Below are 144,179 nucleotides of genomic sequence, written 5' to 3'. Positions count from 1 at the left end.
CGGGCAAACAGCTGATTTCGCTGTCCGCCCGCCTTCCTGAAAATTTAAATGGGGCAGGATGACATCGGGGGTTCTTCCCAACGTCATCCTGTGTCATTTTGCGCGTCGGCGAGCGGACTCCGCTCCCTGCTCACTGACGGCAAAATTCAGCCCCAAGTCTATCAATAGGGTAGAGAAACAGAGGGATTTGAGGGTATACATACACAGCAGTGACATAGCTCAGTCAGCCCATAAAAAAGCAAACAAAGCAATGGGGTTCATTTCTAGAGAAATAGCTTTGAAAAACAGGGAAGTTATGTTAAACTTTATTAGAATATTGGTTAGATCACACTTGGAGTACTGTGAATAGTTCTGGTCTTCATATTATAAAAATGATGTAGAGGGACAGGAGAAGATGCAACTAAGATTTATGAGAGCTGAGAGGTTATTAGACTGGCATCCTTCCCTTTTGTAAGACAGTGGTTTATCCTGTGATGGTCAACTCTGTGTTAAGCATCGCCTGGTGCGGCTCAGGAGCCCCACTCCAGCATGGCCGTCTCTGCCGCATTTGCTGCAGGGAAAGATAATGGCCTGTGAAGGTGCATGATTCGCTGACCTTTGTCTTTTCTCTGGGCCCTGTTCTCAGCCAGTTGAGCTTTTCGTTTCTGCTCACCTCTTCCGATACCCCTCCAAACAGTCAGCCTCTAGAGGTCAAGGCTAGCAGCGACTGTCTCCAAGTTATCAGGGTTAATGTCCACCATCTTCATATCTTGTTTTCAGGTGTCCTTGTAGCAGAGGTATGGATGCCCAGGAGGTCATGACCCAGTGTCCAGTTCATCATACAGAGGGTCATTGGGTATACGGCCGTCAGCCATCCGATGCACGTGGCCGAGCCAGCGCAGACGTGACTGGCTTAACAATGAGCATATGCAACTGGAATTAGTACACACCAAGAGCTCTGAATTTGTGACCTTGTCTGCACGAAATGCTGAGAAAACGTCTGAGACAGCGAAGGTGGAAACTGTTCAGCCTTTTCTCCTGCCTCGCATTGCCCACCACTGTAGAGGAGTGCTCTGAGGATGCAGGCACGATAGACTCGCAGTTTGGTGTTCTCAGTCAGGTTTCCGTTGTTCCACACTCTCTTACTCAGTTTGGATCTAACAGCTGCAGCCTTTGTGATGCGTTTTTTTTATTTCAGCATCAAATGACAGATTGCCGGCGATTGTGGAGCTATCAACAACCTCCAGCGTCACATTGTCAATACTCATAGACGACGGTGTGGCAACACTCTGGGCCATGACATTTGTCTTCCTGATGCTGACGGCCCAACCAAACTCTTCACAGGTGTGAGAGAATTATTAAGCAATTCAGCTTCCTTGGAAGGGATAAATCACCAGACCCGGATGAAATGTATCCCTGGCTGCTAAGGGAAGCATGGAGGGAATAATGGAGACTCTGGCCATCCTTTTTGTAAGCCTCTCTCGTGACACATGTGGTGCCGGAGGACTGGAAGACTGATAACATTGTATTGTTTAGAAAGGGATAGATTGATATGCCTGTCAGCCTAACCTTGGTGCTAGACAAATTATTGGAAAAAATTCTGAGCGGCAGTATAAATCGTCATTTAGAGAGGCATGGATTAATCAAGGACAGTTGGCATGGATTTGTTAAGGGCAGGTGTCTGAAGAACTTGATTCTTTTTTGAGGAGCCAACAAGGAGAGTTGATGAGGGCAGTTTGGTGTAGTCTACATGGCTTTTAGCAAGGCTTTTCACATGGCTGACTGATCAGTCAATTAACAGGCCATGGGATACAAGGGAAAGTGGCAAGCTGGAACCAAAATTGGCAGGAAGCAAAGAGTTATGGTTGAAAGATGTTTTTGTGACTGGAGGGCTGTTTCCAGTAAAGGGGCGTCCACAAGGCTCGGTACCAGATCCCTTACTCTTCGTGACACATATCAATGATTTAGACTTCAGTGTTGGGGCCATAATTAAGGAGTTTGCAGATGATACAAAAATTGGCCGTGTGATTAACAATGAGGAAGAAAGCTGTAGACTGCAGAATGATATTAGTGGATTAGTTAGGTGGGCAGAGAAGTGATGAATGAAATTCAATCCGGAGGAATATGAGGTAATGCATTTGGGGAGGACAAAAAAGTCGAGGGGATACACAATAAATGGTAGGATACCGAGAAGTGTAGAGAAGAAGGAACCTGGAATGCATACCTACAGATCCAAGGTAGATAAAGGGGTCAAGAAGGCTACAGGATACATTCCTTTATTGGCTGGGGCCTAGACTATAAGAAGAGGGATGCTTTAATGAGAACAAAAATACCTGGAAAAACTCAGCAGGTCTGGCAGCATCTGTGGAAGGGAGCACAGTTAACGTTTCAAGTCCGCATGACTCTTCAACAGTTCTGTTGAAGAGTCATGCGGACTTGAAACGTTAACTGTGCTCCCTTCCACAGATGCTGCCAGACCTGCTGAGTTTTTCCAGGTATTTTTGTTTTTGATTTCGATTTCCAGCATCCACAGTTTTTTGTTTTTATCTTGATGTTTTAATGAGGTTTTACATACTCTATGAGTGAGTTGAGATGGTTGGTAGGTGGCTTTTCTTGAAACTATTTACTTACACAATCTACAAAGTCTCATGGTTAGCACATGGTTCTCTGCACACAGACTGTTCTGTGTCTTGCTGTCTTGGAGACTCTTGGTCATCTGACCCTGATTTCATGTTTAAATCATCATTAACAGTATTGTCTCATTAAGATAACCATTAACTCTTTACTCTACATCTCCCCCTAAGTATAATCTCTAAACTGTTAAATTATTTTGTTAAACTGTTTAATTCCAAACATCTGACTCAAAGAATAACCTCATAGGTTGAGACTGTCTAGTGCTTTGATGACCCTCCTTGATCTCATCTTGAGTATTCTTGGTTCCTGGACTCATTTATAAATTGTGGGCCATTGTCCAAGGCGACCTCATTTGGAATGCCATGGGTAGAGCAAATGTGTTTCAAAGCTTTTACCACAGCTTCTGCAGTTGTGGTATGGAGACTGTTGATTTCCAACCAGCGAGAATAATAGTTAATGACTATGAGGAAGATTTTTCCTCTGAAGTCAAACAGATCCATTCCTAGTGTTTGCCAAGTTCTGGACAGAAATATGGATGGTAGTAGTGGTCTGTTGGTTCTTGGCTGTTGATGGCACATCAAAATAAATGCTTCAATAGATTTTGAAATTCCCGGCCACCATACTGAGTGTTGTGTCCCTGCTCTGTACTTGGTAATGCCCAAATAACCACCATGGAGTTTTTGGAGAATGTCTCTTCACATCGCTCTCAGGATTACTAGCCTGTCATTGAAGACTAGAAGGTCATCAACAATCAAAAATGTTTTTGTTGTTCACGGTTTTGCCTTAGCACCTGATTGCTTAGGACATATTCAGGCCAACCATTTTGGCAGTATGTTCTGACCTAACTGCATTTTGTGTCCTTCAGCCGGGTTTGTCTGATCTCCTGGAGTTTGTTTGCAGAGGCCAGTAGGGTACTTGTTATTGAAGAAGAATATGCTTCCACCTCAGGGATGAACATCAAGTGATGTTCTGTAGCCTGGGACAACTGTAGACAACTGTAGCTTTAACAGTGTGTTGGCAGTTGTCTGACTTTTCCCTGGCACATGCTCTGTTGTAGAATCATAGCACATGGGCCTTAGGCGGAAACACCATATCCTTCGTGGCAACTTAGCAATTTCCTTGGAGTTCAGGGGGGTGACCAGAGGTTTATAGTCTGTCTCGATCCTGAATTATAAGCCCATTAAGTAATCTGAAAGTTTTTTGCAGGCCCATGTCGCCACTAGTGTTTCCTTTTCAATCACTGCAAAATGTTTTTCAGTCCCTGTCACTGATTGAGAGGCATAGTAAACTGATCACTTCCTGCCATCCTGCTGGATCTGTCACAGAACGGCTCCAAGCTCTGCTGCTGGTGCATCAGCTGCCACGATTGTCGGCAGTTTGGGGTCATAATGTGCAAGCACGTCCGAAGAGATGAGCAGCTCTCTGATCATATCAAAGGCATTCTTCTGCTTGACTTTTTCTCAGCAGGGGTCATAGAAGTTCATTGATGGCAGACAAATTTGGGATGAATTTCCCCACCTGGTTGACTATGACCGAAAATCGTTGTATGTCAGCAACACTCTTGGGCTGTGGAAATTCTTTATTCACCTTGGTCTTTTGGGGATCTCCTGTTATCTCTTTTTGGTGGATAATGTGGCCCAACAATCTGATGGTGGTTTTCCAAAACTCGCACTTATTGTTCAGAGTGAGTTCTGCTTGTTCAAGCACTTTTAAAGCCCCCCAGACTCTATGATCGTTTCCTTCTTTGGTCAAGCCATAGATGAGCAGATCGTCCAAGTGAAAAATAATTCCTTCTTTGCCTTCGAGGATGTTGGACATCGTGCATTGAAAGATTTCTGGCACAAAGGATATGCCAAAGGGAAGTCGATGGAAACAAAAGCGACCAAAGAGATCGATAAACGTTTGTCAACAACCTTGATTTTTGGTCAGGGGGAATCTGCCAAAGCCCATTATTGGCAACCAGCTTTGTAAAAAGGAAACTTTTGGACAACATCGCCAGACTATCACCAACAGAGGACATTGGGTTTACCTCTCTTTGGACAGCTTTATTTAGCTACATCAGGTCAACACAGAGCCTGATTTCATCATTAGGTTTAGGGACAGTCGCTGGACTTGAGCACCATTTTGCAGGCACAGTAACAGGAGAGATCACTCCTTGATGCAGCATCCTGTCAATGTGCTCTTTGACCTTTTCAGTCAGTCAGTGTGATACCCTCCTACAGGTAAGTAAACAGACAGGTTTGGCATTTGGGAGTAGAGTAATGTGATACACACTTTTGAGCTTTCTCAGTCCCAGGAAGAACCGAGGAAATTCATTCCTAAATACTAATCCACTGTCATCTTGTACTCCCTCATTGAAACTTTGAGGAAGATCCAAGGCCTGAAAATACTGCCCTGCTGAACCGTGAAAGTTGCTGATTCTACAGGATATAAAGAGTTTCATTAATTTATTTGTCTTTATATTTAAGGGTTTTGGCGACCTGGCTCTTCACTTTGAAGACTGTGCCTCCTGGCTCCTGTAGTTTTACTTTTGATAGCTGGATCTCCACATTATTAAGCCAGTCCAATGTGTCTGATAAGACTGACCCCAGCCCCTGTGTCCAGTTTAAATTCTGTTCTGCAACCTTTGACTTCCAGCTCCACAGACCAGAACTGCTTATTGGGATCTTTTATTTCCTCCAGGAAATCTTCATCCTCAATGTCTTTATTTCCTATTTATTGTACCGTGGAATGATGAGAAGCTTGTTCTCACTTTCTTCCCTTCAATTGTCCTTTAGATCTGCAGAATCATTTAAAATGCCCAGCCTTGACACAGAGAAAGCATTCGACTCTCCCCGCTGGGCAGTCTCTGCGGCGGTGCTGTTTTTTGGCGCCACATCTGGAACATGTTAAGATAGGTGGAACAGTTCTTCCCACCCCTTCAGCAGTTGTGGTGGGCTTTTCCGAGGGCTTTTTGGTGGGCAGACCTTCCATCTTTGGGTCTACATACTGGATCGACCCCTGCCGAGCCTCGACATCTCTCCAAAGTACACCCCAATTCTGCTGTTGTAGCTCCACCTGTCTACAAACTACGCGGGCTTCACTAACGTTAAATACTCCTTGGTTTGCAAAATGTTCATCAGTGCGTCATCAAGCATGCCGACTACAATGCAATTGCAAATTAACTCATGCTTTAAAGCTCCATAGCCACAACTACTGGCCAGTTGATACAAGTCACTAATAAATGAATCAATGGATTCACCCAGCATCTGGCTCCTTTGTTTGAATCTCACCCATTCAATTGTCATGATGCTATTAATATTATAGGATATTATTTTTCTTTTAACAATAGAGGTTTATTAGTGTGTGGGCATGTCTTAATTGGATTAAAGCCAGCTAGTCTGGGTGCTTTGATGTGTACTGCTTTTGAGATGTAAGAGAGGTAGAGTTCTTTTACATATTGTTGAATCGAGCATTCAAGAGGGCGAGTGAAATATGGCACCTAGCTAGCAGAGACCAAGCAATATGTTTATATTACTAATAAAATTGGAACTGTGAAAGGGGTTTTATTATTAGAAGAGGTGAAGTTCAAAGGGGCTGGTGATACAATGAGAATTTACATTCGATTTGATGTGCTGGGTATAACCAATTGCAGTTTGTGTGTGCAGGGCAGAGGCAATGTAAGATCAAAGCAGCTGTAAGCCTACAACTATCTCCACAGGAACTAGAGTGAAAGGAACCTCATTTTGAATTCATAAGATGAAAATGCTTTGCCTGGTGTCTAATAAAGTCTATGGGTTGCTGTTACCTTAAAGGAGATTAGGCTGGGAATTTGTTAAAAGTTATTATAGTAGTAATTTGTAGCCATGTGTATGTGATTAATGTGTTGTAATTTAATAAAATGTTTCATTTAGTTTAATATAAAAACCTCTGAAGAACTGATGGCCTGATTCCTGAATTTAGAGCTGCAATTCAAATACACCACTTAAAATATAGGATATGAGAGTTGTTTAAAGTTACCTTCTGAGATTTTGAAATAACTCAGCTTTACCAACTGCTGGGTCAAAACACAATGAATAGATTCTTCTTGGGAGTAAAGGGATTATCAAAGGTGATCATACCTTCCTTGTAGGATGCCAAGGTCTCCCCGATTCCTTGTCACAACAGAACATCATCAGCAATGGCACAATTGCCTATAAAAGCGTACAGACCTGGTGGTTTTGTACTTTTTCTTGTAAAGCTGAAGCCGTTCAGTACCTTTCAAACTGTCTCCTCCAGAGCTCCCACTGTTGCCCTTGCTGCAGACTCTCAATGTGTTGGAAGGGCTATGGAAGGGGTAGTGACTGTTCAATAGTTGTCAACATCGTGCATGGTTCACTGCCCCCTACCAAAGTACGTTTCAGTTTTGTTCTTCTTTGTTGAGAAGTCGAGCTGTTCCAAGATCTTCACCTGTGGGTTACCAATCTGTGGTCTCAGCTTCTTAAACTGCAGCCTCCAGCACTGCTACCATGTTTTAATGAGGCTTTCCTTATTCTAAGTGGCTTGAGATAGGCAATTTATAGTTTTTCTTGAAACTATTGATTTGCGCTATTTACAAAGACTTTATGGTAAGTATATGGTTCTCTAGACACAGAATGTTCTGTGTTTTGCTCTCTTGGAGCCTCTTGGTCATCTGACCCTGATGTCATGCTTACATCATCATTAATATCATTGTTTCATTAACATAAGCGTTAACCCTTTATCTACCTGGAAGGTTATGCTAGAACTGTACAAAATATTAGTTAGGCCACAGCTAGAGTACTCCATACACTTCTGGTCACCACATAGCAGGAAGGATATGATCACACTAGAGAGGGTACAGAGGAGATGTACAAGGACGTTGCTATGAATGGAGAATTTTAGCTATGAGGAAAAACTGGATAGGCTGGGGTTATTTTCTTTGGAACAATGGAGTTTGAGGGGGAATTTAATTGAGGTGAATAAAATTATAGGGGGGGCGGTGCTCGATAGATTGGATAAGTGGGTCCTATTTCCATTAGTAGGGAATTCAATATCCAGGGTCATAGGGTGAAAGCAATTGGTGGAAGAATTGGAGGGGATTTGAGGGGAATTTTTTTAGAAGGTGATGGGAATCTGGAACTCATTGCCTCAAAGGATGATACAGGCCAAAACCCTTGTGACATATAAGAAACATTTGATTTGCACTTGAAGTGCCGTAATCAAAGGGCTTCAAGCTAAGAGCTGGAAGGTGGGATAAGGCTGGATTGCTCTTTTTTGTCTGGTAAGAATGCAAATGGGCTGAATGACCTCCTTCTGTGCTGTAAGCCTTTCTATGTTTCTATGTCGAGGCAAATAACATGGATGCATTTTAGAGGAAGAAAGATAAACACATGAGGGAGAAAGGAATAGACAGATATGCTGATGGGGTTAGATGAAGAAGAGTAGGAGGGGGCTTATGTGGAGCACCGACATTGACATGGACCAGTTGGGCCAAATGGTCTGTTTCTGTGCTGTAAATAGTATGTAATACAATGTAAAACTTTGTAATGTTGCGTATTTGAACTCCCTGAAGACATTTGTCAGCTATCTGTTCGTCTTAAAACAACAATCTTTTATAGAAATGTATTAAGCTTCAATTTATTACATAGCATTGCATAGAAATGAACTGCAATGCATTGTTTATTTTTTCAATGGCCTCATTGACCTGCATTACTACTCGGGACCATGATTTAGCATCATCTTCCAGCGCAAATATAGCATAGCAAGTTTATTCTCAGTTAATGATGGATGGGATATAATGCAGAAGGTAATTTTCAGATTGTTCCATTGTACAACTTACATTTATGCCAACCAGTTCAAAGAAGCATGTAAATCAAAGTAAAATATGTGCAGGTCACCATCTCAGATATTGCTATAAAGAAGCTGTGCCACTATTTGTTCTGTTAAAATATAATGGTGAGATATCAACAAGGATATGGGTGGAGAGAAATGACCTAAATTTATATAGTGCCTTTCACATCCTCAGGTTGTCCCAAAGTGCTTTGCAACCAATGGGTTAATCTGAAGTTACACTCACTGTTGTTATGTAGCTAAACACGAGAGGCAATTTGGGCACAGCAAGGTGCCACAAATAGCAAATAAATGTAAATCCAGATGATCTATTCTTTGTGCTGTTCATTTCGAGAGGAATGGGAGCTAGGGCACCAGCAGATATCCCTGTGCTTTTTAAATTAGTATTATGGGAGTTTTACATACAACTGCAAAGTGGATGATGCTTGGTTTAAAGATGCACCTGGAAGGTTGTGCCTCCAACGCCCCTTGAAGGAGAAACCAAAAGACTATAAAGTAGACTCCCACAACTTCACGCACCCCACCAAGAACAACTTGCATTTATAAAGCACAATCAACATAGTGACATGTCCCAAGGTGCTTCACAGGACCCTTATCAAAAAAAAATTGACATTGAACTATAAATGGAGACATTAGGATAAGTGACCAAAAGCTTAGCCAAAGAGGTAGGTTTTAAGGGGAATCGTAAATCAGGAGAGAGAGGTAGAGAGGCAGAGAGGGTTAGGGAAGGGGTTTCAGGGATTAGGGGCCAGACAGCTGAAGGCACGGCTGCCAATGGTGGAGCGATTAAAATTGGGAATGTGTAAGAGGCCAGAGTCAGAGGAATGAAGGGATCTCAGGGGTTGGAGGGCAAGAGGAGTTTAAGAAAAGAGTTAGAAAATGGTGAGGTCATGTAGAGATTTGAAAACATTGCTGAATGTAACAAATTCGTGCTGCACTTCTTTTTAACAATGATGTAACTGTTCCCAGCAATAATCTGCTTCATAGTTTAATAGCTTGAAAGATGATAATATAATACATTTGCTCTAGCATGCAATATTGAAGTACAAATTGAAGCTGTTGCCTTTCCCCCATTTAGAATAATGGTTATTATCATCACAGGTATCATGTAATCTTGCTAAGTGCATAACTGATCTCTAACCCCAATTCATATGCTTCTCAGGAGTATACATTGAAGAGGTCTTAGTATCAAGAAGAGTGTAGTGTAAAAATAGTAGAATGATGAACCATTAACAGATACATATTACAATGCTGAACATGAACTGGAGCTCCATACTCCCTTATTATTGTGCGCTTAACAGGCAGGCTTTCATTGGGATTAACAGAAGTGCTGAGCTTTTGAAAATGTTATATATAATTGATATACAGATATGCACAGTGGAGGTGATGAGAGATTTAGAGTTCAAGTATAGAAATCACTAAAAGCTACTGGACAGATGCAAAAAATAACTGTAGAGGCTAATGGAGAAGAATTTTGATGGCTTGTAAATGTAGCAAAATCATAGATGTAATTAAAATAAAATAAACATTATGGTAGCATTTCAAATATTGCAATTTGTCCCTATGCATCACTAGCACAGTAAAAATAATTGATCAATCCTTAGAAAAAGGAGTAGTACTAGAGGACTGGCAGATGGATAATATTTTTTTAATGTCAGATTTATTTAGGAAGGGGGATCAAACATGTCCAGCGAATTATAAAATAGTCAGCTGAACATTGGTGTTGCAAAAATAATGGAATCCTTACTAAAGGAGACAAAAGAAGAACATCTAGAAATGAGAAATAGAATACACTGTAACCTCTTCAGTCCAGAGTTCTTAGAAGTCATTTCTAGATCTTAGAATTTTTTGGATTATAGAATACCTAACCACATGTGTGTGTACTGGAAAACAATGTAGATATAAACAGTTACCTGAAAAATAAAACAGTGATTAAAATATTGTTTATTGGTGTTTTATAATGTTTTCTTATCTAAATACGGTATCTTCCATGTTTCCACTCCAAAAGTACTGTACTAAAATGATGCTAAACAGTCAAGTTGTCAGTCAATGAGTTGCTTGGGTCTTTCTAAAAAAGTTCCAGACAATGGTGTTCAATGGATTCCTGGGCTGGAGAGTGTAATGAATAGTCAGCATGGATTTCAAATGGGAAAATCTTGAGAAGGGGACAGCGAGAGTAGACAATGTAATGCAGTAGATGTAATTTATCTTGTCTTTCGAATAGTCAATACTAAGGAGGACTGCAACAGATTGTGATTACTCAGCTTTTTCTGCCCATGGGGTTGGTGTCATTGGGCTGGATTTTGAGGAAGCATAGGTAGCCCTAAATACGACCTGGAAAGCCAGTTCAGCTATATCTGGGAACCCCGGTTGGATTCTGTGGCAATTAGGCAGCAGATGAGCCTCCCCTTCCTTTAAGGGATAAGATCCCATGTATAAGAGCTGTCATCCAATTAGAGGGCTAGCAGCTTTTCAGTCCCAGCAATGTGACAGGGAGCGATGGCCACTGGTGAGCCTGCACCCAGCCCAGAGAAGCAGCATGGATGCTGCCTTTGGAAGAAGTTGGGTGGGGTCGAGGTCACTGGGCCCAGTAAGGCAGGTCCCAGTGAGGGGTGGGGTGGAGATTGGTGATGATGGGGGTGGCGGTGCCCTTTCCACTGGCCGGTCCTTGCTTACAGGGGGACCCCCATATGACACAGGGTGCCAGATGAGACCACAAGGAGTCTTCCAAGTTTTACTGGGTGGTCTCTGCGCATGGCAAAGGGCACACCCTCCACTGCTAAAATGCCAGAGGTTGGCAGTAAAAGATCCATAAGTGGCCCTTAATTGGCCTCTGGACAGTAAGGCTGTCCTCCACCTTCCCCACCACTGATAACACTTCATGCGTCAGAAGGTGATGGGCACTCCAACTCCCATCCTCCCTCATTATATTACAACCTCCCAGACCACTCACAAGGGCCTCACTGAATTCCATTCATTATGTCAGAATTTCTCCACATAAGAAAGAGTTTGCATCAGCAGAAGAAATAACTAATTATTGTTTATCTGTACAACAAAGGAATAATTAACCATCAAGAAAAATGAAGGATTGATTTTGTTGGCAATATAAAAAGATCTCAAGAAAGACGTGCATTTATATAGCACCTTTCATGATGTCAGGGTTTCCCAAAGTGTTTTATGGCCAATGAATGGACAAGGTAGCAGTCCAAATGGCTGCTCCTGATGTGTTCAGACACCAACAGCAGCAACAGTCCGCACCTTCATGAAGGCCTAATTATGATTTGATACAGCTAAACACATTGTAGGCCTGACAATAAGCTTAGTCCTTTCAAATATTGCTGTCACTCTGCCTCATCCTTGATTTTCATTTTACACTTAGTCAATTATATGCTTTTTCCTTTGTTGCTCTCCCTACTTAATCATGACAAAACTTTATTATTCTGGTTTTAATCTTAATTAATTTTTCTACCTCTGATACACACCCTCCAAACCCACTCAACCCTCTGACTTCCCTGCATCCCTGACCCCTGACCATACATGTTCTTCATTTTATCATTAAAACTTTCTTACTCATTTTTTACTTTTGGCAGCTGCGGCTCAGTCAAAAGCCCTGGATTCATGTTCCACCCGAGTGATTTGAGCACAACATCCAGGCTGACACTCCCAGTGCAGTACTAGGGGAATGTCACACTGACAGAGGTATTGTCTTTCAGATGAAATATTAGACTGAAACCCCACCTACCCTCCCAAATAGAACTAAAAGACCTCCATGGTACTGTTTCAAAAAACAGGGGCTATTTCCCTGGTGCCTCGGCTGATATTTACCCCTCAACCAATACGCAAAACAGTGTAGCTGGTTATTTATCTTTATGTTGTTTGCAGGACCTTGATGTGCACAAATTGGTTGTCACTTTTCCTACATTAAGACAGTGACTATACTTCATTGGCTGTAAAATGCGCTGGGGCATCCTGAAGTTGTGAAAGGCGCTTTATAAATGCAAGTTCTGCCTTTCATTAATATTTACAATTTGTTATCATTCTGCTCGGAGGCAAACGGGTATGATTTAATTGCCATTACAGAGACATGATTACAGGTTGACCAAGACAGGGAATTGAATATTCAAGGATATTCATCGTTTAGGAAAGATAGGAGAAAAGGAAAGGGGGTGGTGTAGCACTGTAATAAGGAACCAGATCAGTACACTAGTGAGAGAGGATCTTGGATAGAAGGATCAAGATGTAGAATCAGTTTGGGTGGGGCTAAGAAACAGTAAGGGGCAGCAAACACTGGTGGGAGTTGTTTGAAGGTCACCAAGCTGTAGTGCTAACATTGGGCATGGTTTAAATCAGGAAATTAGAGCTGCATGCAACATGGACAATACAGTAACAAAGGGCCACTTCACTTTACATGTAGGCTGGGTAAGCCTAATTAGCACTAATTCTATGGAGAATGGGATGTGTACGAGGTGGGTTTCTGGAGCAATATGTTGAAGAGCCAACTGGGGATCAGGCTATTTTAGATTTAGTATTATGTAATGATAATGGGTTAATTAATAACCTTACTGTAAAGGAGCCTGTAGGAAATAGTGACCATAACTTTACGTTAAGTCTGAAAGCAATGTAGTTCATTCAGAAACTAAGGTCTTAAATCTGAACAAAGGAAACTATCAAGGTATGAAAAGCAAGTTGGCTATGGTGGATTGGGAAAATACACTAAAATGTTTGATGATAGACAAGCAATAGCGAGTATCTAAAGAAGTATTACACGGTCTACAACAAATGTAAATTCCTCTAAGACACAAAAACTCAACAGGAAAGGTGAATCAACTATGGCAAACAAAAGAAGTTGAAGATTGCATCAGATCAAAGGAAGTGGCTTACAAGGTTGCCAGTAAAAGTGGTAAGCCCAAGGATTGGGAACAATTTAGAATCTAGCAAAAGAGGGCCAAGAAACTAATAAAGAAAGAGAAAAGGAATATGAATGTAAGCTAGCGTGAAACATAAAGGCAGACTGTAAAGCTTCTTTAGGTACGTGAAAAGGAAAAGATTAGCAAGGACAAATGTAGGTCCATTATAGGCGGAGGCAAGAGAATTTATAATGGAAAACAGTGAAATGGCAGAGAAACTAAACAATTACTTTGTATCTGTTTTCACAGAAGAAAATACAGAAAACTCCCCAGAAATACAAGGAAACCAAGGAGTTTGTGAGATAAATCCCCTGGACCTGATGAGCTACATCCCAGAGTGTTGAAGGAGGTGGCTTTAGACATAATGGATGCATTGGTGGTCATCTTTCAAAGTTCTGTAGATACTGGAAAGCTTCCTGCAGACTGGAAAGTAGCAAATGTAACCCCATTAACTAAGAAGTGGGGGGAGAGAGAAAACTGAGAACTACAGACACGTTAGTTTGACGTCAGTAGTGAGGGAAAATGTTAGAATCTATTACAAAGGATGTGATAACTAGACACTCAGAACATAATGATATGATTGGGCAGAGTCAACATGGATTTATAAAAGGGAAATCATGTTTGACAAGCCTGTTGGAGTTTTTACAGGATATTACAGCATTGATAAAGGAGAACCATTGCACGTGGTATGTTTGGATTTTCAGAAGGCTTTTGATAAGGTCCCACACAGGAGGTTAGCAAACAAAATTAGAACATATGGGATTGGGGGTAATATAGTGGAATGAATGGAGAATTGGTTAACAGACAGAAAACAGAGAATAGGAATAAATGGACCAGTCTCAGGCTGGCAGGCTGTTACTAGTCGGGTACTGCAAGGATCACTGCTGGGGCCAAAGCTGTTCACAATCGATAGGGATGTTTTGGATGTGGGGGCCAAATGCAATATTTCCAGATTTGCTGATGACACAAAATGAGGTCGGAGTGTAAATTGTGAGGAGGATGCAAGGAGACTTCAAAGGGATTTCGACAGGCTAAGTGAACAGGCAAGAACATGGCAGATGGAATAGAACATGAATTAAGTGTGAAGTTATCCACTTTGGTAGGGAAAAACAGAGAGGCAGAGCATTCCTTAAATGATGAGAGGTTGGGAAGTGTTGATGTCCAAAGGGACCTGGATATCCTTGTTCACGAGTCAAAGCTAGCATGCAGGTGCAGCAAGCAACTGAGAAGGCAAAAGGTATGTTGGCCTTTATCTCAAGGGGAGTTGAGTACAGGAATAAAGAAGTCTTGCTGCAGCTGCTTAGAGGCTTTAGTGTGCCCGCAGCTGGAGCATTGTGCCGAGTTTTGGTATCCTCCCTTAGATAAGGAGATACTTGCCATAGAGGGAGAGCAATGGAGGTTAACCAGACTAATCCTTGGGATGGTGGGATTGTCTTATGAAGAGAGATTGGGGAAACTGGGCCTGTATTTTCTAGATTTTTGAAGAATGACAGGTGATCACATTGAAGCTTTCAAAATTCTTACAGGGCATGACAGGGTAGATACAGTTAGGATGTTTCCCCTGGCTGGTGAGTCCAGAACTAGGATACAGAATCTCAGAATAAGTGGAAGGCCATTTAAGACTGAGATGAGGAGGAATTACTTCACTCAGAGGGTGGTGAATCTTCAGAATTCTCTACCCAAGAGCACTGTGAAAGCTCAATCATTGAGCGTGTTCAAGACAGAAACCTATGGATTTCTGAATACTAATGACCTCAAGGGATATGGGGAGAGTGTGGCAAAGTGGCATTGAGGTGGATGATCTGTCATGATCTAACTGAATGGTAGAGTAGGCTCGATGGGCCAAATGGCCTAATCCTGCTCCTATGTTCCTCAATCTACAAATCTAAAAATTAATTTCTTAATGCTTAGGTGCATTAGAACCTAAAGTGTAAAGTAATTTGGACTCAATCAGCAGATACAACATGCCTAGTATTGCAAATAATTTATCGACAGTTAAGCTGTCGAGTTTAAAAGAGCTTTAAATAAATCTGGTAAATCACACTGTTTCATTCCAACTCACAATAATCCTACTGCCATGAAGTTTCACAAATTTTCAAGAATAATTTTCAAGAAATATACATAATGTCTCATGCACACAGCTTCCCATTCCGACTGCAGTGACTAAGATGTGTTTTTTAATTCATTCACTGAATGTGGACTTGGCCGGCTGGCCCAGCATATATTGTCCGTGGGTCAGGATTTTCCACACTGGAAATTTTTCCGCATATCATTATAAAGACAGGCCGCCGGAATTACTCCCCTCCACTGGATCGTCCGCCCACGTCAGTGTGATTGCAAGCCAACGCGTTTCACAGCAGCATATAAAAGGTGTGCACATGGCGGGCTGCACTTTGAGAAGAACTTGGAGGTGAGTGCACAGTAGCGCTGTGGAGTACTTTCCAGGTTGCTAGGGGGTGGGGTTGGGGGGGATGGGCAAGGGCTGCCCTGCTGTTGAAACAAATTGAGGTGGGGGGGGCAGCAAGGGCTACCCTGCAGTTGAAGGTAGCGCACAAGCATGAGCGAGATGGGGGTGTTGTGGGTGAGGGAAGCGGCCACACATTAGGGAAACCTTGTATAAAGTGACCATTCCTCTGCAGATGAGACAGTTCAGGCACAGCTACATTAATATGATTGGGGTTGGGCCTCTAGCTTCTCTGCCCACCCAAACAAAGCAGAGGCATCAAGGTGCCATCAAGTTCTCCAAAGCTTTTCACCCCTCAGGCGCAGACTGCAAACTAATGAGCATTTTAGTGGACAGCAGAACAATTGGATGATTGGGCATGTTGTACAATCTCCTTGCTAAAGCTGGCCATGGAGCAGTCACTGGTGGAGATGCTCACCATTCCGGTTTGGACCAGTCTCCCCCATGGCTCAAGCTAATGTTGCAGCCTTGCAGTGCAAATTAGGGGAATGCCTGTGCCTGAGCTGAGAACACAGCATGCAGCCCAATGGACAACGCTTCAGCCAATTGGTCGGGTGGAGTGGGGGAGGTGGGCGGAGTTTCGGGCAGCCATGCTGCGCATTAATATCTGGCCATCCAAGTGGTGGCCAGCATTCTCTGGGATGCGTTAAGGGGCCTTCAGACTTAACCAAGAGAGGTTCTTAGTACCCGCAAGGGATTCCAAATGGTGAATGTGCAGCTGGTGTGCGACCACCACAAACACATCCTGCAGGTCTACGCACATTTTCCAGGGAGTGTGCACGACTCCTACATCCTCAGTCGGTTACAGATCCCTGAAGTCTTCCAGGCTCCATAGAGGCTGCAGGAATGGCTCCTCGGGGACAAGGGCTACCCATAGAGCACATGGCTGATTACACCCTTGCGGCGGCCTCAGACAGCAACACAGCTATGTTATAATGAGGCTCTTGCTGCAGCTCATACCTCGGTGGAGCAGACCATCGGGATGCTAAAAATGAGGTTCCGGTATCTAGACCAGTCTGGTGTGTCCTGCAATACAGCTCGCAGAGGGTGTCATGTATCATCGTTGTCTGCTACTCCCTTCACAACCTGGCGCTGCAACGGGGAGAGATGCTGGCTGAGGAGGAGATGGAGAAGCTGGAGGTCTCCTCCGATGAAGAGGACACCAATGGGGATGAGAGTGAGGAGGTCCGCGAAGACAGGGATGAGGCCTTTGCACTGACCAGACAAAGCAGGCCACTCTCAGGGGGCCCTCATAACTGCTAGATTTGTGGAGGATCATGACGACATGCAGAGAGGAGACACCATAGATCCTCACATTGCATCTATGAAAGTTTGACTCCGGTCTGGCTTATGGCAGCGCGCATAACCTCTGTGATAATGCTCCTGTCATGGAGATGCAGTGCAGGTCCTAATAGTCGCTCGATTGCAGGAGAATGACGATGACATGCAGTGAGGTCACTCCATAGATCTTCACATAGCCTCTGAGAATGTCTGACTCCTGTTTGGCTGAGGGCAGCTCGCTTGCACTCTGTGATCAGGGTCATATCATAGGGATGCAGCCAGGAAAATTTAAAAACATCTGATCCTTTGTCTGCCTTCAGCACCTGACCCCTTCACTTTACAGTGATGCTGTGCTCCAATATGGGGGGGACAGTCCCACCTTAAAGGTGCTGAGAGCACACAGAGAGAATGAGAGAACTCTGTGACACCTGCCCACTACATTCTGGCAGCAATAACAAGCACTGTTGAAGTGCAGGCATGTGGCCAGGGAGTGTGTGGACAGACCATTACTTTGGTCTAAAAGCTGCACAAAGCACAGGGAAGAGACCCTGGACTGAGACAGCTGTCTTTATCTTGTGCAGAACGGTTTCACATCTGAGTGACACAAACACTGCTCATCAGAACAAGGAGCCATAGGCAAGGAGACATTCTTAGGAGTTTTTTGACAATAGTGAACAGTATGTACAAGTGATTAACATCCTTGTCCAGGCTGTGCAAATACATCTTCCTAACATTCCTAACTTTGCCGCTACATCTTGGTGCTCCCCGGCCATCCGCAGTGGAAGTGGAGGCTGCTGCTGACTACTACACCCTGTCTGTGACGACCCAGGAGCGGCCTCTCAAGGGCCGAGACCTGAAGGGCCCCGGCCTGCTTTCTTGGTCTAGGTGTGTGGCAGTGGCACCCTCCTCAGCCTGTGGAAATGAAGCTGCTGTGGTCACAGGAAGCAGGTATTCAGATGGGCCAGACACTCCCAGAGTCACCTGGATGGATGGCCCCTGGGGAGTACACCTCCTGATGCTCCTCCCTATGGATGTCTAAGGGACCCTGGCTGACTCCTTGAGGAGAAGAGGAAGCTGGAGTGAGATCGGGCTGCCATGCACCCCTCTCAAGTTGGAGGCCAAATATGGTAGAGTTCAGCCCACACAACAGTGCAGGAGCGATGTCCTGGACCAAGGTCTCCATGGTGCCTGCCATCCTACCAGTGTTGACCTCAGTGCGTTGGCGTGCCAGCAGTATCAACTCAGCCTGAAAACACACAGACTCCTCCATCGTGCCTTGCAATCTGAGGAGTGCAGCAGATATCCCTTTCTGAGGTTCCCGAGCTTGCCTTTTTGCATCTCCATCAACTGTGGCTTGACCGAGTCATGTTCATCGAAACGTGGTGTTTCCCAGGAATGCATAATTAATGTGGCAGGTTTGGGACAATATGGCATGAAAATCCGCCATTGTGACCAGTGGGTAAGACATTGTTTAATCCACCTGCTACCGCACTTTAGTGCAAATCTGGGACGATTCAGCCCATAATTTAGTCTTGTTAACAGCCCATTATTCATTGGTCAACCTGAAATCGAATCACACAGAGTAATTTATGGGTGACATGAATATCAGCCATTATGAATGTGCAATAGATTTTGAGGAAATAAATTAGGAAGTGGGTGACATTGAATATATTTGTTTCTGTCCATATATATCCTAAGTCTTGCAGAAAGTGTACATGTCTTGTATACATCATCATGACTTCCTATTTCCTCTTCACTTTTTGTTGCCTTGGCAGTAAAGAGTATGTTTTGATGAGTCACAGTGAAGCAGTGATCCTGATAACACCACACTATGGCCATAATTTTCCAGCCCCTCGTGCCAGCGGGATCTTCCAGTCCTGCCAGTCTGAACAGAGATTTCAATGGCTTGCCGGTCCAGCCATGGAGGAACCCTCCATCGGCAGGCAGCGGGGGTGGGGGGGTCAGGGTGGGGGGTCAGGGTGGGGGCAGCTGGAAAATCCTGTCCTATGTGTTAGGCAGTGTAATTACAAAACAAAGTAGCCTCCGATGATATCAGGGATGAAAGACTTCAGTTCTGCGGAGAAACTAGGTAAGATTTGCAGGCCTATGGGGCAAGTGTAGATATGTGGGACTGATTGGATGCTGGGAATTTGAAATAAAAACAGAAAGTGCTGGAAATACTCAGCAGGTCTGGCAGCATCTGTGGAGAGAGAAACAGAGTTAATATTGAGTCAAATGTGACTTCTTCAGAACTGAAGAATAGAAATTTTATATGGAAGATAAGGACATTTTTGTTAATGCAACTTATTGTTGTGATCTGGAATGCGCTGTCTGAATGTGTAATGGAAGCAGGTTCAATAGTAACTTCTAAAAAGGAGTTGAATAAAGACTTAAACAGGAAAGATTTGCAGGACTATGGGAAAATACAGTTGTGTAGGACTACTTAGGTAGCGCTTTCTCAGAGCCAGCACAATGGACTGAATGGCGTTCTCCTGTACTGCATCATTCTATGATTCTATGCTCAGTCACTGTGAGCAGCACCTCAGGAGATCTGCTAGAATAAGTAGACAGTTGTCATGGCAAACAAACAGATTCAAAGGTTCACAATAAAAGTGACAAGTACTGGACTGCACAAAACAAACTGTACCCCTCCAAATCATGACAAAGTGATTTGACACCAATTGTCAAGCATGGACAATGACTGTACAAAAGCAAGACCCTGAAGGGAAGGGAACACTGAAATTTATTGCGTTAAAGTCAGAAGGTTGCACTGAGACAGGGACCCGTTTGTTTGTTGCTTATGTTGCTGGCTAACCACACTCGTAGGGTTATACACAATAAATCTGATGGACACTGTGCATGAGGCTTGTTCGCTTCTCACATTGGTTTGCGAATTTGACACACAATTCTTTTTTAAGTTGTGAAGGAGAGGATGTGGTCATCATCAACAGCACCAACTTGCAGTGATATATTTATTTCCTTGTAATAAAATGTCATGCGGTATTTTACAGAGAGAAGGTACGGAATCATGCAGGGGTAGAAGAATTAGATCACAGTGTCCCGCTGTCCTCCCCCCCCTTCCAACAGAACCCTGAATCTCTATGTCCTTCCAAACTACTGTCCGGCATCTGAACTCTCTTTTATGTCCAAGATCTATGAATGTGTTGTCACCACCTATCTCTCCCAAAATTGCCTTTTCAAATCCCTTCGATACCATTTCTGCCTTGCCTACATACAGCAGAGAGCTCAAACTACCAAAGTCACTAAGGTCCTCTGTGACTGCAGCCATGATGTTACATCCCTTCATTGTTTGGGGATGCTCGAGAGACCAGAGTTGGCAGAATGCAAACGTCTGCAACGGGGTGGTTGCGGAAGGATTGGGGGGGTGGGGGGTGTGTGTGTGTGTGTGTGTGTGGCAGGGGGGGACGGTGCAGGGTTGTGTGGAGGGGGTGTTGTAGAGCTGGAGGAGATAACAAAGGTGGGGGTGTCTAAGGCTATGGAGAAATTTGAAATTAAGGATGAGGATTTTAAAATTGAAATGTTGCTTAACCAAGAGCTAACATAGGTCAGTGATCACAGGGGTGATGGGTGAACAGGACTTGATGCAAATAAGCAAATCTTTAGATAACTTCAAGTTTACAAAGGGTAGAATGAGGGAGGCCAGCCATGAGTGCATTGGAATATTCAGGTGTAAAGGTAACAAAGGCATGGATGAAGGTTCCATTAGCAGATGAACTGAGGCAAGAACGAAGCTGGGCAATGTTATGGAGGTGAAAAAAATAGGCAGCCTTATTGAAGGTGCGGATGTGTACTGGGAAGCTTATCTTGGGGGTCAAATATAACACCAAGCCTGGTTCATCCTCAGACCATTGTCTGGATGAGGAGTAGGGTGGGTGGATAGGGAACAAGGTGGCCACTGTTAGCTACCAGGAATGTCAGTCATAGACCCCACTGCCACCCCCCAGGCCTCCACATCCCCATGCATATACACACACAAACATTTTCTGCTCCAGTCTTTTAGGAGTTTTTCTGGTTACTTGGAAATAGGAAACTGTTAAACTGGTTGAGATCAGTAAACAGGCATCATCAAAACATACGCAAGGAGATGTTAATAAAACTTTTGTATTATACGTTGAAAAGAAAGACATGTTGCTGAAGCTTTTCATCTTGAACTCATAAGGATAAACACTAGAATGCCAGGATTCAAACAATCACAACAGTTTATATTGCTTCCCAACTGGGAACTATGGGCGAGTCTATACATGAACCAATCAGCACCTTTTTCTCCTGTAGTATAAATTGTTGTGATTGTTTGAAATTCGGCATCCTTGTGTTTGTCCTGATGAGTGCAAGACTCAAAGCTGGTTTCTCTTTTCAGCAATATTCAAGTTCTATACTAGCAAACAACTGTTTATATTATATGTCAAAGAAAGGAAGGAAGAACAGTTTTACCAGAACCATTAATAGATTGTATTATGCAATGTTTTGAACTACAAAGTTTGTTGAAATACTAAGAACACAAACTTTCAGAAACATGCATATATTAAAGAAGCTTAATAGAGTATGAGTTCATTAGGTGAGAGAAACTGGCATGTAAACTATGTGAATTTGCATCATCAGGACCCGGCTTCTTAATGACTTTCACTGAAAGCATCATCCACCAGAGACCAGCACCAACTCTTCAAATTCGCTCCTCCCCTCCAAACCCATGCCACCTGCCTCCCCACTGCAGGCTGTTCCCACTCACATCACCCCCCCACCCCCACCCCTCGCTAGCCCCTTGCTCCTCATTTGCGTTCAATCCCAACTCCCCCACTCCCTTTCTCACCGCTTCATTCTTCAGGGAGTCACCAGCTGCCAGTGAACGGGTCACAGGCACCTAACTGATCATTTTCCAAGAGCTTCAGTCTCTGGTCTCCACTTGCACCCACAGTCAGAGCTGGTCTACTGAAGCAAAAACAGAATTACCTGGAAAAACTCAGCAGGTCTGGCAGCATTGGTGGAGAAGAAAACAGTTGACGTTTCGAGTCCTCATGACCCTTCGACAGAACTAGGTGAATCCCAGGAAGGGTTGAAATATAAGCTGGTTTAAGGTGGGGGGGGGGGGGGGCGGGGGGCGGGGGGTGGGGGGGGTTGGGTGGGGGGAGAGAAGTGGAGGGGGTGGTGTGGTTGTAGGCAAAAGCAGTGATAGAAGCAGATCATCAAAAGATGTCACAGACGGCAGAACAAAAGAACACATAGGTGTCGAAGTTGGTGATATTATCTAAACGAATGTGCTAATTAAGAATGGATGGTAGGGCACTCAAGGTATAGCTCTAGTGGGGGTGGGGGGAGCATAAAAGATTTAAAAATATTTAAAAATAATGGAAATAGGAGGGAAAAAGAAAAATCTATATAATTTATTGGAAAAAAACAAAAGGAAGGGAGAAGAAACAGAGGGGGGGGGGGGGTGCGGGGGGGTTGGTGATGGAGGAGGGAAGTCAAGACCTAAAGCTGTTGAATTCAATATTCAGTCCGGAAGGCTGTAAAGTGCCTAGTCGGAAGATGAGGTGTTGTTCCTCCAGTTTGCGTTGGGCTTCACTGGAACAATGCAGCAAGCCAAGGACAAACATGTGGGCAAGAGAGCAGGGTGGAGTGTTGAAATGGCAAGCGACAAGGAGGTTTGGGTCATTCTTGCGGACAGACTGCAGGTGTTCTGCAAAGCGGTCACCCAGTTTACGTTTGGTCTCTCCAATGTAGAGGAGACTGCATTGGGAGCAACGAATGCAGTGGACTAAGTTGGGGGAAATGCAAGTGAAATGTTGCTTCACTTGAAAGGAGTGTTTGGGCCCTTGGATGGTAAGGAGAGAGGAAGTGAAGGGGCAGGTGTTACATCTTTTGCGTGGGCATGGGGTGGTGCCATAGGTGGGGGTTGAGGAGTAGGGGGTGATGGAGGAGTGAACCAGGGTGTCCCGGAGGGAATGATCCCTACGGAATGCCGACAGTGGGGGTGAAGGGCAGATGTGTTTGGTGGGCATCATGCTGGAGTTGGCGGAAATGGCGGAGGATGATCCTTTGAATGCGGAGGCTGGTGGGGTGATAAGTGAGGACAAGGGGGACCCTATCATGTTTCTGGGAGGGAGGAGAAGGCATGAGAGCGGATACGCAGGAGATGGGCCGGACACGGTTGAGGGCCCTGTCAACGACCATGGGTGGAAAACCTCGGTTAAGGAAGAAGGAGGACATGTCAGAGGAACTGTTTTTGAAGGTAGCATCATCGGAACAGATGGGACGGAGGTGAAGGAACTGAGAGAATGGGATGGAGTCCTTACAGGAAGCGGGGTGTGAGGAGCTGTAGTCAAGGTAGCTGTGGGAGTCGGTAGGCTTGTAATGGATATTGGTGGACAGTCTATCACCAAAGATTGAGACAGCGAGGTCAAGGAAGGGAAGGGAAGTGTCAGAGATGGACCACGTGAAAATGATGGAGGGGTGGAGATTGGAAGCAAAATTAATAAATTTTTTCAAGTCCCGACGAGAGCACGAAGCAGCACCGAAGTAATCATCGATGTACCGGAGAATGAGTTGTGGAAGGGGGCCGGAGTAGGACTGGAACAAGGAATGTTCCACATACCCCATAAAGAGACAGGCATAGCTGGGGCCCATGCGGGTACCCATAGCCACACCTTTTATTTGGAGGAAGTGAGAGGAGTTGAAGGAGAAATTGTTCAGTGTGAGAACAAGTTCAGCCAGACGGAGGAGAGTAGTGGTGGATGGGGATTGTTCGGGCCTCTGTTCGAGGAAGAAGCTAAGGGCTCTCAGACCATCCTGGTGGGGGATGGAGGTGTAGAGGGATTGGACATCCATGGTGAAGAGGAAGCGGTTGGGGCCAAGGAACTGGAAATCGTTGATGTGACGTAAGGTGTCAGAGGAATCACGGATGTAGGTGGGAAGGGACTGGACAAGGGGAGAGAGAAGGGAGTCAAGATAATGAGAGATGAGTTCTGTGGGGCAGGAGCAAGCTGACACGATCGGTCTACCGGGACAGTTCTGTTTGTGGATTTTGGGTAGGAGGTAGAAGTAGGCCGTCCGAGGTTGGGTGACTATCAGGTTGGAAGCTGTGGGAGGGAGATCCCCAGAGGAGATGAGGTCAGTGACAGTCCTGGAAACAATGGCTTGATGTTCAGTGGTGGGGTCATGGTCCAGGGAGAGGTTGGAGGAAGTGTCTGTGAGTTGACGCTCAGCCTCCACGAGGTAGAGGTCAGTGCGCCAGACAACAACAGCACCACCCTTGTCAGCGGGTTTGATGACAATGACAGGGTTGGACCTGAGAGACTGGAGTGCAGTAAGTTCAGCGAGAGAGAGATTAGAATGGGTGAGAGGAGCAGAGAAATTGAGACGACTAATGTCGCGCCAACAATTCTCAATGAAAAGATCAAGAGAAGGTAAGAATCCAGAGGGAGGGGTCCAGGTGGAGGGAGAATATTGGCGGTGGGTGAAAGGATCCGTTGAACGGGGAGAGGACTCCTGCCCAAAGAAGTGAGCCCGGAGACGAAGACGGCGGATTTTTATCTCTGGTCTACTGAAGGATGGGTCACTAGTATACTGAGCAGAACACCTTTTTCCTCATTCTTGGTACCATTCTGTTTACATTATGACACTCACATCTCAAATTATTATTTTTAAAGATTTCTAGAGAGACTTTTGCGCATTGTTTTGATGTTGGTCAGAAAAAAGAGAAGGCATAGGCCATTCAGCTCATTGAGCCTGCTCCACCATTCAATAAGATTATTGCTGATCTGATTATGGCCTTAGCTTCACTTTCCTGCCTGACCCCTCCCCTCCTAAACCCCCCCATGACCCCTGACTCCCTTGTCAATCAGAACTCTGTCCAACCCAGCCTTGAATACATTCAATGACCCAGCCTCTATTGTTCTCTAGGGACAACTTATTTTCCTATCTATCTTGGAGTCATCGGCAAGTCTAGCTACCATACATTCGATCCCTTCATCGAAGACATTGATATAGATCATAAATAGTTGAGGACCCAGCAATGATCCCTTTGGCACTGCCCATAAACATACGAATTAGGTGCAGGAGTAGTCCATTCGACCCTTTGAGCCTACTCCATCATTTGATCAGATCATGGCTGATACGATTGTGGCCTCTCCTTAACTCACTACCTCTTGTATACTTTTACTCCCTTGTCAATTATGAATCTATCCAACTCAGCCTTAATAATAATATTCAATGACCTAGCTTCCACTGCTCTCTGGGAAAGGGAATTCCACAAACTAATGAATCTCTGAGGGAAGAAATTCTTTCTCATCTCTGTCTTAAACGGGAGACCCCTTATTTTTTAACTGTGTTTTGGCATCGCAAAGCTAAAGCGCTTTGTATAAAAAATGTTTATCGTTTTTAAAAATGAATCTATCCCTGAATGTGTTAGAGTGCAATCATTCTCATGATCATTTAGCACAGAAAAAAAGCGGAAAATTTTTCTTGGTTTGGATCTACTCATCTCCTAAAAACTACTTGAAATGCTGCTATTTTTGTCTTTTGCCGCTAAATGGTATGTTTGCAGTTAATGTACGTACAACATTTGTAGCACTCAGAATTGAAGAGCTAATAACGCAATCATTACGTCTTTGAAAAGAGAGGCATGTTGCTGAAGATTTTCACCTTGCACTCATTAGGACAAACACAAGAATCCCAAATTTCAAATCATCACATCAATTACACTACAGGAGAAAAGGGCACTGATTGGTTGGCAATTGACTCCTGTTGGCCAGGGCACTGCCATGGAAAAAGCAACTGCGAACTATAGGCTCCCCGAGCTCCCAGGTAATTCAAAAAAGGTGCAAGGCTTGAACATATTCCTTTTGCTTGCAGAGAACAGGTCCCTCTTCACAGCTTGATTTCTTACCTATCTTTGTACCATCAGAAAATTTGGCCACATTAAACTTGGTCACAATAAACTTGGTCCCTTCAGTTATTGATATAGAGTGTAAATAGTTGGGGGTTATGAGCTCCGAGGTACTAATGGCGGCTATCGAATGGAGATTCTGGTGGGAATGTCCTGGGATCGGCACCAAGGCGCCATTACACACGTGTGCATAATTCTTAGCTCCAAAGCCACATCAGAGCCTTCAAAACGATTGTGGACAAAATCATTGACCCCGCTCAAGAACTGTAAACACCCTGAACTGATCAACTCTCCCTCCTTCTCGCTCAACAACTCTCTACTCCTCCCACTCAATAACTCTCTCCCGCTCCTGCTATGCTCAACAATTCCCCCCTATACCCCTATTCTCAGTCTGGGATTGCAATAATTTTCAAGCATTAGAATAGGGTCAGAATGGGAAAAAGTATGGGAATCACTATTGTACAGTTCTGGTCACCACATTACAGGAAGGATATGATCGCACTAGAGAGGTTACAGAGGAGACTTACAGGGATGTTGCCAGAACTAGTGAGGTTTACTTATGAAGAAAGATTAGATAGGCTGGAGATGCTTTCTTTGGAACAGAGGGGGCTAATGGGAAATTTAACTGAAATGTATAAAATTATGAGGGACCTGGATAGAGTGAATAAGAGGGATCTATTTTGGTTAGCAGAACTCAATGACAAGTGGGCATAGATTTATAGTCATTAGAGGGAAGTTGAGAATTGTTTTCATCCGGAAGATAGTGAGAGTCTGGAACACACTGCCTGACAGAATGGCAGAAGCAGATTTGGAAAGTACTTGGATTTGCATTTTATGGGTTATGACCTACAAGGCTACAGATCAAGCATTGGAAAGCAGGATTTGGCTAGAAAGCTTCTTTTTGGCCAGCACAAACACAATGGGCTGAATGGCCTCCTTCTGTGCCATAAATTTCAATGAATCTCTCCAAAGGGTTAGATTAATACCCACCTTTTGTATTTACTGCTTTATTATCATGTGTAACTAGCTGTAATTGAAAACCAGTACTTTATTATTAATTTAACTGTGAATTTCATATAATTTGCAGCTAGGTGGAGGCTGCTGACCCATCACACATGTGTCGATCCTAACTCTTCAACTAGAGCATTCAACTCCAGGACCATCATTCTGCTCTTTTCTCGTACTTTTCTCAGATTTTTCCTTTCCAATTGCTCATCTATTTTTCTATTAAATCTAGTCGTAACTTATGTAAAGCATTCCCTTTTGTAATAACCCTAGACGTGGAAACAATCATTAGAATTATCCCTAGAAAAAGAAGAGAAATTGTAAGTCTGATTTCAGTCTCTATTTCTTCCTGGTAACACACCATTTGTAGTCTAGCCTGCAACTTGTGGCCTGTTAGCAAGGTGTTTTCTGCTATCAAATTAAGAGTAAATGGTAAAATGACAGTATGCTGTAGATGTAAAAACATAGGCTGTGGCCCTGAGGAGTTCTGCATTACATTCATCAGGTTCAGTTTAAGTTCATAAAAAAGTACAGGTTGGGTTATACATTCTGCTGTGAGAGCTTGTAAGAGTGCTGGGAGCAAGCTTGAAAGGTAACAAAACTGACCACCTGCAAGCTTTCTTTCACTCTCTCTCCCTCTTTTTCTAACCCAAACCCCCTGCCCTTTCTTTGCCCAAACTCATTAACACAGTGAATCGCCATCCCCCATCAGCACTGACTCCACATTAAAAGTGCTAATTTTGACCTCCCCTTTTTCTGCAAACTGACATTCTACCTGCCCTTTCTCTCTGAGCTCCTTGTACGTTTTGTTGCCTCCTAGCTGTGTGTTAGCCTCTCCCACCAAGCCATGTGATGCTCTACAATCACTTTTCGACTAGCCTGTATAGGAAACCCAGAAGGCCATCAGTTCCATCCTGTGTCCTCCTAGTTTGTTGGTTCTCATTGGCCTTCAACATTATTGCATCCCTAGTTGTCATGTACTTTCAGTCATATGAAATACTTATTTTCCAAGCTGTGCAATATTTTTAAAGCTATAGAAAATTAAAACTATAAATTACAGAATTTTAAAAAAAAGTTTAACTAGTTCCTAACTCACACCAAGTCCCACTTCCCCATCACCCCATGTTTGCTGAACTACATTGGCTCCTGGTTAAGCAATACCTCACTTTTAAAATTCTCATCCCCCTGTTTAAATCCCACCAGGCCCTCACCTGTTCCTATTTTTGTAATTTCCTTGACAACCCTCCAAGGTACCTACCTCCTATTCTGGCCTCTTGAGTAACCCAATTTGAATTGTTTCACCATTGGCCTGCAGTTTTCTGCCTCACCACCTCTATGTTTCTCTTTCCTCCTTTAAGATGCTGCTTTACAGCTACCTCTTTGATTAAGCTTTTAGTCATATGACCTAATGTCTCCTCATGTGGCTCACTATTAAACTTTGCTTGATAAAGCTCCTGCAAAGTGCCTTGGGATGTTTTGCCATGGTAAAGGTGCTATATAAATGCAAGTTGTTGTTGCAGTAGTTGAAAGCTTAAAATTGGATCAAAAATTTGCAATGGGTTCCCAGGTTAGGATATCTCTCTTTGGTAGGAAATACTGTCTGACAATAATATGGAATTATATGCTGCTTCTGTCATTTTGAGCAAGTATAGCAATTCCCCCACTTTCTCCTGGGGCCAATGTGATGATGGCAAGATTGGAAATATGCACTGTTGCATTCCTTGTACCCAATGAAGATCATGATTTGAAGTTCCCGTTAATAAAACAGTCCCCCTAGGCAATGAGTAATGGCTTGCCTGAAAAATGAGACTTAGCAAAATTGATGGATACATGAGATTTGCTTGCTGTATGTATGAAATGATGGCACACCGTTAAAGAGAGTGATAACCATCTACTCGCTGAAGGTTGAAAACACTTCTTTAATAAAATTGAAAAGCAATGGCCTTTTGCTGATTGATTATGAGCTCCATTATTCAACTGTTGAACTTATCATTGAAAGCAGGGAGTTTCCTATTTTATGTTGCTTTTCTACTTCACAAATACTTCAACAGATAGGATTCCATAAAACATTAGCCATTGTTACTGTGGAATCTCCCTAGTTTACATTGTGGGCAGTCAGGAACCTGGCAATAGCACTGAAGCAATCTTTACAATGCTGCCCTAATGTTGCTGACTCCATGAGATACTGGGAATGGAGCTACCTCATATAGCTTACCGGGCTGGCCTCAAAACAGTAGCAGCACAGGGCGGAATGGTCCTCTTCTGCACTATATGATTCTATGAGATCTGGGGTTATCATTGGCAGCAACATGATAGATAAATGCACATTTAAAGTGCTTGGCAGAAGGAAAATTTGATCTAGAATCCCATTTTTCCTTTGTTCTTGGGCGATGAGTGTCTTTTACAACACCAGCATTTATTGCCCTTCCCTAATTTCCCTGGAAGTAGTGGTGAGTTGCCTTCTTGAACTGCAGCAGTACATGTGGTGTAGGAACATCTACAATGCCAATAGGGAGGGAGTTCCAGGATTTGGATCCAGCAACAGTGAACAGTGAAGGAACGTCAATATAGTTCCATGTCAGGATGGTGTGTGACTTGGAGGAGGCTTGCAGGTGATGCTTTTGCTGCCCTTGTTTTTCTTGTTTTTCTAGGTGGTAGAGGTCCAGGTTTTGGAAGGTGCTGTCGAAGGAGCCTTAGCAAGTTGCTGCAGTGATTCTTTTATATGGTACACACTGCTGCCACTATGCACCACTGGTGGGGGAAATGAACGCTTAAATTGCTGGGTGGGGTGCTGATCAAGTGGGCTGCTTCATCCTGGATGGTGTCAAGATTTTTGAGTGTTGTTGGAGTCATACTCATCCGGGCAAGTGGAGAGTATTTTATCACACTCCTGAATTGTGCCTTGTAGATGGTGGACAGGCTTTGAGGGGTGGGGGATGTGGTGGGGGCAATGCTGGTCAGGACATGAGTTACTCAACAGAATCCCCAGCCTCTAACCTGCCCACACTACTTATGTGACTGGTTTCTAGTCAATGGTAACCCCCAGGACTTTGATAGTGGGGTTAAGCAATGGTAATGCCATTGAATGTCAAGGGGAGGTGGTTAGATTCTCCCTTTTTGGAGATGGACATTGCGTGGCACTTGCGTGGCACGAATGTTACTTACCACTTAAAAGCCCAAGCCTGAATGTGTCCAGGTCTTCCTGCATGCAGGCACACACTGCTTCAGTATCTGAGGAGTCACAAATTGCTGAACATTGTGCCATCATTGGCAAACATCCCCATTTCTGACCTTGTGATGGAGGAAAAGTCAATGATGAAGCAGCTGAAGATGGCTCGGCCTTGGACACGACCCTGAGGAACTCCTGCAGTGATGTCCTGGGGCTGATAAGTTTGGCCTCCAATAACCATACCCCTTTGTGCTAGGTATGACTCCAACCAGTTCAAGGTTTTCCCTCTGATTCTCATTGGCTTCAGTTCTTTTAGGGCTACTTGATGTCATACTCGGTCAAATGCTGCCTTGATCAGTTACTTTAACATCACCTCTTGACTTAAGCTCTTTTTTCTCTGTTTAGACCAAGGCTATAGTGAGTGTCTCTGGCAGAACCCAATCTGACAGCCAAAACTTAGCTTCTGGATCCAGCCCTTCTCAACTCCTTTATCTGCCAGGATTCCCAATTCTTGGAAAGCCGGACAAGATGAGTTAAACATGGGAAGAAATAACAACTTGCATTCAATTCATCCCTTTAAAGTAATAAATCATACCAAGGTGCTTCACAGGGGCATTATCGAACAAAATTTGTACTGCGCCACACAAAGAGATGCTAGGGCACATAGCCAAATCTTGGTCAAAGAGGAAGGAACATAGAAGGAGTAGGCCATTCAGACCCTTGAGCCTGCTCCACCATTCAACCAGATTATGGCTGATCTTCTACCCCAATGCCATTTTCCCATACCAACCCCATTTCCCTTTATATCTTTAATATCTAGAAACCTATCCATCACTGTCTTGAACATACTCAATCACTGAGCCTCCACAGCCCTGTGGGGTAGAGAATTCCAAACATTTACCATTCTCTGAGTGAAGAAATTTCTCCTCATCTCAGTCCTAAATGGCCTACCTCATTCTGAGGCTGTATCCCTGGCTCTAGAATACCAGCCAGGGCAAACATCCTTCCTGTATCTACCCTGTCAAGCCCTGTGAGAATTTTGACTCTCATTCTTCTAAACTCTAGAGAATACAGTCCCAGTCTCCTCAATCTCTTCTCATATGACAATCCTTCCATCCCAGGAATCAGTCTGGTGAACATTTGTTGCACTCTTTCTATGACCAGTATATCCTTCCTTCACTAAGGAGAACAAAACTGTACATAATACCCCAAGTGTGATCTTACCAAAGTTCTATGCAACTGCAGCAAGACATTTTTCCACATTATATTCCATTTGCCATGTTTTTAGCCACTCACTTATCCTGTTGAAATTCCCTTGAAGCCTCTTTGCATCCTCCCACAACTCACATTACCACCAAGTTTTGTGTCACCAGCAAACTTGGAAATATTACATTTGGTCCCCACATCCAAATCGTTGATATATATTGTGAATAGCTGGGGCCCTAGCACTGATCCTTGCAGTACCCCACTAGTCACAGCCTGCCAACCTGAGAATGACCCATTTATTCCTATTTCTGTCCATTAACCAAATCCTCAATCCATGCCAGTATATTATCTCTAATCCCTTGTGCTCTAATTTTGTTTACTAATCTCTTGTTTGGGACCTTATCAAAAGCCTTCTGAAAATCCAAATACACCACATCCACTGGTTATCCCTTATCTATTCTACCAGTTACATCCTCAAAAAACTCTATCAGGTTTGTCAAAAATGATTTCCTTTTCATAATCCATGTTAGGTCTGCCCAAGCTACCATTATTTTCTAAGTGTTCAGTTACCACATCCTTTATAATCATTTCTAGCATTTTCCCGACTACTGATGTCAGGCTAACAGGTCTGTAGTTCCCTGTTTTCTCTCTCCCTTCTTTCTTAACTACTGGAGGTTACATTTTCTACCTTCCAATCTGAAGGCACTGTTCCAGAATCTATAGAATTTTGAAAGATGATCACCAATGCACCGATTATCGCTACAACCACCTCATTCAACACCTTGAAATGTAGCTTACCAGATCCAGGTGATTTTTTTTTTATCTTTCAGTCCCATTAATTTCTCCAGTATTACTTTTTTTTACTAATACTAATTCCTTTCAGGTCCTCAATCTCGTTAGTGCCTTGGTTCTTTAGTATTTCAGGAAAGTTTTTTGTATCTTCCTCTGTGAAAACAGACAAAAAGTATTTGTTTCACTGCCCTTTCCTTTTTCCCCATTATAATTCTCCTGTCTCTGCCTGTAATGGGCCCACATTTGCCTTTGCTAATCTTTTCCATTTTATATATCTATAGAAGGTTTTAGTCCATTTCTATGTTTCTCACTAGTTTATTTTCATATTCTATTTTCTTTTCCTTTATCAGTTTCTTAGTCTCCTTTGCTGAAATCTCAAATGCTCCAAATCCTCAGCTTTACTAATGTTTTGGCAACTTTACATGTTTCTTCTTTTGATCCAATACAGTCCATAATTTCTCTTGTCAGCCATAGTTGAATCGCTTTTCCTATTGGGTTTCTGTGTCCTAAAGAAATGTAAATTTGTTGTGAATCATGCATTAATTCCTTAAATGCTAGCCATTGTCTGTCTACTGTCATTCCTTTTAATGTGGTTCCCAATCTACCACAGCCAATTTGCCCCTCACACCTTTGTAGCTTCCTTTGTTCAGGTCTAAGACTCTAGTTCCAGATCGAATGACATCACTTTCAAACTTAATGTAAAATTCTATCATATTGTGGTCTCTGTCCCCGACAGGCTCCTTTCCAACAAGATTATTAATTAGCCCTTTCTCATTGCACAATACCAGATCTAAAATAACCAGTTGGTTCCTGAACATGCTGCTCTAGAAAAAACATCTCATATACATTCCAGGATTTTGTCCTCCAAGGCATTAATGCTAATGGAGTTTACCCAATCTATATGTAGATTGAAGCCCCCCTTGATTACTCAATTACCCTTGTTGCGTGCACCTCTAATTTCCTGATTTATACCATGCCCGACATTACCATTGCTATTTGGTGGCCTATAAAAAAAACTCCTACTGTGTACAGTTTTGGTCCCCATATTTAAGAAAGGATATACTGGCATTGGAGACATTTCAAAAGAGATTCACTAGGCTGATTCCTAGAATGAAGGAAAAACAAAAATACCTTGAAAAACTCAGCAGGTCTGACAGCATCTGCGGAGAGGAGCACAGTTAAAGTTTCGAGTCCGTGTGACTCTTCAACAGAACTAAGTTTTTCCAAGTATTTTTGTTTTTGTTTCGGATTTCCGGCATCCGCAGTTTTTTGCTTTTATCCTAGAATAAAGGGGTTGACTTATCAAGAATGGTTAAACAGATTAGGCCTTTATTCATTAGGGTTTAGAAGAATGAGGGGTGATCTCATTGAAACATACAAGATTCTGAGGGGCTTTGACAGGGCAGGTGTTGAGAAGATGTTTCCACAAGTGGGGGAATCCCAAACCACGGGACATAGTTACAGAATAAGGGGGCACTCATTTACAATTGAGATGCGAAGGAATTTCTTCTCTCAGAGGGTAGTGAATGTATGGATTTATCTACATCAGAGAGTTGTGGAGGCTAGATCACTGAAAGTATTAAAGGGGAGGTAGATAGGTTTTTGAAATATCGGTGAGTTGAGGGCTATGAGGAGCTGGTACAAAAGGGGAGTTGAGGCCTGGGGCAGATCAGCCATAATCTTATTGAATGATGGGGCAGGCTTGAGGGGCCAAATGGCCTAGTCCTGCTCCTATTTATTAAGTTCTTATGTTCCTACTGATGTTTGCTGCCCCTTGCTGTTTCTTAACTCCACCCAAACCTATCATCTTGATTTTCCTATCTAAGGTCCTCTTTCACTAATGTACTGATCACATCCTTTATCAACAGTGCTACCCCACCTCCTTTTCCTTTTTGCCAATCCTTCTGAAATGTCAAATACCCTTGAACATTAAATTCCCAGCCTTGGTCACACAGCAGCCATGTCTCTGTATGTATCTCTATGCTTCTATTTGTGCCGTAAATTCATCTACCTTGTTGCAAATGCTGCATACATTAAGAAAAAGGGCGGAATCGTCCCAAATTTGCACTAAGTACGGTAGTGGGCGGGTAAAATGCCATTTTAGCCACCAGCCGCAATGGCAGCTTTTCACGCTCTATCATCCCAAACCCGCTGCCTTAGATTTGCATTCCCATGAAACACTCTGTTTCCATGGTGGAAAAGCTCTCATTTGCCCACCACACTATCACCTCGCTGCTTCAGGATTCTGGGGCGCCATTTTTGAAGTCCAGCCGCGCGCACACCTCTCAGTACTTCCAGCCCACGATGGCTGCAAAGAAGCCACGGCCCTGAAAGGCAAAAAGACTGCAGCCCCCAGGTTCAATGACATGTCCCTCGAGCACCTTCTGGATGTAGTGGAGGCTTGCCGTGATGTCCTCTACCCCCACTCTCGCCACAGGATGGGCAGCAACCTCACTAATCTGGCTTGGGAGGCGGTGGCAGTGGTGGCCAATGCTTTTCAAAGGAGGTCAGCCATCCAGTGCCGCAAGAGGATGAATGATCTCCTCTGTTCGGCCAGGGTAAGTCACTCAACTCACACATTCACAAACCCATCACACATCCACAGGACCCTCACTCGCTGCCAATTCAAGGGACATCACCATTCACTCTCTCACACACACCTTCATTTTCCTCATCCCATCCATGGAACTACTCACCACCCACACATGCCAGGCATACTTATCATCTGGCCTGACAGGCGTCCTGCTTACACTCTCTCCACCTGTTTTCATGCAGGACAAGCTGTCACATAACAAGAGGGAGAGGCCGTAGACCAGTGGAGGAATGCCTGAAATCAAGGTCCTCACAGAATTTGGAAACAGAGCCATCCAGCTGGCCAGCGAGGATCTAGACCCGTCCCTGTGCTGAATGTGAGGTCAGCAGTGCTCCACCAAGTGAAGATCCAGCACTGCAATATTCATCAGATAACCATGCTGTGACTGATGTGACCTTTTCAAAGTGATAGTCTGGCTTCTCACTCCCTGGACACATTAATGATGCCTACACCTCAACGGTGCTTGGCATTGCTGCCAGAATGTTGTGGGCAGGCATCACAAAGTTCCGTCATTCTCTCTGAGTATTCTCAGCATCTTTAAGGTGGGGCTGGCCCCCATCTCTTCAACATCTGTGATCATTGCCATGCACTAATCATCTTCACTTGCTTCCGCAGGTACATTTGCCAAACAGCCGATGGAGTCCATGACCCAGGGCTTCCAGTCAAGCCTCGAAGAAGCCTCTGAAGAGAAATCGGGGGCACCCTCCTTAAATCCCATCATACCCTCCAACAGCGCAGAGACACACACCTCAGTGGGTCCTAGCTTTAGAGTAGCCTCAGGGTCACAATCTGGTGAGCACATCGCACTGTCTGATCAGCTGCAGGCAGCGGCAGGAACTTTCCAGCTGTCCGGCACTCAGAGGGCTCCTGGAGGCCAGAAATTTGCTGAGTCCGAGTCAGATGATGAGCCTCTGTACTCGGTCATGTCACAGTTGCTGAAGCTGCAAAGGCAAGCTCAGGAACATAAGGAAGGGATGTCCACTGCACTCCTGAGATTGCAATGCATGATGGAGGAGTCTGCCCACCTTCAAGCTGAGTTGATAGTGCACGCATGCCAATGCACCAAGGTTAACAATGGTAGGATGGCAAGCACCATAGAGACCTTAGTCCAGGACATCGCTTCTGCACTGCGGCGCAGGCTCAACTTCATTGCTGATGCCATAGTTGGACTTCAACAGTGTGTATGTGAGAGGGGTGCAGGGCAGCTCAATCTCACTCCAGCTACCCCTGCTCCTCAAGGAGTCAGCCAGGGGCATTTGGGCATCCATACGGAGGGGAATCAGCAAGTGTACCCCCCAGGGACATCGATCCAGGTGATTCCAGGAGCGTCCGGCCCATCTGAATCCCCTCTTCCTGTGACCTCAGGAGCTCCAGCTCCACAGGCCGAGAAGGGTGCCAATGCCACACAGAAGGACCCCGAAAGCTGCCGGGGCCCTCCAGGTCTCGGCCCTCTAGAGGACACCTGCCAAAGAAATCACAGACAGGGTGTACCAGTCAGCAGCTGCCTCCAACTCCACCGCGGATGGCCAGGGAGCACCAGGACGAACTGTCAGGGTTAGGAAAGTTAAGAAAATGTAGTTGCACAGCCTGGGCATGGGTGTTAATCACTTCTACAAACTATTCACTATTGTCAGTAAACTCCCAAGATTGTCTCCCTATGGCTCCTTGTTCTGATGAACAGCATTCATATTACGCAGATGTGAAACCTTTCTGCACAAGTTAAAGGTAGGTGTCTCAGTCCAAGGCCTCTTCCCTGTGCTTTCTGCAGTCTTCAGACCAAAGTGATGGTCTGGCCTCACACTCCCTGGACACATTAATGATGCCTGCACCTCGACGGTGCTTGTCATTGCTGTCAGAATGTTGTGGGCAGGCATCACAGAGTTCTCTCATTCTCTCTGAGTACTCTCAGCACCTTTAAGGTGGGGCTGGCCCATATCTCTTCAGCTTCTGTGAACAGTGACGCTGTGCTCCTAAATGGATCAGGTGCTGAAGGCAGACAATGGATCAGACGTTTTTAAAGTTTCATGGCTGCGTCTCTATGATATGACTCTGATCACAAGCGAGCTGCCCTCGGCCAGACAGGAGTCTGACATTCTCAGAGGCTATGTGGAAGATCTATGGAGTATTGTCACTGCATGTTGTTGTTCTAGGGTGGCCAAGTTGTACTATTAATAATAGACGCTTCTTGGGTGGAAACATTAAGTTTATTTACAATTTACTCAGCAGCAACGACAAATGTGCTTTTAACTCCAACTCTATTTCTGCACTGTCTCCTGAGGTAGCTGGCACTGCTCTCCTATTGGTTACTACAGATCATGTGATCTTTCTTAAAAGTTATCTTAAAGGTACATTACACACTAAATAAAACCATAATTACTACAGTTGTCATCATCCTCCTGCAAGCGAGTGACTATTAGGACCTGCATTGCTTCCCATAACAGGAGCATTATTACAGAGGTTATGCACGCTGCTGTAAGCCAGACTGGAGTCAAACATTCATAGATGCAATGTGAGGATCTATGGTGTTCCCTCTCTGCATGACATCATCATCCTCCACAAATCTAGCAGCAGTGAGGGCCTCCCAAGTGCACTTGCCTCATCTGGCCAGTGTGAGGGTCTCATTCCCGTCATCGTCGTCTTCGAGGACCTCCTCACCCTCATCCCCATTGGCGTCCCCATCAGAGGAGCCCTCCAGCTCTTCCATCTCCTCCTCAGCCAGCTCCCCTCCCCATTGCAGTGCCAGATTGTAAAGGGTGCAGCAGGCAACAACGATTGGCGCCTCACTTTCAGCATCCAGGTGGTCTGTTCCACCAAGCTGCGAGCTGTAGCACGAGCCTCATTATAGCTTCGCTCTGCTGCAGTCTGAGGCTGCCGCACGAGTGTCATCAGCCACGTCCTCTGTGGGTAGCCCTTGTCCCTGAAGAGCCACCCCTGCAGCTTTTAGTGGACCCTAGAAGACTCCAGCGATCTGTGACCAACTGAAAATATTGGAGTCATGCACATTCCCTGTAAACGGTGTGCACATCTGCAAGATGCGTTTATGGTGATTGCACACCAGCTGCATATTCAGCGAATGGAAACCCTTGAGGTTTACATGGTTGACCGCGTGTTGCAATGGCGAACTGAGCGCAATGTGAGTAGTCGATGGCACCCTGTGCCTGTGGGAAATCCAAGATCTGGGCTATTCCAATTGCTCTTGCATCCTGGTCCCGGGCAAAATGCACAAAGCTGTGTGTCCTCATAAAGGCGGCATCCATGACATCGTGGATGGATTTGTGGGTGGAGGCTTGTGATATCCCACAACGATCACCTGTGCAGCCCTGAAAGGAGCCACCAGTGCACAAATTGAGCGCTGCGCTCACTTTCACAGTCACTGGCAGTGGATGTCCTCCATGTCCCCGTGGCGCCAAATCCTGCAGTAGCTGGCAGATATGACCGACCAGTTCCCTAGGCATGTGCAGTCATCAGCGACGCTGGTTCTTGGTCACCTGCAGGAATGAAAAGCGGCGTCTATAGACCCTGGGTCTAGCTAGGCACCGACCAGCGATGGCTCGCTGTGGCTCTTCGGCAGCATGTGGTGGAATCCCAGCTGCCTCTTCTTCCAGAGGGTGCTGCTCCTCGCTCTGTGCAGCCAAGAGCCTCAGTCGCTCTCTTCTCAGTCATCTTCGCTCTCTGTAAGCCACGAGGTATACAGCTAAGTCACCAGGCTCCATGATCTTGATGTACTCCTTCTGCAGGATGAAACAGAGAGATGCATGGGTTAGCATGGGTGTATTAAGACCATTTTTCTTGATTAAGTCGAAGGCCCCTTAATGCATCCCAGAAAGTAATGGTCACCACTTGGATTGCCAGAGATTAGTGCGCTGCATGGCTGCCCAAAGCCCTATCCACCTCCGCCCCACTCCACCTGACCAATTGGCAGCAGCTTTGCCCATTGGACTGCATGCTGTGATCTCAGCTCAGGCACAGACACAGACATTCTCCTAACCCACACTGTAAGGCTGCACTCTTAGGTTGAACCATGGGGGAGACTTACACCTAGCTAGAAGACGCCAAGCAAGGTCTTTATTTTTTTTTTCAGGTTACCAATAAAATTGATGGGATGAAAGGATGCTATTGTTAGAAGAGGTAAAGTTAAACGCCTATTGATACAATGGAAAATTTACTTTCAAAGAGAAAGATATGTATAAAGGGGAAAGGAGATTGTGTGTAAGGTAGAGGCATTTTAAGATCCAACAAGCACGAGAAGCCTCCAGTTTGTAAGCCTCAAGCTGCTGTCTGCAATGATCCAGAGCTGAAAGAAACTCATTTTAAATGTGACTGTCCAGGCTGTGCTTTGCCTGGTGTCTGTTTAAATCCATGAGATTTGCTGCTGCTTTAACAGGGGTATAACTACAAATCAGGTTAATTAGGGGATCTTTGTGATTATTATAGTAGTAATTTTGTACATGTATGTATGTGTTTACAATCTTTATTGTGTCAAAAAATGTTTAATTTAGTTTTATAAAAATCTCTTGAGACTCACACGTTGTATTACTACTGAATTCAAAGTCTGCATCCCGAAACATACAAATTGCAAAAATAGATTATGACAGTTGTTTCAAGTTTCTCTCTGGGATTTGAACAACTCAGCCTTTACCATCAGCTGTGTCATAATATTCACACATCTCTTTAAGGATGGGCCAACACAAAAAACTGTGGAGTTACGAGATTGCCTTCTCTACATGTCCCATACTAAACAAAAGGGAAGAATGAAACCCAAAACACAGGATATGAAATCAAGACAATCATCGCCCCTTTTTTTGAAAAGGTTATGAGCTTGTGAAAAGCCACTTGGGGGCTGCTATGTTTGTCTGCTTTTAAAAATCAGCGAAAAGCTGTTTGCAGTTAGTCATATCATGAACTAGTTGCCAGCCATCAAGCAGCCCAGGAAATTAAAAGCAATTCCTTGAAAGCAAGAAGGTCTCAACAAGAGGACTCCCCCACCCCACAACCTGTTCCAGTTTAAAGTTCACCTGAGAACTTAGCTATTTAAATACAAGAAACCACATAACCTGCTGTGAACTCTATGTTGTACAAGGTCTTCCTTTTAACTTTAAAGAATCAAAACCATCCAAGAAACTACAGGCCTTACATGCCGGAGATCAGAGATTGTAAATCAGAGCCTGAGATACCTGTAATCTGTAAATGTACATTACCTTCACCTGTTTCCAATCTGTGTGTGTGTGTGTGTGTGTGTGTGTGTGTGTGGGTGTGTGTGTATAACAGAGAGGTCGAGTGAGTAACATTGCGTTTATTTGGGGTAAGTGTGTCAGAATAAATAACTTTCTTCTAATGCTGAAATTATTTAATTGGAAAACACATTCAAAGGAGTAAGAAAACACACACCTTTCTGTAAAAAAACATACTGATAAAAAAACATACTGATCACAGGCAGTAAGAAAACACATAAATGCTGTCTGAATTCCACATCCTCACAACTTCCTTAGTAACAAAGTTCTCTTGCTCTCTAATATAAAAGCAAAATACTGTGGATGCTGGATATCTGAAATAAAAACAAAATGCTGGAAAAGCCTGAAGTATTCAGTGAAAATTGTTCCCTTTAAATTTAAGATGGCTAAGAATAATCTCTTCACTGTACTATATAATCAGCTATAAAACTACGAACACCTGAGTATTGCCTTTGTGTCACGGGGTTTTTCAACATTAGACTTAAGAAAAAACAAGCAGCCAAGAGAGTTCAGAACTCCCTGGAGCAAGCAGCTAGGGGACTGAAAAGTAGTTGCATTGGAAACTTTAATTCACATGCTATATTAACTTAATAATATGCAGCACAAACCATATGCTATATATTTTGGGCTTGGTATGTAATATATTTCGCTCTACATTGGACCTTTAAAGAGTTAAGGAAAAAATCAACTGCAGCCCCATTCAATGCAATAGAGACACGAAAATCCAAACAAATATTTTGCAAAATCATTTATCATGGAGTTAGCTGAAGGAATAGAGAGCCATATATCCAAGTTTGTTGATGGCAGAAAGTGGCATGGTAAATAATGCAGGTGGGAGCAGAAAATTGCAGAAGGTCATTGATAAGTTAAGTGGGAAAACTGTGGCTGATGGAGTTCAGTGTGAGGAAGTGTGAGTATATCCAATTTGGTCCTAAGAAACAGCACAGAAAGAGGCCACAGGTCAATTGGCCTGTGCTGATGCTTACACTCTATTCAAAACCTGAACCGGCAAAGAAATCTTTCCCCCAGATCAGAATCTTAATTAGGTAAGGGACAGGTCTGCTGTCAAATTAGGCTGGAAGGGCCTGGGAACAGAGGTGAGCCGCCTTCGGAGTGAGTAGGATGAAAAGGGCACCTGTAAAAGGATTCTGTAAGTGTTTCCTATATCTAATGCAGTAGAATTGCTGCTTTCAAACCATGTTGTCAGCCAATCATTAACATGCACAGTTTACTTAGTAAACTCCCTCCTGCATTTCCCAAACCCTAGAAGTATCCTAGAGAATATTGATGTGAATGCTTTTACCTTGGAGTTTTAAGGCAATCACTGTGTTCAGACTGCTAAGTTTTCCTATGCATTTACCCCCCACATGGACTACCACCAGCATGTCACTTCCTGCCACTTTCAATAGCTCTTCTACCTTTTCCTCATTGTGTTCTGCTGTAAGTAAGATAGGTAATTCACTATCTGACACCATAGATTTGATAGAGGTATTCAAAATCATGAGGGGTCTGTACAGAGTAGATAGGGAGAAACTGTTCCTGTTGGTGGAAGGATCAAGAACTAAGGGACACCAATTTGAGATGACTGGCAAAAGAAGCAGTGGTGACATGAGGAAAAGCTTTTATGTAGCGAATGTTCAGGATCTGGAATGCATTGCTTGACAGTGTGGTAGAGGCAGATTAGTTTATTGCTTTCAAAAGAGAATTGGGGTCATTATTTGAAGAGTAAAAAGCTGCTGGGGAGAGGCACTAGATGAATTGCTCTTGCAGAGAGCTTGCAAAGACACGACAGGCCGAATGACCTACTGTTCTAGAAAATAAGGGGTATAAAGAGCAAGGTTTCAGTGAGGAGAGCAGACCTGTAAAGAGTGAGACTGCATCGAGGAGAGTGGGGTATAAAAAGTGAGACTTCAGTTATAAGAGGACAGGGTATAAAGAGCGAGACTTCAGCGAGGCAAGGTGGCTATAAAGAGATAGACTTCAGCGAAGAGAACAGGTATAAAGAGCGAGATTTCAACAAGGAGAGTGGGGTATAAAAAGCGAGACTTCAGCGAGGACAGCGGGGTACAAAGAGAGACTTCAGCGAGGAGAACGGGCTATAAAGAGTGAGATAAAAACAAAAACAAAAAAACTGCGGATGCTGGAAATCCAAAACAAAAACAGAATTACCTGGAAAAACTCAGCAGGTCTGGCAGCATCGGCGGAGAAGAAAAGAGTTGACGTTTCGAGTCCTCATGACCCTTCGACAGAACTTGAGTTCGAGTCCAAGAAAGAGTTGAAATATAAGCTGGTTTAAGGTGTGTGTGTGGGGGGCGGAGAGATAGAGAGACAGAGAGGTGGAGGGGGGGGGGTGTGGTTGTAGGGACAAACAAGCAGTGATAGAAGCAGATCATCTGCTTCTTACTTTCTAAATTTCTTACTTCCCTTCTGCTAGTATCTTTATTTAAAAGCTGACATTTTTTAAAATTCTATATAGACAGTCTCTAACAGCAGTTACTCACCAACCAACCGATTTACGGCTTTCCTGTGAAGTCACTGTTTGAATCTTTTTCCCTCAAAATCAGTGTGCACTGGAAGCTGAAGCTGCTCCTTCGCTGGTCCCAAACAGATCCACCCCTCTGCTTCTCCCAACTCCCTCTGAATAAGTGACTTCTCCATGAAGTCTCACTCTTAACAGCCCCACTGCTTTTGATGATCTGCTTCTATCACTGCTTGTTTGTCCCTACAACCACACCCCCCCTCCCCACCTCTCTACCTCTCTATCTCTCCGCCCACCACACACACACCTTAAACCAGCTTATATTTCAATCTTTCTTGGACTCGAACTCAAGTTCTGTCGAAGGGTCATGAGGACTCGAAACGTCAACTCTTTTCTTCTTCGCCGATGCTGCCAGACCTGCTGAGTTTTTCCAGGTAATTCTGTTTTTGTTTATAAAGAGTGAGACTTCAGCGAGGAAAGTGGGGTATAAAGAGCGAAATGTCAGCGAAGAGAGTGGGGTATAAAGAGTGAGGCTTCAGCGAGGAGAACGGTGCATAGAGAGCGAGACTTCAGTGAGGAGAGTGGGGCTGTTAACAGCGAGACTTCATGGAGAAGTCACTTATTCAGAGGGAGTTGGGAGAAGCAGAGGGGTGGATCTGTTTGGGACCAGCGAAGGAGCAGCTTCAGCTTCCAGTGCACACTGATTTTGAGGGAAAAAGATTCAAACAGTGACTTCACAGGAAAGCCGTAAATCGCTTGGTTGGTGAGTAACTGCTGTTAGAGACTGTCTATATAGAATTTTAAAAAATGTCAGCTTTTAAATAAAGATACTAGCAGAAGGGAAGTAAGAAATTAGTGAGTTCATTATTTCTTTTATTTTTAAGTGAAAACATTTATTGGATTACTAAGGTTTAAGTTAGTACAGTAAATGGGGTGAGAGGAGGCATTAATTTAATTAAAAAATTAAGTCCAAAAGGCGAGAATCAACGAGAGCAGTGGGACTACAGAGTAAAGAGGGAATGCGGGAGCTCAGTCCGAGAGGCAAGATTCAGTGAGGCTACAAAGAGCAGCTTCAGCTTCCAGCGCATGCTGGGTTTGAGAGAGAGGAAAAAAATTCAAACAGTGACCTGATAAGAAGGCCGCAAGTCAATTGGTTGGTGAGTAACTACTGTCAGGGAGTTACTGTAAAGGAACTGTAAAGAGAAGGAACTTAGAAAAACGTATACTTTTAAATAACTCAAAAGCACCTACCTTATAATGAATTTAGAGCAACCAGCGTAAGGGAAGAAGCTAGTGCGTTCATTATTTTATTCTTAACTGATCACGTTTATTGGATTACTAAGTTTTAAATTAGTACAGTAAGTGGTGGTAAGAGAAATCAATTTAATTCAAAATTAATTAAGAAAATAATTAATAGTTACTTAATTAAGATACAATAAGGATGGCAGGGCAGGTGATATGCTGCGACTGGAGGGTGTGGGAGCTCCTGAACGCCATTGTGATCCAGGGCAAACACGTCAGCAGTAAGTATTTGCAGCTTGAGGAGCTTCGACTCAAAGTCACTTGAGCTGGAGGCAGGGCTGCGAACACTGCGACACATCAGGGACGGGGTATGTTACCTGGACACTTTATTTCAGGAGGTGGTCACACTCCTGAGGATAGGGTCTTCTATTTTGGTCAGTGGTCACGGGCAGCAGGGTGTGACTGCAAGTGAGGCAGGTAAGGGGATTGAGAAGGTAGAAGTGGAGGAGCCTCAGCCTTTGCAATTGTCCAACAGGCTTGAGGTGCTTGCAACCTCTGCAGATGAGACTGCAGGGTGGATGTGCAAACTGACTGTAGCACCATTGCACACGAAGGCATTCATGCGGGTGGAGCTAACAGGAACGTAATGGAAGTAGGAGACAATATAGTAAGGGGGATAGACACAGTTCTCTACAGCCAAGAGTGAGAGTCCAGAGGGCTGTGTTGACTGGCTGGTACCAGGGCTTGGGACATCTGCTCTGGGCTGGAGAGGAACTTGCAGTGGGAGGGGAAGGATCCAGTGGTTGTGGTCCACTTTGGAACCAACGACATAGGTAGGACTAGGAAAGAGGTTCTACTTAAAGAGTATGGATAGCTAGTGGCTAAATTAAAAAGAACCTCAAAAGTAATCATCTCTGGATTATTACCTGAGCAACAAGCAAATTAGCATAGTATTAGAAAGTTAAATGCGTGGCTAAAGATTGGTGTGCGAGAAATGGGTTTTGATTCCTGGGGCACTGGCATCAGTAGTGGGGAAAGTAGGAGCTGTACCATTGGGACAGTCTTCACCTCAGCTGTGCTGAGACTAGTGTTCTGGTGAGTCATATAACTAGGGCAGTAGAGAAGACTTTAAACTAAATAGTGGAGGTGAGGGAAGATGTGATAAACTAAGAGGAGAGAATGTAAGAGAGCAGGATAGCAATAAGGGAAATGGTGATCAGGGTGTTTCAGGAAGTTTAGAAGAATGAGGGTGATTTCATTGAAGTGTACAATCATAAGAGTGCACCAGCAGATATGGCTAGAGATTGGAAAAATAATAAGACAGAATTAAAGGCACTCTACCTGAATGCACAAAACATTTGCAACAAGGTAGATGAATTCACAGCACACTTAGAAGTAAACAGGTATGATCTAATTGCCATGATGGAAGCATGGCTGCAGGGTGACCAAGGCTGGGAACTATTCAGCATTTAGGAAGGATTGGCAAAAAGGTAAAGGAGGTGGCATTGCACTGTTAATACAGGATGAGATCAGGGAAGTGAGAGAGGGTCTTAGATCAAAATGTAGAATCAGTTTGAGGGAGGCTAAGAAACAGCAGGGGGCAGCAAACATTGGTAGGAGTTGTTTATAGGGTAACAAAAACACAAATACCTGGAAAAACTCAGCAGGTCTGGCAGCATCTGCAGAGAGGAGCACAGTTAACGTTTCGAGTCCGAATGACCCTTCAACAGAACTAAGTAAAAATAGAAGAGAGGTGAAATATAATCTATTTTTACTTAGTTCTGTTGAAGGGTCATTCGGACTCGAAACGTTAACTGTGTTCCTCTCCGCAGATGCTGCCAGACCTGCTGAGTTTTTCCAGGTATTTTTGTTATTGTTTTGGATTTCCAGCATCCGCAGTTTTTTGCTTTTATCTTGTTGTTTATAGGGTGTTCTTGTTCATAAGTCACTAAAAGCCAACATGCAGGTGCAACAAGCAATTAGGAAGGCAAATGATATGTTAGCCTTTATTGCAAGGAGCTTTGAGTATAAGAGTAAGGATGTATTGTTGCAGTTGTATAGAGCCTTGGTGAGACCACACCAGGCATATTTAGTGCAGTTTTGGTCTCCTTACCTAAGGAAGGATGCATTGGTCATAGAGGGAATGCAACGAGGGTTCACCAGACTAATTCCTGGGACGGCAGGATTGTCCTATAAGGAATGATTCAGGAGACTGGGCTTGTATTCTCCCGAGTTTAGAAGAATGAGGGTGATTTCATTGAAATGTATAAAATTCTTACGGGGCCCGACAAGATGGATGCAGGAAGAATGTTTGCCCTGGTTGGGAGGTCTGCAACCAGGGGGCGTATTCTCTGAATAAGAGATAGGCCATTTAGGACTAAGGTGAGGAGAAATTTCTTCACTCAGAGGGTGGTGAATCATTGGAATTCGCTACTCAGTCATTCAGTACGTTCAAAGCAGAGGTTGGTAGATTCCTAGATGCCAATGACATCAAGGGATACGGGGATTGCGCAGAAAGATGGCGTTGAGTTAGATCAGTTATGATCTAGTTAAATGGCACAGCAGGCTTGAGGGGCTGAATGGCCTACTCCTGCTCCTATGTTCCTAACCATTTTATGCCACTAACCTTCATAAAGTTTTCTTCTCTCCTGACTCATCTCCACCATACTGCACACCTGCCATCACTGTGTCTAAAGATTGAGGGTTCCTTCAGACTAGCCACCTCCTTCAAAGCAGAGCAAGACCGGCAACAGGATATAAACAGCTGGGAGTTTCGGAGCAGACCATTTTGAGGAAAGAAAATCACAGGCAAGAAAGTAGGTGATTGGTTGGTGAGTGTTCTTTTTTCTTTTTCTCTTTCTAAACTCAGTATTCATTTAAACTAGGAGCTGGGAAGTTAAAGATTTCAATTGGGCTAAGTATAACAGTAAGTGAGCTAATAATAAGAGTAGTAGCACAGAGCATGTCTAAAGGAATTCATTAGGATTAATAAATTAAACAAGGTACTAACTTTTTTTAATTCATGGGACGGGGCTGTCACTGGCTGGGCCAGCCTATCCCTAATTGCTCTTGAGAACTGAGTGGCTTGCTAGGCCATTTAAGAGCAAACCACATTGCTGTGGGTCTGGGGCAGGCCAGTAAATTTTCTTCCAGGTGGATTTTTACAATGGTTTCATGGACAATTCCAGATTTTTTATTGAATTCAAATTTCACCAGATGCTGTCGTGATTTGAACCCCAGTCCGCAGAGCATTACTGGGGTCTCTGGATTACTAGTCCAGTGACAATACCACTACACCACCACCTCCACCAAACTAAATTCTAAAAGAGGGAATAGAGATTTTTAGATCATGCATGGGCAGCTGAGACCTGCTGTTTGCAATTCCTGAATCACATGGGAACTTTAGGACATTTCAAGTGCTTTGGGTACCACGTGGTGGGAAGTATCTCCAGTTGCTTGAGTTCAGGATTTCCGAGCTTGAGGGGCAGCTGAAGTCACTGCGGAGCATCATGGAGGATAAGAACTTTCTGGATGGTATGTTCCAGGAGGTGGTCAGTAAAAATTCAGGATAGTAGATGGGTGGACATTTGAGAGTAAGAAGATACAGGAAGTGCAGGAGTCTTCAAGGTGTGTACCATCTCAAACTGATACTTAGCATTGGAGACTTCTGAGAGCGATGACACCTTGAAGGAATGTGGTCCAGACCATTGTGATATATACTGGTTCGTTTGCTGAGATAATATGTTGCATATGTCACAGGTGCTTTAAAGGCATTTCCACAAGGTCCCACAATTGATGTCCAGCCAATCAGTTTTTGGTCGTGCATTGATTGACATATCCTTTTATGCCAGGAAACAGCAAAATTTCCTGGTCACCTTCAAGTCGTTCCATGGATTCTTCTACGCCCTGAAAGGGCAGAGGTAGGCTTGGTAGAACGCCTGATCCAAAACATGAACCCAATGTTACCCATGAGCAATATATTTGTTTATGAGTGAGGATATTTTACCTCAGGAGTGAGTAATTCAATTTAGAAATAACCCAGCAGCAAAGCCTTTCGACTTAAAAATGAAAAGTTTAGTTTATTTCACACTTTTGCTCTGGGAGTTACTCAAGAAAAGATAAAGTTACTGACACATACACAAACAACGATTAGTTACAAATGAAGATAAAACAATACTTATAAACACAAATTAAGTTTAGTCCATATTCAGTGCAGGCCTGATATGTTTTGAAGTCGAGATGTTGCATTGTGTGGCGAAGGTCTTGAGTTGTTTCTGCAGCTGCGATGGAATCTGCTGTTAAATAGCCAGAGAGCACTTGAACAGTTTAGTAGATGGAATCAGGTTTACAGAGAGGAGAGAGGTTCCTTTCTTCTGGTTTGGCAGGTATGGCACTTTCAAATTGCCGTGGCGGTTTCTAGATATTTTTCTCTATCTCTGCCTGGGTTGAAGCTTCTTCCAATTGGTTCAAGTGGGATCTGTGTGTTGTGGCCAGCTTCCTGCCCTTTTCAGTGCTTTTTGCAGGTAAGCGAAATGGCCACCATCATCATGTGACATGTACAAGCATGCCGAGCCACTTCCCATTTCAGGCAAATGGTAATTCCATTACAATTATTCAAAGTTTCCTTACTACCTGCAGTGAACAAAAGGGCCAAGGTTGTTCACACCTTACAGCGGCTTATCAGTTAGTGTCTTTGTGTTTGGAAGAAAAGCCATCAGGTCTAAACCAAATTGAACCATCCTTCTTGACGACAGTAGTAATGGAACTGCAGCAGTCCATGTTTTTTTTAAATGCGTTCATGGTATGTGGACATCGCTGGCTAGGCCAGCATTTACTGCCCATTCCTAATTGCCCTTGAGAAGGTGTTGGTAAGCTGCCTTCTTGAACCGCTGCAGTCCCTGTGGTATAGGTACGCCCACAGTGCTGCCAGGGAAGGAGTTCCAGGGTTTTGACCCAGTGAAAGTGAAGGAACGGCGATATATTTCCAAGACAGCATGGTGAGTGACTTTGAGGATTAACTTCCAAGTGGTGGTCTTCCCTTGTCTGCTGTCCTTGTCCTTCTAGATGGTAGTGGTCATGGGTTTGGAAGGTGCTGTCTAAGGAACATTGGTGAGTTCTTGCAGTGCATCTTGCAGATGATACACACTGCTGCTACCAGGCGTCAGCGGTGGAGAGAGTGAATGTTTAAGGATGGGGTACCAATCAAGCAGGCTGCTTTGTCCTGAATAGTGTCCAGCTTATTGAGTGTTGTTGAAGCTGCACTCATCAAGGCAAGTGGACAGTATTTCATCACTCTCCTAACTTGTGCATTGTAAATGATGGACAAGCTTTGGGGAGTCAGGAGATGACTTACTCACTGCAGAATTCTTAGCCTCTGACCTGCTCTTGTCATCACAGTATTGAATTGGCTAGTCCAGTTCAGTTTCTGGTCAATGGTAACCCCCAGGATGTTGATAGTGAGGGATTCAGTGATGATAATACCATTGAACGTCAAGGGGAGATGGTTAGATGCTCTCTTGTTAGGGATGGTCATTGCTTGGCACTTGTGTGGTGCGAATGTTACTTACCACTTGTCAGCCCAAGCCTGGATATTGTCATTTCGATATGGACTGCTTCAGTATCTGACAAGTCGCGAATAGTGCTGAACATTGTGCAATCATCAGCGAAGAACCTGAATTCTGACCTTATGATGAAAGGAAATTCATTGATGAAGCAGCTAAAGATGGTTGGGCCGAGGACACTGCCCTAAGAAACTCCTGCAGTTATGTCCTGGAGCTGAGATGACTGACCTCCAACAACACAACCATCTTCCTTTGTGCTAAGTATGACTCCAACCAGTGGAGAGTTTTCCCCGATTCCCATTGACTCCAGTTTTACTAGGGCTCCTTGATGCCACACTAGGTCAAATGCGGCCTTGATGTCAAGGGCAGTCACTCTCATCCCACCTTGGGAGGTCAGCTGTTTTGTCTATGTTTGAACCAAGGCTGATATATTAACTCTGTTTCTCGCTCTGCAGATGCTGCCTACCTGCTGAGTATTCCCAGCACTTTCTGTTCTTATTTCAAATATCCAGCACTGGCATTATTTTACTTTCATTATAGGAGATTTGACAAAAGTGTTTAAAATCATGAGGGATTTTCATGGACTGGCTAAGGGAACCTGTTTCCAATGGTAGAAGAGTCAGTAACCAAAGAGCAAATGATTGGCACAAGAAACAGGAGATTTTTTTTTTTTTACACAGCGAATTGTTAAGATTTGGAATATGCTGCCTGAAAGGGCGGTGGAAGCAGATTCACCAATAACATTCAAAAGGGATAAATACTTGAAGGGGAAATTTTGCAGGGATTATGGGGAAAGAGCGGATGGGGCGGGAGGTGGGGGTGGAGGCAGCTGGACCAATTGGAGAGCTTGAAAGAGCCAGAATGGGCTCGATGGGCAGAATAGCCTACTTCTGTGTAATATCATTCCGTTTTTCCGAGTTAAAAACAACCCCAATGTTAATACAAAACGCAAAGTACAGCAGATGCTGGAAATCTGAAATTAAAAACAGAAAAATGCTGGAAAGACTCAGGAGGTCTTACAGCATCTGTGGAGAGAGAGAGAAACAGAGTTAACAGAGCTCTGGAGAAGTCACTGGGGCTCGAAATGTTAACTCTGTTTCTCCCTCCACGGATGCTGTCAGGCCCAATGTCAATGCGCTGCTCATACACCAGCTTGTGTTACCCTGTCTTGCACCATGTTACTCCTGGCCCCGTGTCAGCTTGGATGCATCAGCAGTAACAAACCTCGCGGAAAAGTAGATGCAGAGTTCCAGATAAATCCTGGTTTTGCTTCCAGTCCCCTGCCGCCTCTCCATCCTGGCTGGGGTAAATAATGAAGCGCCGGCCAGTCAGTCACAGTGTAGGCTGCGCCAGGCTCCGGGCAGAGAAGTAGGCCCCATCCCCCGTCACCATGACAATCTCCCCTTCCTCGACCCAAACAACCGCTTACGGTACCTCAGCTCGGTAGCTCCGCCCTCAAACCGCGCACTGATTGGCCGGATGCCAGGGAGCGATTGGCTTACCCCAACGTCAATCACCCGCCCAGGGCCCAGCCCTCTCCTTACGTACCGATTGGCGGAATGCCAGGTAACGATTGGCTCCTCTCGACGTCAATCAACCATCCAGCGCCCCGCCCTCTCCTTACGCACCGATGGGCGAAAGGCCAGAAAAACGATCGGCTTCTCCCAACGTCAATCAACCCTCTGGAGCCCCGCCTCCGCTCTCGCCCCGCCCTCTCCCCAACATCTCGAACGCGCGACGGGGAGATTACTTTCAACGCACGCAGCATTTGCTATTAAAAGACTCGGATGCGTTGTAATCATTTTTTTTTTACATTCACAATTTTCGAGGAGGCGGGGGGGGAAAAGAAATATTTTTAAAAATTAGATTTTAAAAAGTCGTCTGACGTTGGTGTCGCAGGCGGGGAATCTGCGCGTGCGCTCCCTGTCGCGCGTCTACCCCGTCCCTTTCCTTGTCCCAGCGGGATTGGTTCCTCAGCCTGACACGAGGGAGGGAGGGAGGGGGGGCGGAGGAGAGCGAAGGGGAGTGAGGCGTGCGCGCGCGGCCAAGGAGCGCGCACTCTGCGGGGCGCGCCCCCCCTCGCCTGGCCTGCCGTCCCAGAGTGCATCGCGGCAAGCCAAGATGGAGGATTTAATGGTGGAGGTGCGCGGCTCTAATGGAGCCTTTTACAAGGTAGTGGGAGCGGCGGCGACGGCGGCGGCTTTTAATCATCCTCCCCTTTCTCTTTCCCCGCGCCCCCCCCGTCTCAAACCCCCCACCCGCCGCTCACATTTCACACCCTCTCGCACAGCGGTCAGGAGGTTCAGTATGAGAATTATCGTGTACTCTACATACTCTGTTAGGTTATTCCTTCTCTGATGGTTTTTTACCTCAGGAGTCCCCAGGATTTGCTTTGATTTGGGGGTGGGCGGGTCTCTCCTCCTCCTACTCCTCTTCCTCCTCCTCCTCGGTTGTAGACCAAGCTGCTTCTTGTTATTGTCTGACTACAATGGCGAGGGGGAGGCCCCTGAATCCAGTCTAGAGATGTGTGTGTGTTTTATTTCTTGTGTGAGCCTGCAGCTTCAGGCTTGGCCGTAAGAGGGAAAAAAAGAAGCCCCCCCCCCCCCCCCCCCCCCCTTATTCCCTTTCGTGTTGACACTTTGTTTTGTGTGTGTGTATGTCTGGGGGAATGCTCAGCTACAAATAGGTGTTTCGTGTTGCTCCCGTGGATTGTTTTTTTTTTGTTTTAGGTGAGGTGTTTTGTGTTTGGGTGAACGTGTGGGCGTATTTATCTATGAAACGAGCTGAGGTTTTTGGACTATCCCAAAGTCACAGTTTCGTGTTTGATAACAGTTGTGAAATCTTCGCTCTCCCCTAAAGATTGGCGTTCAAATCACATCATCCGCTTCCTAATTTAACCGCCAACACGTTTTAACGTTTTCTAATTTTAAAATTCGAATGATTTATACCATCCAAAACGATGCCGGAGTAACGTGGAGTGCCCCTCATTTATTGTGATATGTGAATATGTCGCTAAAAGGTGTTGGATTCTCTTTCCAGCTTTTTCTGTCAAGGGGTAATTGATTACTTTACAGTTAATTGATCTTTTCCTCTAATTGTTCAATTCCTAACACATTGCCTAAAAATATTTAAAAAGACATATTTAACTTTACCATGTGGTGTAGTAGTCAGGGGGTTGGGGAACAGCTTTTGGTCCCTAAATGTTGATGCCCGTTAAGTGCTTGATCCGTATTATATAGGTATAAGACATAAAATGCTCAAAATACTCCAAGTCAGGCATCATCTGTGAAGAGAGGAACAAAGTTAATGTTTAATGACTTTTAGGTGTTCTGCTTTTGGCAACATATTTGGCAATGCTGGCAAACGACAAAACATAGGAAATTACAGCTGTAGGGAACTATGTTCCCAGCTGTAAACCAATCAGTGTTCAGTGGATCATCAAAAAGTTTTGATTCATCATTTCTAAACTCTTGAGTTCAAGCGGCTTGCTATGACAATATAAACTGGATCTTCAATGTAGTTTTGACTAGTGCTACATTGTTGGAGGTGTTTGGTTTTTGGTGAAGATACTAAATTATGGCCCGTTTTCCTGATCACATCGACGTAAACCTTTCGATGCATTGTTTGAAGAACAGGGAATTCAGGTACTTTGATCAGTATTCAATTCTCAACCAATGCAAACAAGGCAGGTTTACTTGTCATTTGTCTGTGGGACCTTGCTATGTGTAAATTGGCAGCTGCGCTTGGCTGGAAAAGAGTAGTTAATCTTCAAAAGTAATTCCTTGATTGTGAAATGCTTCAAAACGTCCTGAGAATGAGTGGCCTTGTTAAAGAAGTTCCCTTTATCTTTAAAAATATTGTGTGGAACTGCTTGCGTGCTTAATCTTTTTATAAGTTGGAATTAACATAAAACCAACATTGTTAACACCAAAAACAATGAAGTAAGCTTTACAGTTAGGCACAGTGTAGTATGCTAATAATAGTGGGCAGGCAGTACAACTGTGCTGTGGATGATCAATTCTGCACCTGAATGGAGAGATGTGGGAGTACAGGGTTATTCAGATTTTTTTTATTTAAAATAAAAAGCAGCCATGAGTTAACATAATATCAGAATGCTCACAGCTAAGAATTGGGTCCTTAGTTGGAATTTTGATACACCATAAGAAATTGGAACAAGAGTAGATCTTATGATCCCTTGCGCCTGCCCTGTCATTCAATATTACCACAGCTGATCTGCCTCATTGCATTTTCTGGCGTGCTCCCCTTGAGAGACAAAAATTCTGTCTATCTCAGCCTTAAATATATTCAGTGATGGAGTGTCCACAAATCTATAACCCTCTGGGGTAGAGAATTCCAAAGATTCACAGCGCTTTGAGTGAAGACATGTCTCCTAATCTCAGTCCTGAAAGATTGACCCCATATCCTGGGACTGTGCCTCCATGTTCTAGATTTCCCAGCCGGGGGCCAACCTCTGTGTCTACCCTGTCAAGCGCCTTCAGAGTCTTGTGTGTTTCAATGAGATCACCTCATTTTTCTAAACTGCATGGAGTAAAGGCCCAATTTACTCAGCCTCTCATTATAGGACAACGTTCTCATCCCAGGAACCAATCTAGTAAACTTTAGCTGTACCGCCTCCAATGCAAGTATATCCTTAATTATTGAGACCAAAACTGCACAGCTATTCTGTGTGACCTCACCAGAACCCTGTACAATTGTAGCAAGACTTCCTTATTCTTGTATTCCAGTCTCCTTGCAATAAAGACCAATGTGGCATTTGCCTTCCTAATTGCCTTAGTACCTGCATGCCAACTTTGTTTCTTTGACAAACGTACCCAAGTCTATCTGAGCTTCAGCATTTAAAAGTTTCAAGTCTTTTCAAAAATAATTTGCTTCTTTGACCTTACTATTGAAGTGAATAACCTCCCATTTCCCCACATTATATTCCACCTGCCACTTTGTTGCCCATTCATTTAGCATATCTTTGCAGTCTCATTGTGTCTTTATTACATCTTGCATTCTCATCTAGCTTTGTATTGTCAGTAAATTTAGATATATTACTCTGTCTCTTCGTCTAAGGCATTAATATAAACTGTAAATAGCACACCATTAGTCACAGCTTGCCAATTGAAAATGCCCCATTTGTCCCTACTCTACTTTCTATCCATTCACTAATCCTTTATCCATGCTAATAGTTACCCTCAATTCATAAGCCCTTATCTTCTGTATTAGTCTTTTGTGTTGGACCTTATCAAATGCCTTTTGGAAATCCAAATACACTACATCTAAAGTTTCCCCTTTATCTACTCTAATAAACGTGACAAACACAATTTCCCTTTTGTAAAACCATGTTGACTTTGACTAAGATTTTCTAATATTGTTAAGACCTCCTAATAATCCAGCATTTTCCTGATAGCTGATGTCAGGCTAACTCTAATTCCCTATTTTCTCTCTCCCTCCTTTCTTGAATAGATGGGCTGAATTCCTTCTTGTTTGTAATTGTCTTGCAAACTTGTACTGATCGTTCTCTATACTGTATTTCAGTTTAGATATTGTTTGGTTTGTGCTGAAAAATCAAATGAGAATGTAAGAAAGAGGAGCAGGCGGAGGTCACTTGGGCCAACAAGCCCTTTGATAAGATCATGGCTGATGTACCTCAACTCCATCTTTCCAAACTATCCCCTTTCCACACTAGCTCCATATCCCTTAGTACCCAAAAATCTGTCAAGCTCTGCCTTGAATATACTCTGCCTGAGAATTCACAACCTTCTGGGACAGAGAATTCCAGAGGTTCACAAGGCTTTAGGTGAAGATTCTCTTCATCTCAGTCCTAAATTGCTGACAACTTGTTCTGACGCAGTGACCCCTCTCGGCTCCCCAGCCAGGGAAAACATATTCCCAGTGTCTACCCTTTCAAATCCTTTTAAGAATTCATATGTTTCAATTAGATCACCTTTATTCTTCTAAATTCTAGGGAATATAGGCCTAGCCGACTCAATCTCTCCTCTATGGACAATCCTCTCACCCCAGGGGTAAGTCTCATGAACCTTTGTTGCATTCCCTCCAGGGCAAGTCTATCCTTCCTTGGGTAAGGAGACCAGAACTCTATATAGTGCTTCAAGTATGGTCTCACTAAAGCCCTATATAATTGCAATAGACTTAATTACCCTTTTACTATGACCCTTTCGTAATAAAGGCTAACATAGCATTTGCCTTCTGAATTGATTGCTGTACCTGAATGCTAACTTCCTGTGATTTGTATACAGGTCCCTCTGAACACTAACATTTACAATCTCTCACCATTTTTTTTTTAAGTGCTGTTTTTTTTCATTTTCCTTACCAAAGGGAATAATTTCACAGTTCCATCTGCCATGTTCTTGCCACTCACTCAACCTGTTTATCTCTTCACAGCCTCCTTGCCTCTTTGTCTCTTTTCTTTCCCACCAAACTATGCATTGTTGCAAAGTTGGATACATTACACTCTAACCCCTCATCTAAGTCACTGATATAGATTATAAGTAGTTGAGGTCCAAACACTGATCCTTGCGGCACTCCATCGTTACAGCCTGTCAGCATGAAAATGACCTGTTGGTTCCTAACAAAACTTCAGTCTATGCTAATACATTGCCCCCCAACACCATGAGCCCTAATTTTGTATTGCAAACTCCTGTGTAGCATCTTAAAAATCAAAATGCACCATTTCCATTGATTCTCCCATATCCACTCTGCTAGTTACAATCTCAAATACAGTGGAACAGATTTGCCCAGCATTATTGCCCTTTCATAAATAGGTGTTGACTTTGCCCGATCTCATTATGATTTTCTAAGTGCCCTGTTACCATGCCCCTAATAACAGATCCTTGCATTTTCCCTGTTTCTGCTGTCAGTCTAACTGGCTAATCATTTCCCACTTTCTCTCACCCACCCGTCTTGAATAGTGGTGTGGTGTGGAAGAAAAGATATACAAATAACAAACATTTGGTAATAATAACGTGCATGTGACTGGGTCTGATGCATGGTGGATGTGCGCCGTCGCTAGTTCCATACACCCAAACACTGAGTAGCTTGTTTTACAATTTATTTCCAACAATCATATTACCACATATGCTAAGCAAATTTATACTAATTAAAGAACAGTTACTTGTATTCAAAAAGTTCTTTAATGTAATAGAATCACCCAAGGTGCTTCACAGGAACATTATAAAGCTAAATTTGACACCGAGCCACATGAGATGTTATGTCAGATGACTGAGTGCTTGCTCAAAAAGGTGGGTTTTGAGGAGCGTCTTAAGGAAGGAAGGAAAGGGAGATAGCGTGGCAGAGAGATTTAGAGAAGGAATTCCAGAACTTAGGACCTTGGCAGCTGAAAGCACATCCACCAATGCTGGTGCACTTATCAGGGTTGTCCCAGAGGCATGGATTAGAGGAGCACGGATATCTCAGAAGGTTGGAGGAGATTACAGATCTTATTAAAATTTAATATCGAGGCATTACTTGACCGGGAGCCATCATAGGTCAGTGAAAAGAGGGATGATAACTGAATGGGACTCTGTGCGTTAGGACATGGGCAGCGGAGTTTTGGATCACCTCAAAATGAAGGGTAGAATGTGGGAGGCCAACCATGCATTGGAATAATCAGACCTACAGATAACAAAAGCATGGGTGAGTCTTTCAGCAGTAGATGAGTTGAGGAAGGGACTAAGGTGGAAATAGGGGGTTTTGGCTATGACATGAAAATGTGGTCAAAAGCTCATTTTGGGGCCAGGTGTGACACCAAAGATGCAAACAGGTTGATTCAACCTCAGACAGTCATCAGAAAGAAAGGTGGAGTAAGCAACTAGGGAACAGAGTTTGTGGCAAAGGCCAAAGGCAGTGGCTTTGTTTTTTCCAATAATTAGTTGGAAAAAAATTTAGCCATTCGGTACTGTATGGCAGATAAGCTGTCTGACCATTTAGAGACAGTGGAATGGTTGAGAGAGCTGACAATGAAGTAGAGCTGGATATTGTCAATGCGCATACGAAAACTAACTTTTTAGATGATGTTGCTGGGGGGCAACATGCAGATGAGAAATAGGAGGTGGTCCAAGTATAGATCCTTGGGAAAATCAGAGATAACAGTGCAGGCGCAAGAAGAGAAGCCAATGGAGGTGATTCTTCGGCAAAAGTTAGATAGATAAGAATGAAGCCAGGTGAGATCAATGCCACCCAACTGGCTGATGGTGATGTGACATCATGGTTATAGTCAGATAGGATGTCATTTGTGACTTCAATAAGACCCTTTGGCAGGGGCAGAAACCTGATTGGAAGGATTCACATATGGAACTCTGGGAAAGATGGGAGTAGATTTGGGAGGCAATAATAGATTTGAAAGAGAAAGAGGCTGTATGTGAGGAAAGAGAACCGTTAAATGTAACAGCTTAAGTAAGATTGGAAAAATTGGAGCAGGAGGAAGCCATTCAGTCTTTTGAGCTTGCTCTGCCATTCAATTTCACTGGATGATCTTCTCGCTCAACTCCAGCTTCCTGCACTATCCCCATATCCCTTCGTACCCAAAAGTCCATCGATCTCTTTCTTGAATATACTCAACTGAGAATCCACAACCCTCTAGGGTAGAGAATTCCAGTGATTCACCACCCATCAAATGAAGAAATTTCTCCTCATCTCAGTCCTAAATAGCCAACTCCTTATTCTGAGTCCATGATCCCTAGTTCTGGATTCTCCAGCCAGGGGAAGCATCCTCTCAGTATCTGCCCTATCAAGTTCCTTATGAATTTTAAGTGACAATAAGGTCACCTCTCATTCTTCTAAATTCAAGGGAGTATAGTCCCTGTCTACTCAATTTCTCCTCCATAGGACAATCCCCTCGTCCAAGGGATTGGTCTAGTGAACCTTTATTGCACACGGTCTAAGGCACGTCTATCCTTCCTGTGGTAAGGAGACGAAAACTGTATACAGTATCCCAGTAATGGCCTCACCAAAGACCTAGCTAATTGCAGTAAGTCTTCAATTTTATATTCAAATCTCTTTGCAATAAAGGTTAACATATCATTTGCTTTCCTAATTGCTTGCTGTATCTGCATTTTAACTTTGTAATTCATCTAAAAGGACACCCATATCCCTTTGACTACCAATATATCAGGCCTCTCAATATTTAAAAAAAATTCTGCTTTTCTATTTTTCATTCGAAAGTGGATACCTTGACTACCCCCTATGTTATATTCCATGTGCCGCATCCTTCTTCACTTACTTAACCAATTTCCCTTCATAGCCTCTTTATATCCTCCTCACAGCTATACTTTCCATCTAGCTGTGTATTGTCAGCAAACCTGTCTACATTGCATTCAATCCCTTTATTTAATTCATTGATATAGATTGTAAATAGCTGAGAACCTACTAACACTTGTGGTACCCTGCTAGTTACAGCCTGCCAACTTGAAAATAACCTGTTTATTCTTCTGTTTTATGTCTGTTAACCAGTCTTTAATATGTTGTACTCTCAATTCCATGAACCCTAATTTTGTATAATTAGCATGGGAGTCAGGAAGAGAAGATTGGTGAACACTAGTTTAATGGGAATAGAGTTGAGGCAGCAGTAGCTGAGTCTCATGCACAAGATGAACATGGAAGGGGCATGAGGGGAGATTGAAAACTGCAGAGCATTGCAAGTTCAGGGCTAGGACATGTGAGGGGCTGGGAGGCGGTGGTGGTGGGAACCATTGAGGGAGTTTTGCCCAATGAGCTAGGGGAAGGGAGGGAAGTGGCAGAGGCAGCTGATCGGATTATCACAGTATTCGTGACAAATCCATGAGCTCCTTGCACATGTTAGAGGTGAGGGTGGAGAAGATGGGAGAAGGGTTTAAGAAGCTGGTTTGCAGTAGCGAAAAGTAGCTGAGGGTTATTTTGCATTCAAGGATAATCCTGGAATGGTGAGCGATTTTGACAGTTGACAGAAAGATCCAGTAATGTTTTGTGGACCAACCAGAGCTGGCAGTGAAGGGCTAAGCCAATTGTCCACCATATCCATTTGTCTGTCTTCCTTGGGCTTAAAGGCATGGAGATGTGGGCTATACTGGCAGAATGGCTAGGGTGAGAGAGTAATAATGATTTAAATGGGAATTAGGGCATCAATGTTGAGGGAGTGTGGTTGAGCAAATCAGTAACTGCAGAAATGCTTTGAATGCAGAGTCAAAGGTTAGACAGTTGGGGCTGTGATAGTGCAGTTGCAAATTAATTGGGAGAGAGGTCTGTTCCCCCGCCCCCTCTCCAGGACAGATATGGAGGGAATTATTGTTGGGAGGGGGGAAAGGGAATGTGAGTGGAAAACAATGCAAATAAGTGATCAGAGATGGCTTTATCTAGGAGAAGAGTGAGGCCACGTGAGCCGGCAAGGTCAATGTGAATGTGGGTTAGGGAGTTTACATGGAGGGAGAGATTAAGGGAGGATAAGATAAGTGAACTCAGAGGAGAGAGAGCCTGATGAATTGAGATAATACATTCTTAGAGGAAATATCTCTGCTTGAGCTGAAACACATGTGTGGATACCCTTAATAGACCTCAAAATGCTCCAACCAGTAGCCTAATGTTATAAAGCTTAGTGCCCTTTCCAGAAACAATCCAAGCACGGAGTTTTCAGTCCAAGTAAACAGATTATGAAAACGTTGAGCATATTCCATTGCACTGTACTGGGACATAGTAATAACACAAAGTGCATTCTCTGCTCCTCTTGGTATAGATAATATGATGGTCTTGTCATATTGTTTTGTATATGGTGGCAGATGTTTTTCTGAAGACCAAATTAGCAGGTGGTAATGAGCTTGTTAAATACAGTACTGTTAAAACGAGATGATGAACCATACTGATCCTTTATAATACAAGTTTCAAAACTGATCACTGTAATCATATTGTTGAGTCAGCCTGTATAGTTTGCACATTTGATCCTGCTACAGTACTTTAAACCAATTTTGCAAACCCTTCTGCCATCTTTGTCTTACTGCAATCATTGGAATGTATATTTGCTTTGCAACTTGACAATCAACAAAATTGGTTTGTTCAGTGCAATCTTAGTTAGCTCTAGTGAGAAGTGCATCTTGGTCCAAGGTTGGAATACTGTGTCCTTGATTGAGTTTTATCAGTACATCATTATAAGTATCTGTTTTTTTGCCAACGTATCAATTTTTACACGATTGTTCTGTCCCTTTTTCCCCCTCAGTTTCATAAAATCAGCTGTAAAGTCGAGTTTTTTGAGAATTATCTTACATCCAAACTTGACGGATAGTTGCAGCTTCAAATTTTCCTCTACAGTGGTAATTTTCTTTGTGAACCATGTCTCGTGTTATATTTTCTGTCAGTGTTTTTTTGACCAAATCTAATCTACTGAAAAATTGTTTTAAAATCCTCTTTAAAAATTTAGACAGATGGGCACACCTACTTAATCTTATGTTTTGAATGAAATGGTGCTCGTACTGTGTCAAATAATTTTTGCCATATATCTTGAAGTTTTGTTTGTGCTATTCAAATCAGAGGCTGAGGTGGATACAATTTTTGGAAACCATTGCAGCCATGTTATCTTAGGCCTACATTTACTTAGAATGTCATAAATTCTGCCCTTGTTCATGATTATTTGGATCAGAGCTCCAGCACACACAAAGTGGTTGGAAGCAAATGGTTCCCAAGAACCCCTTAACCTTCCTGTTCTACACCACTCCACAACTGCTACCCAACCCCCTCTTATTTAAACTGGGTACTCTTCTAATACAGATAGGTAGCATCAATTTTAGACAAGATAGATGTTGTGGTCAGAGTACATAGTGATTATGCATATGACAGAATGGCAAGGTTAGAGCTGATGCATGAAAGAAAGCTGGTGAAACCTGTTGTATCATGGGCTCAAAAGTGTAAAAGGCATGCAGTGGGTATGGGATATCAGGGAACAATAGGAGCATGGATAGAAAAATTCTTGAGGCACCTTGGTGTTGTTTGAGAGTAGATTGATTGATTGAGCAGTACTTGGCCAATGAGATTTGTCCTGTTTTTTTGTGGACAGTACATACTTGAGCAGCTTTCCATTTTGTCAAGTAGATGCCAGTGTTGTAGCTGTGCTGGAATATCTTGGCTAGGGATGCGGCTAGTTCTGGACCGGAAGTCATCAGTGCTACTGCTGGAATGTTGCCAGGGCTCATAGCCTTTGCTTGTATCCAGTGCCTTCAGCCGTTTCTCAATATCACGTGGAGTGAATCAAATTGGCTGAAAGACTAGTTTCTGGCAGGGACCTCAGGAGGAGGTTGAGATGGATCATCCACTCAGCACTGCTGACTGAAGATAGTTGCAGGTGCTTCAGTCTTGTCTTTGATGTATTGGGCTCCCCATCATTGAAGATGACAATGCTCATGGAGCCAGTTTCTCTGGTCAGTTATTTAACTGTTCACTCACCATTCACATCTGATCTGATTCGTTGGTTATGGGATTACTTAGCTCTGTCTATAGCATGCTACTTCACTGGTATGATGTAGTCCTGTGTTGTAGCTTCACCAGGTTGGCATGCCATTTTGAAGCACCCCTGGTGCTGCTCCTGGCATTTTCTTCTATACTCTTCAAACCAGGGTTGATCCCTCGGTTTGATGGTAATGACAGAGTGAGGGCTATGCCAGGCCATGAGGTTACATATTATATTGGGATATTATTCTTCTGCTGATGGACAACAGTGGCCCATGGATGCCCAGTGTCACACAGCATGATAGAAGGTAGAGGGTATCCTCAGTGTAAAGAAAAGACTTTGTATCTGCCAGTTCTTTGCAGTGGTCACGCTTACCTATATGGTCTTGGACAGATGCATCTGCAACAGGTTGGTGAGGATGAGATCAAGTAGTGTTGGTTCACCACTTTACTCAGGCCCAGTCTGGTAGCTCTGTCCTTCAGAATTCGATCAGAATTATCCACATCTGGAGAACATTCTATGCCCTTGCTACCTTCAGTGCTTCTTCCAAGTGCTGTTCTTCATTGAGGTTACTGATTCATCAGCTGAGGGAGGGCAGTGGATGCTAATCAGCAGGAGGCATTCTTGCCCTTGTTTGACCTGATATGAGTTCATGGGCCCTGAGTCAATGTTGAGGACTCCTAGGGCCACTCCCTCCCTCCTGTATGTCACTATGCTGCCACATCTTTTGAATATACCCTGCTAGTGGATAGGACATACTTAGGAAGGTGATGGAGAAGTCTGGGATGTTGGCTCAAAAATGTGATTCTGCGAGTGTCTGTCAGGCTGTTGCTTGACTCGTCTATGAGATAAATCTCCCTAGTTGGGGCACAAATCCCTAGAAGTTTGTGAGGAAGACTTTGTGTTGATGGGCAGGGTGCACCTCCGTTGTATCTGATGCCGAGGTGAATGCTCCCTGCTCTGTCTGGCTTTCTTGTTTTTTTTTTAAAACCAGAATCCATATTATTTGTACTATTGTACAAATCTTCATTCTGACTTTCCTTCATACGATCAATGTTGCATTTCATTTGCAATAACCTTTCAAATCACACAATGCCGAGTTGGTACTTGTTTAACTAACATGATTTAAAACATATGTAGCAGTCATGGTTATCACTGCCAAGATGTGCATTTTCCACAGACTGCATTTATTTTATCACACTTTTTATGTCTTTTTTATTCCTTACAGGCATTTGTAAAGGATGTGCATGACGAGGCTTTGACTGTTGCTTTTGAGAACAAGTAAGTCGTTGTCTTGCATGGTATTTCCTTTGTAACATTACTGCCTCTTGTTAGTTTTTGAAGAGAATGTAAAAGGTTTTAATTGAGAGTAGAAATGAAAGCTGCATGATTTCCTTAATTTTATTTTTTATTCCAAGCACTTGTAATTTTCTGAATAAAAGTGTCTTTGTTTTTCTCTGGACTTTTGAACAATTCTTGAGTATCTTGTCCAAATATTAATTTTCAACTATCCTTTCACAATGCTTATCGGCAGCATTTGAAGCTTAGCCAAGTCTAACCCAATTCTTATCTGATGTCCACACACACTTGAGCTTCCAGCGATTGCAATGAGGAGCTTTGCCAGTTTTTCTCTACACTGATCTATGGATGACAAGGCCGCTTGCAATAACTCTAATCCTACTCTGCTCAAATCAGCTAACTCGAGAGAATTCCATGCTGTATTCCCATGTCCCAGCTGGATAAATCTGCTGGGGAGTTTTGTGGAAAGTTTTATGAGTGAACTTGCTTTTATATAAGCTTGAAGGAGTATTCATGACGTGGCCAAGCAGGTTGATTCTCAACATGTAAATCCTTCCAATATGACTACAGCAGGCAGTAGGAGTGGGAGAGTCTCCTGGTCAGCCGAACCGTGTGGTAGCTGCAGCACAATGGCCTCCCCGTGTTAAAAGACTCCAAGTGCAGATTCTTCCCACTGGCTTCGAGGGACAATCAAAAAAGAAGCAGAAGATCTAAAGGAATTGAGTTCCTTTATTTGCCTGTAGATTATTTGGGTGATAGCATCTGACCGACTTCCAGCCACTTAAGACAGTCTAAGCTGGCTGTAGCGTTTTGAATTCCTGACAACTTGCTGCCAGAACAATTATTTTTGAAATTTTTCTTAAAAGATTATGCTCCCAATATAAGTCACTGGCTTACTGTTATCACTGTGAAATGATATGTGTTCTCTCACTGTATGTTTTTTTTTAATTAGTTGAAGAATTTAACTAACTGCTCCTTTTTAAAGTTAATAAAATTGCTTCTCTTTCCCATGGTAAGATGAGATGGTAGGATGATCAGAACTGACCTAACATGGAATGGCCGAGATGCAGGGCATGAATTGTGTTACAGACCACTAGATAGGATGCATCATGAATGGTTTTTATTTGGCCTTGGGATGTGGGAGATACTGATAATGCAGTAGTTGATATTCATCCCTAGTTGTAAGTCAACAACGTCATGTGAAGCTGGAATCATCAAGGCTAGATCAGGTGAGGTGGCAGTGGGCGGATCCTTCAATGAAGGACATTATGATAACCTGGTGACTGCTAATTTGTGGCCTAGAATTACTGAATTAAATTGCTCAACTTGCCTTGGTAGGAATACAGGCTCTCAAACTCTGGCTCGCAAGTCTATTGCCATTGGGCTAGTCATCCTTTGTTGACACTGCTACTCCCGCTGTTTTTAATTTGCGGTCTCCCTATGGCATGAGTTATGTCCAGGAAGGCAAAGGGTGGGGTGCTCCAGGGATGCCTTTATTATTATGGCAGTGTGCTGGGTCCTGGTTGGAAATCATGTTGAGGTGATGGGTCTACGTGCAAGAAAGGTGACAGCAGGAAGGCAGCTGTAGGAGTGGCAGAGGTGGAATTGCAATGGTGAATCAGAATCCTCCAAGAAGAGAGAAACCAGTGCAAGACAGCAGTTGGGCATTGGAAAATGTGAACAACCCTTCTCCATGCAGCCAGCACCAGCTACTGTCATGGGTGAGTTTTGATTGGATGTAGCATTCAAAGAAATTGTTTTAGCAAAAGACAAGATTAGATATTTTACAGGAGCAACAGTAAGCTGCCAAATCATTTCAAACAAGTAGCAGGGCTAAAAATTTGGCTTTTGCTATCAGCTGGTTTGTTTTTGTTTTTGTTACCCCCGTTTTATTTTCTGAATCAGCTCATTTAAATTCTGGTTTCAGCTGGCAACCTGAGCGACAGATTCCTTTCCATGATGTTCGATTTCCACCACCGGCAGACTATCACAAAGACATTAACGAAGGTGATGACGTTGAGGTATGTAAATATCCATGAGGGGATTGTGTTCTGGAGTCTTGCAGTTTCTCCAAGTTATTGAAGGGTTCACCCATAAAGTTAACGTAATAGGTTTGAGTACTTGACGTTTGAAGTTAGCTCGGATGTATCGTAAATACCCAAGTGATGGAATCTCATGTAAAAGCTGACCCCTGACTTTTGGCCAAAAAATCCTTAATTTTTCAAATACCTAGATTCAACATTCATTATAACAGTTCTGGCAAACGCTGACTGCCCCTGCACCAAGGCTTAGGGCTGGGGGCCGTCAGCGTGACATTTTCCAAAAGCACAGCCCCTCCCTTTTCTTTCCTTCCCCAATCGTCATGCAGCATTGAGACTCCAGGCCCAGCCATTCCCAACGCATTCTCTCCCAGACTTTTGGTGCGGGGGGCGGGGGAGACACGGACTGGGACTGGGAAAGGGTCCCTGAAGCGGGAGCACAGCCTGATGAAACTGTATTAGCAGTGGGCTTGAGCTCAGTGTCTCTGGGATTTTGGTGGAAGCACCATGTTGACGGGTCATTACATTTGCCTAACACCCGATGAGCACAGTAAAAGTGGAACCGACTGCCATATTCCCTGAAAGACTAGGAGTGCCATTCCCGGTTCAAAGTTCATGGGACTGGAAAAAGAGTCTACAGGGTGATAGGGTTAATTATCTCGTACATGAAGGACAGATTAAGTCCTGACACCATGTCTGGAAGCAAAGGTAAGTTCCACTGTTTAGGACTGTTCATAAACGTACTCAAATGATGAGAGTGCTGATCAAGTGTACATCTCAGTGATGGCTTTCCCCATTACCTTTTAGTTGAAAGTAAACACCCCCAAACTTGTGCCTAAAAAAAGGATCTCAGAAATTTGACTTTTACAAGAGTATATACAATAATGTAATGTAAATCTTTTGAAAAACTATTTGCTAGGATTGTGACGCAACCTTAATTTTCAGTATTCTGATCTGCACATTTGGAGTGCAAAAAATAAAAATAATTAAGTCAGAGAAAATCCCATTTTCAAGCTCAGTCTTTATGATGGGTGTTTTAGAACTAAAATGATCCTTCCTGTTGTTGAAATAACTTCAATTTAATGTTCTACATTATAACAGTGACTGCATTGTGCTGTAAACTGCTTTGGGGATCCCGAGGTTGTAAAAGTCACTATAGAAATGCATGTCTGCCTTTGCTTCCTTTAAATACCTCCAGTTGAAGAGCCTGTAGTGACATGGGCACGATAAACCGAATAGCCCCATTATGTGCTGAAATTTCCATGATCCCATGTTATTTGCTGTGATGTTCCGCGCAAAATACAGATTAAATAGAACATTCTAAAATGCTTAGCCTGAAATGTGTGCCTAAAAGTGGGATTTCCTCTTAGTGAATCATTTTTTTTGGCTGTGAGTCTGCAGGCCAGAATACTGAAAATTATTGTAATCTTACTTTCCTGCCCTCTTTCTCTGTTCTTTTCTTTAGTTTTTAATATATATCCAGTTTTGTTATAATACAGCCTCTGCTTCTTGAGGTAAATAAAGCTGATCAAATTTTAATGTTGTTCCCCCCCCCCAGCCATGTGTGGGATAAAAATGTTCTTTCCTGTACAGGCCCCTAATTGTAACTACCACAGTAGGACAGGGTATTAAAGAAGAGAGAATGGGAGCTTGCCAGAAAGGTACAGCAATAGTCATGGGGGATTTTAAAAATGAAATGGGCAAAGGTAGTGTAGATGAGAAGTTTGTTTTCAGGATAGTTTCTTAACAGTATGTTGTGGAGCCAACCAGAGAGCAGGTATTGAGCAATGAGATAGGATTCATTGTTGAATGAATGAAGGCACCCTAGGCAGCAGCGATTATAATATGATTGAATTTTACTTTCATTTTGAGGGAGAAACGAGGGCATCCATAACTAGTATTTAAACTTAAATAAGTGCAGTTATGAGGACATGAAAGCAGAGCTAGCCAAAGTGAACTGGCAAATGAGGTTAAGGGATATGTCAATAGAAGCTCAATGGCAGACATTTAAAGGGATATTTCAGAATACACAGAATACGTGCATTCTAGTGAGAAAGTAAAATTCCAAGGGGAGGGCCCACCATCCATGGTTAACTTAAAAAGTAAAAAACAGTATAAAACTTAAAGAAAAAGCATATAATTACACAAAGAAGGATGGCAAGTCAGAAAATTGGAAAGAATATAAAGAACAACAAGGAATGACAAAAAGATGAATAAGGAAGGAAAGATTAGAGTATGAGAAAAAGCTAGCTAGTAATATAAAGACGGATAGAAAGACTTTCTGTAGATGTTTAAATTAAAGAGTTAACAAAGTTGATTCTAGAGAGAGTGCTTCTGGGGCATTGATAATGGAAACTAGGGAGATGGTGCACAAATTAAACAAGTATTTTGCTTCGGCCTTCACTATAGAGGACACAAGTAAGCTCCCAGAAATAGCTGTAAATCAGGAAATGGAAGTGGGGAGAAACTCAGGAAAATTACAATCACTAGAGAAGTGGCATTGAGCAAATTGTTGGGGCTGCAGACTGATAAATCCCCAGGTCTGGACGGGCTTCACCCTAAGGCCTTGAAAGAAGTGGCTAGTGAGATAGTTGATGCACAGGTTTTAATTTTCCAAAATTAACTAGATTCAGGGAAGGTTCCATTAGATTGGAAAATAGCAAATATAATTCCTTTATTCAAAAAGGGAGAGAGACAGAAAGTAGGAGACTGTAGGCCAGTTAGCCTAACATCTGTCATAGTGAAAATGTTAGAAGCTATTATTAAAGATGTTATAGCAGGGCACTTAGAAAAATTCAAGGCAATCAGGCAGAGTCAACATGGTTTTGTAAAAGAGAAATCATGTTTAACCAATTTATTGGAGTTCTTTGATGGAGTCACATGCTGTGGATAAAAGGGAACCGGTGGATGTGCTATACTTAGATTTTCAGAAGGCATTTAATAAAGTACCACATCAAAGAGCATTGCAGAAAATAAAAGCTCATGGCATAGAGGGTAACATATTAGCATGGATAGAAGATTGGCTAGCTAACAGGAAGCAGAGAGTTGGCTTAAATGGGTCTTTTTGTAGTTGGCAGGATGTGACGAATGATGTGACACAGCGATCAGTGCTGGGGCCTCAGCTTTTTACAATTTATATAAATGGCTTGGATGAAGAGACCGAAGGAATGGTGGCTAAATTTGCTGACGACAAAGATCAGTGGGAAAGTAAATTGTGAAGAGGACATGAGGCTACAAAGTGATATAGATAGGTTAAGTGAGTAGGCAAAAGATCTGGCAAATGGAGTATAATGTGGGCGAATGTGAAATCATTCATTTTGGCAGGAAGAATAAAAAAGAAGTTTATTATCTAAATGGTGAGAAATTGCAGAGCTCTGCGATTCAGAGGGATCTGGTTGTCCTCGTGCATGAATCACAAAGGGCTAGTGTGCAGGTACAGCAGGTAATTAGGAAAGCTAATAGAGTGTTATTTATTGTGAGGGGAATTGATGACAAAAGTAGGGAGGTCATGCTTCAGTTGTACAGGGCATTGGTGAGATCACATCTGGAATATTGCATACCGTACTGGTCTCCTTATTTAAAGAAAGATATAAATGTGTTAGTAGCAGTTCAGAGAAGGTTACTAAACAAATACCAGGAATGAGCAGGTTGTCTTATGAGGAAAAGTTGGACAGGTTAGGCTTGTACCCAATGGAATTTAGAAGAGTAAGAGGCGACTTAATTGAAACCTTTAAGATCCTGAGGGGTCTTGACAGGGTGGAATTGGAGAAGATGTTTCTTTTTGTAGGAGAATCTAGAACTAGGGGTCACTGTTTTAAAAAGGGACCTATCATTTAAGACAGAGATGAGGAGAAATTTTTTCTCTGAGGGTTGAGTGTCTTTGGAACGCTTCCTCAAAAGGCGATGGAAGCAAAGTCTTTGAATATTTTTAAGGCAGAGCTAGATAGATTCTTCATTAACAAGGGGGTGAAAGATTGTCGGCCATAGACAGGAATGTGGGGTCGAGGTGACATTCAGATCAGCCATGATCTTATTGAATGGCGGAGCAGGATCGAGGGGGCAGAGTGGCCTACTCCTCCTAATTTGTATGTTCGCATGTATGTTAGTTAATCCAGAATCCAAATTTTGATGCTAATTTGCCAACCAATCAGTATTTCACAATTTGCCACCTCAAAGCTTTTCATAATCTTGGAAAAATGGATGGATTCCACTGGATATTATGTTCCAGTAGAATGAGCTCCAATTTTTCAATCTTTTCTTCATAACTATAATTTCTCATCCTGGTTTAGTTCTAATGAAGCGCCCAGAACTGTATTGGAACACTCCTAACTTTTGCATGACATTTGGGCTCCAGGGATCACGAAAATGTTTTTATCATTCAAAGGCAGTAATTTCTGGCCTTGGACCAGTTTCAACTATTCGTAGAACAATTCTTTATTCGGATGTTATTCACATCCCAGAAATGGGCAGTTAGAGTTAGGAGGGGGGTGGAAGTTAGAGAGCTCAGAGGTTGGTGGGGGGGAGGTTCTATGAAATAGCCTATTAAAATCAGATAGAGATTTAGAGGCAAACTGGGATGGAGGAGAAATATGACAGGAGGGCAGAAACAAAGTGTTTCAAAGTTCTGATTCATTCTGCTTGATAAACATCTATCAACATTCCTGGGAGTTACCATTGACCAGAAACTTAAACTGGATCACAAGTCAAAGAGGATGGGATTTTTTTTTCTTTGTTCTTTAATGGGATGTGGGCAGCGCTGGGAAGGTTAGCATTTATTTTCCCCACCCCTAATTGCCCTTGAACTTAGCGGCTGCAAGGCCATTTCAGAGGGCAGTTAAAAGGCAACCACATTGCTATAGGCCTGGAGTCACATATAGGCCAGACCAGGTAAGGATGAAAGATTTCCTTCACTGAAGGACACTAGTAAACTAGATGGGTGTTTGCAACAATCAACAATAGTTTCATGGTCACCATTACTGAGAGTAGCTTTCAATTTCAGATTTATTAATTGAATTTGTAGTGGGATTTGAACACATCCCAGAGCATGAACCTGGGCCTCTGAAATATTAGTCCAGTGATATTACTACAATGCCACCACCTCCCCCGTGGCAAGCAACTCATCTCTTGATTCCCCAAAGCCTGTCCACCATCTGCAAGGCACAAGTCTGGAGTGTGATAGAATACTTTCCACTTGTCTGGATAAGTGCAGCTCTGAAAACACTCAAGAAGCTTGACACCACCCAGGACAAAGCAACCCGCTTGATCAGCACTCCGTTCACTCTCTGCACCACTGATGCACATGGGTAGTAGCATGTACCATCGACAAGGTGCACTGCAGCAACTCACCAAGGCTCCTTCGACAGCAGCTTCCAAACCCACAACCTCTGTCACCCAGAAGGACAAGGGCAGCAGTTGCATGGGAACACCACCTTCAAGTTCTCCTTCAAGACACTCACCACCCTGACTTGGAAATATATCACCGTTCCTTCGCTGTCATTCGATCAAAATACTGGAACTCTCTTTATAGCACTGTGGGTGTACCTACACCACATGCACTGCAGCAGTTTAAGGCAGCACCACCTTCACAAGGGCAATTAGAAATGGGCAACAAATGGTGGCCTGGCCAGCGATGTCCACATCTGTGAAAGAATTTAAAAAAGCTATTCTTGGCATTTTAATAGTGTGTTTGTTCCATGTCATGGCATATGAGTTAAGGACTTAAAAAGTGTTTCCTCTGCACCTGCAGGCACTTGGAGTTAGCCACATAAAATTAAAATAATGTTTGAGCAATGTTGTTGTTTGTTTCTCTAACTTGTTCCTTTTTTTAACTTCACTCTTTATTTTCAGCTTGTACAATGTGTCCTTGCCATTTGAACTTTCTTTCCATTTTTCAAGTTTGAAACCCACAGCAGCTTGATTTCTGGTGATCCCACATCCATATTTTGGATGGGGTGGTGGGGAATGGCCCTTAGCCAAGGATTGGCTTTACAGGCTAGTTTTATAACTAACTGACAACCAGATGGTCAAAGATTGATGTCAGAAACAGGTTTTGATCAACATTTTGCATGTTTCAAAGCCACAAACCAGCCAGTAGTGTACTTAGACAAGTAATCGGTAACTGAATCACCTGCATCCAGATCAGTTCCAGCCAAAGGAAATTATCTTATAGCACAACACTCAGTAAATCACATATTATCATTATCTCACTCTTGAGAAAATCATGTTAATTCCGTCCGCGTCTGACTTTGCTTGTGCCTTGGTGCTGAAATATTTCTCCTGGATAATCTCTTAAGATTTGTCCTCGTGATTCCAGATTCCACATGAAGAATGACCTTAGCGCCCAAATTTTGTGATTGTAGTGATACTATAACTGTGAAACCGCCACAACTCCTGTTACCTACACAGAAATTCAGAAGTGGCTGTCTGTAATTCACTGCTTCTCCAAGGTGTGCTGTTCATGTTCCCACAGATGGGAGTCTCAGAAAACATGTACTTCCACTACTAACATTATTAGTCTGACTGTAAAAACTCTTGAAAATATTGCAATTTGTTGAATGAAGTATAACTGGATTTTTAACAGCACACTAAGTTTTAATGACTGCTGAACAACCTCTGTGGCCCTGAAAATCTAAAATGTAGCATTATATTTGTGGACCATCAAATTTTTCCATTATAATGGAGTCGGCATTTAATTTTCTTTCTCGAAGTTTGTTATTTCAGTCTGTTTGCAAAACCCATCAAAGACTACAACTTCAGGGGAGTGTGAAGGACTCACATCTCCTATCTCATTAGCAAGGCATCAATGGAAATCTAAGGTATACTGTTGGAGATGGGCCATTAAGACAATGCTTGGACAGTGAGCTCCTGGCTAAGTTAGTTTCCAGACATGAGCTAATCAAGTCACCTTTGGAATGCACGGACAATGTCTTTTTTGAATCCCCCTGGCAGGTAGCAAAGGTAGGTCACATGACAAGACAATCCTTTGTATGTTTTAAGCTCATGTCTTCTCAGCAGAACGGAGGATGAGCAGTTTAGGGAGCAGTTGGCCCTTTCCTGCCTCCTTTTTCCTCCAACCTACCTGGTAAGCTTTGGGTCTTGTTTGCTGACTGTGGTCTTCCAGTGACATCCTGCTGCCAACAGAGATTTCTTAAAAGAATCCAAACCAGCACTTATATCTCCTGAAGAACAACCAACTCAGTCATCTACATCTTTAAATCAAGACCATCATATTCAGCCTATAGCCAGCTGAGTCACCAAGCTACAGACTCTATACTCTTTTACTTTTTTTATGGACTCTAATTTGATCAACCTATCCTTCCCCACTCGGTAATCTGTATTTGTGTGTGTGTGAGATATTTGAGTGTGACGCATGTCAAATTTTTTTTCTGTGAGCAATTTATTATTTTACTTAGATCGGTTTAATATAATAAAGCTAACCTTTTTTTTGTTAAACTTAAGAAAACTTATCCTATTGATTCCTTTGTGACTATGACACATAAATAGTTAAGTACTTACTGAATTGGCAAGTATATCCTTTTCAAAAAAAAGCCCTGTTGCAGTTAAACATGAAGAGGGCAAAGAGGGGGGCCGTTCAACTCCTCACATGGATGTCACAGAAATTTGGGGGCTATGTCTTGTGATCAGTACACAGACAGAAGAGAAATTAGAAGTAGAGAACCAAATTGATTCCTAAAAGTAATTTTAAAATTTCAATGCAGGTTTTCTTGTGGTTTGCAGTGCTAGAGTATTAAAAATCTTAGCATTCAAAGCCAGTACGTTCATAGAATAGTGTGAGGTAACTTGGGATAGTTTTAAAGGCTTGTCCATTGAAGCGTTAAGGAGTATAAGTAGGCATTTAAAGGTAAATATCCATCCAAAAGCTAGAAAATCTGAAATCCTAAAACTTGTAGCCAATCATCTTGAAATTGAATTTGAAGAACCAGAGACAGCTGTATAGTCTCAAACAAATAGGCTAGCAGTAGCAAGGATACAGCTGGAACAGCAGAGACTGGAGCTATAATTCCAAGAAAGGGAAAGAGAGAGAGAGAAGAAAGGAGAGACAGAAATGGAGAGAGGAAAGCGAGAGACAGGATAGAAGGGAAAAGGAGGAAAGAGAATTCTAAAAAGAGGAAAGGGTGAAAGATTGAGCTTTCCAGAGAGAGAAACAAGAAAATGAGTTAAGGCAGCTCGAACTGAGTTAGGGAAGATCCACTGTACCTAGTGAAAGCACCATTAGTGAGGGAATTGTTCCTGGATCAATACTAAGTGCTAAGCTGTCCCAGTTGATATCAAAAGTTTGATGAGGGAGATGTGGAAGCATTTTTCATCTCATTTGAAAAGCTTGCAGAACAGCTGAAGTGGCCATCAAACGGCTGGATCCTGCTGCTGCAAATTAAATTAACAGGAAAGGCCCATGAGGTTTATTCCTTATTGTTCAATAAGAGTTTGTCAAATTATGAGATGACAAAAAAACCACTATCCTGGGTGCACACGAGCTTGTACCCGAAGTATACCACCAAAAATTCTAAAGCCTCTGAAAACAACATACACAAACTTATATCAAGTTCAAAAGGGTTAAGCATATTGCTTTTGACCAATGGATATGGAAGCTTAAGGTGGAGTCCACCTTTAAAGCCTCGGATAGGTAATCATCCTTGCGGCATTCCAAAACTCACTTCCTCTTTCCATTAAAAACTCAAGTTGAGGAACAAAAAGTTCCAAGAGCTGGGCAGTCAGCAACTCTAGGTGATGATTATGACCTTGTCCACAAGCCCTTGCCGCAAGGGAAACCCTTCCCTAGCCACCCCCCAAAAACCTGAAAAGGATAGAAGATGGGAGGGAGGGTGATAGGAGGATGAAAAGCCATGGGCGCAGAGTGAAAGCTGGAAGCACGGGGCCCTCCTCAAGTCAAAATGGAAGGTGCTGACATGAGGATTAAAGTTCGAAAGCCCGTGTGTTTCCATTGCAGCAGGACAAGTCACCTTCGAGCTGACTGCTGGAAGTTACAGAAAAAGTCCATAGGATTTGTCAGGATAACACCAGACTAGTGCAGAAAAAGGGGCCTTAATGGAAAGCACAGCAGATAAGGCTGTGCCCCTAGCAGCGGCAGTAAGTCCCTGTAGATATACCACTGAGAGTGTGTAGAATTTAACAAAATCCCTGAGAGTTACCAGGATATTGTGTCTAAAGGAAAAGTATCCCCATACTCCTTGAGTGAGACAATATAGTCATACCTAGGGCTACAGGGGCCACCCAATCCTTTCTGCTGGGAAAAGGCATGACATTTCCACCACAGAGCACAGTAAATGTTAAGTATTAGTGAATGGTATCACAGGGAGGAATATGTCCATACCTTTATATCAGGTGCACCTACAGCGCGACTTTATTTCAGGGCTGGTAACCATGAGGATTGTCCCTAGTTTCCCTGTGGATGGAGTCAACCTGCTCCTCAGTATGACCGGTGGGCCGAAGATGGTATCTTCCCCAGTGGTCTTACAGGGGCCGAACAAGGTTAGAGAGGCAGATCTGTTCCAGGAGGAGGTCCCTGACATTTTCCTGACTCTACATTTGGGGAGGAGGGGGGGTTGCAAACAAAACAAGGGAATACACTATATTGGGTTGAGAAAGTGAGAGACCTTGGAGTGCATGTCCACAGGTCTTTGAAGGGGGCAGGACAGGTGGTCATTGTGGTCAAGAAAACATATGGAATGCTTACAAAAGCAGGGGGTAATGATGGAACTGTGTAAAACACTAGGCCACAGCTGGAATTTTGTGTACAGTTCTGGTCACCACTTAACAGGAAGGACATAATTGCTGTGGAGAGAGTGCTGAGGAGATTTACAAGAACGTTGCTAGGGCTTGAAAATTACAGCTATGAGGAGAGATTGGATAGGCTAGGTAGACCGATCGTGTCAGCCTGTTCCTGCCCCATGGAACTCATTTCTTCCTATCTTGACCCCATTCTCTCTCCCCTTGTTCAGTCTCTTCGCACTTGCATCTGCGATTCCTCTAATGCCCTACATCATATCAACAATTTCCAGTTCCCTGGTCCCAACCGCCGCCTCTTCACCATGGACGTCCAATCCCTCTACACCTCCATCCGCCACCAGGATGGTCTGAGGGCTCTCCGCTTCCTCCTTGAACAGAGGCCCGAACAATACCCATCCACTACCACTTCCCTCTGCCTGGCAGAACTTGTTCCTCACTGAACAATTTCTCCTTAGACACATCTCACTTCCTCCAAATAAAAGGTATGGCTATGGGTACCCGCATGGGCCCCAGTTATGCCTGTCTCTTTATGGGGTATGTGGAACATTCCTTGCTCCAGTCCTACTCGGGCCCCCTCCCACAACCCTTTCTCTGGTACATTGATGACTGTTTCAGTGCTGCTTCATGGTCTTGTCTGGACCTGGAAAAATGTATTAATTTTGCTTCCAATTTCCACCTCTCCATCACCTTCACAAGGTCTATCACTGACACTTCCCTTCCCTTCCTTGACCTCTCTGTCTCAATTTCTGGTGATAAACTGTCCGTCAATATTCATTACAAGCACACCAACTCCCACAGCTACCTCGACTACAACTCCTCACACCCTGCTTCCGATAAGGACTCCATCCCATTCTGTCAGCTCCTTCGCCTCTGTCGCGTTTGTTCTGATGATGCCGCTTTACAAAACACTGCTTCTGACATGTCTTCCTTCTCCCTTAACCAAGGTTTTTCACCCACCGTGGTTGACAGGGCCCTCACCCGTGACCGACCCATCTTCCGCGCCTCTGCCTTCACACCTTCCTCTCTGCCCCCCCGAACCATGATAGGGTCCCCCTTGTCTTCACTTTTCACCCCACCAGCCTCCTCATTCAAAAGATCACCCTCCGCCGTTTCCGCCAACTTCAGCATGATGTCACCACCAAACACATCTTCCTTTCACCTCCCCCCTCCCGCTGTTGGCATTCCGCAGGGATCGTTCCCTCCGGGACACCCTGGTCCACTCCTCCATCACCCCCTGCACCTCAACCTCCTCCTACAGAACCTTCCCATCCAATCGCAGAAGGTGCAACACCTGCCCCTTTACTTCCCCCCCTCCTCACCGTCCAAGGGCCCAAACACTTCTTTCAAGTGAAGCAGTGCTTCACTTGCACTTCCCTCAATTTGGTCTACTGCATTCGCTGCTCCCACTACACTGGAGACACCAAATGCAGACTGGGTGACTGCTTTGCAGAACACCTTTGGTGTGTCTGCATGCATGACCCAAACCTTCCTCTCGCTTGCCATTTCGACACACCACCCTGCTCTCATGCCCACATGTCCGTCCTTGGCCTGCTGCAATGTTCCAGTGAAGCTCAACGCAAACTGGAGGAAGAGCACCTCATCTTCCGATTAGGCACTTTATAGCCTTCCGGACTTAACATTCAACAACTTCAGACCATGAACTCCCTCCTCCATCCTCACCCCTTTTTGATCCACTTTTTTCTCTATTTTTAAATTTTTTATAAATTTTTTCCCACATTATTTCCATTCATTGTTTTATCCCCACCTTTTAGCCTATTCTAAGCAGGTCTGGCAGCATCTGCGGAGAGGAGCACAGTTAACGTTTCGAGTCCGCATGACTCTTCAATAGAACTAAGGAAAAATAGAAAAGAGGTGAAATAAAAGTTGGTTTAGGGGGGTGGTGGGACAAGAAGAGCTGGATAGAGGGCCAGTGATAGGTGGTGATAACTCAAAAGATGTCACAGACAAAAGGACAAAGAGGTGTTGAAGGTGGTGATATTATCTAAAGGAATGTGCTAATTAAGGGTAGAAAGCAGGACGAGCAAGGTACAGATAGCCCTAATGGGGGTGGGGTGGGGTGAAGGAATCAAAAAAGGCTAAAAGGTAGAAATAAAACAATGGATGGAAATACATTTAAAAATAATGGAAATAGGTGGGAAAGAAAAATCTATATTAATTATTGGAAAAAAAGAAGGAGGGGGAAAAACAGAAAGGGGGTGGGGATGGAGGAGAGAGTTCATGATCTAAAATTGTTGAACTCAATATTCAGTCCAGAACGCTGAAGTGAATTGAGATTAACATTTGATTTAGCAGCATACTGGTTTTAAAAAAAAATTATCTAAAAGACACAAATTTTCAGAAAATATTTCAAGTGGAAGAAATATAGCGAAAAAAAACACAAAATAAGTAAAGCTAAGAGAAAATGGAACAGCAATGAGGAGTAAATGCTATATCCATGGAGTAGTGAGTGTGTTCTTAATCCGTAAGGTATCAAGGGAAAACCAACTAGTTCAAGCCCTTGCCTTGGCCTTCCGGACTCTTTTCTACTTTTCCTTAGTTCTGTTGAAGAGTCATACGGACTGGAAACGTTAACTGTGCTCCTCTCCGCAGATGCTGCCAGACCTGCTGAGTTTTTCCAGGTATTTTTGTTTTTGTTTTGGATTTCCAGCATCCGCAGTTTTTTGCTTTTATTTTAGCCTATTCTGATCTTTTTTTCCATGCCGTCCCCTTCCCCACCCCACTCAGGCCACCTGTCACTTGCTCATCCTGCTTTCTACTTTTAATGTCACCATTAGCACCTCCTTTAGCCAGTATCACCACCATCAACACCCCTTCAATCTTTTGTTTATGACATCTTTTGCAATCTCTCCTTTGCCTCCACCTATCACTGACCTTCTATCCAGCTTCACCTGTCCCATTCCCCCTTAAACGGTATATATTTCACCACATTTCTACTTCTCTTTAGTTCTGAAGAAGAGTCATCTGGACTCGAAACGTTAACTCTGTCTTTCTCTCCACAGATGCTGTCAGGCCGGCTGAGTTTTTCCAGCAATTTTTGTTTTTGTTTCAGATTTCCAGCATCTGCAGTATTTTGCTTTTATCTTGGATAGTCTGGGGTTGTTTTCCTTAGAACAGAGAAGTCTAAGAGGTGATCTAATTGAGGGGCACCATTCTAAAGCCCCTTGTGACTGTGGGTGATAGGCTGAAGAATTTAGCTGGGTTATGCCTAGCTTAGCATAGAATTATGAGGGGCCTAAATAGAGTAGATAGGAAAGACTTGTTCCCTCCCGCTGAGGGGCCAATTACCAGGGGACATAGATCTAAGGTGATTGGTAGAAGGATTAGAGAGAACATGAGGAAAAACTTTTTCACCCAGTGGTTGTTGGGTGTCTGGAATTTACTGCCTAAGTTGGTGGTTGAGGCTGAATCGCTCAACTTACTTAGAAGGTACCTGGATCTGTATCTGAAGTGCTAAACTTGCAAGGCTATGAGTTGGAAAGTGGGATTAAAGTGAGCGGTTAGTTTCTTTTTTCTCTTTTTGGCTGGTGCAGACATGATGGGCTGAATGGCCTCTTCTGGGCAGTAACTTTTTTATGGTTCTATGCTAAGCTAGGCATAACCCAGCTAAATTCTTCAGCCTATCACCCACAGTCACAAGGGGCTTTAGAATGGTGCCACTGATTCCCTAAAGACAGTGATCAGGGCGTACTGCTATGATTACCCCTTGACTGGAACAAAGGCCTGGCATTTCTCCTGTTTGCCACCAGGACTCAGCCAAAAAGTCCACTGGCTTTAATCCCTTTGAATTAGTTTATGACACGAGGTGAAGGGTCCTCTCAAACTAATCAAAGAGAGGTTTTTAGCAAAAAAGGATAGAATCTTCCGTGTTAAACTACATACCCGTGTTCCGGGAGCAGCTCTCAAAATCCTGTGTTGTGGCTCAGGAGCACCCTAAAACCTCCCAGACAGCTATGAAGAGGCAGCTAGATAAATATGCCAAGGCCAGAACATTTCAGCCAGGAGACCATGTGTACAGTTCTGGGTGAACCGCTGATATCTGGGTTCAGTGGCTCATACAGAGTGGTAAAGGGAATTGGCAAGGTGACTTATTTAATTAACGCCCCAGGCATTAGCAAAAAGCAAAGGCTGTGTTCTGTCAGTTTGTTGAAGTAGTATCATAGCTGGGAAGGGGACAAACAAGCAGTGGTCTGTCAGGCAGTCAAGACAGAGGAGGGCGAAAGGGACAGTGAGGATGAGTTAGAGGGAGGCCTGGATGATTTCCAAATCAAACCCCCTACTGTCCAGTTAGCTAACGCTGAAATGATAGGGAGATCAGACACCGTGCTCTCCTATTTAAATGCAGAACAGAGAAGAGATCTGACAAGGCTGTGCAGAGCATTTAAAGAGATCTGTAGGACAAACCAGGGTGCACAACCATAGCCCTACACAATGTGGATATAGGAGAGACCCCTCCCATGAAGAAAAATCCCTAGAGTGGGAAACGTCACTTATATAACAAAAATAGAGCAGTTGCAAGGAGGCTGACAGGTTCCCTTAATTACCTGAGCTAAAGAGATCTTGGCTTTCATCACCCCAGTGCCGGTGCCGTGTTATGGCATTCGGATTAAGAAATTGTCCAGCCAACTTCCAAAGGCTGATGAACCAGGGGAGTGTCTGGCTTATCCAACCGTACAGTGTACCTGGATAATCTGCTAATATACCTGCAGGTAGCTCCTAGACCAGTTAGAAGCCCTGTTCTAAAGGTTACAGTCAACTGATTTAGTGGTAAACCTCTCAGAGCAGGTTCGCTAAAGCTCAGATTACCGACCTCGGGCATGCTGAGAGTCAAGTGGGGCAGTAGGGGATTCAGTGATGGCAATGCCATTGAACATCAAGAGGTGATGGTTGGATTCTCTCTTGTTGGAAATGGTCAGCAAGAGAGAATCAAACCATTGCCCCTTGATGTTAAACATTATCATCACTGAATCCCCCACTATCAACATCCTGAGGGTTACCATCGATCAGAAACTGAATTGGACTAGGTGCAGGCATTGATGGGTTTTCCCAACCCCACGACTAAATGGAAAATAATGCAATTTCGGGGGATGTGTGGGTTCTACCGTAAGTTTGTCCCAAACTTCAACACTGTAGCTGCCCCACTGACAGACTTGTTACAGAAAGAAGCAAAGATAGTGTGGTTAGGGAAGTGCAGAACAGCTTTGAGAGACTGAAAGCCATCTTAACCAATGGGCCGGTGCTGGAAGCACCATTTAAAGCAGCAATCAATACTAGTGACCTAGGTGTAGGTGCCGCCCTGCTTCAAGATGATGGATCAGACATTGAGAGACCAGCTGCGTGTTTCCTCAAAAAACTAAACAGACACCAAAAGAGATATTCCACTGTGGTGAAGAAAACTCATTATTATGGACTCTCACACACTTTGAAGCATATGTCCGAAATTGATATAGAGAAAGCTTAGTTTATACATATCACAACCCGTCAATATTTGTGGAGAAATTCAAAACCCAGAATGCAAGGCTCTTTCACTGGAGCTTGCTTTTACAACCTTACCACCTAAAGATTGCTCATATTGCAGAGAAAGAACAATGTGACCGCTGATGCTTTGTCCAGAGTTTAACTCGGCAAAAAAACCAACTCGTTATGAAAATGTAATCAGAGCATAGCTATAACAGTGTAAGGTTCAAATGTGAGTGTTTGAGGATGAATGGGTGGGTATGTTTTTTTATAATAGCCTTATAATGAAATGTTCCTGTCACATCACATTTCATTTCACGTGCTGTAGCGATATCATGAAGTTGTGCTTTATGCCAAATAATGATTTTTAATCCGCCGGCTGGAAACCTGAACTTCTAAAAAGGCAGACTTTTTAACAGCACGGAGACTAAAATGACTTGAACCCATAGCACAAGATGGCTAACCCCAATTTGCATTGCTATACATTCCACAAACCAGTTCATTGGAATGGAGCCAGTCTGTCTGCAAAACCCATCAAAGACAATGACTTCAGGGGAGTGTGAAAGGCTCTTATCTCATTAGCAAGGACCTGTGACAATCTCCTGAGGTATCCAACTGTTGGAGACGGACCATTAAGACGAATCGCTTGGACATTGGGACCCTGGCTAAGTTAGCTGCCAAACATGAGCTAATCAAGTCACCTTTAGAATGCTCGGATAATGTCTTTTTTGAGTCCACTGGAGAGAGATCACATGACAAGCCAACCCTCTTAAGTTTTAAGCACATGTTTTCTCAGCAGGATGGAGGACAGCAGTTTATGGAGAAGACCCAATTGGGGTCCCTCCTGTCTTTTTTTCACCAACCCACCTGTTAAACTTCGAGTCCTGTATGCTGACTATGATCTTCCAGGGATGTCCTTCTGTGGACACAGATTTCTTAAAAAAATCCAAACCAGCATTGTCTTGTCCTGAAGAACAACCAACTCAGTTGTCTATATCTTTAAATCAGAAGCATTGAGATCATCAAATTCAGCCTATAGCTAGCAGAGTCACCAAACAACAGACTAAACACTCTTTTACTTTTATTTATGGACTCTAATTTGGCCAACTTATCCTCCCCCACGTGGTAACCTTCAATGAAGAGTACAGGAGGACGTGCCAGGAACAGCACCAGGCATACCTAAAAATGATTTGTCAACCTGGTGAAGCTACAACACAGGACTACTTGTATGCCAAACAGCGGAAGCAGTTGCAATATGCAGAGCTAAGCCATCCCACAACCAACAGATCAGATCTTAGTTCTACATTCCTGCCACATCCAGTCGTGAATGTTGGCCAATTAAACAACTAACAGAAGGAGGCTCCACAAATATCCCCAGCACATCAGTGCAAAAGGTAGGCTGAAGCGTTTGCAACCATCTTGAGCCAGAAATGTCAAGTGGATAATCCATCTTGGCCTCCTCCTGAGGTCCCCAGCATCACAGATGCCAGTCTTCAGCCAATTCGATTCACTCCACATGATATCAAAAAACGTCTGAAGGCACTGGATACTGCAAAGGTTTTGGGTCCTGACAGTATTCCGGCAATAGTATTGAAGACTTGTGCTCCAGAATTAGCCATGTCCCTAGCCAATTTGTTCCAGTACTACTAAAACCCTAGCACCTACCCAACAATGTGGAAAATTGCCCAGGTATGTCCTGTACACACAAAACAGGACAAATCCGACCCGACCATTTACTCTTGATCATCAACAAAGTGAAGAAAGGGGTCACTGACAGTGCAATCAAGCAGCACTTACTCAGAAATAACCTGCTCACTGGCGCTCAGTTTGGGCTCCGCCAGGACTACTCAGCTCCTGACCTCGTTACAGCCCTGGCCCAAACATGGACAAAAGAGTTGAACTCAATACGTGAGGTGAGAGTGATTGCCCTTGACATCAAGGCAGCATTTGACCAAGTATGGCATCAAGGAACCCTAGCAAAACTGGAATTGGTGGAAAGTCTCCACTGGTTGGAGTCACACCTAGCACAGAGGAAGATGGTTGTGGTTGTTGGAGGTTAATTATCTCAGTTCCGGGACATCACTGCAGGAGTTTCCTAGGCCCAATCATCTTCAGCTGCTTCATCAATGACCTTCCCTCCATCATAAGGTCAGATATGGGGCTGTTAACTGATGATTGCACAATGTTCAACACTATTTGTGACTCCTCAGATTCTAAAGCTGTCCATATGCAGCAAGGCATGAACAACATTCAGGTTTGGGCTGATAAGTGGCAAGTTGCATTTGCACCACACAAGTCCTAGGTAATGACCATCTCGAACAAGAGAGAATCCAACCATCTCCCCTTGATATTCAATGACATTACCATTGCTGATTCCCCCACTGTCAACACCCTGAGGGTTATCATTGACCAGAAACTGAACGGGACCAGCCATACAAATACTGTGGCTATAAGACTGCAGTGGTTCAAGAAGGCAACTACCTACCACCACCACCTCGAAGGCAATTAGGGGGATGTGATAGCATAATGGTATTGTTGCTGGACTAGTAATCCAGAGACTCAAGGTAATACTCTGGGAACCTGGGTTTGAATCTCACCATGGCAGATGGTGGAATTTGAATTCAATTTTTAAAAAACTGGAATTAAAAGCCTAATGACCATGAAACCATTGTCGATTGTTATAAACACCCATTTGGTTCACTCAAGTCCTTTAGGGAAGGAAATCTGCTGTCCTTACCTGGTCTGGCCTACATGTGACTCCAGACCCACAACAATGTGGTTGACTCTTAAATGCCCTCTGAATAAGGGCAACTAGGGATGGGCAATAAATGCTGGCCTAGCCAGCGATGCCCACATCCCATGAATGAATAAAACAAATGAATAAATAAATGCTAGCCTAGCCCACATCCCGTGAAAGTATAGTAAGAGAGCAGGTCAGAGGCTAGGAATTCTGTGGAGAGTAACTCAGCTCCTGACTCCCTAAAGCCTGTCCACAAGGCACAAGTCAGGAGTGTGATGGAATACACTGCACACCACTCAAGCTTGACAATGTTCAGGACAAAGCAGCCTCCCATCCACCACCTTCAATATTCACTCCCTCCACCACTGAAGCTCAGTGACCAGTGTGTACAATTCAGAAGATGCACTGAAGGAACTCACCAATGCTCCTTCGACAACACCTTCCAAACCCACGAGCTCTACCACCAAGAGGGGCAAGGCCTGCAGATGCATGGGAACACCACCTGCAAGTGCCCCTTCCAAGCCCCACACAATCCTGACTCGGAACTATATCGCTGTTGCTTCACTTTCGCTGGGTCAAAATCCTGGAATTCCCTTCCTAAACGCACTGTAGATGTTCCTACACCACATAGACTCTGGCAGTTCAAGAAGGCAGCTCACCATCACTTTATCAAGGACAACTGAGGATGGACAATAAATGCTGGCCTCACGAGCAGCGTCTACACCCCGTGAAAGAATTTTTAAAATGTGTGTGCTTGCGAACCTCAGTACTTATTTTATTATTGTACATGATAAAATACAATATGTATAATAAAGCTAACCACATTCTTTGTTAAATTTAAGAAAATCTGGCCTCTTGGTTCTTTTATGATCACAGCTTGTAATCAATTAAGTACTCACTGATTTGGCAAATACATCCTTTTCAGAAAGAAACCTGTTGTGGTCAATCAAGGAGAGGGCAAAGAAGGGAACCGTTCGACCTCCTCATCTGGTTGTAACAACACCCTCTACAAAATTTTTAAAATTCTTTATTGGCAAGTTTGCTGTCTGAGAGAATTTGTCAAAATGATTGGCTGATTAGCCTGCTTGATGACTTCATTGTCACTGAGATCCTCTATAGCTGAATAAAATTACTGTCAGAAAAGGTGAAGTCCATGCCACAGCGAATACCAGACCCTTGTGGCAGTTTACTTTGAGGTCAGCAGCTAGCAGTGTCACTTTTGCCACTTACTGGAGAAGCTGGACCTTGAATTCCATGGTGAAAGTTTTCAACTTTTACAGTCAAGATGCTTAACTTCCTAAAGATTAACACGTTAGTACAATTTTTAAACTAATTGATTTCATGGGCGAACTGTGGGTCAAGTTAACTCTTTGCCCGGACCAGTCATTGTTGCCAGACAAGCTGAATCAATGACACATATGTACAGGTATTTCTGAAGCTTTATTTTTTCTTCCTGAAATTCTGCTTGGGTTAGAACAACAACTTATATAGAAGGGATAAAAACAAAAAAACTGCAGATGCTGGAAATCCAAAACAAAAGATTCTGTTTTTGTTTTTTTTTACTTATATAGAAGCGTTATCAAACAAAATTTGCTGCTAAACCGTATAAGGGGATTTTGGGTCAAAAAGGAAAGGAACTCCTTAAATGAGAAGAGACAGAGAGCTTTACAGAGGTAAATCCAGAGGTAAAGCCTAGGCAACTGAAGACGTGGCAACCAATAATGAAATAGTGACTATTGAGCTTACGCAAGGCACAACAACTGGAGGGCAGCAGAGATTCTGAAAATTTATTGGGCTGGATGAGGTTCCCGAGAAAGGGAGGTGCGATATATTATGAAGCGTTGACAGTGATCGAAGAAACGTAATCTTCAGTATCGCAAAAACCTGTTGCTGGATTGGATTTCTGGGGCTCCCAGTGCAGATCGATCTGATTTCAGCTGCTTTTAACTTGCTGACTACTGAATTCCAAGGCCACAAAATACAAAATGATTCACCAGCTGGGTGCAGAATCTAGTATCTTCACTACTACTGTTTTTGGTTCAAATTTTTGAAGTTTGACTTATTTCTGCACTTGAAGAAACATTAGATTGTATGACAGAGCTCCTGAACATTTTGTCCAACCAATTTTTTTTTCTTTTTCAATGTGTGTATACATAGATATGGCCAATCATTTTAACCATATTGAGTTGTTTATGACTTACATAATTTGCACAAACTTTCCCTCCTAATGTATCAAAAGCTGATTCACTGTAACAACTAGTGCTTCAGACCTGAGCAGGGGGACAGGCTAAACTCCTGCAAATGGAACAGCATGTGCAATATAAGTTAGAGTTCCATACATCAATCTACCATTCGCACATCAGACATCTTACTTTTGTCATGCCTGCAAGTTTCTCAGTTACTGGTTTTCTTTTATTTAAAGTTGTTACTTCTGCCAGCTTTGATCTCGGGATTTACAAGCACCTGCTAAACTTTCCAGCAGTCAGGAAATTCTGGAACAGTTAGCCTAAATTAAACTTGATATGCCTATGGGAACAATTATTTTGTGGCCTAAGAATATAATAATACATTTTGCATTACCAGTATAATGACTGTATCTTCTAGAGGAGAATATACAAGATAGCATTCTCACTAGGTTTTCCCATTATCTGAAATCCTGGAGAAACTTTTGTGTAAGTTTTCTTTGTACTGGAGACAGGACTTTTTTAATTTGTTTTTTACTGTTCAGACCTAATGTTCCACTTTGCATATAAAATGAGTCAGCTGTCTAATCAAGCTCCCCCTGTGCTAAGGAAATGCTTTAACCGGAGCAACACTGCTACTGTACCTTTGAACCTTTGTATTTTCCACACAAGCTATGCCTGTACCTTTGATACGGCCAATTAATTCTCAAATATGGGCAAAGCCATTGGTTTTCATACAAAATCCTGCAATCCCTGTTGGTTTAATTAGTGAACGTAAGCCAGTGAGCCTGTTTATTGGAGAAAATTGCATTTTTTTCTCTTCTCCGAGTATGATCGATGCTGCATTTATTAATCTGGAAAGGTTGTTGAATACCACCGACTTGACTTGATTCCTTTTCCACAATTGAGTGACTTGCTTAGGCCATTTGAGATTCTGAGTTCAATGCATGTGGGAAAACTAGAGTTCAGAGCAGGTTGTGATGGCAGATTTTCTTCCTTGCAGAACATTGGTGAAGCTGCTGTTTTTCTAAAGCAATATGGTGGCTCGTAGCCATTTTTCTGGTACTAACCCACAAAGCACCATGGAATCTCAAAGCAGAGGACGAAGCCAGTCAGCCCATTGTGCCCTTGCCAGTTCTTTACGAGAGCTATCTAATTAGTCCAACTACATGGCACTTTGCCCAGGCCCCTGAGAAATTTTCCTTTTTAAAATGCATGCTTTTCAACCAGTTGCGCAACATGGTGGAATTTGAATTCATAGCACCTGAGTTATTTGTTCAGTATCTTAACTACACTTTGCCATACCCATTTGCCAGGCAACCCATATGTAAGGTCACTTATTTTCAGTGAGAAATTGATGTAATCCTAGAATATGACGTCCTTCAAATGTGTATTTAAAAATTCCAGGAACCTTCTATGGAGTAAAAGTGGAACTGTATTTAGGCACCATAAACCAGCAGCCATGAATATGGGCATTTTCGCACCGCATTAGTGACCTCTCAGCACAGAGGGGTGGAAAAGCAGCGTTCTAATCCACTGCATCAAACTCCAGTGTTTTTTTTTTAAAGTATTTTAAAATAAATCCAACTGAATCTGGTGCTTGTAAGTAAGGACAGAAAACATCCACAACTTGTACAGCAGGGCTTCCCAAACTGTGGGCCCCGACCAATACAGCAATGGTTGCCGTGGAGCTTGGACTGATTTCTGACAACTGCAAGGCCCTTTAAATGCTTAGGTTCTTTTTTTTTTGTTGTTGGGCAAGGCCTAATGGACTGCTTTCTGAGGCCTGATTGTTGCTGCAAAAAAAGCCTGTGAATAGATAGGTGTTTTTTTTTTAGAAACCCTGTCTTTTCATCACCTCTCCACCCGCTCAACAATTAAAACCTCCAGCAGCCCACCACCTCCCCTCCCCTCCCCAACAACTACTATAGCCTCCCTCCCACACCCCTGCTGAACAACTCTTCTAACTCCAAGAGTTTCACTCTGCAGTCACATGAAGTCTGAGATATTAAAATGTGGTCACACTGGGGAAAAATGTTTGGGAAGTCCTGTTGCACAGCATCCTGATTTGTTGAGTGAGCTCGACGTTTGAACCAGTTACAAACAATTGCCTGCTTAAAGAAAGGCCCCCGTTTTTTTGTGGACCTTAGTTGCTTTTCAGCAAATAGAAGCAACGAATAAAAGGAACCAGTGAATTTCTCAAAGTCCTTCCACTAGTGTGTCCCAGAAATGGACCATAATAAATGGACTAGAATAACCTATACTTCCAAGACTTCTCAGGGTGTCTTTTGAGTGACTTCCGTGACCACTAAGGACTTGACTGGGGATTTTGGTGCCTGTCTTCTGAAACTAAAAGTTTGGCCATCCTGCAGCAAAAACCCCAGCAGCCTTTCCAAGACACTGATGGTGGTAGAGGCACAGTCAGGTGTGGTGGGGAAACTGCAACTGTCCATGCTTTCCCTAAGATTTCCATCAGTTGCAGCAGGTAGCACTGGAAACACTGCCTTAATCTCCAGGGGAGGCAGTGGCATTGTCACTGGACTGGTTAATCCAGAGACCCAGGGTAATGCTTTGGGGACTCTGGGTTTGAATCCCACCATGGCAGATGGTGGAATTTGAATTCAATAAAAATCTGGAATTAAAAGTCTAATGATAACCGTGAAACCATTGTTGTAAAGTTGTTAAATGTTGCTTCACTAATGTCCTTTAGGGAAGAAAATCTGTCATCTGGACTCCAGATCCACAGCAATGTGGTTGACTCTTAAATGCTCTCTGAAATGGCCTAACAAGCCACTCAGTTGTATCAAACTGCTACAAAGTCAATAAAAATGAATGAAACCGGACAGACCTAGGTACTAGGACCAAAGACGGCAAATCCAGCCCTGCCCACCCTGCTTACTAACATCCGGAAGCTTGCACCAAAATTGGGAGAACTGTCTCTCGGATTAGTCAAGCAACAGTTGACATAGTCGTAGTCACAGGATCACACCTTGCAGATCATGTCCCAGACACTACTGGCAGGACAGACCCAGCAGAGGTGGCACAGTGATACACAGTCGGGAGGGAGTCCTCAACATCAGCTCCAGCCCACATGAAGTCTCATGGCATCAAACACGGGCAAGGAAACCTCCTGCTGACTATCACGTACTGCTTCCCCCCTCAGCTGATGAATCAGTACTCCTCCATGTTGAACACCACTTGGAGGAAACACAGCAGGTGGCAAGGGCACAGACTGTACTCTGGGTGGGGGACTTCAATGCACATCACCAAGAATGGCTTGATAGCACCACTGCAGACCGAGCTCAATGGCCTGCGACAGGTGATAAGCGAACCAACAAAAGGGAAAAACATACTTGACTTCATCCTCACCACCCTGCCTATTGAAGATGCATCTGTCCATGACAATATCGGCAGGAGTGACCACAGCACAATCTTTGTGGAGACCCTCCATTGTGTTGTGCAGCACTACCACTATGCTTCAAACACATCTAGCAATTCAAGACTGGCAACCATGAGGCGCTGTGGGCCATCAGCAGCAGAATTGTACTGAACCACAATCTGTAACTCATTGCCCAGTATATCCCCCACTCTGCCATTACCAATAAGCCAGGGGATCCAACCTGGTGCAATAAAGATTGCAGAAGGGCATGCCAGGAGCAGCACCAGGCATACCTAAAAATGAAGTGTTAACCTGGTGAAACCACAGCACAGAACTACTTGTTTGCCAAGCAGCAAGTCGTAGACAGAGTTAAGCAATTCCATAATCAATAGATCAGACCTAAGCTCTGCAATCCTGCCACATTCACTCGTGAATGGTAGTGGACAGTTAAACAACTCACTGGAAGAGGAGGCTCTACGAATATCCCCATCCTCAATGATAGAGGAGCTCAGCACATTAGTGCAAAAGATAAGGCTGAAGCATTCGCAACAATCTTCAACCAGTAGTGCCGAGTGGATGATCCACCTCGGCCTCCTCCAGAGGTATCCAGCATCACAGATGCTAGTCTTCAACCAATTCGATTTACTCCACATGATATCACGAAATGGCTGAAGGCACTGGATACTGCTTTGGGCCCTGACAATGTTCCGGCAATAGTACTCAATTGTGCTCCAGAACTTGTGGCACACTTAGCCAAGCTGTTCCAGTACAGCTACAACAATGTGGAAAATTACCCAGGTACGTCCTATACACAAACAGCAGGACAAATCCAACCTGGCTAATTACTGCCCCATCAGCCTACGTTCTATCATCATTAAAGTGATAGAAGGGGTCATCAACAGTGTTATTAAGTGGCACTTGCTTAGCAATAACCTGCCTCACTGACGCTGTTTAGGTTCCAGCAGAGTCACTCAGCTTCTGACCTCATTACAGCCTTAGTTCAAACATGGACAAAAGAATTGAACACCAGATGTGAGGTGAGTGTGACTGCCCTTGACATCAAGGCAGCATTTAACCATGTGAGGCATCAAGGAGCCCTCGCAAAACTGGACTCAATGGGAATCAGTGGGAAAACTCTCCACTGGTTGGAGTCATACCTAGCACAAAAAAAGGTGGTTGTTGGAGTTCAATTATCTCAGTTTCAGGACATCACTGCAGGGGTTCCTCAGGGTAGGATCCTGGACTCAACCTTCTTCAGCTGCTGTATCAATGGCCTTCCATCATAAGGTTCGAAGTGGGGATGTTCACTGATGATTGCACAATGTTCAGCACCATTCGCAACTCCTCATACTGAAGTAGCCCATGTCCAAATGCAGCAAGACCCGGACAATATCCAGGCTTGGGCTGACAAGTGGCAAGTAACATTTGTGCCACACAAATGCCAGGCAGTGACCATCTCCAACAAAAGAGAATCTAACCATCACCTGTGACATGCAACGGCATTACCATCACTGAATCCCCTACTATCAACAACCTGGGAGTTACCATTGAACAGGACCAGCCACATAAATACAAAAGAAGGTCAGAGGCTAGGAATCCTGCAGTGAGTAACTCAATTCCAGTCTTCCCAATCCATCATCTACAAGGCACAAGTCAGGAGTGTGATGGAATACTCTTGCCTTGCCCGGATCAGTGCAACTCCAACAACACTCAGGAAGGTTGACACTATCCAGGAAAAAGCAGCCCACTTGATTGACACCCCTTCCACAAACATTCACTCCCTCCACCACTGACGAACGGTGGCAGCAGTGTGTACAATCTACAAGATGCACTACAGAAACTCACCAAGGGTCCTCGGGTAGCACCTTCCAAACCCACAACCGCTACCATCTAGAAGGACAAGGGCAGTAGATACATGGGAACACCACCACTTGGAAGTTCCCCTCCAAGTCACTCACCATCCTGACTTGAAAATATATCACCGTTCCTTCACTGTCGCTGGGTCAAATCCTGGAACTCCCTCCCTGACAGCACTGTGGGTGTACCTATACTGCAGGGACTGCAGCAGTTCAAGAGGCAGCTCACCACCACCTTCTCAAAGGCATTTAGGGATGGGCAATAAATGCTGGCCTAGCCAGCGATGCCCACATTCCATAAATAAATATATAAAAAAATCTTTATCCCAATTCTAACCAGAACATTTTGATTGCAGCCTTAAACATTTCCTTTTCTCCTCATCTCTGGTCACTGTCTATATTTCCAAACCAAATCACCTAGTCCTACTTCAAACTGATTTCTCATTCTTTCTGAATGCCAAACCTCCTGATTTCTCAGACCCCATATTCTACAAACACATCCTGACCCCTTCTCTCCTCGTGTGCCAAGTGTCAAGTCTAGGATCTGTCCCTGCTTACCAGTCTGACACTCCAGCTCCCCCACTTTCTTACCTGTATGTTCCTGGATAGCCTTTCCCGCCTGGTACCCACTCCTGATGTTATCTTCCATCTTGTTGGTTACCTTGTGCTTTATAAAAGCTAAGATTAAAAATTGAGCAGAGCGATAAAGCGATCTGTGCCAGAGCCAGTACAATTGAGAGGCTTGCACGGAAAAGAGAGAAAGGGAAGAAGTACACAAAATGTGAGATTGGGTGACAATTAGATAAATACAATACATGATTGACAAGCATGTAGGGAAAGAGAGTGAAAACCAAGTCTGATAAAATTTGCAAGAATAAGTGCTAGTTGTAGGAGTTTTTTGTATAGTTTTGTCTGGGAATGTTTTTGGAGAAAAGCTAGTTTTGACAAACAATGAACTCATCATCTATGGTAGTATTATCACAAAACTTACACAACATATACGCTACCAAAGGTGTAGAATCTTGCCCCTTCCCCAATCCCAAGCCATTTGTATTAAGTATGTTTCTGACTTTTTGTTGGGCCTTTTTGTTGAAAATATTTCGTAAATAATCTAAACTTTATCAACATGGAAAGCCCATTCACTTGTTTCTTTGTTTTGCTAAACTTCTTTAAGATTTCCTGTCTAAATTAGGAATTATCTTTCTTTCCTCAGGTGTATTCCCGAGCAAATGAAAAAGAACCTTGCGGCTGGTGGTTGGCAAAAGTTAGAATGATGAAGGGTGAAGTAAGAAATTTGTTATGCTTCTATTCAGGTTTCAATTTAACATTAATTTCATTGATATTTCAAAAGTACAGATTATGTTCTGGTTTGATTTTAAAATTTAGTAAGATTTGAAATTGTAGAAAATGTTGGAAGGCAATTTTTTTTATTCTGAGGATGCTGCAAATTAAGTTATGCAAAAATGCATGTTTTAAATTACATTAATTGCTGTTCCCCTATATTTTGAAATTTTGTTTTCGTCCTACATGTTATTTTCTTTGGACTCATGGAATGAAATTTTATTAATGCTGCAAACCTGCAAACTGGGGGAATTGGAGTGAGGGGATGTGAGGGTACTGGTGGCACCCTTACATGGAGAAACTACTTTCAGAAAACTTTTATTTTGACTACGTATTCACAGCTAATCCCATACAATGCAGAGGTAGATAATGCAAAGTGCTTTGTCGGCAAACAGGCTAATTATTTGGTATCTGGTAGTGGTAACTACTTAGTGAGCATTGAGTTAATGCCATACTGTCGGTTCTCCATTATAACTATAAATTCGTTGAATCGTGACTTGGAGCTGATGTTTGCACATTGTTATGATCATTCTCATTCTGATTTGGAGTTTGCATTGGTTGGTTTACAAAATATTTGTCTAAAATTTATATAGAAACAGGTTTTCTAGAATTAAATAGGATTAACAGCAGCATTGATTATGTTGGGGAGTAAAGTATCCCATGTTGCCACTTAGGACTTGATGAGGCGCAGGTTAAATGGAATGAATTGTCCAGTGATGTATTCCGAGCATAACCTAGTTATTAGGTTCTGTGTTGAGCAGTACGGAATTTCCCATTCCCACCTGCTTTTAATGTAATTTTGGCTAATTCTGTTTTTGGTGCATTAGGTCAAAGTAAGCATAAATTTAAAGAAATGCTTTTTAAAAAGAAAAAAATTATTCAGTTTTATGTTATAGAATACGCTGTCTGTGATGCCACTTTCAATGAAATAGTCACAGTAGAACGGCTACGACCTATTAACCCTAATAAGCCTGCAACAAAAAGCACATTCCACAAAGTAAAACTTGATGTTCCAGATGACCTGAGGCGTGCGTAAGTAAAATTTTAAACTGTTAATGAAATAACTTTCAGAATTTAATGACTACTATGTTAAATCTAGACTTTGTTGTGCTTAATAAGCCTTGATGTATTTTGTAGCTTTAACTCATTCAGCGTTTCCGATTATGTATTTCAATTATTTCTAGGTGTGCCAACGAATCTGCACATAAGGATTTTAAAAAGGCTATTGGCGCTTATTGTGTGTACTTTGACTCAGAAAGTAATCAACTAGTTGTTTTGGTATGTGCGGTATTTTCTTTCTTGGTGCTTTTATCATGGTTTAATTTTTGAGCTTTATTGTACCAAATTTACCCTAATGCATGGCTTCTTTGCAAAACTCCAGTCCACCAACGAAATGACAGCAAAGCGAGCAAGCATGTTGAGTGACATGCATTTCAGAAGCATCCGGACAAAGTTAACTCTGATGTTGAGGAATGAGGAAGCTAGCAAGCAGCTGGAGGTACGTTCGGATGGTGCTTCTTTAAATGTCCCTTTCTCTGGTGATCTAACTTGGAGGCGTTACAAACAATGTATAATTTAAGTTGAATATATATATATATATAGATTTGTTTGTTAAGAAAGGTCAAGTGGTTTTAGTTTCATTTAGGTTGTATGAGAGTCTTGGTGCCTGAGAGTCTTGATAGACTTCTGACTAAAAGGTCAGACCTTTTGGGTTTGTTTGTAAAAGCTCATTAAAAATGTACATAAACAACCCCTGAAGTTAAAGAGATGATTAAAAGGACTTAAAAGTTTCATAATTCTGGAGAAAAAAACTTTCCAGTTGCCTAGTGAGAGTGGTCAAGCGACACAGAGAAAAGAGTTCAGTGTGTGTCAGAGAGGAAAGACAGGAATTTTAAGCTCTCTGATAGGAAGGACCAGAAGGCTATTGGAGCCAGTAGTTGACCAAATAGTCAATTATAGAACTCAGTTAAGCAATCAGTTTAGCAGAGGTGTTACTGGAAGACTGAGTTTAGGGAACCCATTTGTTTGCTCTGAAATTGAAGAAATAGTGAGTTTAGACTGCAGTTTTTGGGTGTCTCTGGGGGGCAGACGTATGAGTTGGGGGAGAGGCATCTCTCCCAGAATGCTCTGGAACCCTCTGGAAGAAAACTGTTTGCAACTGTGCCAGTCCCAAGAGGAGAAGCCTTTATGTCAAGCTAGTGGTAACTCTTAGATAAAAGCAAAAAACTGCAGATGCTGGAAATCCAAAACTCGTCACTGGTTTGTGTGTCTGTAAAGACATTGCTGGGGTAAAGGAATAGTGGAAATTTGAATCATCTTGTGTTTGTGTTGAGATTTTTCCAACATTTTTGTCTGGTGCAATATAGTTCACTTTTTTCTTGTTTAAAAAATATTTTATTCTTTGCATTAAAAGTTCATCAGACTCTGTGAATTTGTTCAGTAACCTTCCTCCGCGGTTTCTCAAAAAAAAGGTTAGGCTCTATCGAGCCAGCTTTCACTTTGGGATTTGACTTGTCCAGTACTAACATCAGCTGGGATTGTAACAGAAAAGAAAGTCCCAAGTGAAAGCTTACTGTGAAAGATTGGCAGGCAGGAAACAAAAAGATAGACAGTGAAAAATCATTTTCTTCCTTATTGTGATTAATCATGTTTCAACATGATTCCACGCCCTCAAAACTGGACAAACTATCATGGGAGAATTTACAAACTGACTTTCTGCAAATAGCAGCTTGTTGATGGCAATTTCAGACCGGTAATGCTGAGCTGCACGAGGGTAACACATTGCACCCTTTTTAAATATCAGAAGTATGTGGATGATAAATACACCTGGAGCTGAGGTAAGATGACTAGCTAGATGAGGTTTTAATTGCATTATAAATCATTTCAGTCCATTGAAATCAAAAAATGTGTCCTATGACCTTTTTATTTTAGTAATGAAAGGAAATGGGCACATTTCAACTCACGTAGTGCTTATAATAGTAAAGGCAGGAGTTTAAAACAATTCCAATGGTCGTGAAACATCTGTCAAGGGCATATATTCTATACAATTATGTATGCCAAGTATGAAAATAATCAACAATTTGTACAACAAAAGACTAATTGTTTCTTTTCATGTGCTAGTGCTTAAAATGCTTATGTTGCTTTGAAATATTGGTGACTTTTTTCAGATATTTTAAGTACTTTTTAGTCATGTAATATTGCAGAATCTGTTCCTAAGTTCTAATACAGTACCTTGCAGTTTTGCCAGCTTTTCTATCCTCCAGTTTTTTTTCTTATGAAGGCACTGACACATTCTTGGGCATAGTCTCAATGACCCTGGTAGCTCTGTGGTACCTCACCGAAGTGGCATTACTTTTTCATTTGTGAAGTTTAACAGCCATAGTCAGTTTTGTTTGATCACTTGGGCATCACCTCCGAGCCGGCTTGTGTACTTGTCCAATTTCCTCCAGGAATCTTTGAAGCATCTTCGGAAGTGGGATTCCACTATCATCTCAGCTGAGATCAGCACAGTACAGACCAGGAATCATAGCGTATCAACTGAGCAATTAAAAACTGCCGAAGAACTTTTTTATAGGGTTTGACTATAAATATACTACTGATGCTAAGTGTTATCGAACGGGCATGTGCTATTGGCTGATGTTCGTTGCACTCCTTACTAAAGAAAACTTAAGAGGTGCATGGCTTCTTGAAACCTGTGAAATCAAATCCATGTAGTTTATTAAAAGACTTATGTGTAGGGCACGACTTCCTTTGTGTGTCACACCTACTTGGCATCATAGTTTATTGACGACACCCATAATATTATAAAATAATAATACATCCTTCAACTCACCTTGAGAAAAGTCATTGGAATCTGCTAGGATTTAAAATTAGGCTTTTTAAGTCTAAAATGTTTTGCTGGAAAGTTGTCTTCTCCTTTAGTAATTGATCAGGACAAGAGAGACCACTGATATATTTGTAGCAAAGTAGGCAATTACTACAGAATTGCTGTATACAGATAATTATAAAATTGTAGTGTTTAGCTGAGTCACTCATTGATTAAATTTGAGTACACTTTGTACAAATGTGTTGGAGAATTTTGACAGTCCACTTTGATTTCTAATCTGAGCAAAAACATACTTGGTAGAAGCTTTGGCTGATTTACTTCTGCTTTTAAACACTTGGTTTTAAAAAAAAATGGTTGTTATTGGCTTATAAAGGAGGTTCCAATGAGATAATATTTGAATTTTACTTTTAAACCGTTGTTGTACTGAAAAACTAGAGAGAAACCTTGTGCACCAGTAATCACGGGGATGAAATGCTGCACATGAGAAATTTTTCGAACCAAATGGCAGGGAAACTGGAATGAACATATTATCCAATGGAGACAAAGGTTACACCACCACTTTTCAAGATTGGGAGTGAGCTGATGAAGGTGTTAAGTAATCAACTGAGGCTTTTAAACCCAGTTAAGATGCCACCTTCCTTTTTGCTCATGTGTAAGAGGGTCTGCAAACCTGTTCCTGACAGGTCCAGTCCAAAGCCACTATTGAATAGTTGGAAATTTTTGCCAAGCTAAACAATGTTGGCACTGACATTTGTGCTTAGAGGGCGACCTCATGCTTGCAGGTGAAGGGATGTATAAAAAGGAATTTTCTCTGCCCAGGCCAATTGTCAAATACTAATCTGGCTGATACCTTGTAAATAAGCATATCCGTCAAAACAGCATAGGACTCATAGGAAACATTACACAGTACATTATAATTTAAAGATAAAGTAAATCTTCTACAATGTACCACAGCTGAGTTGCTTGTCACATAAACAGCCATGGCCAATACATAAACTCATTAATACATGAACCTCATCGGACATCTATTATTAAAGGAAGAAGCAAGCGTGCTAATGCAAACAAATTTATTTTCATCTTTGCATGCTGGAATTTGTGGCCTGTTCTGACAGACCAGGTACTGCTCATCACGGGAGTATTTGCATGTGGTGGTGCCGTTTTGTGTAATGCTTCTATTAGTAATACCACCAGTGCAACTTGTTCATCCAACTGTGGAGCTACAGATTACTCATAGTGAATAGTGGAAGGGTCAGCAAAAGTCCTTCCAGTATCAAAGAGAACAATGTTTTGAACAGTGTATGTGGAGGGGTGGGGTGGGGAGAGGCGGGGTGCGGTACAGCCATTGTCCTGTGGAACACCAGAAGAAATGTGACTAGGGCCACCTGACATCATTAGTTTTACTGCTTTTCCTCTGAGGTGCCCTGCAATAGTTGGGTATCTCCTCCTGGATGAACTGATTTACACTAGGACAGAACAATTGTGTCTCTAAAAGTGAGCAAAACTCACCTTTTTTCACTATTATCTATTCCTAACCACATGCTTTCTTGAATAGTAGACTGCAGCAGTCAAAACATTGCAGAATAATAATCAATTTTATCGAGACCTTGAATCAGCAAGATATCTACTTCAGCCAGCAATTGGGCCAGAGCACTATGAATGTCTAGTGGGAGTTTTATCTCTGAGACCCAGCTTTTTTGTTATAGTATCTATCCTGCCTCGTGCTTTCCTCCCGCCTTAGTGTGCCTAATGCTGGTGTTCCACTATGTTCAATTTAAAGGTAAGCAGGCTGATGATTGTGTCCTCCTAGAACCTCTATTCAATTATGCCTTTACTAGCCTCTTCAAACCACATTTAACTTGTGGAGCTTCTACCTCGTTCATTCTCCAAGTGCTCCTGTGTTGGTGACTCATTAGGTTGTGAAGGTCCAGGTGGCTCTGTTTCTGGTGCCTGGGACAATATTGGTGGTTACTTGTGACTTTAGTTCATGAGATGTAAGTGCTGCTGACAAGATCAGCATTTTATTGCCCATCCCTAATTTGCATTGCGAAGGTGGTGGTGAGCCACCTTCTTGAGCCACTAAATCCATGTGTTGTGGATGCATCCACAATGCTGTTAGGTAGAAAGTTCACGTAATTTGACCCAGAAATGTGAAGGAATAGCAATATATTTCCAAGTCAAGTTGTTGTGTGACTTGGAGGGGTACTTGCAAGTAAATTCCTGTTCGCCTGCTAGTTTTGTCCCCCTAAGCAGTAGCGATCGTGAATTTGGAAGATGCTGTCAAAGAAGCCTTGGCGCGTAGCCGCAGTGTATTTTATAAATGGTACAGAATGCAGTCAGTATTCATGAGTGGCGAAAGGAACGAATGTTTAATCTGGTTGATGTGGTGCCAGTCAAGCGGGCTGCTTTGCCCTGGATGATGTTGAGCTCCTTAAATGTTAGAGGTGCACCCATCCAGGCAGGTAGAGAGTATTCCATCATACTCCTGACTTGTGCCTTGTGGACAGGCTTTGGGGAGTCAGGAGATGAGTAACTCACCACAGAATTCCCAGCCCCTGACCTCCTCTTGTAACCACAGTATTTATGTGGCTGGTCCAAATCATTTTCTGATCAATGTTAACCCACAGGATATTGATGATGGGAGATTCAGCGATGTTAATGTCATTCAATGTCAAGTTAGGTAGTTAGACTCTCTTATTGGAGGTGATCATTGCCTGGCACCCTTATGGCACAAGTGTTATTTTCCCTTTGGCAGCCCAAGCCTGAATGTTTTCCAGGTCTAGCTACCTGTGTCATTGTTTCATTACCTGGGAATATGTAGAATTGATGACTCTGCAATTTTCAGCAAATATCCCTACTTCTGACCTTATGGAGGAGGGATTGTAGATGAAGCAGCTGAAGCTGGTTGGGCCGAGGACATTATCCAAGGAACTCCTACAGCAATGTCCTGGGGCTGAGATGATTGACCTCCAACAACCACATTCATTTTCCTTTGTGATTGGTTTGACTCCAACCAGTAGAGGGTTTTCTCCTTAATTCCCATTGACTTCAATTTTACTAGGGTTCCTTGACACCACAGTCAGTCAAATGCTGCCTTGATGTCAAGGGCAGTCACTCTCACCTCACCTTTTGAGTTCAACTCTTTTGTCCTTGTTTGGACAAAACCTGAAATGAGATCTGGAACCTAGTGACCCTTGTAGAACCCAAACTGAACATTGATGAGCAGGTTATTGGTGAGTAAGTGCTACTTTTTAGAACTTTGGTGACTGATGTTTGAGAGCAGGCTGCTTGAATAATAATTGACCAATTTGGATTTGTCCTGCTTTTATGAACAGAGCATAGCTGAGCAATTTTCCACTTTGTATGGTGGATGTCAGTGTTATAGCTGTACTGGAACAGCTTGGCTAAGGATGTAGTTAGTTCTGGAGTTACTAATCTTCAGCACTACAGCTGGGATGATGTCAGGGCTTGTAGCCTTTGTACTCAGCTGTTTCTTGTTTATAACTGTCTTCTATTGTAGTGTGCGCTGGTATCCACTGGCAGTTCTTGGAAGGGAGCACAAGGTTAAATAGTTAATTGCTGTATTGTGTGATAGCCCATAGTATTACTTTGTATGCACCCCTACTGTGTGGCAGTTAATATCCATAGAGAAGCTATTGTGTTCACGTCTCTCTCTAGCACTGAGTATAGGAAAAACAATAACGTGAGAAGGAAGTTACCTACCCAATCCATTGATCTATACACCCATTGTGAATTCTGAAACCCTATCACACTCTCCAGGCCAATCAAGAATCTGGATTCCAAGCCTATTTCAAATCCACATTTAAATTTCCAGTTCCACTCATGATCTTGATTGCCTGCTGACTTGAAGGCTCGATTTTTTTTTGTCTTGTGGTGTTTCCCAAGGATCTGTCCTTAGCTCCTCTAATTTCTCATCTATACGCTCCCAGTCACTGACATCATTAGAAGGCGCGGTGTTAGTTTTCACATGTACGCTGCCAGCAGCCAGCTCTACCTCATCATCATTTCTCTTGACTCCCCCACTGTGGCTAAATCGTCAGACTGCTTATCCGACATCCAGTACTGGATGAGCAGAAATTTCCTCCAATTAAATATTGGGAAGACTGAAGCCAATGTTTTCGATCCCACTCGAAGCCCTGTTCTCTAACTACCAACTCCTTGCCTCTCCCTGGTAATAGTCTGAGACTACACCAGTCTATTCACAACGTTGCTATCGTATTTAACCCCAAGATGAGCTTCCAACTACAGATTTGCAGCATCAATAAGTCAGCCCATTTCCACCTGAGAAACTTTACCCTGTCTCAGCTCAACTGCTGCTGAAATCCTCATTCATGCTTTTGTTTCCTCTAGGCTTCACCAATCCAGTGCTCTCCTGACCGATCTCCCACATCTTACCTTCTGTAAACTTGAGGTCATTCAAAACTCTGCTGCTTGTGTTTTATCTCGCACCAAGTTACATTCACCTATCACCCCGGTGCTTGCTGAATTATATTGGCTCTTGGTCAAGCAACATCCTGATTTTAAAATTCTCACCCTTTTAAAATCCTCCCAAGACCTCACCTCTCTCTAGCTCTGTAATCTCCTCCAGCTCCACAATCCTCCAAGATATTTACTCTTGATGTTCTGCCCTCTTGAGCATCCCAGATTTTAATCACTCCACTATTAGTGGCCATACTTTTGGCTGCCTAGCTCCCAAGAGCTGGAATTCCCTCCCTGCACCTCTCTTCTTCACTTTTCTCCTTTAAGACATTACATCCATTTTTCCCCCATGGGGAATCAGTGTGAGCATCAGGGCAGCTCATCTAATATCTCCCATTTTAGACCATCACCGAGTTGGGATTATTCTGTTTTGCCAATTGTTGAACTGCAACATGTTTTGATTTATCCAGGGCTTGTTGTCAGGTAAGCATTTGGACATCACAGAGCAAGACCTCTTTACCCAGAAAGTTAAAATGCAGAACTTGTAGTTGAGGCAAATAGCATTGATGCATTTAAGGGGAAGCTGGATAAGTGAAGAAGGAAGAGTAGCATACATGCTGGGAGAAAGCTGCATGGTGCGTAAACACTGGCATAGACCACTTGGCCAGATGGTCTGTTTCTGGTGCATTTTCAAGAAGTTGGAAACAGACATAATGGTGACTCACATAAATGTGGTAATCTAGTGTTAACAAAATAACCTGATTCTGTGGCTCCGTTTTCCGTTATTTCATGTGTTAGGTCTCTTCAAATTCCCAGTATCCTTTGAAGTTAATTTGCTGATGTACTGGCGAGCTCTCCTTTCTATTTTTGCTATCCTGCATTTGTCTTGCTACTTATTGCAACTTGAATTTTTATTTTACCTTTTCAGGATCCTATCTCTCAGAACACCACTGATAATCTTTGCTTCTCTGCTAACCTCCGCTTCTTTCTTTACCTTCCCCCTCCTCAACTACAACAATGTTTTAAAACTGTTAGGAAACATGCTGTCCTGGGACTGATGTTGAGACGAAGATTGGGTGGAGGCAAGATGGAGAGAAGTCATTTCCCAGAACCAACATCCCTTATTTAGATAAAGACATAAAACTGTCTGTTTAATTTTGACTCATAATTCTTAACAATACTGTAACATTTCTGAGCAGATTTAAGGTGTTGCTGAAAAAATTACTATTCAATGAAAAGAGAAATGAGTTGTAAAAGAAATGCACTTTATAAAGTTAGCTTTATAAGTTTTTTTTCATTGCAACTTGTAGTTGGGATGGATTCAAAACCCAAGTTTTTATTGCTACTATTGACAGCTGAGAAGTTGGCAATAAAGGGAAGCTTCCTTTATTTGTTTTGCCATTACAATATTCCAAGTTGAATGTTGTAAGATGATAGTGCAAGTATCTCTGCTGATACTATGCCTCTTGTGCTTGTTTAATTTTGCAGAGCTCTCGACAGCTTGCGTCACGCTTCCATGAGCAGTTTGTTGTACGAGAAGACCTCATGGGCCTTGCCATTGGTACACATGGAGCCAACATCCAGCAAGCTAGGAAAGTGCCAGGTGTCACTGCAATTGAACTGGATGAAGAGACTTGCACTTTCCACATCTACGGTGAGGTGGGTTCCTTTAGAAACTGTTATTAATGGAAATGTGTGTTTAATATTATCGTGAGTGGAACTGCAGAGTTTCATTTATTTTAAAAAAAAATTCATCACACCAGTTTCAATGGAAGAATATGTTGAAAGAATAAAGTCATTTTTTTGTGGCTGCAAATATATTATTGTATTAGCGCCAGTAAAGCTGTGGTTTCTGAGCTCTTTGATTTTATCAACCTCAGTGGTGTGTGTCATGGATCTTGAGCCGTAACATTTAAATGGGATGAGGAGAATTGATTAAAATGGGCCTATATTCACTGGAGACTGAGAGGCAGTCTAATTGAATTGTATAAAATTCTTAAGAGGACTTAACAGGATACATACTGAGAGGCTGTTTTCTCCATCTGGAGAGTCTAGAAACAGGGCTCACAGTGTCAGAGTAAGGGGTTCATTTAGAATGGAGATTAGAAATGTCTTCATTCAGCAGGTTGTGAATCTTTGGAATTCTTGACTCCAATGCTCAATCGATGAGTATATTCAAGACTGAGATCGATTGATTATTGGACAGCACGAGGATATCAAGAAATGTGGGAATTATGCAGGAAAGTGGGGCAGAAAATCAACCATGATCTTATTGTATGGTGGAAAAGGCTCAAGGGCCATAAAGCACACTCCTGCTCCTATTTCTTATGTTCTTAAACCCATCATCCCAGTCATTTACAAACATGTCAGGTACTAACATTAATATTTTTATGTTTAGAATTGGGGTCTAAGCACCAGTGTTGGGTGCTGTCCATTCCAACCTCCAGCCAAAACATGACATGCAGGATAAGTACGAATAGGACCAAGCTGCCTGGGCTTTTTAAGCTGATTTGCAGGCCTTAGGTGCTGTCTATCGTTCACAAGTTACAGTTTGGATATCACTGATCTATAGGGAAATTTGTAGGATACTTGAAGTTTTGAGGTGTGTAGCACCCAATAGGATTCAATTTATGCAGGGTTAAATTGACATTAAAAAGGGGAAGGGAATTCATTCTGAATGCATATACCCTCCCCCAGCTCTACCTGGAAAAGGCTTTTCAATTTTGGTCAGTTTTCTCTTCAGATAACTACTTTGATTGGCTTTTCTGTTTGGCCTGTTGAACAGATGAAGGGATGTTGGGGGGATACATTGAATAGAAGGTATGAATAATCTTGATGTTTTATATTTATGCTTTTATTACCTTTAGATTTGACTATATCAACGCACTCCTGGTGGGCATCTCACACTCTATCCTCTGTAAACTTGAGGTCATCAGAAATGCTGCTCCCCCTGTCCTTACTCACACCACGTCCTGTTCATCTGTCAGTCCTGTGCTCGCTGACCTAGCTCCTGGTCAAGCGACACCTTGATCTTAAAATTCCCACTTAAAAGTTCCCACTAATTCCTCTATGGCCTGACCCCTCCCTATCTTCTGCAATCTCCGCCAACCCCGTCCCCCCGAGATACCTGCTCATCTAATTCTGGCCTTTAGCTGACTAGGCTCTGAGCTCTAGAATTCCCTCTCTAAACCCTTCCAACTGTCTATCTCTCTTTCCTCCTTTAACACGCTCCTTAAAACCTATCTCTTTGACCAAGCTTTTGGCGATCTGCCCTAATATCTCCATAAGTGCATTGGTGTATAATTTTGCTTTGTGACACTCCTTCCTTTAAAGCACCTTGGGGCATTTTATTATGTTATAGACCCTATATAAGTACCTGTTATTGTACTTGACTGTCCTCATTGGTCAAATTCTCACAGCTCTTGTTTGCTTTGTTAAATTTTTTTATTGTTTGTTCACGAGATGTGTGAGACATTGGCCAGGCTACCTTTTATTGCCTGTGTCTAGTTTCTCCAAGAAGGTGGTGGTGGTGGGCTACCTCCAACTGCTGCAGTCCTTGTGGTGATGGTGTTCCCACGATATTGGGGAAATTACAGGCCTTTAACCCAGTCATGGTCAAAGGGATGAAGTTGTGTGTCGCAGGCCCACTGATATTCCTGCTCTTATCCTCCTTGGTCGTAGCAGTTGCACTGAGGGGAGGGGTTGTTGAATTAAACCTGATTGCATCATTCCAAATCGAGGAAATGGGAGAGAATTGGGGTAAAACGGATGAGACTAACCTGGTCTAACAAGAAACCTTAGGCTATCGTCAGCTGACATTGCAACAGTGCAGAAGTCTAGTGCCCTTAGACCTTTCAACTGAAGAAGGTGATAAAGACAAATTGGATTTTGTGGGATTTATTTTCAAAGTATGTATTCCTGTTTTGGTTCTTATAATTTCTAAGCACTACAGTTAATTGTTGAAAAACCACCAGTAAAATTCTTGTTGACTATAAAATGAACACTGAGGAAATACACAGATCAGTCATCATTTCTGCCCTAAGCAACAGACATGGAATCTTTGGATAAAAACAAAAAAAAGCTGCGGATGCTAGAAATCCAAAACAAAAACAGAATTACCTGGAAAAACTCAGCAGGTCTGGCAGCATCGGCGGAGAAGAAAAGAGTTGACGTTTTGAGTCCTTATGACCCTTCAACAAGTTCTAGTTGTTCCTAGTTCTGTTGAAGGGTCATGAGGACTCGAAACGTCAACTCTTTTCTTCTCCGCCGATGCTGCCAGACCTGCTGAGTTTTTCCAGGTAATTATGGAATCTTTGGATATGACTAGAAATGAGGTAATGTAACAGTAGAGATAAGAGCTCGGTTCAGTTAGGACTAATTGTTTTTCTCCATTTAAGCTTCAGGTTCCTGATTTTGTTTCTTCCCTGGTCAGGACCACGTGAATGTGGGGCAGGCATCAAATAAAACTTTTAAGTTCTTAATTTTTACTTTGAGATCTCATGCTGCTGTACAGTATGCACAAAAAAAACTATTATCATTGGCTAAATGTTGCCCCTAAGCCAAGAGGCTTAAGCCCCATTCCAGGACATAAACATGCAATCTAGGTTGTCACTTCAATTTAGGACTAGGTGAACGCTGCATTGCTCAAGGTGCTGTCCATCAACTGAAGTATGAAGCCAAAATCTGGTCTTGCCTTTTCAGGTAGATGTTGAAGATTCCATACTGCTATTTAAAAACAAACAGGAGTTTCTCCTGGTGTCTTAACTAACGTTCAGCGAACAATACCAACAAATGATCATTTATCCCACTGCTGTTCTGGGATCCAAAAAGGCAATAACGTTGTCTCTAACACTCCCACTATGACATGTTTCTGGGAGATGGGATGTAGCACTGTATAAATGCAAGTATTTTACTTGTCCATTATTTATTTTTCATGTGCCCTAACATATTTTTGTTTTAATGATGCAAGTAAACTGCCTGGGAAGTACAGCTTGAAACCAATAGTCATTCCCAGTTAATTGTGATACAGCGCATTAATTAGGGAGAGAGAAAAGAGAAATGGAGAAAAATATAGCAATTTAATAACAATGCAATCAGCCACATTAATAAGTGATCTCCTCAGTGGTTGATTTTGTCATTTTTATGAGTGATTGCTTCAGATTCTTGCTGTTGAACATTGTTGACTCAGTTTTTCAGAACTTAAGTTTTGTCAGGGCGCAACTGATCATTTTTTTGATGCACCATTTGATGTTGCTCCCTTGAGGAATAGTCTCTGGATCTTTTCTGGAAAATGCATTGAAATTTAATTCCATCTGATTCCCTGTTGGATTAAATTTGGCTCTTAGTTTTGTATATTCATCCATTCAAACCGTTGTGCTGTTGGTAAATTAAAGTTACTTGTGTAGAGAAGTATGATTCTAATTGCTTTGATCCTAAGAGCATTGATCAACTACAGGCAGTTGTGGCTGGTAAGCTGTAATTTATTTGCAGTAGGCTGTAAGAATGCTTTGCTTCATGTTCCTAGCTAAGTTAATCTCCAACAAAAAGTTACGGTTTGCCCATCTCCAAATTAATTGGCAATGGAGTGTATATAACATGATATAAATACTGGAAGGTCTTTTCCATTTTCTTATAAATGCCCCCTCTTTTGGACACAGCCTATAGTCTCCAAGGTAAGCACTGGACAAATGGTTGAATTAATATATTTTGTTTGGCCAAATTCTAGTGGACATGAAACCTATGGACAACAAGTATAATTCCATTAGGTCCTGAATTTGTTGATCTAATGCGTTTGTAAGCAATATTTAGAGGTTTGTTATTTTCTTGCACCCAATGCTGCATTATTGATATTTCAGCTAAAGATGATTTGTAACTTGCCAATATATTTTAACTGTTGGTGTTTTGTCCAGATTAGAAAGTCGGCTATTTTCACTCACCTGGTACCCCGCCCCCCCACCACCATCCCCACCAACCCAGGAAGTGTGGCTGGTTTAGAATCATATACTATGTGGAGAAAGAAGCTGAGTTTTTCTGACCTTGTAAAGTCTCTACGAATGAAAATGCTCCCCAAGTAGTGATATCACAACGCCCTTAATCTCCTATATTTATATCTGCACATGGTTAAACTTAATGTATTTTTCGTCTTCCTCCTCCGGGAAAGAGCTGATGCACCTGTAAACAGCACAGGGAGGGAGAGTCATGGCATGATAACTTGATTGACATCAAAATTGTTCTTGAAGGTAGTTTTATACAAGGCGATCTTCCCAATGGGGCATTGCGGAGGATAGTTTCATTTGAAAATTAAAGGAAGCCCTCTCAAGTTAAGTAACTTTCCTCTGTATCTGCATGAGTATTTCTCGTTTTCAAATAGTCTTGTGAGGTTTTATAATTTCCATGTGTGCCTACATGTCTCTCCTTAAGCAAATTATTGGAAGCTGAATCCCTAACACCTTACACAGCAAGGAAGCAATGCTTTTGGCAGAGGAGAAGGAAGCAAATTGGCAAAAACACGGTTCAAATTGCATTGCAATATAACTTTATACAGAAATAGTAGCATTAATGTCATTAATTTAGTTGAAATTAATGTTTTCTCTAGGCGACATTCTTCCTTTAATATCAATCTGATTTATAGGACCAGGAGGCAGTCAAGCAGGCCAGAAATTATCTCGAGTTTACGGAAGACTCTGTACAAGTACCGAGGAATCTAGTAGGTAAGCCCATCTTAAGAAACTCCCTTGAGTAAATATTATTTATTTTTGAACTTATAAAATGGAACTGATCCATTCCTTCTCCAGGAAAAGTAATAGGCAAAAACGGGAAGCTCATACAAGAAATTGTAGACAAATCGGGAGTTGTCCGAGTGAGAATTGAAGGAGATGGTGATAAAAAGATTCCACGGGAAGAGGTGTGTTGTGCTTTTGTTGTGATAGTTTGATGCATGGTATATTGCTTGTTATTGAAGAAAATGTATCTGATCCAAGTATGGTGCATTAGACCAACTCCTACCAAATTCTGATGATAAATTCAAATGATCCATCCTTGTCCTCCAGAGCCCAAATGAATCTCTCTTCTTCTCTCTCTCTCCCCCCACCCCCACTCCTCTCAATCTCTCTTAGGTTCTGACATATTTGAGAAGGTTGACACTTGTGTTGCCCATTCAGCAACAACTTCCCACCACTCCACCCCCTGCTCCCCTGTTAAGACCCTGAAACCATCTAGTAAACTCAGGCCCATATTTTCTAGTAAATCAAAATCCTAGATTCCAATATAAAAGCAAAATACTGCGGATGCTGGAAATCTAGGACAAAAACAAAAATACCTGGAAAAACTCAGCAGGTCTGACAGCATCTGCAGAGAGGAATACAGTTAACGTTGAGTCTGAATGGCTCTTCATCAGATGAAGAGTCATTCAAACTCGAAACGTTAACTGTATTCCTTGCATCAGATGAAGAGTCATTCGGACTCGAAACTGTATTCCTCTCTGCAGATGCTGTCAGACCTGCTGAGTTTTTCCAGGTATTTTTGTTTTTGTCCTAGATTCCAATTGCTGGTTATCACCAAGTCCTAGGTTTCACCATATTAATACTGTGAAACCCAGCACCACACCCCAGTGCCCTTGAAGTGCCTTATATGTGCTACTAAACCTGGCAGAGGTATTGCTAACCTCAACATACCTGCCTACAGTGTGTTACTTGTTGCCTACAATCTTCTGAGTATTTCTTCTTTTTAAAATGAGATAAAGCTCAAACACACAGGTAAATATGCATAAAGGTTACATGTACAGGCTTCACAGAAAATGGAAGGAATTAAAGAATTAGATCTCAAGCACCAATTAAAAATTGCAGAATACTGCATCAGAATTTGATTTTTCCAGTTGTCAAAAATCATTTTCCTTCATAACACGTGACATAAAATCACTATCATTCTAAAACCTCATTACCATACAATGCCACAGGAAAAAACACACCTCTAGTGCACATTTTTATCTCTGGGATGCACCTTTGGGAAACTGAAATTTCTGGCTCAAGCTTAAACCAAGGAGAAACGAAGTATTCTGTGTAAACACCAAATATCAGGGTTGGAATGTCTGCACACCCTTAATTGATTTCAATGAATTCACCCTGTGTTTACATAACGGCAGTTAAATTTTGCATCCTCAGACAAGTGCATCTACACTTAAAACAAAAGATTAATGCATTATATTCCGCATAGTGTAATATTCCTATCCTTACAAAGCAGCATTATCTCTAATTTGCTGTGAGCAGCACAGTGAGATTTGTCAGTATGAATTTGAAAGGCCTGAGTTTGCACATATTCATTACATGATACCTTGGAAAGGTATCACACCTGAAAGTGTGGACTCAGTGGCATCACAGCTCAAGTGTCACTTCTTAGAGTTCACCCTTGTAAGGCATCACGTTTCCATGGAGTAAAACAATCATAAATGGCTCAAGTCACCAATTAAATATCTAGCTAATTAAATCAAAAGGCCTAACACTGGAAAAGTATCAACAGAAAACCATAACAACCCTCCATTTATTTCCTAAGACTTTTCCCTTGAACCAGCAAGTCCAAGTAACCACTCAATAATAATGTGGGTCCTTAATAGCAAGGCTTTCTGGGTAACAACTCAAGGAGATTGTTGAAACTGATTATCTGACTGCACTGAAAAAACTGATTTTTTTTATTTACCACTTTGGTATGATTTGCCTGTTTTAAAGTTTAGCCAAAGAAAAATATAAACATACACAAATGTTTGAGTTATTTTAGCAGTGAAATCACTCTCACTCAATTTCCTAGCCACAAAATTCATGCAAACCCAGGTCCTAGAATTCATCCTTCCAGATACCTTAGCTTTTGAAGAAACTAAATTTGAATAAGGAATAAGCACCACCATTTTTCCCCTTTCTCTCATTGTCTCATGGATATTAGAGATTAGAACCTCTGTTTTGTCGTTGTGACCTATCTCGAATATACATAGGTGAGATAAATGGTGGCTTCAAAATGCAATTTTTATTTTATCTAAAATTAACATAAGGAAATCTTATGTTTCCTCTCACTGGTCAGTATGAAATATAAAAGAACACAAGGTGCAGCACATGTGTAATTAATTGTTTTTCTCAGCCTTAGACATGCATGTTTGCAAGATACTCGATACAAATTTTGCCTTAAGATTTTGAAATTTATTCTCTAGTTTTTCTTCAACTAATTTTGAAAAGCACCTGAACAGAAATGGTTAGAAGCTAAAGAAAATGTTGCATCAGTACAGCTTATTCAGTGGTACTGATACATTCTGGGAAATCAGGTATGCTGCACATGCTCGAAGTGTACAGACCCAATTAACCACATCATCACAACTCTAGATAAAATTATTAAGTCCAAGACCACACTTCGCAGAAAGTCTAAACCCTTTAAATAAACATTTTAATAAAAGGTGTTAGAGGGACAATTCAGTGGATAAATGTGTCAAGTTATTGCAAAAGGTAAGATTTTTTAAAAAGCATAAATCCTTATTTTAGGAATTAGAAATTTTGAGTGACAGGGGAGGTTAGATTTCAAATGGTAAGTTTTGTGGGGAAAATACAGCCCACACCCTGCAGCTATAATCATTTTAAATGGGTTACCATTATAAAGAAAAGGACATTGAGAAAATTTGACACCTGGCATATGTGACAACAGGGCACAAGCCTTTGCAGGCAAGAATCCTGCTTAGATGCAAGATTTACAATTTTTAGGCAGATTATTTTGTGATGTGTGTCACACTTTTCTATGTGAAAATTTTGTGTCACTGTTTTATTTTACTATGAAGCCATTATTTGCAATCTGCAGAGAGACTCCACAAGCAACAAAACCATTTGAAGCATAGATTGTTGGTTCTAATTAATCTTAATTACACAGCATTTATTGTTTGCCTGTCATACTGGCACTTGCTTTGTCTCAAATGTCATATTGATAAAGTTGCACATTGCAACTTTGTAGGGCCACAAGCCTACCGATATACAAGTAACATGGAAATAAAAAGGGCTGATTATAAATCTAACAGTAGTTTAAAATGGAATATAAAGCCAGTCAAATTGTTAAGTGTTCTTGTTTTTCAAAAAGATCTTTTTTGATGTGTCATTTTGCATTTTCTCACTATACAGAGCATCCAGCTCAAAAAATACTTTTAAAGTAAACTTCTAAACTTAATGTTGCAACATTTATAAGAAATTGATTAAACTTAGCGATGCAGTTGCCTGTTGGGATGTTTTCCGTTGAAGTACTGTTCCCCTACAGTTTGAGTTCATAAAGTTTCCCAGATCTATCACCCTGCAACTAAATGAAGCAATTGAAGCATTTATTTGACTAAACTCCAAGAATGCCTGTAAATTGGTGCATTGCAATTCCTGGAATGTGGTTAATGACTACTTGTCTGATCAAGTGAACACCAACACTTTTGAGGTTGGGTTTGTATTCTGACTTCTGACAGCAAGGTGAGTCATTCACTAAGCTGCCAGAGCTTGTTTCTTAAGCCCTTCCCTCTGATCAATCTAACTAAGAATATGTGGCTGAAACATCTTTGCCTCTGAATCGGAAGTCCCACTGTAGGACTTAAATACATCAGACAGCACTTCATGTCAGTGCAAAGAAGTGCTGCATTGTCAGATGCTAATGTTCAGACGAGATAGTAAGTTGCAACACTGCTTGTTCAGGTAGATGTAAAACATACTGTGACACTTAAAGATCATTAGGGTTAACTGGTGTCTCGGGCAAGTTTCCTTCCTCAACCAATATGGCCCAAAGCAGAGTAACATTTATTTCATTTGCTTGTGTCAGTGTGTAAATTGGCTGCCATGTTTGGCTATATAACAAGAGAGCATGAAGGAATTTGAAAATAGTTCACTGTACATTCACAGTTTCTTTGTGATGTCCTGAGAACATCATGAAATTATATAAATAGAAAGCCAATTCTTTACACAAGGCCTGGTTATGCTATTTGTAAACAGTTGGTGACCATGGAACTAAACCCTTGCATGAGTCACTTCAAGAGGTAAATGGGAAGAAATTGGGGATAATGTTGTTAGTGAAATCATAATGCTGTGTAAACGTTAGACAAAATCTTTTCTACTCTTTTGATTGACCTTCTGTACTGGATGAAAATTTGTAAGGCAGAATTTTGCAGGCATGGCTTTATCCACTTCAAAGGCTCCCTTCTGACGAATTTATCATTTTTTATTGATCGAAAAAGTGGAAATATTTCAGCATTAACAAAAAATGTCATCTCTATAAATCGAGCTGGCTTAAAAAGCAAGATTTTCAGAAAATTTCTGTCTATTTCATCTGTTAGAATTTGGTGAAAATAGAATGAAATGTTCAATGGTTAGTTCACAAAAATAACCAAAGCTGCTGAATTCACCAGGTGGGGGAAATGATTGGAATCGCTCAATCTCTTCTCTGAAACACATAGCTAAACATCTAAGAATCCCACTTAATTATATAAAAAAATAAATTAACTTCTCAGCTGCCATGACCAGTGGCCCTGAATGCTGTGAGAGTGTATTTTTATTTGTGTGTGTCATGGATTAACAAAGCTTTTTAAATGAACCAGGACTTGCACATGTGCTAACAAGGCATGAACCATCTGTTTAAAAATAAGATTGAGATTGGCTTACAGTATACCTTGCAATTTTATCATGTGTTTTCAATGTTTCAGAATGACTATGTTATAATTTTTTCCCAAAAATAACTTGCTAATCTGAGAGGTATTTGTTTTATATGAGGCTTAAATGTGACACTTAATCCAAAAATCACTTACAGGGCATGGTTCCTTTTGTGTTTGTTGGAACAAAGGAGAGCATAAGCAATGCACGTGTTCTATTGGACTACCATCTGAACTACTTAAAGGTAAGAGATGAAGGTTCCCTTAACAGGACTGTATTTTGATTTTTTTTTTAACTTAATGTTTCTGTTCTGGCTACTTAATAGAAGAGGAATTGTTTCACTGGCATCATTACTGATATTGTCAAAAGTGAATAAAGTCAGCCAGGATTGGTCTATTTTAACAAAATTTCGTTTAACTTTTTTCCCCTCTCAGTTTCAATGTTTTACTGTTGTACATAAATAGTGCTAAAGGGTTCTCCATCCCAGTCTGCCCTCTCCATCCTTGGCCTCCTATACCATTCCAATGAAGCTCAACACAAGCTCGAGGAACAGCTTCTCAGCAGCTTTCTACTGGTCACTTGTACAGCCTTCCAGACTCAACACAGAGAGTTTAACATACTTTAGACCTTAAGCAGCACTCCTATTTTCTGTGGGAGAGCAGGTGCTGTTAATGGAGGATGGCTGCACCATAGCCACCAGGAGTGGAGGATATGTTGGCTGATACTTGAGTTTGACAACTTCCTAATGGTATACTGCCAGCTGGGTAGTCCACGCCACCGGGGTTCTAACTACTTTTCTCCACCATGTTCTTGGGCCATGGGAGACTTCTCTTCGCCTGAATTTTCCATGAGTCCTTCTTCTCCTATATTGCTAAAACATTTGCACCTCCTCTGGACCCATCTTTTTTTGTCTTGTCTGTTTCTGTTTTTTAACTTTGCACTATTACTTTTGTCATTTAATCACTCCCTGTCCTTTCACAAATCTTCCCGTTTGTTCTTTTCTCCCTGCCCCCTTTTCATTGTCTCTGTATTTTCTTACAACTTCTCCCTGTTTGAATGAAAAATCATAGACCCAAATTGCTAACTGTGTTTCTTTCTCCATAGATGCTGCCTGAGCTGCTGAATATTTCCACCATTTTCTGTTTTTATTTCAGGTTCCAACATCCGCAGTATTTTGCTTCTGCCAAAGGACATAACGTTTTGTTATATGCTTTTTGCATTTGTTACCAAGTACTTGGCTGATGCTCGTACATGCATTGAAATATAACCTCAGTAAATTACCTACTGTTGTGCTTATTGTGATTCATTTCCCAACCTTAACTCAATTATGAAAAATTAAAATCCTTTAACATGTTAAACAGCCATGGATCACAACCTTACGTGAGACACCTTGCACATTGTCAGGTTGTGCATTATAAGCTTAAAATATAGTGTTTAAAAAGAATGAAAGTAATTTTTAAAAATTGATTTAAAAATAAGTAATGAAGTGAAATATCCTTAGCAGTCTCCAATAATTTCCACAGTCCTCTAGGTGGCTCCAAAAGAGCACCATTTCTGATTCCTTAAAGATTAGGAAATGCAGTAACTAAAAGCCAGATGGAATACCTCTGTCTTTTAAAGGCACATTATTCTGACTCCATCCTACCCCTTGCTGATTGGGTCTTCAAGTCCTGCTGTTCCACTGACCATACACCACCTCCAACCTGTTGAGCATTCTCTTCATCTGCAAATGCAATGGCTCCACCCACTTTTGAGGCTGTTTTCAGTCTTGCAAACTGATCTCAGTTCCACCCCCTACTAGGAGTGCTTATGGGCATGTGGACCCAATTTTAGTTTAATACTTTGTGTTTGACCACTCCACAGGAGTGTTTTTGAATTTGCAGCCCATTATCCATCTGGAAGGGATTTGAAATGTTGACCTCAACCCCATCACTTCATTGGGAAAATGGAAGCAGGCCCAAGCCTAGCTTCTGCTGTGAAAGTTTACTACCCGCACCCTAATGTGGTAGTTGCCCTATCTTAGCTGCTCCCACCTCTCTCCTTGTCTCCTTTTCCATGACCTCATCATCTCACGATCTCCAGCAGTCGCCTCTTCCCATCCAGCTCCAAACCTCCAATCCTTTTTCTTTCGGCACTGTTTGCTATCAATGCCATGCACACGCACTTGTCTGCTGATGACAGGCCCGGGTTAACGGCCGCCATATTTTTAGGGGAAGTTAGAAAGGAAGGATCTGCAGATGGGAAACAAAAATCCTTTCCTCGTAGGATATTTTACTGCAGTCATGTTAGTGAGCTTTCTAAATTCTGCCTCTCTATCCCAGTGATGTAAGTGGGTTGTAGGTTGCTGTGAGTGTTAGGCTATATTGCCTCCTCTAATAATCACAGCAACCTACAATCCACTTACATTACTGGGATAATGAGACAGAGTTTAGAAAAACTCACTAACATGACCGAAGTAAAATATCCCACAAGGAAAAGATCTTAGTTTCCTGCCTGCAAGTCCTTCCCTCCCCCTTCTGCCACACTGAGTTCCAGGCTGCAGACTCTAGCAGTGACATCACTAGATTTCTGTGCATGCATGGACCAGTGCATATGTGCAGATGGGTATTGGTAGCCATCTTGCACAGCTGTATTGCATTGACAGGAGACATAGTGATTTCTTTCTCCCTGTCACCTCTTCCACTTGCATGTGTCTCCAACTCTCTGTTACCATCTCCATTCTCCTTTGCCATTGCTACCCCTCTCCTCTCTCCCCATTTCCCTGCACCTCCCTCCTTTGTTTCTCCCTCTTACCACTCAGCATCCTTCTGCCTCTTCACTTTAAACAACCAGCCTCTTATTCACCCTCCTCTTCCACACACTGCCTCCACATTTCTCTTGAACCTTCTCTCTTCCTCCCCTATTCTGAGGCACACTGCTGTTGTCAGTGTTTAGATGACTTGGTAATTTTGCATCCTTTCCACACCAGATGCGTTTTTTTCTGAGGAAACATTGCATTTTCTCTGAATGTCAAATATTTGTAAATTAATTTCTATGTGTTTAAAGGCCTTCATTTGTATGCAAGTCCATGATGCGCAAATTTGCATTAATAATGAGCAAACCACATGAGGGCTACAGTATTTCGAAAAGTAAATCTGTGAATTTTAATTTTCTTTCTTCTGCAATCTAGACCTCGGCTTTCTGTTTCCCTGATTACAAGTTGAGATTTGTAGGGCACGAAAAGAAAACCCTACTCCCCAGATATGCAAACATTAAAAACCCAAACCCTTGATCCTCTTAGCTGCCAGTAGCCACGTGGTCACAGTGGCTGAAGCTTCCTTTTGGTGTTCTGTACTTCTCCAGCTCAGTTAGGGTAGTTCTTTTGTTTATCTTTGGTTATCCAAGCATCTATGTTGAATTTGTCAGAAGGGTTTGCACTGCTCCTCAACTTCTTCTGATGTAAATGTATCCTGTTCACAATGTGGACTACAGTCCATTACTTGCCCGGTGATCTCTTTCTGTTATGTAGAACAGACTCCAGTAAAGAGACATAGACCAAGAGAAATTTCTTAATCTCCTTCTTGCATGTTTCTCCGTTACTTCCCTGTACCCCTCTTAAATCTCTTATTGTGTCTAGGTAGTGAGTGTCAGGAGCTATGTTTCCACAGGGATCATCGCACCCCAGTCTGATCCTGTCAAGGGGAGGTGATGGCGTACTGTTCTTGTCGCTGGACTAGTAATCCAGAGACCCAGGGTAATGTCTTGGGGACCCGGGTTCGAATCCCACTACGACAGATGTGGAACTTGAATTCAGTCAGGATCTGGAACTAAAAGTCTGAAGATGACCATGAAACCATTGTTGATTGTTGTAAAAACCCATCTGGTTCCCTAATGCCCTTTTTAGAAGGAAATCTGTTGTCCTTACAAGTGACTCTTGTGGTATACTCTAAAAATGCCCTCTGAAATGGCCAAGCAACTCAGTTGTATCAAACCGCTACAAAGTCACAAAAAAGGAATGAAAACGGATGGACCACCTGGCAGTGACCTAGACCCTGCAAAGCCCTCCTTACTAACATCTGGGCCCTAGTGCCAAAATTGGAGAATTGTCTCACAGACTGGTCAAGCAACAGCCTGACATAGTCATCGTTGCGGAATCATACCTTTCAGATAATGTCCCAGACACCACCATCACCATCCCTGAGTATGTCCTGTCCCACTGGCAGGACAGGCCCAGCAGAGGTGGCGGCACAGTGGTATACAGTAGGAACGGAATTGCCCTGGGAGTCCACAACATCGACTCCAGACCCCATGAAGTCTCATGGCATCAGGTGAAACATGAACAAGGAAAGCTCCTGCTGATTACCACGTACCGCCCTCCCTCAGTGCATGAATCAGTGCTCCTCCATGTTGAACATGGAGGGTGGCAAGGGCGTAGCATGCACTCTGGGTGGGGGACTTCAATGTGCATCACCAAGAGTGGCTCAGTAGCACCACTACTGACCGAGCTGGCGGTGTTCTGAATAATATAGCTGCTAACCTGGGTCTGCAGCTTTAGGTGAGGGAACCAACGTGAGGGAGAGACATACTTGACCTCATCCTCGCCAACCTGCCTGCCGCAGTTGCATCTGTCCATGACAGTATTGATAGGAGTGACCACCACACGGTCATTGTGGAGACGAACTTCTGCCTTCACATTGAGGATACCGTCCATTGTGTTGTGTGGCGCTACCACTGTGCTAAATTGGATAGATTTCAAAACAGATCTAGCAACTCAAGACTTGGCATCCATGAGCAGCAGCAGAATTGTATACAACCACAACCTGTAACCTCATGACCAGGCATATCCCACACTCTTACCACTACCATCAAACCAGGGGATCAACCCTGTTTCAATGAAGAGTGCAGGAGGGCATGTCAGGAGCAGCACCAGGCATACTTAAAAATGAGGTGAGAACCTGGTGAAGCTATAACACAGGACTACTTGCGTGCCAAACAGCATAAGCAGCAAGTGATAGGCAGAGCTAAGCGATCCCACAACCAATGGATCAGATCTAAGCTCTGCAGTGCTGCCACATCCAGTCGTGGATGGTGGTGGACAATAAAACAACTCACTGGAGGAGGAGGCTCCACAAATATCCCCATCCTCCATGATGGAGGAGCCCAGCACATCAGTGCAAAAGATAAGGCTGAAGTATTTGCTGCAGTCTTCAGCCAGAAGTGCCAAGTGGATGATCCATCTCAGCCTCCTCAGGAGGTCCCCAGCATCACAGATGCCAGTCTTCAGCCAATTCGATTCACTCCACATGATATCAAGAAGCAGCTGAAGGCACTGGATATTGCATAGGCTATGAGACCTGACAATCATCCTCAATGATGGAGGAGCCCAGCACATCAGTGCAAAAGGTAAGGCTGGAGCACTGGCTACAATCTTCAGCCTGAAATACCGAGTGGATGGTCCATCTCGGCCTCCTGCAGAGGTCCCCAGCATCACAGATGTCAGTCTGCAGCCGATTCTAATCACTTCACATGATATTAAGAAACGGCTGAATGCACTGGATAATGCAAAGGCTATGGGCCCCGACAATATTCCGGCAATAGTATTGAAGACCTGTGCTGCAGAACTTGCCGTGCCCCTAGCCAAGCTGTTCCAGTATATCCACAACACTGGCTTCTACCCAGCTATGTGGAAAATTGCCCAGGTATGTCCTGTACACAAAAAGCAGAACAAATCCAACCCGGCCAATTACTGTCCCATCAGTCTACTCTCCATCATCAGTATTGGAAGGGATCATCAACAGTGCTATCTAGAGACACTTGCTCAGCTATAACCTGCTCACTGACGCCCAGTTTGGGTTCCGCCAGAGCTACTCAGCTCCTGACTTCATTACAGCCTTAGTTCAAACATGGACGAAAGAACTGAACTCCCGAGATGAGGTGAGAGTGACTGTGTTTGACGTCAAGGCCACATTTGACCCAAGTGTGGCATCAAGGAGCCCTAGCAAAACTGGAATCAGTGGGAATCATGGGGAAAACTCTCCACTGGTTGGATTTATACCTAGCACAAAGGAAGGTGCTTGTGGTTGTTAGAGATCAGTCATCTCAGGCCCTGGACATCACCGCAGGAGTTCCTCAGGGTAGTGTCCTCAGCCCAACCATATTCAGCTGCTTCGTCAATGACCTTCCATCATAAGGTCAGAAGTGGGAATGTTCGCTGATGACTGCACAGTGTTCAGCAACATTTGTGACTCCTCATACTGAAGCAGTCCATGTCCAAATGCAGCAAGACCTGGACAATATCCAGGCTTGTGCTGACTAGTGGCAAGTAACATTGGTGCCACTCAAGTGCCAGGCAATGACCATCTCCTACAAGAGAGAATCCAGCCATCACTCCTTGATGTTCAAAGGCATTACCATCACTGATTTCCCCCACTGTGAACATCCTGGGGATTATCTTTGACCAGAGACTGAACTGGACTGGCCATATAAATACTGTGGCTACAAGAGCAGGTCAGAGGCGCGGAATCGTGCACCGTGTAATCCAGCCACTGACACCCCAAAAGCCTGTCAACCATCTACAAGACACAAGTCAGGAGTGTGATGGAATACTCCCCACTTGCCTGAATGAGTGCAGCTCCCAAAGCACTTAAAAAGCTTGACACCATCCAGGGCAAAGCAGCCTGCTTGATTGGCACCCCATCTACAAACATTCACTCTCTCTACCACCGACGCACGTTAGCAGCAGCGTGTACCATCTACAAGATGCAATGCGCAAATTCACCAAGGCTCCTTCGACATCACCTTCCAAACCCACAACCGCTACCATCTAAAAGGACAAAGGCAGCAGATGGATGGGAACACCACCACCTGGAAGCTCCCCTCCAAGTCACTCACCACCCTGACTTGGAAACATATCGCCGTTCCTTCACTGTCGCTGAGTCAAAATCCTGGAACTCCCTTCCTAACAGTACTATGGGTGTGCCTACACTGCATTGACTGCAGCAGTTCAAGGAGCAGCTCACCACCACCTTCTCAAGGGCAACTAGGGATGGGCAATAAATACTGGCCTAGCCAGCGAACCCACATCCCATGAATGAATAATAAAAAATAATAATTTCCTCTGTGTCCCACACATGCATGTGAACAGAAACTTGATATTCACCACAGGGAACGCTAGCCCGTTTAAATTATTTTCCTACCTTGCCCCCCTAAACCTAGGGTTGCTGAAAGTTGTCATAATACTGCAAATGGGTGATTTGTGCTGCCTTGCCAGTTACGCACCTTCCAGGCATATATTTAAAATGAGATCTATCTGCTGACTAGACAGACAGTAGCTGACTGTTGAGCCTGAGGGTTTCCTAGTTTTTGTGACTAAGCTACTTACTGCCTTAATCAGCTAAATCATTGGATAAAAAGGGCTAGCAACATCCTCCAGTATCAGATATCCTCGGCGAGGCTGCTGATGTTAGGCCCCTCCATTTGTACCCCATTTGTTGCAGAATAAACTGCAGGTTGTAAGACTAATGAAAATTTAATCCCACTGTAACCTGTAGAAATGGCTCATTGCACAGACTTTCGACACTGGTTAGGGTTATAGAATCATTATGACTCACGAGACCATTCGTCCCAATGAATCAATGCCGGTACTCTGTAGAGGAATCCAATCAGTCCCATTTGCCTGCTCTAACCCCATAGCCCTGCATGTTAATTTCTCTCAAGTGCCAATCCAGTTTCCTTTTGAAATCATTGATCGTTACTGCTTCCACCACCCTCATGCAGCAACTTCCAAGTCATAACAACTAGGTACAAAAAAGTCTTCTTTGTATCCCCGCCTGTATCTTGTGCACAAAACCTTAAATCTGTCCCCTCATTCTTGTATGATCAGCTAATGGGAACAGTTTTTTTTTTTATACCTGTCAATCTTGTACACTTCTGGTAAATCTCCCCTTAGTCTCCTTTCCTCCAAGGAAAACAGCCTAACCTTGTAACTAAAAGCCCCCATCCCTGGAACCATTCTGGTAAAACTCCTCAACACGTTCTCAAGAGTCCTCACATCCTTCCTGAAGTGTGATCACCAGAACTGGATGCAAAACCTCAGTTGTGGCCTAACCAGAGCTTTATAAAAGTTCAGCATAACTTCCCTGCTTTTGTACTCAGTACCTCTATCTATGAAGTCCAAGTACGCTTTGCTAATTACCCTTTCAATATGTCTTGCTACCTTCAAAGATCTGTATGCATGAGCCCTAACCCTAGGCCGCTCTGACCCGGCACACTTTAGAACTGTGCCATACGAGTATACGAATTAAGAGCAGGAGTAGGCCACTTGACCCCTTGATCCTGCTCCACCATTCAATAAGATCATGGCTGATCTGATTGTAACCTCAACTCCACATTCCTGCCTACACCTGATAACTTTTCACCCCCTTGCTCATCAAGAATCTATCCAGCTCTGCCTGAAAAATATTCAAAGCCTCTACTTCCACCACCTTTAGAGCAAGAGTTTCAAAGACTCACAACTCTAAGAAAAAAATTCTCCTCATCTCTGTCCTAAATGTGCGACCCCTTATTTTTAAACAGTGTCCTCAGTACTAGATTATCCCACAAGGGGAAACATCCTCTCCACATTGACCCTGTCAAGACCCTTCTATCTTATATGTTGCCTCTTACTCTTCTAAACTGCAGCAGATACGAGCCTAGCCTTTCCAACCTTTCCTCATAAGACAGCCCAACCAATCTAGATATTAGTTTAACTTTTTCTGAACTGCTTCCAACACATTTACATCCTTCCTTAAATAAGGAGAAACACAGAGCTCCTGCAGTCCTCCCTTTGTTGTGTAGCAGCATTGGGAGAAACCAACCCATGCCCCCATTTTACGGCATTAGCTACCATGACCCAATAAGTTTAAATGTCCCAATCCACTTTGGGAAGTTACGGAAGGAAGGTAAGTGTGTAAGGTAAGTGGGTGAGGGGGTAGGGTAGCAGGTAAGTGGGTGAGGGTGTGGAGTGGGTTGGGAGGGTGGGGGAATAGTCAGGTGTTCAGGAGGGTAGTCGGGATGGGGGTGTTTAGTTGGCAGTTGGAGACAGTTGGGGGGTCGGGATAGCGAGGGTATTCGGGTTGGAGAGGATAGTTGCCTTTTGGGGAGGATGTAGTTGGGTTGAGGAGGTAGTCGGGAGGTTCAAGAAGAGGAGTTGGTGAGTCATCAGTATAGTTACCCTAGATTTAGAACTGGTTTTAATCCTTCTAACTTTTCCTGGGTAACTATTCTGCTAAAAGAGTTGGAACCATCTGATGTCTCTGACTTTAACTCAGAATTTCGGAGGGTTCTAGGCGCAGGAGAATTACCCAATGCAAGTTGAAACTTCCCAGGCAATTTCCATGTAATCAGTGCGTGGGGACTTCCGAGAGGTCCCCAGCACATCTTTGGGAGGCCAGTAGACCTGGGCCATTAATATTCTAGCCTTGCCCAGCACCTTTAAGCATAAATCACATTCTTTGTCCCTAATAGGACCCACCCTGCCTCTAACTACCTGCTTATTAGAAGATTATTGGGTTTCGTGCTGTTTCAAGTGAAATGTACTGATGCTGAAGGATCAGACATGGTCTTCGCACTCTGCTCACTCTTTATTGGGTAAGGGTATCGAGGGATATGGAACAATAGGTAAATGGTGGTGAAGTGCAGATCAGCCATGATCTAAGTGAATGACAGATTAGGAATGAGGGGCTGCATGGCCTACTCCTATTCCTTTGTTTCTTAAGTAACTTGCCTAACTACCTGAAGCCTTCCTCAAACTTTGATCAATTTGACACCTGGAATTGTGTCCCAAGGACAGTAGTATCTGTATATAAACAGGTAATATCCATTCTATTATTAGTTGACCAGAGTTGTCACAGGTCTTGCACAGCAACATGAGCACTGCTTTTGATGTACTTCATCCCTCAATTTAGTCATCTATCTTGATTTTTTTTTTAATACATTTATCCACAGCTGAAAGAATCAAATTCCCTCTGAACTGGTTACATTGTTTCCCCATTATTTGATCTGCTTGCAGTTTTGGTGTCACAAAGGTTTTGTTTACACTGCCTGCATTCAACAGCAAAGACCCAATACCAGTTTCTCCCCTATCTAGGCTGAACTTTCAAGCTTGAGAAGTCCCTATTGATAGCTGTAGTCTGTTTCCTACTTTTAAGCTAATCCTCTATCCAGCGATTATACTTACCTCTTATTCTATGATTCCTTGGCTTCTGAAATCCAAATACAAAATAGTTGCATTTTATTTGTCCACGTTATATCTTGTGATGAGTTACTTCAGCATAGTTTCTGCTACCTAAATTCATGCTTACCAGTTAACATTTCTTTAGTGTTCATCCATTAGAATTGTTTCAACAGTTTTCCCATGCTACAATTGCTAATTGCCCCTTGAGCCTTTCTTAAGTATTAGAAGTTTCATAGCACTCAATCTCCCCCGTGTTTTCCAGGTACAAAGAGCACCTAATCTATTCGTAACCGCACGATCTGGCATGAAAATGCCAGCTTGTTTGGGTTAACAGTAGAAAAAGTTAAGCTATTGTTGATCCGCAAAAGCTTCAAAAAGCCAAAAGGCCTGTTTCCAAGGTTATTGCTAATGTCATCTTGTCAGTGGAAGGGTCAAGTGCAATTTAACGTTCGATGTCCATTCTGGCACATGTACGTCAGCTGAAAAACGTCATTGGTAACTTAGGCTTTAAGCTGCAGCATTTTGTGTTCTAAATCTCCTGTGAACTGATTTTCCACAGTTGGGCGTTGTAGATCTCTGTGCAGAGAACAATGCCAAAATAGATGCATTCTCTTACTCATTGCATCCATGCCCCACCCAATTCAAATAATGTGAATTATCAGCCAGATTAAATCCTGAGAATAAATAGTCCTGCGAGCATTGGTCAAGCCCTGGTTTCAATGTTCTGGAGATCCTGAAATGTAATTCTTGTTCTGGTGAATTTGGCCACACTAAAGACCTTTGTGCTTTTCGTACAGGAGGTTGACCAGCTGCGCATGGAACGTTTACAAATTGATGAACAACTTCGGCAGATGGGCGCAGGATTGAGGACCCCTGCAAACCGCCCCGACAAAGAAAGGGGTTACTCGACTGATGAAAGTACAAGTTACTTGCGTGGGGGCAGACCCTACAGCAGTCGAGGGCGTGGCAGACGAGGTCCAGGCTATGCATCAGGTTCAATATTCTTAAATATATATAGCCCCAGTTTAGGAGAAAATTCGCTATTTCAAGCAACAAAGTTTGTTGCAGGATTATTGCTCTGTTTTTAAAACAATTTTACTTTTTCAAATTCTAATAAATGTGGAGCTTTTTTACCCAGTGAAAAATTCATGTGTGTGAGATTTTTGAATCCCAGCCTTAATAGTGATCCATTATATATATATATATTCTACCTGACCTTATTAAGGTCATTTGGCCCATTTTCATTCATCCATCCTTGCTACAGTTGTACAGGGTTTTGGTGAAACCACATCTGGAGTACTGTGTGCAGTTTTGGTCTCCAAATTTAGGAAAAGGTACACTTTCATTGGAGGCAGTACAGTGAGAGTTTACTAAATTGGTCCCAGTGATTAAGGGGTTGTCCTATGATGAGTGGCTGAGTAATTTGGGTCCAAGTTGTTTGGAGTTTAAAAGAATGAGAGGCAAACTCCTTGAAACCTATAAAATTCTGAAGGAATTTGAAGGAGTAGACGCTGAGAGATTGTTTCTGCTGGTTGGGGAATCTAAAACACAAGGGCATAGCCTCAGGATAAGGGGCCAATTGTTTTTCTTTTTATTCATTCATAGGATCTAGGCATCGCTGTCAAGGCCAGCATTTATTGCCTATCCCAAATTGCCCTTGAGAAGGTGTTGGTGAGCTGCCTTCTTGAAGTGCTGCAGGACTGAGATGAGAAGAATTTACTTCACTCAAAGGGTTGTGAATCTTTGGAATTTTCTCCCCCCGAGAGGGTTATGGATGCTCTATCATCGAATACATTTAAGACTGAGAAATTTTTAGTCTCTCAGGGAATTAAGGGATATGAGGAGTGGGCGGGAAAATGGAGTTGAAGCCCAAGATCAGCCATGATTGTATTGAATGATGGAGCAGGTTCAATGGGCCCTGTGGCCTACTCTTATTTCTTGTGTAGCGTCAAGTTTCCTACTCAATATCGGAAGGTTACTGCTGTGTTTTTGCAGTGAATGGAATGGTTGGCTTATGCTTGCTGCCTGGATATCCCATCTTTCTGGCTGAAGGAACTGAGGACACAAATGGAAGGGTTAAATGGGAATAGACTAGCTTTTCTTAAGCGAGGTTTTACTATCCCATAACTGATTTTTGCTTTTCTTCCTCCTGGCTGCTAAGGTAATAACTCTGAAGCATCCAATGCCTCTGAGACTGAATCTGAACACAGAGATGAGCTAAGTGATTGGTCACTGGCGCCAACAGATGAAGAAAGGGAACCATATTCACGTCGGGGTGACAGTCGTAGGCGGGGAAATGCTGGGCGTGGCCGCGGTGGAGGGCGTGGCCGTGGCAGCAACAAAAATCCATCGGCAACTTCAGGTAATTAGCGAGAGTGTACTATTGCCAACTCCATGCATTTCAACTTTTTAAAGAGAGACTTAGCTGTCTTTTTTGGATGCACCAAGCATCCAAATGGAGATTATTAAATAAGTGAATATGTAACTAATTTAAATCACAATTTTTAACATTACAATCCAAGTGACTTAAATTTGTAAAGTGAACTCTGAATAAGTGTGCAGACTGTGTGCTATTTTTTGAGGGTATTGACAGTGTGCGTGTAGCTGGGTAATGCGGGCACGTTCTGCATCTGAACAGATTGCAATATTGTGCATGCTTACGTAGCTGGATAACAGTCTCACTTTGAGGATTGGAAATATTGAAGTTCATTTTGTCTGTCTGTGTGTGTGGGTTTCTATCACTAGATGACAACTGCCGGAATAATTTAATTGTACTCTGCAGTCCTGATCTAAAATGATTTTTTTTTGGTTGGCATTTTAGATGAATTCTTGAGGGCAGACATCCGTAAACGCAATTCATCAAGAGACTCAAAAACCAGGACGACAGACAGCTCACTGCAGGTAGCCTTTCAATTGTGCTTTTCTGTTGCACAGTTCAGAGAGGCACAGTTTGTAAAGACTATATTGTTATTTAAAATGTCTGGAGCTACGTCTTTCACATTGCATCTGTGGATATTGTTCCTTTCGACAAAACAAATGATCTTCAAAATCTAATAAAACTGGTCACAGTCTATTTCCTTAAATAAACAAGTATGAAATATTAACTAAAACAGACCAAAAATTAGGATTTTCTGCTTTATAGATGTTATAGATTTTCAAATGTCATACATTTGATCTCCCTGTCCTAGCTTCAGATATACTGTCAATGATCCAAAGGCACCTTTCATTGCAGAATATGTAGACCTGTTTACCAAAGTGAAAGACCGAGTGTACAAATAACAGCGTCTTGTGAAAGAGGCAGGAAAGCTGTGCATCGCCGAAGGCTGGGGTTTGGTTTTTGAAAATTTGAAGAATAAGAGCATAAAATGCAAAACACAGATGACTTCAGCTGAGTCTTGATTAAGTGTCGTAGGTTTAGAGTGATGCTCAATTTTTTTAGTGGCCCATCATACATACACACTGTATAGTACCAACATCCACCACTTTGACCCCAATCCAGCCTTTTACACAGTCAGTTCCCACACTGACTTTATACAAAAGTTTCAATTTACATTGCTTCAGATCAAGAAGTGTCAGTTTTTTTCCAGTTTTTTTTGTACCCCTTTACCCGAATACGTGTTAAATTTCTGCTGTTTGATCAGTAAATCAGTTGGATATTATGATGAATCACTGCCAACCAAATTTTAACCCAAGAAGGCAATCCTTTGCAGTCAGTAACTGATGTTTTTCCCTTTTTGTCTGCTGTGCACATTTACTAAAATATCCACTTGTATTTGATGTAATCATTTGGGGTCATTGGCATTTGATTTGCCTTAAGGTGGGTTCTCCTGTTTATCTCTCTAAGAATGGAAGTTTGGCATTCTGAAATATATAAAATGTTGTACTAGCAAGGCAATATATATGTTGAAAGTTCTGCGTTCTTACCTGCTGCTTAGGAGATTTCATCGAAAGTACACTTGTTTGAACATTTTTTCCCAGCATGTTTTAAACATACTTTTTACTTTTCTCTCTTTTTGCTGGCACTATCAAGATTGGGAAGCCACTATATGGGGAATCACAGGTATGAAAGAATTGGCATCCTGCCACATTATGATGCAGCATGGCAAAACAATTTGTGACACATGAGCTTGTATTTATATAGCACCCTTCAATACAATCCAGTAAATTCTCTCACAGATGAAGATGGTACACAACAGCAAAGCAGTTGGCAGGGTTGACTGTGAACGTGGATTTGAGGAGGCTTTTTAATGTGGGGAAAGTAGTATTAAGGCAGAGGTGGCTCAACTAAAGACTCACTCACTGATGATGGAGCAGTGGGGACAGGGTAACGAGCATGTCAAAAACAGATCGAGCGCAAAGACTACTGAACGTTGGGTAGAAGGTTTAGGCTGTCAGCAATTGGAAATGGATGAGTTGACGGCGGGGGTGGATTTGTAAACAAGGTCAAGGTGAGAGCCAAAGGAGATCACACATTAGATCAAAGGAAGTGGATTATAAGGATGCCAGAAAAAATGGTAAGCCTGAGGATTGGGAGCAATGTAGAACCCAGAAAAGGAAGATGAAGAGATGATTAAGAGAGGGAAAAGAAAATATGAATGCAAAGCATTGAGGAACATAAAGGTGGACTGTGAAAACTTCTTTAAGTATGTGAAAAGGAAAACATTAACAAGGACAAACGTGGCCCATTACAGGGGGGGGGGCAGGGGAATTTATAATGGAGAACTGGAAATGGCAGAGAAAATAAACAGCTATTTTGTGTCTGTCTTCACAGAAGAAGCTACAGAAAATCTCCCAGAAATACTAGGCATACAAGGGACTTGTGAAACTGAGGGCGGAATTTTCCGAGTCCGCTGGTGCTGGGTATGATAGGTGGTGTGTGCAGAAAATATGGCGGGACCCACTTCACGATGGCATGAAGGCAGGTCGCGATCTTCTGCTCAGCCTGCCGACGGCGGACCGCGTTTCCCGCCATCGGTCGGCGGGGAGCTAATTGTCATACATTAGCATATAATTAAAAGGCCATCCCATCAGGCTCTTGGAACCCCGCTGTATCATCTGTCCACATCGGTGGGGAAGCATGCCGACGTGTTTCACAACAGCACGCAGGTGACGTGCACTTGGCGGCCTTCACTTTGGGGCAACTGAGGTGAGTGAGCAGCAACGTCCTCCACGGCTCGCCTGTTGTTTACAGGCCTCGGGCACCGGGGGTGCTTGGGAAACTGATGCCTGGCCACGCAGGCGACTGCTGAGGGGTGGCGGGTGTCTGGGACTAAGTGCTGGCCAGCCTCAGAAGCAATTGCTGAGGGGGGTGGCGTGAGGGGTGCCCTCACACAGGTGTGGGGCAGGGTAAGCGAGGAAAGTATCCACGCATTAGGGACACCTGTATAAAGTGACCGTGACTCTGCAACTAAGACAGATCAGGCGCAGTCACAGTAATATGATTGGGGCCAGGGTCCTACCCTGCCCGTCTACACAAACAACGCGGAGCCACCAAAAGGCCACCATGCGCTCCATATCTTACCCTCCCACCGCACCCAGCCGCCCGGCACAGACTTCAAGTCTGCCACCACTTTATTGGACTGCGGAATAGTTGGACTACACACGTACAATCTCCTCATCAACGCTGGCCATGTAGCAGTCACTTTTGGAGGCACTCACAGCCCCTTGCAATCTCAGCATCCTGGTTTGGATTGTGAAAGTGACCGCGGTGCTCAATTTCTATGTCAGTCGCTCCTTTCAGGGCTCCACAGGTGACCTCTGGAGGATTTCACAATCCGCCACCCACAAATGCAACCATGAGGTCACGGATGCATCTTCTCCATGGCACACAACTTTGTATATTTTGCCTGGGACCGGGACAGCCAGGATGCAAGGGTTCCCGCAGGTGCAGAATGCGATTAGCTGCACTCGTGTGGCACTCGCGTCACCATCACCACACTCGGTGAACTTCATCAACTGCAAATGCTTCCACTCACTAGACGTGCAGTTGATATGCGATCACCAGAAAGCGCCCTGGTCACTTTCAGAGCCACTGGTAATGGATGCCCTCCATGTCCCCTTGGTGCCAAGTCCTGCAGTAAGTGGCAGATATGAGCCACCAGGTCCCTAGACATGTGCAGTCTTCGGCGACACTGGTTCTCGGTCATCTGCAGGAATGGCAGACGGTGTCTATAGACCCTGGGTGTTGATAGACGCAGAGCAGCAACGGCTCGCTGTCGACCCTGGGCAGCGTGTGCGGAAGCCCCTGCTGCCCCTTCTTCCTAAAGTTGCTGCTCCTGCCTTTGCGCGGCCAGGTGCCTCAATTGCTCTTTCCTCCGCCTTCTACAGTCTCTGTAGACCATCAGGCATACAACTAGGTCACCAGGATCCTGACATGGTCCTCCTGCAACATGAAAGAGAGAGAGACGTGGTTATCATGGCTGTACTTAGCACCTTTCCTGATCCTGTGTGGCTGCCCCTTCCTGGAGAATGCTGGTTCCCCCCTTGGATGGCCAGAGATGAGTGCGCTGCATGGCTGCCCTGTCAACCTGTGACATGGGGAACATGTGTGCAGATGTGCGCACAGTTGCCAGGGAGTGTGCACGACACCTACGTCCTGAGTCGCTAGCAGATCCCTGCAGTCTTCCAGGGTCCACAGAGGCTGCAGGATCGTCTCCTAGGGGGCAAGGGCTACTCGCAGAGGCCGTGGCTGATGATATCCATGCAGCAGCCTCAAACTGCAGCAAAGCAACGCTATAATGAGGCTCATGCAGCAGCCTGTCGGGATGCTGAAAATGCAGTTCCAGTGTCCGGACGGGTCTGGTGGAGCCCTGCAGTACAGTCCACAGAGGATGTCACGCATCGCCATCATCTGCTGCGCCCTTTACAACCTGCCGCTACAACGGGATGAGGAGCTGGCTGTGGAGGAGCTGCATGTCTCCCCTGATGAGGACACTGACGGGGATGAGGGTGAGGGGGTCCTCGGTGGTGACGACGATGGGGATGAGGCTCTCGCACTGGCTAGATGAGGCAGGAGCACCCGGGAGGCACTGATGCCAGATTTGTGGAGGATGATGACGACTTGCAGTGATGTGTCCTCACTTCGCACTTGTAACCGTTTGACTCCAGTCTGGGCTTATTGCAGCGTCAGTACCCTCTGTGAGAACGCTCCTTTCATGGAGATTCAGTGGAGGCCCTAATAGTCGCTAGATCACAGAAGGATAATGTAGTGAGGACACTCCATAGATCTTCACATAGCCTCTGAGAATGTCAGACTCCTGTCTGCCAAGGGCAGCTCGCATGCCCTCCATGATCAGGGCCATCTCAGAGACGCAGCCATGAAACTTTAGATGCATCTGATGCCATGTCCACCTTCAGCACCTCAGCCCTTCAGGAGCTGGTGTACAGCATCACCGGTCACAGATGCTAGTGTGATGGGGGCCAGCCCCACCTTAAAGGTGCTGAGAGGTTACAGAGAGTATGAGAGAACTCTGTGGCGCCTGCCCACTATCTTCTGGCAGCAGTGACCAGCACCGCCGAGGTGCAGGCATCAGTAATATTTCCAGGGAGTGTGAGGTTGGACCATCACTGTGGCCTGAAGGCCACACAAAGCACAGGGAAGAGACCCTGGACTGAGACACCTGCCTTTATCTTGTGCAGAAAGTTTCACATCTGAATGACAAGAACACTGCTCATAAGAACAAGGAGCCATGGGCAGGGAGACATCCTTGGGAGTTTATTGACAGTAGTGAACATTATGTACAAGTGATTAACATCTGGGCCCAGGCTGTGTAACTAATTCTCCTTAACTTTCCTAACCCTGCCGCTACGTCTTGGTGCTCCCGGACATCCACAGCGGAGATGGAGGCAGCCTGCTGACTGTGACGCCCTGTCTGTGATGACTTTGGCGGGCATCCTCTGGAGGGGCAAGACTTGGAGGACTTCAGCCTGCTTTCGGGGTCCTGCTGTGTGGCAGTGGCACCCTCCTCGGCCTGTGAAGCTGGATCTGTGGAGGTCACAGGAAAAGGAAAGTCAGGTGGACCAATCCCTACCAGAGTCACCTGATTGGATGGGCCCACATGGATGGCGTGCACCTGCTGATCCTTCTCCCTATGAGTGCCCGAGGACACCAGCTGACTCCGTGAATGGAAGGGGTAGCTGGAGTGAGATCAAGCAGCCCAGCACTCCTCTCGCATACACACTGTTGGAGGCCAACTATGGCATCAGCGATGGAGTTAAGCTCGCGCAGCAGTGCAGTAGTGAGGTCGAGGACCAAGGTCTCCATGGCGGCTGCCATCATGCCAGTGTTAACTTTGGTGCATTGCAATGCTGGCACTACCTCAGTCTGAAGATGGACAGACTCCTCCATCGTGCCTTGCAATCTGAGGAGTGCAGCGGACAGCGTTTCCTGTTGTTCCTGAGCTTGTCTTTGCAGCTCCAGCAACTGTGCCATGACTGAGTCCAGAGGCTCGTCATCTGACTCGGAATCAGCAATGTTCTAGCCTCCAGCAGCTCCTCCAAGTGGCGGGGACCTGGGAAGTCGCTGCCTTTGCCTGCTGTGGATCAGAAAATGCGATGTGCTCACCAGATTGTGATCCCGAGGCTGGTCCCACCAAGGTGTGTGTCTCTGCGCTGGTGGAGGGTGTGGGTGAGCGCTGTGACGGGACTTCAGGGAGGGTGCCTTCAGATTCCTCTTCAGAGGTTTCTTTCAGAGGCTCTGGGTCGTGGACTCTGTCAACTGCTTCCCAGATGTGCCTGCGAAAGCAAGGGGAGATAATTAGTGCATGGCAGTGGCCTGTGAAACAGGACACCTCACTCACAGCATGGTTGCCTGATGGATGTTGCACTGCTGGATCCTCACTTGGTAGAGCAGCACTGACCTCACCATCAGCACAGGACTGGTGCAGATCCTCGCCGTCCAGCTGGATGCCCTGTTTTCGAATTCTGTCAGAACTTTGAATTCCAGCATCCTTCCTGCTGCCTGCGACCTTTCCCTCCTGTTGTGAGCCAGTTTGTCCTGCATGGATAGAGATGGGGAGAGTGGATCAGGACTCCCGCTGGGCCAGATGATAAGTATGCCTGGTCTGTGTGGGTGGTGAGTGGTCCCATGGACGGGATGAGGACAATGACGATGTGTGTGAGAGAGTGAATGATGATGTCCCTTGCACTGGCAGTGAGCGAGGGCCCCGTGGGTGTGTGAGGTGTTTTTGAGTGTGAGAGTTGGGAGTGATGAAAAGAGTGATTTACCCTGGTGGAATGAAGGAGATCATTCATCCTTTTGTGGCACTGGGTGGCTGACTGCTCTGCAGGTTGTTCACGCTGCCATCGCCTCCCATGCCATATTTGTGACATTGCTACCCATCCTGCAGCCAGAGTGGGGGTAGAGCACTTCCCGGTGGGCCTCCACAGCATCCAGCAGTCACTTGAGAAACCTGTCATTGAAGCAGGGGGGCTGCAGTCTTTTTGTCTTTGCTGACCATGTCTCCCAGGCAGCGGTGGTGAGCTAGTGGTTATGAGCGCTTTGCTGGTGGCTGCCTTTTAAAGATGGCAGCCGGCGTGATGCAACAGCGGGTGATGGCGAGCGGGTGAATGAGAACCCGCCTGCCATGGAAACGGCGTGTTTCACGGGAATGAATATATAATGAGGCAGGCTCGAGAAGATACGGCATGAAAATCTGCCATTTTCATCAGCAGGTAGGACACCATCTTACCCGCCCACTACCGCACTTAGTGCCATTCTGAGAAAATTCTGCCCTGAGGAACTAACAGAAATTAGTATTAGTAAAGAGGTAGTACTTGAAAAGTTAACTGGATTGAAGAGTAATAAACCCCCTGGACCAGATGAGTTTTTACTCATTCGAGGGATATGGGCTTCACTACCTAGGCCAGGATTTATTGCCTTTTCCTAATTGCCCTTGAGAAGGTGGTGGTGAGCTGCCTTCTTGAACTGCTGCAGTCCATGTGGCATAGGTACACCCACAGTGCTGTTAGGGAGGGAGTACCAGGATTTTGACTCAGTGACAGTAAAGGAACAGCGATATATTTCCAAGTCGGGGTGGTGAATGGCTTGGAGGGGAACTTCCAGGTGTTCCCACACATCAGCTCCCCTTGTCCTTCTAGATGGCAGTGCCTGTGGGTTTGGAAAGTGCTGTCTAAGGAGCCTTGGTGAGTTTCTGCAGTGCATCTTATAGATGGTACACACTGCTGCCACTGTGCATCAGCAGTGGAGAGATTGAATGTTTGTGGATGGGGTGCCAATCAAGCAAACTGCTTTGCCCTGGACGGTATCAAGCTTCCTGAGTGGTTTTGGAGCTGCACTCATCCAGGCAAGGGAGCAGTATTCCATCACACTCCTGACTTGTGCTTTGTAGATTGTGGACAGGCTTTGGGGAGTCAGGGGGTGAGTTACTCGCCGCAGGATTCAGAGACTTTGACCTGCTCTTGTAGCCACAGTATTTATATGGCTAGTCCAGTTCAGTTTCTGGACAATGGTAACCTCCAGGACATTGATAGTGGTGGATTCAGCGATGGTAATGCCATTGAATGTCATGGGGCTATGGTTAGATTCTCTCTTATTGGAGATGACCATTGCCTGGCACTTGTGTGGCATGAATATTATTTGCCACTTGTTAGCCAAAGCCTTGATGTTGTCCCACTCTTGCTGTATTTGGACATGAACTGCATGAGGATCTGAGGAGTCGCAAATGGTGCTGAACATTGTGCAATCATCAGTGAACATCCCCACTTCTGACCTAATGATGGAAGGAAGATCATTGATGAAGCAGCTGAAGATAGTTGGGCCTAGGACATTATCCTGAGGAACTCCTGCATTGATGTCCTGAGCTGGGTTGACTGACTCCAACAACCATAACCATCATTTCTTGTTTTTTCCCCCTGATTCCCATTGACTCCAGTTTTGCTAGGGCTCCTTGATGCTACACTCGGTCAAATGCTGCCTTGATGTCAAGGGCAGTCACCCTCACCTCACCTCGAGAGTTCAGCTCTTTTGTCCATATTTGAACCAAGGCTGTAATGAGATCAGGAGCTGAGTGGCCCTACCGGAACACAAACTGAGCGTCAGTGAGCAAATTATAGCTAAGCAAGTGCCACTTGATAGCACTGTTGAGGACTCCTTCCATCACTTTACTGATGATCAAGAGTAAACTGTGGGGCGGTAATTGGCCAGGTTGGATTTGTCCTGCTTTTTGTATATGGGACAACCCTGGACAGCTTTCCATATTGTTGTAGATGTACTGGAACAGCTTGGCTCGGGGGCGCTGCAAGTTCTGGAGCACAAGTCTTCAGTACTATTGCCGGAATATTGTCGGAGCCCATAGCCTTTGCACTTTCCAGTGCATTCAGCCGTTTCTTAATATCATGGGAAGTGATTGGAATCGGCTGCAGACTGACATCTGTGATGCTGGGGACCTCTGGAGGAGGCCGAGATGGACCATCCGCTCGGTATTTCAGGCTGAAGATTGTAGGCAGTGCTTCAGCCTTATCTTTTGCACTGATGTGCTGGGCTCCTCCATCATTGAGGATAGGGATATTTGTGGAGCCTCCTCCTCCAGTGAGTTGTTTAATTGTCCACCACCATCCACGGCTGGATGTGACAGGACTGCAGATCTTAGATCTGATCCGTTGGTTGTCTTAGCTCTGTCTATCATTTGCTGCTTATGCTGTGTGGCATGCAAGTATCCCTGTGTTGTAGCTTCACCAGGTTGGCACCTCTTTGTTAGGTATTCTCGGTGCTGCTCCTAGCATGCCCTCCTGCACTTTTCATTGAACCAGGGTTGATCCCCAGGCTTGGTGGTAATGGTAAAGTGGGGAATGTCCTGGGCCAAGAGGTTACAGATTGTGGTTGAGTACAATTCTGCTGCTGCTGATGGCCCACAGTTGCATAGTCTTGAGTTGCTAGATTTGTTCGAAATCTATCCCATTTAGCATTGTGATAGTGCCACACAACATGATGGAGTGTGTCCTCAATGTGAAGACAGGATTTCATCTCCACAAGAACTGTGCGGTGGTCACTTCTGCCGACACTGTCATGGACAGATGCATCTGCGGCAGGCAGGTTGGTGAGGATGAGATCGTCTGTTTTTCTCTCTTTTTGGTTCCCTCACTGCCTACTGCAGACCCAGTCTAGCAGCTATGTCCTTTAAGACTCGACCAGCACGGTCTGTAGTGGTGTTACCGAACCACTCTTGGTGATAAATATTGAAGCCCCCCACCCAGACTTTATTCTTTCCCCTTGCCACCCTCAGTGCATCCTCCAAGCGACTTTCAATGTGGAGGAGCACTGATTCATCAGCTGAGGGGGCATGGTACGTGATAATCAGCAGGAAGTTTCCTTGCCCGTGTTTGAGTTGATGCCATGAGACTTCATGGGATCCAGAGTCAATGTTGAGGACTCCTAGGGCAACTCCCTCCTGACTGTACACCACTGTGCCACCATCTCTGCTGGGTCCGTCCTACCGTTGGGACAGGACATACTCAGGGATGGTGGTGTCTGGGACATTTTCTGTCAGCTATGATTCCGTGAGTATGACTATGTCAGGGTGTTGCTTGACTAATCTGTGAGACAACTGTCCCATCCCAGAATGTTGAAGGAGGTGGCTTTGGAGATAGTGGACGCATTGGTGGTTATCTTTCAAAATTCTATAGATTCTGGAAAGGTTCCTGCAAATTGGAAAGTCGCAACTGTCAGCTCACTATTTAAGATGGGAGGAAGAGGGGGGGATGGAGAACTGCAAACCTGTTAGTTTGATGTCAGTACTAAGAAAATTGCTAGAATCTGTTATAAGGAATGTGAAAACTGGACAGTTAAAAAAGAATTGTAAAATTGGGCAGAGTCAACATAGATTTATGAAAGGGAAATCATGTTTGACAAACTTGATGGAGTTTTTTGAGGATGTTACTTGTAGCATGGATAAAGGAGAACTAGTGGATGTTGTGTATTAGGATTTTCAGAAGGCTTTGATAAGGTCCCAGTCAGGTGGTTAATAAATAAAATTAGAGCACATGAGATTACAGAAAATATACTAGTATGGATTGAGAATTAGTTAGCAGGCAGAAAGCAGAGAGTAGGAATAAACAGATCATTCTCAAGATGGCTGAGACTAGTTGGGGGGGTGGGGTACTGCAATGTCCACAGCTGTTCACAATCTATATAAATGATTTGGATGTGGGGAGCAATTGTAATATTTCCAAATTTGCTAACTGAATGGGTTAGAACATGGCAGATGGAATATAATGTGTATAAGTGTGAATTTATTCATTTAGGTAGAAAAAACAGGAAGGGAAATATTTCTTAGATGGTAAGAGGCTGGAAGGTACAAGTGTCCAAAGGGACCGGGGTGTCCTGTTCATGATTCACTGAAAGCTGGCATATGCAGGTGCAGCAAGTAATTAGGAAGGCAAATAGTATGTTGGCTTTAATCGCTAGGGGATTTGAGTATAGGAGTAAGGATGTCTTACTGCAGTTATATAGAACCTTGGTGAGATCTCACCTGGAGCATTGTGCACACTTTTGGTCCCTTATCTAAGGAGGGATATAGTTGACATAGAGGGAGTGCAATAGATGTTTGCCATATTAATCCCTGGGGTGGTGGGATTGCCTTATGAGGAGAGATTGAGGAAACTGGGTCTTTATTCCCTAGAGTTTCAAAGAATGAGGGGTGAGCTCTTTGAAACTTACAAAATTCTTACAGAGTGTGCCAGGGTAGATGTAGACAAGATGTTTCTCTTGGCTGGTAATCCTGGAACCAGGAGTCATAATCTCAGGATAAGGGGTAGACCATTTAAGACTGAGATGAGGAGAAATTTCTTCACTCAGAGGGTGGTGAATCTTTGGAATTCTCTACCCAGAGGGCTGTGGATGCTCATCATTGAGTATGTTCAAGACAGAAGTCAATAGGTTTCTGGAGACTAATTACATCAAGGGATATGGGGATTGTGTGGGGAAATGGCATTGAAGTAAACGATCAGCCATGGTGTAATTTAATGGCGGAGCAGGTTCAATGGGCTGAATGGCCTTCTCCTGTTCCTATGTTCCTTTCAAGGACAAGGGTGATGGGTGATTGGAACTTAATGTGAGGCAGATTGTGTGTGGCATAGTTTGTATAAAAGGCTGACTGGAAAGATTGAAGGTACTATCCTGGTGAAACAAGGTTGACCAAGGTTGCTTAGTAAGATATCTCCATCAATAGAAAACAAGGATGGATCCATTCTTTAACATCAGCATTTGCCGCACTATCTGTGAGTTTGATCTGTTCATCTGTCTCAAGCAAGGAGCTGTGAGACTATCAAGAATATGTATGGAAAATCTGTCTATTCAAGGTATTGGCTGTGCTGCACTCTAAGTTTAATACGGTTCTAATTTTATCAACTATTTTTGTAAGTTCCAATATTACACCTTGTCTCTGATGTACATTAAAGGTTACAGGTTCAACATTTCATTTCTGAACACTTTCTGATTTGTTCTAGATCAGAATTGACAGCAATAATGAGAGGAGTGTCGTGACGAAAGCTTCACACAGCCCAAATGTCTTTGCTGAGAGCACTCGACAACGCGTGGGCAAGGAACGTGCTCAGAAGAAAGAGAAGCCAGAGAGTCCCACAGACAACCAGCAAGTGCTGGTGAATGGAGTATCTTAAAGCGCATTCCTGTAGAGTGTTGTTCTCTCTAAATTTCCTTTCATTAACCATACAAACCGGATGCTTACATGTCATTTAGAGAAACCTATTAGGCCAAAGACATAAAACTCATTTGTGCACATTTGATGCACACGGTCCACTTTGTCTTTTGGTGGACAGGTGGAATATTTGTGATGTAACCATTTTCATTTCACTTAGCAAAACTCCTTTTTAAGAAGAAAATTAAAAACAGAGTATATTGTTTGATCTGTGCCTTCAATATAACTTGCCAGAAGGGGGTAACCTTACTATAGTTGCAGAAATCAGGGAAGCTAAATGAGCAGAAGACAGTTACATTGTATTATACATGTATGTAGATAAAAAGTGTGGTTAAATATTGGGGAACCTTTACAGAAGAATGCATGCTTTTCATGATTTCATGATTTTCCTTATATATGCATCTAGCTGAACAGTAAAGGATCAGAAATCCTTGCACTGAAGTTTGTATGGCATTGATCAGTCTGTGGGAGGGCACTTTTTTCTTTACAGCTCTGCATTTGATGTACAAGCATAAATGTAAAGAATTAAATAGTGTGCTGTTTGAAAGGCATAAAATGCCTGAAGATTGTTGCCAAACTGATGATTTGTAGTTATTTATTTTTGGGAATGTACAGTATTTGGGAGGAAAAAGCTTTGTTTATGTACCTGTCCACTATGGACTATTGTGTTAACTTAGTGTAGATGATTAACAAAGGTAGATTGACCTTACAGTATATGAATCTGCAACAGGGGCAATATTTTTCTCTGTACATAGTAGTGAAAACAAATAATTTGGTTTTATGTTGATATTGTTTGGTTGAAGTGCAATATATTTTGTATGCAAGCAGTTTCAATTAATAAAGTTTGATCTTCCTCTGCTGACTGTAGGACAAAAGTTACTTCCTGCTAATTTACTACAAAGTCACAATTTGAGTTGCAATGGTTATGTAAAAAATGACAACAGGACATGATGCGGCAGTATGCAAATACAAGATTTGCAATGTTTTTTATCCCGTTTTCATTCCCCCTGTGTCTTATTTTGTTGCACATGAATCAACATAATGAGAGGAACTAACATCAATTTGAATTTTTGCGATAGTAATGTTGATGAAACCGTCAGCATTGGCTATCATTACTCTGAAACCGATGCAACTTCTGGAGTCCGCACATGTAAAATTAAATGCAGAAATCTAGAAGTTAACGTGAGTGATTCTATTACGCATCTACAGAGGGCACAATGTTAAAGTCTCCCCAGGATGCAAATAATTGGAAATCGCTGAACTACCAAAAACTTGTCCTTTTATACTATTAGTTTCACTGTAAAGGCCCTGAAAAAGTTACATCTTTATAGAAAAAGGTGTAACTGGGTTTTCAATGGTGTACTAAATTCATAATTACAGCTCAAGAACCTCTCTGACCCTGAAAAACTGTGGAATGTTAAATTTCTCCATTATGACAAAATTTCATCTTTTTAAATATGTCCATGATTTTTCAGCTTCTAATTCCATGTGTATTACTTTCTGTCAAATTTAATTAAAAGTGAAGGATCATCATTGTATTTACTTTGTGGTTTGCTGTCTGTGAGAATACTTCAGCATGACTGACAACATACCCTGCTCAATGCCATCACAGTTGCTGGATACCTAGATTCTCTTGAATCGGCTCTGGCTTCAAACAAACATTAGGAAAGAGAGAAATTCATTCCATTTGCCTAGATTTTGCTGAAAAATGATAGCATCTGAATCTGACAGCAACTGAATGATGCAAGCTATTATTGATGCATAAATCAGCCAGCGACTCAGCAAGAAAGAGGTCCACCATGAATTGCAAATTGCTGTATCTGCGAAACTGCACTTAACCTTCCTGTGATTTTCAGAATTGTTATCTGCATTTTACTTGCCCATCAAACTCACCACAGTGAAGTCTGGTAATTATTAGCACCAGCAAGCTTTTAACAGCATAATGATTATTACTGACTGCCAGGCAACCTCTCTGACGCAGAAAGTAAATAATTGTGTGTGAAGCCTCATTCATTCTTACAGAGCAAAGTTTTAAAACCTAAATGTGCACCAACAAATTGAGGAACGCCTTGAGATGCCCCCTTTAACCAAAACCTGGCCTTGTGTCAGGCTTTGTGCTCAATTCAAACTGCTGCAAGGTAAAATACTGCATCAGCATAATTAAATATAAATGAAAGTTAAATGATTTAACATTGGAGACACGGAGGAGTTCGGAAGGTGGTGGCATGGTGTAATGCCACTTCTAGGAATGAATAACAAAAATATTCTCTCAGGCTGATGATAAAATGTATTCCAATAAATATAATCAGCTTTTGATTTGGTTTTCCACCACCTGTTACCAATATTAAAATGATAGGCTGAATGAAAAAGATCACGTAATAACTTAGATGGCATGAAAGCAGGAACTATGGATGCATCCCTTTTATTCTCATGGCAACATATATTGGAGGTAATGCAGAGTGTTAATGAACAAATTAAAATATGAAATGTTCTACCCTGTATATGCAATGTCCAAACAAGTGTTTGGATGTTTATTAAAAGAAAGATAATTTGCACAATAAGTTGCAGCTAAGCTGCTGCTGCAGAAAATGGTATGCAGTGCCCTAGATGCATAACTGAGAACAAGTCAGTTGTTATTGTGAATCCAGGCATGTGAAACCATCAATTGTCCATTAGGAATTTTGTTAAACCAAAGTACGATTGATCTGTAGTAGCAGCATTCGGAAATCTCATTAATGTAAATTTTTCACAACTTCTGTCTAATTTGGTTTGAATGACAATTGGTACAGGGCCTGTTGACAGCAAAACTCACCCAGTGATGAGCTAGATATTCTCATTTGTCTGTCTCACCACAACTGGTGGTCCAGGAACATCTTCATTAATTCCCCTGATCAGGTTGAAACTTCCTCCAAGCTCTTGGTTTCTTTACCAGTATGCACATCCTAGTTTTATTTTCTCTTTATCTCAGCTTTCATGATCTCTTGATATCTCAGCGGGGATTCCCTGAGCATTATAACGCCATGCGATTACTATTCAGGAAGTTATGGCGTGAGTGACTCATAATTCTGTGCCACTCTGCTCTTTTCCTTGACTTGTCATGGCTCCAAACCCAGTAAATACAGTGGCACGATGAAATTGCTTAATTAAAGTCGTTGAGATCACCAATCTCACTTAGATTGTTGCATCTGGTGGGTCGATATACAAGAATCACAACAGAAACACTTCTAAAAGAGACAACGTTGCTTCTGGAGATGATGATACAGCTGCTTTATAAAATTATTTATTTAGCACATAGATCAAAGCAGTGGCTAGGAAACAGATCCTGTAGTGAGTGGGCAAGAAGTTGGCAGATGGAGTATAATTTGGAGAAATGTGATGTTATTTGTTTTTTAAATGGTGGAAAAATATTAAATGTTGGCCTTCAGGGGAATAAATCACAAGGATGTTAGCATGCAAGGTTCAACAAACAATTTGCAAGGTAAAAATGGTGTGTTAATTTTTATTGCAAGAGTATTGGAGTATAAATAAGGAAGGCTTGCAATTATATAGGGGTATTGTGAGTCTACACCTAGAGTAGAGGGTATGGTTTTTGTCTCCTTACTCAATGGATGTACTTGGAGGGAGTGCATCAAAGATTCACTGGACTGATCTCTGGGATGAGAGGGCTATGAGGAGAGATCAAGTAGAATGCGCCTATATTCTATTGAGCTTAGAAGAATGAGAGGTGATCTCTTTGACGTAAAAATTCCGAGGAGGATTGGCAAGTTAGAAGCTGAGAGACTATATCCCTAGTTTGGAGAATCTGGAGTTTCAGGATGAGGTCAGGCCTCTCGGACTGAGATAAGACATTCCTTTACTCAGAGGGTTGTGGACCTTTGCAAATCTCTATTGCAGAGAGCTGCATCATTGATTATATTCAAAACTGAAAGAATTTTTTTTGGGATACTGAATGGATCAAAGGAAAAGTAGAAATGAGGTAAAAGATCAGACTTGATTGGAACTCAAGGAGCTGTATGGTCTACTCCTGCTCCTATTTCTTATGTTCATATGTTTTTGTATAGCACCTGAAGTGACTTGTTGATGTCAATTTACAGATGAAGTACAACACATTTCCCAGCCATTGCTTCACAATAGTGAGAATTACAAAAAAAACAATTGTTCTTGGTGTTTATATTTTTGAGTAATTTGCTGTCACATGTAAATAAACATTGACTAAATGCAGCATTCTATTATCAGCACTGCTGTGTTTTGATTAATTTCTTAACGATTCCACGACAAATTGATCCTAGATCCAGTCAACAGTGATAAAATGAAACTTTCAAAATACTCTTGTGATAAGTGTTGGATTAGATTTTTTTTAGATATAATTATCATTATACTCCCACAGAGCATTTAATTGTACAATCTGACTTGAAATTCCCACAGAAATCAACAATTGAAATTAATTAACTATCCATTGTCATGATCTGTCTTATGCTTGCTGCAGCGTATTCTAATTATTTTTCAGGTAAATTGTGGCGTAAATTCTCCACAGGAGGACCAAGCTAATTTGTGGTGGAATTCAACTCACTACTGGATAGAATGGTATACTTCATTGAATTTTGAAGCTAGGATGAGTAGAAGAAATTAGACTAAATTACATTAACACAGTTTGATAGTTTACTATTCCTCTCATTTCTCTGCAGTGTTTAGAAGATGGGAGAAACATGTGAAGGGATATGTGCAACATTACAGTGTCAGTACAGCAACAAGCAACCTGCATTTAGACATCACTTTTAACATAGTAAAGGACCTCCAAGGGCCTTTATCAAACAAAATTTGACACCATGCCGCATGAAATATTAGGCCAGGTAACCAGGACCTTTGCCAAAGAGATAATAAGGAACATTTTAAAGAAGGAAGTGGTAAGGCACAAAGAGGTTTAGGGAGGGAATTCCAGAGCATTAGGACAAAGTAGGGTTGCCAACCGTCCAGGATTGGCATGGAGTCTCCGTCAATTGAAGATAAATCTCCAGGTCACCGCTGTGTGCGACCCTGGAGAAGAATCATTGGATGTTAAACGTCACTTTAATACTTCAGACGGCGCTGCAATCTGGACCAGTTTTTTGGGGGGGATCTTATCTCTCATTCCCAGATGCTAGAAGGTTAGACTGAGGTTCCCGTCAATTAATTATTATTATTATTATGGGGAGGTAGAGGAGGTTACAATATAAGGTGCTAATGTTTCATTACAGTGGAAATGGATGCGAGGAAATGGTGAGGAAAGATGTCGTTCCAGACTAGTGCTCTGCATTTCATGTGTTCTTAGGCTTTGAAGTAGCAATTGGGCATCAGCTGCAGCCAGGTCTGGACATGTATGTTTCCGAATGGGGAGCCGAATGGATTTCCTGGTCACACCAGCTTTTCCACCATTCGTACTGCGAATACTCCGAGATTGACCACACCAGCAACTCAATGGCAGGTCCTGTGGTTTTCGGGCTCAACACTCTGTTGTTGCTCGAAACTTGGGGGTCGGGGTGTGTGTGGGGGGTGTTGGGGGGGGCGGGGGGAGGGAATGGTCCTGACCGTCACTTAAGGTTATTGTGAGGTCACTCAGTGAGCTGAGGTTAAGGCAGAGCCGACCCGAAGCTGGGATTGACCTTTGCAACCATCAAACAAGCATTCGGAGCTTCAACTGATTCAGGCTTAAGGCATTCAGACAATTCCTTGCACGATTCCGATGCCTCGAGACCCAAGAGCATTGAAATGAAGGGGTACAGTAATTGATTCCTGGAAAGTTGCAAAGGAACTCGATATTTCACGTATGTACGCCTATTTGTTCTTTCAGGGAGTGTGGGTGTCGCTGGTCAGGCCGGCATTTATTGCCCTACCCTAATTGCCCTTGAGAAGGTGGTGGTGAGCCGCCTTCTTGAACTACTGCAGCCCATGCGCAACACGATCAGGGTCAGGGAACTCCAGGATTTTAACCCAGCCACAATGAAGGAGAGCCTGATGTCTTAAGAGTAGTTAGACTCCACAGCAAGTGGGGTGTGGGTGGGTGTCACATTTTACACAGTCAATGTCGAGCACATTTAATAAACGAATGGCAGTTTCCATTTCCTATATCATTGAGCATGTTTCATTTTGTGTGTAATCGTGTTAATTCAGTGAATGCTGATGATGCTCAGTCACTGAACTGGACAGTATCTTAACTAATGTGTCAGAAGTGACCCCAGAGTTAATGGTTAGATTGGTCTTGATATTAATTCAGCTACTATAGTAAATGTTAACAAATCAAAAAAAGTAGTTTAAAAAACGTTTTAATGTTGCTTTGAAAAGTTAATATGCAAATAAACAACTTCACTTTTGTGGGATTTTGCTGTAAACATAATGAATAATGTATTTGCCAATACAACAACCAGCATTGCACTTCAAAACAAACCATTTACTTCAGTGCAGTTCAGGGACTGTCCAAGGTGCCTTTTTTTTTGGATGAGACATTAAAGCAAGGTCCCAATTGCCCTTTCAGATGAACGTAAAGATCCCATGGCACCATCGGAAAAAGAGCAGCAGGAGTTCTCCCTGGTGTCCTGTCCAATATTGTTCCCTCAACTGACATCACTAATTGGTTATTGTCGCGTTGGTGTTTACAGGTGCTTGCTGTGTGCAAGTTGGCTGCTGCGTTTCCTACATTTACAGCAATGACTACATTTCAAATGTACTTCATTAGCTGTAATGTGTTTTGGCACATCCTGAAGCTGTGGAAGTCTGTAAAAAGTGCAAGTTCTTCCTTTTTTGAAGTGTTTTGGAATGTCCCGAGGCTGTGACAAATTCAAGTTCAAACACTGCTAAAAGCCAGTAGGATTTTTCCCATTTCTGTTGCCATTCCTATTGGTTGTACTATACGCTTAAAGCATGACTTTGCCAAATTGAATGGCCTCACCTCTTCACTTGAGTCGAGAAGAATTCCCATACCTTCCAGGATCCTAGAATTCCTGTATCCTCCAGGTTCCTATTTCCATATTCTGGAATCACTACTCCACAAGTATGGCACAATATTACTGCTTTTTAAACTGATTATTCAATGAAGTCATGCCATAATCCTGAGTTAGGAGTAAGTCATTCTGAACAATCACTAAGATGTTCCTGTTTAACAAGGGTTCTTTTACATCCACCTGCCAGAGCAGAGGGGTCCGTTGTTTAATGTCTCAACTGAAAGGCAGTATCTCTACCAGTGCTGTAATCCCTCAACTGCGTTCAAATGTCGGCCTGGGTTACATGCTCAAAGCTTTAGAGTGAGGCTGGAATTGAGACTTAAATGTACCCAAATGCTTTCACTGATTGCAAGAAAGTAGACCCAAAGTCTGTCCAAGGCGCAACTACAAGTCACAAGTCAGGAGTGTGATAGAATACTCCCCACTTGCCTGGATGAGTGCAGCTCCAACAACACTCAAGAAGCTTGTCACCATCCAGGACAAAGCAGCCCCGCTTGATTGGCACCCCATCCACTACCTTCAACATTCACTCCCTCCACCATCAAGGCACAGTGGCAACAATATGAACATATGAAATAGGATCAGAAGTAGGCCATTCGGTCCCTTGAGCCTGTTCCACCGTTCAATCAGCTTATGCTGATGTGTTTGTATTTCA

General features: G+C 43.1%; 1 protein-coding gene across 5 annotated transcripts; it reads left to right on the top strand.

Moving 5' to 3' along the window:
• Positions 1 to 51,314: 51,314 nt before the first annotated feature.
• fmr1 (FMRP translational regulator 1) lies at positions 51,315 to 137,412 on the top strand. 5 transcript variants are annotated; one of them, XM_041196070.1, is made up of 17 exons: positions 51,375 to 51,446; positions 55,246 to 55,303; positions 62,933 to 62,985; positions 64,931 to 65,024; positions 91,657 to 91,728; positions 92,668 to 92,816; positions 92,969 to 93,062; positions 93,166 to 93,282; positions 101,536 to 101,706; positions 106,679 to 106,757; positions 106,842 to 106,951; positions 111,844 to 111,930; positions 122,676 to 122,871; positions 124,040 to 124,240; positions 124,700 to 124,779; positions 125,909 to 125,938; positions 136,342 to 137,412. In XM_041196070.1, the coding sequence occupies exons 1-17, from the start codon at positions 51,430 to 51,432 to the stop codon at positions 136,510 to 136,512; spliced, it is 1,779 nt and encodes a 592-aa protein (XP_041052004.1). In that variant the 5' UTR covers positions 51,375 to 51,429; the 3' UTR covers positions 136,513 to 137,412. The 5 variants fall into 5 exon arrangements, with proteins under 5 accessions (XP_041052005.1, XP_041052004.1, XP_041052007.1 ...); XM_041196073.1 differs by having other exon boundaries at positions 136,347 to 136,482; XM_041196071.1 differs by lacking the exon at positions 55,246 to 55,303 and having other exon boundaries at positions 51,315 to 51,446.
• Positions 137,413 to 144,179: the final 6,767 nt, after the last annotated feature.

Source organism: Carcharodon carcharias, chromosome 9, assembly GCF_017639515.1.
Source record: "Carcharodon carcharias isolate sCarCar2 chromosome 9, sCarCar2.pri, whole genome shotgun sequence".
Classification (NCBI taxonomy): Eukaryota; Metazoa; Chordata; class Chondrichthyes; order Lamniformes; family Lamnidae; genus Carcharodon; species Carcharodon carcharias.
The sequence above is the reverse complement of the archived record's forward strand: the minus strand, read 5'-3'. Positions and strand labels throughout refer to the sequence as shown.

Bases quoted from the DNA above. Each gene is read 5' to 3' on its own strand.
- fmr1 (XM_041196070.1), top strand. The intron at 106,952-111,843 runs GTGTGTTGTGCT...AATCACTTACAG, and splicing joins AAAAGATTCCACGGGAAGAG to GGCATGGTTCCTTTTGTGTT. The intron at 111,931-122,675 runs GTAAGAGATGAA...CTTTTCGTACAG, and splicing joins ACCATCTGAACTACTTAAAG to GAGGTTGACCAGCTGCGCAT.